The sequence below is a fragment of the Hypanus sabinus genome, chromosome 4 (assembly GCF_030144855.1).
Source record: "Hypanus sabinus isolate sHypSab1 chromosome 4, sHypSab1.hap1, whole genome shotgun sequence".
Classification (NCBI taxonomy): Eukaryota; Metazoa; Chordata; class Chondrichthyes; order Myliobatiformes; family Dasyatidae; genus Hypanus; species Hypanus sabinus.
The window spans coordinates 60,849,372-60,993,550 of record NC_082709.1 but is presented as its reverse complement, the minus strand read 5'-3'; the positions used below and the strand labels follow the sequence as shown (position 1 = coordinate 60,993,550).

General features: G+C 43.9%; 3 protein-coding genes across 3 annotated transcripts; 1 reads left to right on the top strand and 2 right to left on the bottom strand.

Moving 5' to 3' along the window:
• Positions 1-33,272: 33,272 nt before the first annotated feature.
• Positions 33,273-72,616, bottom strand: LOC132392121 (cyclic nucleotide-binding domain-containing protein 2-like). Its single transcript, XM_059965970.1, has 15 exons — positions 72,603-72,616; positions 67,826-68,108; positions 65,223-65,258; positions 62,802-62,942; positions 53,221-53,277; positions 50,443-50,606; positions 47,488-47,644; positions 47,098-47,249; positions 45,421-45,550; positions 42,352-42,466; positions 40,535-40,790; positions 39,175-39,225; positions 38,748-38,895; positions 36,129-36,292; positions 33,273-34,738 (listed from the first exon to the last, which is right to left on the bottom strand). Exons 1-15 carry the CDS (start codon positions 72,614-72,616, stop codon positions 34,411-34,413), a joined length of 2,196 nt encoding a protein of 731 aa, XP_059821953.1. The 3' UTR covers positions 33,273-34,410.
• An 11,525-nt stretch (positions 72,617-84,141) lies between these two features.
• LOC132392812 (pituitary tumor-transforming gene 1 protein-interacting protein-like) lies at positions 84,142-119,352 on the bottom strand. Its single transcript, XM_059967212.1, has 8 exons — positions 119,197-119,352; positions 113,441-113,579; positions 102,023-102,075; positions 95,686-95,794; positions 91,226-91,334; positions 88,859-88,924; positions 85,898-85,944; positions 84,142-85,026 (listed from the first exon to the last, which is right to left on the bottom strand). Exons 2-8 carry the CDS (start codon positions 113,529-113,531, stop codon positions 84,980-84,982), a joined length of 522 nt encoding a protein of 173 aa, XP_059823195.1. The 5' UTR covers positions 113,532-113,579; positions 119,197-119,352; the 3' UTR covers positions 84,142-84,979.
• Positions 119,353-135,870: 16,518 nt separating this feature from the next.
• LOC132392120 (uncharacterized) lies at positions 135,871-141,787 on the top strand. Its single transcript, XM_059965969.1, has 2 exons — positions 135,871-137,058; positions 140,508-141,787. Exons 1-2 carry the CDS (start codon positions 136,761-136,763, stop codon positions 141,785-141,787), a joined length of 1,578 nt encoding a protein of 525 aa, XP_059821952.1. The 5' UTR covers positions 135,871-136,760.
• The last annotated feature ends 2,392 nt before the right edge of the window (positions 141,788-144,179 follow it).

The window sequence follows — 144,179 nt, the reverse complement described above, 5'->3', positions numbered from 1 at the left end:
ACAGACACGCAGTCAGGGCATTGGTGCACTCTCAGTCACGCAGTCAGGGCATTGGTGCACTCACAGACTCTCAGTCAGGTCCTTGGTGCACTCGCAGACACGCAGTCAGGGCATTGGTGCACTCACAGACTCTCAGTCAGGTCCTTGGTGCACTCGCAGACACGCAGTCAGGGCATTGGTGCACTCACGGGCAGACAGTCAGGGCATTGGTGCACTCGCAGGCTCTGAGTCAGGGCATTGGTGCACTCACAGACACGCAGTCAGGGTATTGGTGCTCTCACAGGCTCTGAGTCAGGGCATTGGTGCATTCGCAGGCTCTGATTCAGGGCATTGGTGCACTCACAGACACGCAGTCAGGGCATTGGTGCAATCACAGGCTCTGATTTAGGGCATTGGTGCACTCGCAGGCTCTGAGTCAGGGCATTGGTGCACTCACAGGCTCTGCGTCAGGCCATTGGTGCACTCACAGACACGCAGTCAGGGCATTGGTGCACTCACAGACACGCAGTCAGGGCATTGGTGCATCACAGGCTCTGAGTCAGGACATTGGTGCACTCACAGGCTCTGCGTCAGGCCATTGGTGCACTCACAGACACGCAGTCAGGGCATTGGTGCACTCACAGACATGCAGTCAGGGCATTGGTGCATCACAGGCTCTGAGTCAGGGCATTGGTACACTCACAGACGCGCAGTCAGGGCATTGGTGTACTTGCAGGCTCTGAGTCAGGGCATTGGTGCACTCGCAGTCTCTGAGTCAGGGCATTGGTGCACACGCAGACACGCAGTCAGGGCATTGGTGCACTCGCAGGCTCTGAGTCAGGGCATTGGTGCACTCACAGACACGCAGTCTGGACATTGGTGCACTCACAGACACGCAGTCAGGGCATTGGTGCACTCACAGACTCTGAGTCAGGCCATTGGTGCACTCACAGACACGCAGTCAGGGCATTGGTGCACTCACAGACACGCAGTCAGGGCATTGGTGCACACACAGGCTCTGAGTCAGGGCATTAGTGCACTCGCAGGCTCTGAGTCAGGGCATTGGTGCACTCGCAGACACGCAGTCAGGGCATTGGTGCAATCACAGGCTCTGAGTCAGGGCATTGGTGCACTCACAGGCTCTGAGTCAGGTCATTGGTGCACTCGCAGGCTCTGAGTCAGGGCATTGGTGCACTCGCAGACACGCAGTCAGGGCATTGGTGCAATCACAGGCTCTGAGTCAGGGCATTGGTGCACTCACAGGCTCTGAGTCAGGTCATTGGTGCACTCGCAGGCTCTGAGTCAGGTCATTGGTGCACTCTCAGGCTCTGAGTTAGGGCATTGGTGCACTCACAGACACCCAGTCAGGGCATTGGTGCACTCGCAGACACGCAGTCAGGGCATTGGTGCACTCACAGACACCCAGTCAGGGCATTGGTGCACTCTCAGTCACGCAGTCAGGGCATTGGTGCACTCACAGACACGCAGTCTGGACATTGGTGCACTCACAGACACGCAGTCAGGGCATTGGTGCACTCGCAGACACGCAGTCAGGGCATTGGTGCACTCACAGACTCTCAGTCAGGTCCTTGGTGCACTCGCAGACACGCAGTCAGGGCATTGGTGCACTCACAGACACGCAGTCAGGGTATTGGTGCTCTCACAGGCTCTGAGTCAGGGCATTGGTGCATTCGCAGGCTCTGATTCAGGGCATTGGTGCACTCACAGACACGCAGTCAGGGCATTGGTGCAATCACAGGCTCTGAGTTAGGGCATTGGTGCACTCGCAGGCTCTGAGTCAGGGCACTGTTGCACTCACAGACACGCAGTCAGGGCATTGGTGCACTCACAGACACGCAGTCAGGGCATTGGTGCATCACAGGCTCTGAGTCAGGACATTGGTGCACTCACAGGCTCTGCGTCAGGCCATTGGTGCACTCACAGACACGCAGTCAGGGCATTGGTGCACTCACAGACAGACAGTCAGGGCATTGGTGCATCACAGGCTCTGAGTCAGGGCATTGGTACACTCACAGACGCGCAGTCAGGGCATTGGTGTACTTGCAGGCTCTGAGTCAGGGCATTGGTGCACTCGCAGTCTCTGAGTCAGGGCATTGGTGCACTCGCAGACACGCAGTCAGGGCATTGGTGCACTCACAGACTCTGAGTCAGGCCATTGGTGCACTCACAGACACGCAGTCAGGGCATTGGTGCACACACAGGCTCTGAGTCAGGGCATTAGTGCACTCGCAGGCTCTGATTCAGGGCATTGGTGCACTCGCAGACACGCAGTCAGGGCATTGCTGCAATCACAGGCTCTGAGTCAGGGCATTGGTGCACTCACAGACTCTGAGTCAGGTCATTGGTGCACTCGCAGACACGCAGTCAGGGCATTGGTGCACTCACAGGCTCTGAGTCAGGTCATTGGTGCACTCGCAGGCTCTGAGTCAGGGCACTGGTGCACACACAGACACGCAGTCAGGGCACTGGTGCACTCGCAAACTCTGAGTCAGGGCACTGGTGCACACACAGTCACGCAGTCAGGGCATTGGTGCACTCACAGGCTCTGTGTCAGGGCATTGGTGCACTCGCAGGCTCTGAGTCAGGTCATTGGTGCACTCGCAGACACGCAGTCAGGGCATTGGTGCACTCTCAGGCTCTGAGTTAGGGCATTGGTGCACTCACAGACACCCAGTCAGGGCATTGGTGCACTCGCAGACACGCAGTCAGGGCATTGGTGCACTCACAGACACCCAGTTAGGGCATTGGTGCACTCACAGACACCCAGTCAGGGCATTGGTGCACTCACAGGCTCTGGGTCAGGGCATTGGTGCACCCACAGGCTCTCTGGACATTGGTGCACTGGCAGGCTCTGAGTCAGGGCATTGGTGCACTCGCAGATATGCAGTCAGGACATTGGTGCACTCGCAGGCTCTGAGTCAGGGAATTGGTGCACTCGCAGACACGCAGTCAGGGCATTGGTGCACTCGCAGACACGCAGTCAGGGCATTGGTGCACTCACAGGCTCTGGGTCAGTGCATTGGTGCTCTCACAGACACACAGCGAGAGCATTGGTGCACAGCCACCTTCTCCCCACCCACCCCGACCTTTCCAGTGACATCACCGGCATTGGGTGGCATCTTCAACATTGCCCATGGCCTCTTGACTGTTGGGGTTTCAAACCGCCCGGTGGCAGGTTTCCACCGAGCAGCGCCTCGGTTGTGTTTAAAATTCGAAGCAGGATGACCCAAGCGCAGCGGCCCACTCACATCGGAATCCACTCCACACTGTCAGTGGCTTGGCTGGTCACCGTGCCCCAGGGCGCCTCCACCCCTCCACCATAAAGCACTCATTCTGACAGGCGCCATTGCAGGAGCAATGTCGTACATACTCAACCCAGAATGTGTCCTCTGCGAGGGTATCCACGCTACAAAATGCCATATTGTGTTGGGGGTTAGGGGTTGTTACACGGCTGACAGCAAATTAAACTCCGTGTAACTCCATCAGTCCCGAGTGGATTAAGAAAGCCACCATTACTCCGTTTGGTTCGTGGTCTGCTAGTGATCCCTCCGAGGTTCTTCTGAGATACATTGACTTTTATAAGATTATGGGAGACATCGACAGGGTGGATAGTCAGAATCTTTTTCTCCCCCGGGTAGAAACGTCAAGTTATGGTGGACATGCAATTCTGGCAAGAAGGGATCAGTTTAAAGATGAGTGGGGCAACTTGTGTTTTACAGAGAGAGAGACTGAGAGGTAAGGGCCTGGACACGCTGCCGCAGTTGGTGTGGTGGAAGGAGATACGTTGGTGGAGTTTAAGAGTGTGTTAAACACATGAGATTACCAGGAATGGAGGGATATGGACAGGCAAAAGTGGTTTGGGTTAATTCGGTGTGGTGTTCAGCACAGACAGTGTGGGCCGAAGTGTCTGTTCCTGTGTAGTCCTCTACTTTGAGACTTGGATGACCTATAACAGGCACCACAAGGACTGGAAAGTGATCACCAAGGTCCCTGCAAAATCCTCAAAGTGCACTGGTAGGGTCGATGAACAGTGGCCTTTCCTTGGCCAACATGCCTGGCATTGTGGCCTTTGTCACACTGTTGTCAGAAAGATCACCCTGTTCCCATGCCAGGCAGATGGTGGACATAGACTTCATCCCAGCTCTGTCCCAAGAGGAGACGACTGAGCAGGCCAGGAAACAGATTCAAGGAGGTACTCAAAGCCCTCTTGAGGAAATACGATGTCCTGACTGATTGCTGGGACATTAGAAACATAGAAAACCTACAGCACAGTGCAGGCCTTTTGGCCCACAAAGCTGTGCCAAACATGTACTGACTTCAGAAATTAACGAGGGTTACCTATAGCCCTCTATTTTTCAAAGCTCCATGTATCTATCCAGGAGCCTCTTAAAAGATCCTATCAGTTCCGACTCTACCACCATTGATTAACGTATTATTTAATTATTTATGGTTTTATATTGCTATATTTCTACACTATTCTTGGTTGGTGCGGCTGTAACGAAACCCAATTTCCCTCGGGATCAATAAAGTATGTCTGTCTGTCTGTCTGTTGCTGGCAGCCCATTCCACACACTCACCACTCTCTACGTAAAAAAAAAACTTACCCTTGACATCCCCTCTGTACCTACTTGCAAGCACCTTAAAACTATGTCCTCTCATGTCCCACTCTTCTTTAAAGTCATGCCATGGGATCTTTCACATCCAGCCCAGAGGCCAAGACAGCACCAAAACTTGCAAGGTGGCACCCTTTGTGGTGCAGTGCTCCACCTCAGCACCTGGGTGCCAGCCTGGTTAGTAAGCTGCCCCCCAGATTGGATTGAGTCCTTAAGACCTTCCTTGGAAAGTGAGCAGCCTCTGAGACGGTGCTGTCAAAAGCATTAGACACTTGCATAGTCTCGCACAAGGCAGAACAGTGAAACTACACCCCCCTTTTAGTTTTCTAATTAAAAGTTGGAAGTATGTTAGCAAAGTTAGAGCATCTTTCAAGTGGGTGAACACTTGCAAGGTGATAGACCTTGATGGTGTACCTGGTAGATGCTGAAAACCTGTGCCAACCAATTGATGGGTGTGTTGAGAGACATTTTTAATCTCTCATTGCTATAGTTCTCACCTGCTTCTAAAGGGCAATAATCATGCCAGTACCCAAGAAGAGCAGGGTGAGCTGCTTGAACAGCTATTACCCAGTAATACTCATACCTATGGTGATGAAATACTAGTTATGCCTTGGATCACTTGGACAGTACAAATACTTATGTCAGGCTGCAGTTATTGACTACAGCTCAGTGTTTAACACAATCATTCCTACAGTTCTGACCAAAAAGCTCCAAAACCTGGGCCTCTGTTCCTCCCTCTACACTAGATCTTCGACTTCCTCACCAGAAGACCACAGTTAGTGCGGATCAGAAATAACACCTCCACCTTGCTGATAATCAACACAGGCACACCTCAAGGTTGTGTGCTTAGCCCACTGCTCTATCTCTTTACACCCATGACTGTGTGACTACGCACAGCTCAAATGCCATCTATTGTTGACAGAAGGTATACAGGAGTGAGAAAGATTGGCTCATTGAATAATATTCCAGCAAAAGCTTCTCACTCAACGTCAGTAACTCTGAAGAATTGATTGTCACTTCAGAAAGGATAAGATGAAAGAACACATAACTGTCGTCATTGAAAGATCAGAAGTGGAAAGGGTGAGTGATTTCAAGTTCCTAGATGTCAGCATCTCTGAGGATCTGACCTGGGCCCAACACATCATTGCAGTTACAAAGAAGGCAAGACAGTGACTATAATTCATTACGAGTTAGAGGGGTTTTGGTAAGACACCAAAGACACTTGCAAATTTCTGCAGATGCACCATGGAGAGCATCCTAACTGGTTGCATCACTCTCTGGTATGGGGGTGGGGCATGGTTACTGCACAGGATCAAAATAAGCTACAGTAAGTTATAAACTCAGTCCTCTCCATCTTGGGCACTAGCCTCCCCAGCATCCAGGACATCTTCAAGGAGCGATGCTTCAAAGAGGTGGCATTACCATTAACGACCCCATCATCCAGACATGTCCTCTTCTCATTGCTACCATCAATGCACACGCTCAGCGATCCAGGAACAGCTTCTTACCCGCTGCCATCACATTTCTGAATGGACATTGAACCCATGAACACTACTGTACTTAATTTAATATCTTGTTGCACTTCTTATTTAAATATATATGTTTACTATAATTTACAGCTTTTATTATTATGTATTGCAATGTACTGCTGCCGCATTGCAACAAATTTCACGACATATGTCCATGGTTTTAAACCTGATTCTGATTCTGATTAGACTGGGGTTAAATAGGTGGGTTGCCGGGCAATGTGACTCATTAGGCCAGAAGGGCCTATTCCGCACTGTATCTTTAAGTAAATAAACAATGAAATGAATCACAAACTATCTGCTCGCCACAAATGATGCTCGCCTCATTGAGTTGTGTGTGCTAAACCATTCCATGGGATGTAACTTTGATCTAACTCCTTGGAGCAGGGTTTCAATCATATACGTTGACAATTACTCTCCCCCCCCCCCCCCACAGATGCGTCTTGACTCACTAAGACTGTTTGTTGCTGCTCTCCTTGTCTCTACTGAAATGTGTTGACAGGTTTGACAGAAAGAGCGAGGGATACAATCCCAATGGTGTTGGCGCGTGGCCTAGTGGAGAAGGCATCGGTCTGGTGATCTGAAGGTCACTGGTTCGAGCCTCAGCTGAGGCAGCGTGTTGTATCCTTGAGCAAGGCACTTAACAACACATTGCTGTGCACTGGTGCCAAGCTGCTTGGGTCCTAGTGCCCTTCCCTTGGACAACATCGGTGGCGTGGAGAGGGGAAGGCCTCCAGCTTGGGCAACTGCCGTTCTCCCATACAACCCTGCCCAGGCCTGCGCCCTGGAAACCTTCCAAGCTGCAAGTCCATAGTCTCACGAGACGAATGGATGCCTATCTATCTATCACAATCCCAATGTTAGATCCATGCTGTCTAGTTGTTCGCACAAAAGGCAGTGGAGACCCGGAACTCTTCCTCTAAGAACTGTAGGTGCCTCAGACCAACCACAGCTCCAATTGATGGGATTGTGTTGGGTGATGATATGAAACAGAAGGAGCCATTCCCCATGAGTACCATCCCCCCTCTTTTGTAGCTTCTCTCTCATATGCCTGTTAGCTCCCTGGGGTTCACAAAGCAAAGAGAGTATGGAGCTCGGGTTTTGTCAGTGCTCTAACTGAAGAGAGCTTTTGGCACATTGGCCTTCAAAAATCAAAGTACTGAGTACAAGAGTTGGGATTTTATTCTCTAGGGTATATGAGAATAAGGGGAGATTTGATAGAGGTATACCAATCCTCACAGAGGGATCGGAAGTGGAGAGAGTGAGCAGTGGAATGGTGCCACAGCAACAACCTGGCACTCAATGTCAGTAAGACGAAAGAGCTGGTTGTGGATTTCAGGAAGGGTAAGATGAGGGAACACGTACCAATCCTCAAAGAGGGATCAGAAGTGGAGAGAGTGAGCAGCTGCAAGTTCCTCGGTGTCAAGATCTCTGAGGATCTAACCTGGTACCAACATATTGATGTAGTCATAAAGAAGGCAAGACAGCGGCTATACTTTATCAGGAGTTTGAAGCAATTTAGCATATCAACAAATTTACTCATTCTGACAGGCTGCATCTCTGTCTGGTATGGGGGGGGGGGGGCTACTGCACAGGACCGAAAGAAGCTGCAGAAGGTTGTAAATCTCGTCAGCTCCATCTTGAGCACTAGCCTACAAAGTACCCAGGACACCTTCAGGGAGTGGTGTCTCAGAAAGGCAGTGTCCATTATTCAGGACCCCTAGCACCCAGGGCATGCCCTTTTCTCACTGTTACAAGCAGGTAGGAGATACAGAAGCCTGAAGGCACACACTCAGTAATTCAGGAACAGCTTCTTCCCCTTGCCATTTGATTTCTAAATGGACAATGAACCCCTAAACACTACCTCACTTTAAAAAAAAATAAACAGGATTTCTGTTTTGGCACATTTTAAAAAATCTGCTCAATATATGTAATTGATTTACTTGCTTATTTTTAATTTATTAATTTTGTTCAGTTTTTTTTCTCGATGATGTATTGCATTGAACTGCTGCAGCTAAGTTAACAAATTTCATGCCGCATGCCGGTGATAATAAACCTGACTCTGATCCTGAGGTGTACAAAGTTATGAGGGGTGTCGAAAGGGTGAATGAGAGCAGGCTTTTTCCACTGGGACTATAACTAGAGGTCATGACTTAGGGTGAAAGGTGAAATGTTTCGGGGAAAATGCGGAGGAACTTTTTCACTCAGAGAGCTGTGAGAGTGTGGAGTGAGCTGCCAGCAAAGTGGTGGGTGCCTGCTCAACTTCAACGTTTCAGGGAAATTTGGATAGGTAGGCGGATGGGAAAGATATGGAGGGCGGTGGTCCGCGTGCAGGTCGATGGACTGGGCAGCATGATAGTTTGGCATGGACTAGATAGGCCAAAGGGCCTCATTCTCTGTTCTGTGCCTTAGGTCTCTAGGCTAAATGATCTCCTTTGACCTCAGACTGCAGGATGGAAATTACTAGGAATTGGCCAAGAATCTCTCAGTACTTGATTTGCTATGTTTCCTTTCCACATGTCTATAACAGCCCTGTTTTCTCATGACAAAGGACCAGTTGCATCAGAATCACTCAGGACTGGGGGCGGGGGGGGGGGGGGGTGGTGGGTGGAGAGAGTGAACATAGAAGCCCAAACTGCGGGAAAGGATGTGGAGAAGCTCTGCGTTTGTGGAGGACGTATAATTAACGTAGACTCGGCAACTCCTACCAAGAGACAGAGCCAGAGAAGGCGGCTGGGCACAGGGCAGGATGTGGAGTTCAAACCAATCTGAAATGTTTCACATTGTCTGATTTAGGAATAATGAAGACAAGAAGGGAGGCTGTGTGGAAGAAATGCCTTTCTATTTTGAAAGCAATAGAAGCCTGGTTTTGCAATTTTAGAATTTCTGGGACAATCTATTCATGAACTTGACTGACTGCTCCAAAACAGATCTTTAGTAGCCTGGTGACAACAGATTGTGACTCAGCTCCCACCCTACTTGATGCTGTGGTTATCCCTGCAGTACCTGCAGTGAACAGTAGGTGGCTGTATAGGGAATGATAGTCACAGAACAGTACAACACAGAAACAGACCCTTCAGCCCATCTAGTCTGTGCTGAACCATTTAAACTGCCTAGTCCCATCGGCCTGCATCCAGACCACAGCCCTCCATACCCCTCCCATCCATGTACCTGCCCAAACTCCTCTAAAATGTTGAAATAGAGCTTGTATGCCCCATTTGTGCTGGCAGCTCATTCTGCACTTCCATGACCTTCTGGGTGAAGAAGTTTACCCTCATGTTCTCTTTAAACTTTTTACCTTTCACCCTTAACCCATGATCTCTAGTTGTACCCCCACCTAACTTCAGTGGAAAAAACTTGCTTGCATTTACCCTTTCTGTACCCCTCATTATTTTGTATAACTCTATCAAATCTCCTCTCAGTGTTCTCTGTTCTAAAGAATACAGTCCTGACCTATTCAATCTTTCCTTATAATTCAAGTCCTCCAGGCTCAGCAATGTCCTTGTAAATTTTCCCTGCTCTCTTTCAATCTTATTTACATCTTCCCTGTAACCAAAATGGCACACAATACTCCAAATCACCAACATCATATACGACTTCAACAGAACGGACCAACTTCTGTACTCAGTACTTTGATTTATGATGGCCAGTGCTTTCTTTTTACAAAAGCTTTCTTTACAACCCTATCTACTCTTGCTGCCACTTTCAATGAATTATGGATCTGTATTCCCAGATCCCTTTGCTCTACTGCACTCTTCAGTGCCCTACTGTTCACTGTATAATACTAACCCTTTGTGCATCAATACCCTTTGATTGCTTTTATGTGTCAATCCTGCTCTTTAATGGTACCATGGAGCTCTGCAACATTCGTCCCAATAAGCCATTGCCAGCCTGGATCTATCCATTGGCTGCTCCCAGCTGCCCCTTTTGCCAGAGCCCCGACCGTTTCCCATTCTCAAATTTTCAACCAAATTCCCCTCTGTGGGCTACTGTTGATCCTTATTTCATCACTCCTTCAGCCCGCATATTCCTAATTATCACTTGCTGTGTGCAAAAAAAATGCATTAAATGTTAAAGTCATAGAGTGATTCTGCATTGAACCAGGCCCTTCAGGCTAACAGGTCTGTGCTGATCATCATTGACACCAATCCTATATTATTTTCCCTACATTCTTATCGATCCCCAGATTTTACCACTCACCTGCACACCAGGGACAATTTACAGTGGCCAATGAACTTACTGACCGACACATCTTTGGGGAGTGGAAGGAAACTGGAGGACACTGGGAAAGCACACCCAAACTCCATGCAAACAGCACCTGAGGTCAGGATTGAACACAGGTCTATGAAGGAGAAGCTCTACCAACAGTGACACAACATTCTTCCCATTTAAAGATAAAGATTAAAGGTTAGCTTTTATGTGTCGCAGATACATCAAGACGCATCATTTGCCTAGTGCTGGGGGCAGCCTGCAAGGGTTGCCAGGCTTCTGACATTGACATTGCATGCCCACAACTCACTAACGTCAAGCATTGTCTTTTTTTTTAAAGTGGGGGGAACCCGCAGCTCCTGGAGGAAGCCCACACAGTCATGGGGAGAACGTACAAACTCCTTACTGACAGTGGCGGGATGTGAACCTCAGTCTTCCAATGACTGGTGCTGCAGAGCCTGACTATAGCACCGTGCCATCCTTTGCCACATTGTGACATGGGAGGAGCGAGACTTGAGGCTATCTGCAATGGATAGTCTTCAAGGAATCCAACCTAACTAAAACAGGAAGATGTTAGGAACGTTCCAATTGGTGGCACAGAGGCTGATCGAGAAGCAAGGCATTGACATATAAGGGAGGTTAAATAAATATCCCTGGAAGAAAGGTCAAGGGTGTGAGATGTGAAAGAAAGGACTGACTGGTTCATTGAGCTTTAGGTTGGGACAGCTAAATGACCTGATCCTGTGCCACATGGTTAGAAACCCTCCTGCAAGGGGCAGCAGCAAAAAGCATCTTCCTCATCTCTGCACAGTTCGATTAAATCTTCACCAACCCACTTCTGAGAACAATACCGGGCTCATTTTAACTGGGCTCCCATCACCCGTATCCCACCACACCACCAGCAAGTTTCAGCAGGGCAGGTTCTGGATTCTTCTCCCTTTCTCTCCAGTCCTGAAGGGCCACGGCCTGAAACGCCAGCTGTTAATTCCTCTCCATAGATGCTGCCTGACCTGCTGAGTTCCTCCAGCATTTTGTGTGTGTTGCTCTGACGACGAGATACCCAGCATGAGTTCATGCTGTGACATTGTGTTCCAAAGGCCCACTTGTAAAGTTCTGTTACTATCGGGTGAATGACTTGGATTTAATTTATTTCGTACCAATCAAAGAATATTGTTTGAGACCTGTGCTGAGGGAGTTGGAGGGTAAACCAATCTTAAAGTGATATTGACTTTTGAGATGGATGTGAGCTTTGTTCTGAAATCTATGGCTCATTCAGCCAATTGTAGATGACCTCTGGATTCTGGTTACTTTTTGTCAGGTCAGGAATACAGAGTTGGTAATTTATTAACTGATAGCAAATAGCTTTGGTTTATGCTGCCTTGGCAGTTCTAGGTTATCTAAAGGTGGTTAATAGGAATTGTTCAGGTCACTTCGGAAAAGGCCTTGTTCTGTCTTGGCAATTGGGAGACTATTGATCGTCAACATTACTTTCACAACTGACTGAGTAGTTGCCTCAGATTTCTCATGTTCCTGTGAGAGAGTGTGCAACTGAACTTCCATGCCAATAATAATAATCATCTGGCCGCATTCAAGATCCAAGGTCAGGGCCAGGTTTGGGGGTAATAATGTCGGATAGTCTTTGGACTATTTGGGCATAATGTCTTTGGAGGTTGTGGGCTGGAAGGATGGTGGAACATCACAGTTGAGAGAAGGGCAGGGATGTTGAGGCCTTCTAAAGAGTGAAGAGATTGTGCAGGAGGTGAGTTGATTTTAAGGGGGAGGGTGTTGGAAATCAAGGCCTCATTCTGGGCCTCAGGAGTTCTCTCAGTAAATTTGTCTGGGTACCTCTAGGCATGATACACTACCCTTCAATCTGATGTCCAGGTGGAGTGGAAGAGGGCACATAGTTGGAGTGAGGTTGTGGTTTAGCTGGTGAGTGGGTATCAGAGGATTGGAAGGTAAAGAAGGGGAGAGGGACTTAATCCATTACAGCACCAAATGGTCCTGGACAAACCCCGTGGAAGACATTCCTAGGTCTGGTGGAATGTCCATTCAGTCTCCATTATCCATTGTCTATGCACGGACATCAGATGGTATCATGCCTTAAAGTATCCAGACAAATTTACTGAATAAACCCCACCCACCCCTACAGGATTTGTCAGACTGCATTTTACCAGATCCTTATGATGCTGTGTAAAGTCAGCTTACACAATTTCATTTCTGGCCAATATTTTGTTACACATTAACAGGCTGCACTTGACTGATCATAAATGCATTTTCTCACAATTTACTGAACAGGTGAAGAATCAGGGAAATAATCTATGCACAAGGATACGGGTGGGTGACGTGATCAGGTACAGGGCAGCCAAAGTTTTGATCTTCAGAAGGCAATGCCTCATGAGAGAGTGAGAGTATTATAATTTATAATATTTCAATGTATTTCACTGTATTGCTGCCACAAAGCAACATATTTCACAACATATGTCACTGATATTAAACTTGACTCTGATTCCGAGGACAGATGAGGTAGGGGAGGAAATCAAATATATACCAAATAGAACCTAGACCAAATGGTACCGTTCTATAAACAGTGGAGGAGCAGGGGGACTTGAAGATCCAATTCTTTGGACATTAGAACACACAGTAATACCGGTAATGACTGCATGTTCACAGTACCAAATAAAGAGAGTGCACAGGTAAGAAAGTCATGGAAAATTTCCATCTACGCAAACACAAGGAAATTCAAGAAACACACACAAAATGCTGGTGGAACGTAGCAGGCCAGGCAGCATCTATAGGAAGAAGTACAGTCGACGTTTCGGGCCAAGACCCTTCGTCAGGACTAACTGAAAGAAGAGATAGTAAGAGATTTGAAAGTGGGAGGGGGAGATCTGAAATGATAGTGGACCGGAGGGGGTGGGGTGAAGCTGAGAGCTGGAAAGGTGATTGGCGAAAGTGATACAGAGCTGGAGAAAGGAGAGGATCATAGGACGGGAGGCCTAGGGAGAAAGAAAGGGGCAGGGGAGCACCAGAGGGAGATGGAGAACAGGCAAGGAGTGATTGTGAAAGTGACAGAAAAAAAAGGGGGAATAATAAATAAATAGATAAGTAAATAAATAGATAGATAGATAGATAGATAGATAGATAGATAGATAAATAAATAAGGGATGGGATTGATTGGCCTACAACTGATGCCTCGTGTCCAGTTCTCTCCAATTCCCACCTGGAAGGATCGAGGATCAACTTTAATCATTGTAGGCATTCTGTTGTGTTAGGAATTTGCTGTGGTGCATTGGCGCGACATGCAACAAAAAACAACATTAAACAGTTACAAAGAATAAAGAATTAGATAAGGTTAGAAGTACAGGCAAGGAATAGAACGTGCAAAATACATTAATACCAGTATGTATTTACAATGTAAACAGTATTACAAAAAGTGGTTTAACATATTTACGAGCAATGCAGTGACTGGGGTAATAGATGGAAGGGAGGGGGCTAATTAGAATGGTTGATCAGATTAACTGCCTGGAGGAAGATGGCATGAAGTATTTGTTTTAATAGCCCGGTAGTGCATTCCACAGGGATCTTTTGGAGAGGACATTTGGTTGGATGCTAGACCTGGGCACATACAAGTCATGAAGTGATGGTAGGATGTGGCCAATGATTTTCTGGGCTCTCCTGTAGTTTTATTTGTGAGAGGATTCTGCACCAAACCAGACAGTAATGGTTATTATTAATATGTGTTATAATGTTGTATTAATAATACTTGCCCACCACTCTCATAGATCAAACCTATCACCAAGGGCTGCATGGAAACCCCAGGATGATGTTCAGGGGCTTCACTAGAATGTTACCAACAGGGAGGGGAGACCAGAGAGGATGGCAGGGTCCTCTGGAGTAGAGGAAGTTTGGAGAGAACTTTATGGATGTGTTCAAGGTTAAATTAAACTTTGATGTTGAGGTAGAAGGGATGTGGGAAAGCAGGGAGACCTCCAGTCCCAACAACTGTACCTGCGGAAGTGCACCCAGCTGCAGCTTCGAATAGATCGTGCTAAGGAGTTGGAACAGGGACTGGATGAATTCCGGATCATGTGGGAGGCTGAGGACATACAGGGAGATAGTTACACCCAAGGCACATGACACTGGGAACTGGGTGCCCTTCAGGAGGAAGAAAGGGCTAGGCAGCCAGTGCTGAGTAACTCTGTGGCCATTCCTCTCAACAACAAACCCTGCCGTTTGGATCCTGTCGTCTGGGGGGGGGGGGGGGGCGGGGTGGTGACCTAGCAGAGGAAAACTGCAGCAAACGGATCTGAGTCTGGCTTTTTGGCTTCAAAGGGAAGTGGGGAGAAGAGGTGAGCTGTAGTGATAGGGGATTCATTGGTCAGGGGAACAGAAAGGAGGTTCTGTGGACGTGAATGAGATTCACAGATGGTACTTTGCTTCCTGGGTGTCAGGGTCATAGAGATCTTGGATTGAATCCATAGTATTGTTAAGTGGGAGATGAGTATCCAGAGGTTGTGGTCCATGTCGGTACCAGTGTCATGGGTACGAGGGGTGATGAAGTCCTGCAAAATGAATTTAAGGTGCTAAGTTAAAGGACAGGGTTGTGATCACAGGATTGCTACCTGTGCCACATGCTAGTGAGACAGAAGTAGGAAGCTCATACAGTTTAACACTTGGCTTAGGAGATGGTGCCGGAGGGAGGGCTTCAGATTTTTAGATGATTGGGCTCTCTTCCTGGGAAGATGGGATCTGCACACAAGGGTTCACTTGCACCTGAACTGGAGGGGGACTAATATCCCAGCGGGAAGGCTTGCTGTTACTGCAAGGGGAGTTGCAGGGGGCTGGGAACAAGAGCAGCAGAACGGTGAGTGGAAGTCTATCAAATCTTGTGAGACCGGCAACAGTTGGAAATCAATACATGTAGGTACAAGGGGATGTCAGGGGTAAGTTTTTCACACAGAGAGGGGTGGGTGTGTGGAATGCACTGGCAGAGAAAGTGGTAGAAGTGGATACAATAGGGTCAATTAAGAGCCTCTTAGATAGGGAGATACAGCTTAGAAAAATAGAGGGCTATACAGCAGGGAGATTCTAGGCAGTTTCGAGAGAAGGTTACATGGTCAGCACAACATTGTGGGCCGAAGGGCCTGTAATGTGCTGTAGATTTCTATGCTTCTCTGGCAGATGAAATTTAATGCAGACAAATGAGAGGTGTTGCACTTTGGGAGGACCAGCCAGAGCAGGTCTTACCTGGTGAGCTGCAGGGCACTGTGGAGTGCGGTAGAACAGAGACATCTGAGAATACAAATCCATAATTCCATGAAAGTGGCATCACAGATCACAGGTTATTAGGGTCATGACAAAAGCTTTGGCACATCGGCCTTCATAAATCAATGTATGAGTACAAGAGTTGGGATGTTGAAATCGTATAAGACATTGGTGAAGCCTAGCTTGGAGTATTGTGTGCAGTTTTGGTCACCTACCTACAGGAAAGATGTAAATAAGATTGAAAGTGTGCAGAGAGAATTTACAAGTATATTGTTGGAACTTGAGGACCTGAGTTACAGGTAAAGGTTGACTAGGTGAGAACATAGAAGATTGAGGAGATTTGACAGAGGTATACAAAACTATGAGGGGTTTAGATGGGGTAAATGCAAGCAGGGTTTTCCCACTGAGGTTGGGTGAGGCTGCAACTAGAGGTCAAGGGTTAAGTGTGAAAGGTGAAATGTTTAATGGGAAACTTCTTCGCTCAGGGAGTGATGAGAATGTGGAATGAGCTGGTAGTGCAAGTGGTGTTTGTGAGGTGGATTTCAACACAAGAGAAATTTGAAAAGGTACATGAACGAGAGTGGTATGAAGGGCTGTGGTCCAGGTGCAGGTTGATGGAACAAGGCAGATTAATTGTTCGGCATGGACTAGATGGGCTGAAGGGCCTGTTCCTGTGCTGTAGAGTTCTATGACTCTGTGACTTTATGACGACAGAAATGCTGGTGGAATGGATAAAAATTTCAGAAGGGTAAGTTTGCTCTGCTTGGGCTCTTATGCCCAGCAAGAAAGGAGCTGGTGTAAATCCCTTGACAATCAAGGAGACACAAAATGATGCAGATGCGGGAATCCGGAGCAAGATGTAATTTGCTGGAGGAATTTGGCAGATTGAGCAGCATCTGGGGGTGGGGGGAATGGAATCGATCCCATTTTGCTGAGCAGAGTTGGTGTGATGTTGGTTTCCGTTGTTCTTTAAGTAGATTGCTCTCCTGACCAATGATTGGACTGCACTGCTCATCAATTCACAGGCTGACTTCCCGATTTGCAAAAGAATAGAGAGTCAGGTGAGGAACACGAGACGTGACATTTGATCTGGCACTCGCTGCCTGAGGTGAGAGTAGAAGCCAATCCATCCAATAGTGGATTTTCAAATGAAACAAGAAGCAGAAAGGGCTAGGAATACTCAGCAGGCAAGACTGCATCTTCGGAGGAGTGGAGTTAGCTTCTCTTCGATGACCTTTCAGCGTGCAACTGAGAGTACTATCAGTGGATTAGTGCAAACCCCAGATTGACAGCTTGCACATTTTGTCTCCAACTGGGCTTCCTCCTCTCATCCCAAAGACCTGCTGGTTGTCACGCCAACTGGCGGCCTTATGGAATCTGGGGGCGGTTGGTGAGATTGTGGGGAGAACGGAATAGTGACTCTGTGAGCTGGCATTGTCTCAATGGGCCTTTTATCCGGTGGAAAAAGAGAGTACATTTTTATAAAGACTAGCTTTATTTGTCACGTGTGCATTGAAACAACAAAACGTACAGTGATGTGTTGATAGCATCAATGGCCAGCACAGCTGGGGGCAGCCTGCAAGTATCACAACACTACCAGCCCCTACATAGCAGGCCCACATGTCTTTGGAGTGTGAGAGGAGGCCGACACAATCACGGGGAGAATATGCAAACTCCTTACAGACAGCAGACAGAATTGAACCCCGATTACTGTAAAGTGCTGCACCAACTGCTTTGCCACTACCATGTAAGACCCTGCAGCTGATAGTGAGGTCAGCGGAGAAGATTATCGGGGTCTCTCTTCTCACCATCACGGACATTTACACCACACGCTGCATCCACAAAGGAAACAGCATTATGAAGGACCCCATGCACCCCTCATACAACCTCTTCTTCCTCCTGCTATCTGGGAAAAGGCTCCGAAGCAGTTGGGCTCTTACCACCAGACTATGTAACAGTTTCTTCCCCCAAGCTATCAAACTCCTCAATACCCAAAGCCTGGACTGACACCTTACTGCCCTACTGTCCTGTTTATTATTTATTGTAATGCATGAACTGTTTTTGTGCACTTTATGCAGTCCAGTGTAGGTCTGTAGTCTAGTGTAGCTTTCTCTGTGTTTTTTTTTATTACGTAGTTCAGTCTAGTTTTTGTACTGTGTCATGTAACACCATGGTCCTGAAAAACATTGTCTCATTTTTACTATGTATTGTACCAGCAGTTATGGTCGAAATGACAATAAAAGTTGACTTGACTTGACTTGAAATACAGAAGAGTGGATGTGGAATGCATTCAAGCCAGACAGCAAGTAATGTTAGGGTCTTCCCTCCCTTATGATGGTAACCCCAATGCAAAGTAACTTAAATTTCCCACTGGCGCAGTCATAGGCTAACTCCCCCCTCCCTACCAGACACTGTGGCGGGCTACACCTGCCTACTTTTACCTCAGTGAGCCAGTGGGGCTTTACCACACTATAATATTCCTCGTCACAGTTGTTGCTACTGGCTTTCTCTAATAATCCAGATTAACTTACTGACGACTTTAAATTCCCCATCTGCTTTAGCAAGATGTAAGATCCTGCTTTCTGCTTGGCGGTGGATCCCAGCCCAGCAGCTTGATCACAGGGCCAGGCATTCAACAAGAGCCCAGATTCACGTCCTGCGGTTTGCTTTGATTCACCGTTAGGAGTGGGGACAGAGGAAGGAATATGTCAGCCAGGGACGTTAATCTTCTGCAGGAAGTTAAACTAGATCCAGGTGTGTGGAAAGAATGGCCTCTTCTCGTTCCATGCTGTAACACTGGCATCCTGTAAATAGACAGGAATAGAAAAGCACTGTCATCAACAGATCCCATTCCAAGCCAACCCAGGGTGAGTCATCCACTTGGTTATTATTCGAAGCAAGCAGTCTTCAACCAATTCCTTTCTGGGAGTGAATCCTGAGGCAGTGGAGTTACGATATGCAGTCAATCTCTGCCTGACTTTCCACTGCCTCCTGACTTAGCCAGCCACTGTGTGACTGCACGTCTCAGCTGGGCGTCTGCGTCCTGAGCAACCAGCTTCACGAAGTCAACCTGTGCTTCTTAAAGGGGTAGTGGCTGGCACCCACAGGCACCAGTGAAAGCTGTTGCGGGGCGAGGTCTGGGACAGCAGAGTGGGTGGAACGAATAGGAGAAAACCTGCAGATGCTGGAAATCCAAGCAACACACACAAAATATTTTGTGTTTGTTGTTAGGTGGGTGGAAACAGAATGAAAATTTGAGCTCAAGGCCTTGGGGGATGAGGCGTCAATGTCTGTCGAGACCAGAGGATGGTTGTGAAGCTGGTGAAACTAGGTAACTCTGCAGATAATACCAAGGGTCTGTATGAAGGGGCACAACCTGGTATATCATCTCTTTCTCGTGTGCACACACATACGTACATAAGCACACGCGCACGCACACAGACACACGCATACACACACACACGCGCACACGCTTCTGGGTCTTCTTCAAATGCCTTATATCACCAAATGGTTTTTGCCTGCTTGCTTTGCACTTGACCCAGCAGCCTTGACTGTCGGTCGGGACCACGTCCATCCTCTCACAATCCACACTGCTACCCTGGACAGTGCTCACTGCTCACTATCACAAGGCAATGCAGTCTGAGGTCAGGTCATCCAGGTCCAAGGCTACTTGAAGTGGAGTCGCTGCCCACTGCAAGGCTGCCGTCTTGCACAAAAGGGACTCTTACCCAGTGTTATCCCGGAAACATTTGATGAATGCACAGGATGCTTGGGCAATATTGAGTTCTCCGTATTATGCTTTGTAACTTCAAAAGATGAACTAATTTAGAGGAAGACAAGGGAGTCTGAAATGTGTCTAATTTCGTGCTTACTTTAAGTGAGGCGTGCACATACCACATGGTAGTGTCATGACATATGCAATTCACGTACTTACACATATAACTTGTAATGGATTATTTAAATCGACAAGCATGCTTAATCAACCTACATATATATACAAGATTACTCATATATTTTTAAAAAATTAAATACACAACACCCTTCCCTACTTAGTTATAAACTCTAACTCAATAGAGATTGTAACTCAACTATATACACAATATACTATATAACTGCTATATAGACATCCACAACATAGTACATTTTAAGCTTTAAGTTTTAAACATGAGGATTTCTTACTCTTATGAAATAACATCTTTCCTGATGTTACGTACCCCGTAACTGGGTGTCTGACCAGCAAAGATAGAAGTGTCCGTTGGAGTCTGGTACTATTTTCAACAGTGTTTATTAGTAAAATATACAATTCAATATCAATGCAAATACACAGATAAATCACGTTAGCGATACTAAATCTAAAAGTGTGGGTATAATAATAATCAATAATAAACAAGCTCTATCATTGTCTAGGGAATAATGAATTGTCACATGGAAATATAAAGTTCAGTTCAGTTCATGCAGGCTGAGGTAGTTGTTGGTCGATGTGTTGTAATTGTTGGAGAGAGAGAGAGAGAGGGCGATCAAACAGTGTCAGCTATTGTCTTGCAAACCTTCCTTTTATGATCTTGATCCATCGATGTGTCGTTGTTGTGGCCATTCAGGTATGACCTTTAGCTAGACCATTCTTCCGTGGTGGACTGGTCACCCAGGCAAGGGTGGACACACACACAAGCCCTCACCGGCCTGGCCATAACCACTGTGAGTGAAATTGACCGATCAGTTCGGTCCCCGATGCCCCACACTTTCTCGTGGGTTTCTGATGCTCACTAGTGTGTCTCCTGGTGCGTCTGAAGTGTGTCACCCCAGACCTCACTTTTATCCCCACTCACGGGGTCTCAGGTGTCAATCAGGTTTGAATGACTTAACCCATCAAACCAGCCCACTCTGGATGTCCACTGAGGAATTTTAATGAGCAGGATGGTACCACATAATCAGCCCTCTCCGCAGCCTTAAGTCTTTCGGGAGTCGTAACATGGTGGATAAACATAACTCTCTCTCAGGCTGTTATCAGTAACAGATGTCCTGGCCTGTTCTCTTTTGTCTCTTTTACTCTCTCGTTAGCAGCATCGAAATAGTAACAGTTTGCGATTCTCCAAAAGGGGGGGGGGGGGCTTGGGCAACTCAGCATCCTTCTGCCCATCAGAGTTGTTCATCCTTCGTAACACTGACAAGGTGGTCACTCTCCTTGGCAGGTGAGACTTGTGGCTGTGAAAAAATCTCAGGTTCTGGGATTGTAGTGGTTGACCCTGAGACGGCAGGAAGGGTTTCTGACAGCAGAAGCCACTTTCTTCTTCCTTTTTCTTCCAGTTTGTGCATCTTGATCTTGGGAGGGTCTGTTTAGTTTGCTGGAGCATTCTCTAATTAATCCTTCTACTGCTCCCTTTACGATCTGTTCGTCCCTCTTAGTTTCCTCATCCGCTACATCATCTGACAAATTCTCTGATCTTGAATCTCCATTGACTCCTTTCTTTTGGCCTTCCCAGTCATCCAGCTGGGCTTTGGTCTTTGCATCTACTTTTACCAGCAGCTTTTTGTCTTCCACTTGTAGTTCATGCAATAACCTTAAAGCACACAGAGTAGTTTCTGGTTCGTTATACTCACAAAAGCTGAATGCTTGCAACTTTCCCTGAAGCTCCTTGAACTTCCTTCCAGCTTAAAACTGAGCCACATTTTGCAAGTAATTATCTGGCTAACATATCAGAAGCTCTCTCAGATATGTTGTCTACAAAAACTGTCGTAGCTGGACCAGTGCTTTTGTCACTTTCACGATGCTCTGAGCAGCATGGTCCTTCTTTAGTCCAATATAGCTTCCAACTGTTCACTTCTGGTGTAAGCCATATTGCTTGTCTATTGTTAGTTTTCACATTTTAAATCTCAAGGCTTCTCAGTCCTGTGTCACCCTCATCATTATCAGGTTTTTCATCAACAGCACGCAGATTAGTGCTGTCTTTGAAAATGCGACTTGACTTTTTAGCTTTTTCTTTTCTCTGTGCACTTATTTTTGTCTGCCTGGCATGCTCTGTGTATGGGTCCTGCGTTGTTGGCATTTTCTGCAGCTTCACCCTTAACCCTGCGTTGGTCTGGTGTACGTGAGCCCCTGCTGCAACAGTAAGTTGTTCATCCAGGCTGGTTTCTGATCAGATGTTGCAATTTAGTTCACAGTCACTTTCATTCCTGACTGCAACTCAATTGTGTCTCTGACTGAGGTTTCCATTGAAACAGCAATTTGAACTGCTCTTTTAAATGTAAGCTGTCTTTCAAGTTAGGAGTTGTTTTTGAATGCTCTCTTCTAAGATTGCTCAATCTATGCAACCTTGTAGTGTATCATTAAGTCCATTATTAAACTGACAATGCTCAGACAGTCTCTTTTCAATTTAGCCACATACTCTGAAATGAAATTGAGAAAATTGTCTGGATTCCCTTCATTTATTTGAGACAACATCCTGCTTAACTGGGACAGGAGACTGTTGCTAAACAGTTTTTCATCAGCATCAGTGGCATACACTTGTGTGTCTGTTAGACATTAAACCATACTTAGAGATAACAGTGTATTTTAACTTGCATGTATTTATGTTAAAAAATCAGAAGATTTTTTTTGTCACTAATTGTTGGCAAGAGATAAGCAGTAAAGACAAATCATACCTGTTCTGTTCACTGCAATTTCAAGCAGAGATGCCAGAAATGGCCAGAAGTGAAGATGAAATGATTTCACTTCTTCAATATTTAAGAACTTCGAAGAATTTAAAGGATCAACAATCAGCTTGAATCTTACAATGGAGATGAAGATTTTGAGAATGTAATCGTCGATAGCATTGTATGAAAACAATTCATTATCTGAACTAAGTGTTTGTGCTGATTTTGCTGGTTCATAGTCAATCTAAAGAACACAGTAATGTATTTCTTCCATCAATAACTATTAGGAACTAATAGACAGTTTTATAGTACTGTAATAATATTGGTAATGTTCTAACTTGTGATGTGTTACTCAGTTAAATGGCAATTTGTTTTTTTAAATGCCTTTTAAACTATTTCCATGAAACTTTGGCTAATTTGGGCAGCCACTGGTCCTGCTGTGTCCTAATTGACTGGAATCCACTGGAGATTCATTTTCTTGCTGGAATTTACAGGAAAATAGAGAAATACAATAGAATTTATGAAAAATATTTATAAACAAAGAATGACAAAGAGTGTGCAACTGAAGACAAATTTGTGGAAATAAACAAAGTACTGAGGACATGAGTGGTATGTTCCCTGAAAGTGATCAGCCTGATTGATAGTTGTACTGCTCCTGAAGCTGGTGGTGTGGGTCCCACGGCTCCTGCACCTCCTGCTCAACGGTAGGAGCAAGAAGAGAGCAAGAACCCCGTGAACGATGAAGAGAATAAGGATGATTCACACCAGTACTTTGCTTTGGCATTAACTTGCTGGTGTGAAATACCATTCTTCTGTCAACAAAGACACAGATTCCTCATGCCTCTTTAAAAGCCAACCCTACACATCAGTCAGCACACTCCCCCAGGCCTTCTGCCTGCTTCACCTGCTTTAAAGCTATACAGGTTGTTAATGCCATCTCTTCTCACTTTTCCTCTGAAAAATGAATCATTTTACCCTCTTGGCGTTTAAGTTCATCCACTGCTCATTGGTCTCTGTTCTGAAATCTCAGAGTCATACGTCGTGGAAACAGGACATTCAGTCCAACTCATCTATACTGACCAAGTCGCCAACTCGCTCATCCCATTTGCCTACATTTGGTTCCTTTCCTTCTGAACCTTTCCTATTCACGTACCTTGGAGTTTTCACTTCCGGGAATTGGATCAACAGCAAGCTTAGGAGTTATCCTTTATGGCCACCCAGGTTCCCAACATCGTACCTACAGTACGCCTTCAACAACCAATGAGCACTGAAAATCGAGGGTGCAGATGCCTTATGGTTTCATAAATCACCTTTGTGACTGTGAGTAAGTTTAATGTTTGCAGCGAGGAAGCCTTGTTGGATTGCTTGGTTTTGCCGCCATCTACTGGACACAGTTGGTGTTGCTCAGGACAGCAAGGCCCCCTGTACCTGAGCCACCAATTTCCCTGTAGTCTCGTCGACCCCAATCAATGTTGTCCAATGTCTTGGTGAGCAGGATTAAGGAAAACCCCAAGGTATCCTACAAGTATGTGAAGAGCAAAAGGATGAGCCGTGTGAGAATAGGACCATTCAGATGCAATAGTGGAAACATGTGCATGGAGTTGGTGGAGGTACTTAATGAATACTTTGCTTCAATATTCACCAGGGCAGTTGTAGAGATGACTTACAGTGGACTGAAATGCTTGAGCATGTAGACATTAAGAAAGAGGATGTGCTGGAGCTTTTGAAAAGCCACCAGGACTTTAGATATGTCACCAGGACTGGATGAGATATACCACAGGCTACATGGGAAGCGAGTTCGGAGATTGATGAGCCTCTGGCGATGATCTTTGCGTCATCAATAGGGGCCGGAGAAGTACCGGAAGATTGGAGGGTTGCAAATGTTTCCTTGTTCAAGAAAGGGAGTAGAGATAATCCAAGAAATTATAGACCAGTGAGTCTGACTTCAGTAGGGGGCAAGATGTTGGAAGAACTGCTGAGAGGCAGGATTTATGAGCATTTGGAGATAATCTGATAATCAGCATGGCTTTGTCAAGGGCAGGTTATGCCTTACGGGCCTGATTAAATTCTTTGAGGAAGTAACAAAGCACATTGATGTAGGTAGAGCAGGGAACGTAGTGTACATGGATTTCAGTAAGGCATCTGTTAAGTTTCCCCATAAAAGGCTCATTCAGAAAGTTAGGAGGCATGGGATCCAAGGAGGCATTGTTTTGTGGATCCAGAACTGGCTTGCCCACAGAAGGCAAAGAGTGGTTGTGGATGGTTCATATTCTGCATGGAGGGCAGTGACCAGTGATGTTCCACAGGGATCTGTTCTGGGACCCCTCCTCTTTGTAATTTTAAAAAATGGCCTGAATGAGGAAGTAGAGGGTGGGTTAGTAAGTTTGCTGATGACAGAAAGGTTGGGGGTGTTGTGGATAGTCTGGAGGGTTGTCAGTAGGATGCAGAACTGGGCTGAGAACTGGCAGATAGAGTTCAACCCAGATAAGTGTTAAGTGGTTCATTTTGGAAGGTCAAATTTGAAGACAGAATATAATATTAATGCTAAGTCTCTTGGCAGTGTGGAGGATCAGAGTGATCTTGGGGTCCGTCTCCACATGACCCTCAAAGCTGTTGCTCAAAGATTGATAGTGTTGTTAAGAAGGTGTATGGTACGTTGGCCTTCATCAACTGTGGGATTCAATTCAAGAGCCTGAGGTAATGCTACAGCTATACAAGGCCTTGTTCAGACCCCACTTGGAGTACTGTGTTCACTTCTGGTCACCTCACTACAGGAAGGATGTGGAAACTATAGAGAGAGTGCAGAGGAGATCTGCAAGGACGTTGCCTGGATTGGAGTGTGTGTCTTATGAGAATAGGTTGAGTGAACTTTGCCTTTTCTCCTTGAAGCGACAGAAGATGAGAGGTGGCCTGATAGAGGTGTATAAGATGATGACAGGCATTGATTTTGTGGATAGCCAGAGGCTTTTCCCCAGGGCAGAAATGACTAACATGAGGGGGCATAGTTTTAAGGTGCTTGGAAGCAGGTACAAGGGGGATGTCAGGGGTAAGTTTTTCACACAGAGAGTGGTGGGTGTGTGGAATGCACTGCCAGTGAAGATGGTAGAGGTGGATACAGTAGAGTCTTTTAAAAGACTCTTAGATAGGTACAGGAGCTTAGAAAAATAGAGGGCTATGCGGTAGGGAAACTCTAGGCAGTTTCTAGAGTCGGTTACTACACTGCGGACCGAAGGGCCTGGAATATGCCGTAGATTTCTATGACCAAAGTCCTTACTTTTGTACATCTAAATATACATATGTTGTACATAAATGAATAACATTCATCTGCCCAGAGCAGATGGGGAGTGGAACAAATCAGTTATACATGTTCTGTGCTGGGAGCGTTGTTAAATGCCATAACAACAAAGGCATAAGAGTGCCTCAGCTTTTTTAGAAGCCTGTATAGATTTGACATGCTGTCTAAAACTTTGACAAACTTCTGCAGGTGCACAGTGGAGACTGTCCTGACTGGTTGCATCACAGCTTTGTAAGAAAACACCAGTGTTCAGGAATGGGAAGTCATGAAAGCAGCTCAGCCCGTCAGAAGCAGAACCCTCTACAAGGAGCTCTACCACAAGAAAGCAGGATCCAGCATCAAAGACCCCCACTCTTCTCACTACTACCACTAGGCAGGAGGTACAGGAGCCTTAGGTTCCACACCACCAGATTCAGGAGCAGTTATTACCCTTCAACCATCAGGCTCCTGAACCAGCGTGGATAACATCACTCACCTCAACTCTGAACTGATTCCACAACCCACAGACCCATTTTCAAAACTCATCGTCTCAGTATTATTCTTTTTGCACAATCGTCTTCTTTTGCACGTTTGTTGTTTGCCGTCTTTGTCTTTCCATAAATTCAATTTATTTATTTACTTCCTGTAAGAACAGGAATCTCAAGATAGGACATGGTGACACGTACATACATAATAATAAATTTACTTTGACCAGTGTCTTTGCCTTTCACTAAGGCTATGTCCACACTACGTCCACACTAGACCGCACACTCTCGCGCAGGAGGACTTAAAACTTAAAAAACCCCCACAAATACTGGAGCGTACGGAGGCAACCGACAGGGAATTCACAGACAGATTGACCCGGCTGACAATGAACATTGAAAAACTGACTAACTCTGGTGCATTAATAAAGTACCTTGTTGAATGTATAAAATATGTCTGTATCAGTATTATCTTGTATTTCCATACAACGTTACATTAGGCTGTTACACATCTATTGTCAGAGAAGTACTTGCATAAATAGGTAAACCACCTTCATACGAGCAAGGACAGAAAACAGGGCAAAGTGAGTATACTTATTTATTCAGTAAGTTATGGATCAAAGTATTTGGTGAGTACATTTCTAACTCTTCTGGCTTCAGTCTCGTTGCCATCTGTTCTGAAATTGTTAGGTTGTGTGGGGGGTTGCGTTCAGGAAAACATTGAAGTGCCTCCATCTGTTCCGGCACATCATGGCAGTGTTTCTAGAAATCTCCGGTTACCCCCTCCACACTACTACTGCCCAAGCAGCATTTTCAAATTTACACACTCTGGAGGGCATTTTAGAAAAGCTCCGTTTTCGGGGGAGGAAAATGCTGTTTCAGTGTGGACGGAGGGTCAAAACGAAGAGAAAAAGCTTCAGTTACAGATTTATCCAGTCTAGTGTGGACGCAGCCTAAATATGGCTTGGCTCAAAGTGAGGAAGAAATATTCACTGCAAATATACATTGCAAATTGCCAATGGATGTAAAAGATCGTCAAAAGTGGAACCTTCAAGTGAGCACGAGTCAGCAATTTGTGTGACACATCCTGAATCCAGCTGATTTAATCTTAAATAAACAAAAACAAAAAACACGAGGAACAATCGCCAGGTCAGCAAGCATCTGGGCAAAGAGGCACAGTTTGCACTTCATCAGGGTTTGTCGGAGGACAAACAAGCTGGGCGAAATGGACCGTCAAGCGCCTTGGTTTGTGTGAATGCATTGTGAGTCTGGGTAATGCATTGCCTGGTTTACTGGGACATGTCAGCAGGGTGATTACGTGCAAATGAAAGGAGACAAATGAGGAGAGGAATGACATGCACAAGTGGCCAGTCCTGATCCAAATATTTATCCCTGATTAAGATCTCACATCACACAAGCGTTAGTTTCAAGTTCACAGCAAGAACTGTGTTCTGTGAAACCACAGCAATTAGAGTCAGAATCAGATTTACTATTAGATGGCATGAAAGTTTTTTGTTTCATGGCAGCAGTACAGTGCAAGAACATAACATTACGATAAATAACAAAAAAAGTGAAAAAAAATAATGAGGTACTTTCCAAGGGTTCATAGACTGTTCTGAAATCTGATGGTGGAGAAATTGAAGCTGTTCCTGAACTGTTGAGTGCAGCAAAAGTAGAAACAGCAAGATATGAAAAATGGAGATTTGGCAGAAGTATTGTCACTGTGGGAGTTGGTTCAGGACAAAAGGTCAAAGTCAAGCTGGTTACTTTGGATTACTTTTGTGTGCGTGACACTTCCAGCGTATGCATAATACACAAGGGAGAATTTCTTATACCAAATATCATGATTAAATTCCAAACGAGAAAACCTGCAAATGCTGGAAATCCAATCAACACACACAAAACGGGGGAGGAAGTCAGCAGGCCAGGCAGCATCTATAGAAAAGAGTACAGTCGGTGTTTTGGGTTGACTGTACTCTTTTCCATAGATGCTGCCTAGCCTGCTGAACATGATAAAATTGATGGTTGGGGCAGCACAATGGCATAGGTGGTAGAACTATTGCCCCACAGCTCCAAGGACTCCAGTTCAATCCTTACCTCCGGAGCTGCTTCTGCGGAGTTTCACGTTCTCCCTGTGACCACTTGGGATTCACCCTGATGCTGTGGTTCCCTCCCACACCCCAAAAACGTGCAGGCCCCTGTATACTGTCCTCAGTATGTGGGTGAGTAGCTGAATGTGGGGGGAGGTTGACAGGAATGTGAGTGAGAATGGTATTGATCTGATAAAGAAATCAATAGGATTGATAGGCTGAAAGGCATTTGTAAAGAAACACAATGGGATAAAATGCTCCAGATAAAGTGCTGTCACCGAGATATTTTTGATTCTTCTCTCCTCAACCTCTGTACCTCGCACTCCAGTTCATTGTCCTCCTATCTTCTCTCAAACTCCATTGAAAATAACATTGATGACACTTCACCCAGCCTCACTGGTGCCCGTCAGCTCAATCAAAGGTCACACCACCCATTGCTCCCTTCCCGTCCCCATTTCATTCCCAAACCCCTTTCTCCAGTCGCTCTTCCCCACCCTCCCATTGGATGGGCTGCCCCTCCAACCCCTGCAACAATTCTGCAGTTGCCAATCAACATTACCCTTTCCCAGACATCTTGCTGGTTACTGGAGACTCACATGTGCATTGCATGCTTGATGTTAGTCATAGTGTCATTAGGTAGAAAACCTACAGCACAATTCAGGTCTTTTGTCCCACAAAGCTGCGCCAAACATGTCCTTACTTTAGAAATTACCTAGGGTTACCCATAGCCCTCTATTTTTCTGAGCTCCATGTACCTGTCCAGGAATCTCTTAAAAGACCCAATTGTATCCTCCACCACCATCGCTGGCAGCCCATTCCACACTCTCACCACTCTGTGTAAAAAAACTTACCTCTGACATCCCCTCTGTATCTACTTCCAAGCACCTTAAAACTGTGCCTTCTCATGCTAGCCATTTCAGCCCTGGGAAAAAGCCTCTGTCTATCCACACGATCAATGCCTCTCATCATCTTGTACACCTCTATCAGGTCACCTCTCATCCTCTGCTGCTCCAAGGAAAAAAGGCCGAGTTCACTCGACCTAATCTCATAATTGCATGCTCCCCAATCCAGGCAACATCCTTGTAAATCTCCTCTGCACCCTTTCTATGGTTTCCACATCCTTCCTGTAGTGAGGCAATCAGAACTGAGCACAATACTCCAAGTGGGGTCTGACCAGGGTCCTATATAGCTGCAACATTACCTCTCAGCTCCTAAATTCAATTCCATGATTGATGAAGGCCAATACACCATATGCCTTCTTAACCACAGAGTCAACCTGTGCAGCAGCTTTGAGTGTCCTATGGACTCGGACCCCAAGATCCCTCTGATCCTCCACACTGCCAAGAGTCTTACCATTAATACTATATTCTGTCATCATATTTGACCTACCAAAATGATCCACCTCACACTTATCTGGGTTGAACTCCATCTGCCACTTCTCAGCCCAGCCTTACATCCTATCAATGTCCCACTGTAACCTCTGACAGCCCTCCACACTATCCACAACAACCCCAACCTTTGTGTCTTCAGCAAAATTCCTAACCCATCCCTCCACTTCTTCATCTAGGTCACTTGTAAAAATCAGAAGAGTAGGGGGGGTCCCAGAACAGAACCCTGAGGCAAACCACTGGTCACTGACCTGTCTACAACCACTTCTTGCCTGCTGTGGGCAAACCAGTTCTGAATCCACAAAGCAATGTCCCCTTGGATCCCATACCTCCTTACTTCTCAATAAGCCTTGCATGGGGTATCTTGTCAAATCTTGCTAAAACTTACTTACACTACATCTACCGCTCTACCTTCATCAATGTGTTTAGTCACATCCTCAAAAAATTCAATCAGGTTCATGAGGCACAACCTGCCTTTCACAAAACCATGCTGACTATTCCTAATCATATTATGCCTCTTCAAATGTTCATAAATCCTGTCTCTCAGGATCTTCTCCATCAACTTACCAACCCCTTAAGTAAAACTCACTGGTCTATAATTTCCTGTGCTATCTTTACTCCCTTTCTTAAATAAGGGAACAACATCTACAACCCTCCAATCCTCCAGAACCTCTCCCATTTCCATTGATGATGCAAAGATCATCGCCAGATGCTCAGCAATCTCCTCCCTTGCTCCCCACAGTACCCTGGGGTAAATCTCATCTGGTTCCAGCGACTTATCCAACTTGATGCTTTCCAAATGCTCCAGCACATCCTCTTTCTTAATATCTACATGCTCAAGCTTTTCTGTCTGCTGCAAGTCATCCCCACAATCGCCAAGATCCTTTTCCATAGTGAATACTGAAGCAAAGTATTCATTAAGTACCTCTGCTATCTCCTCCGGTTCCATACACACTTTTCCACTGTCACACTTGATTGGCCCTATTCTCTCACGTCTTATCCTCTTGCTCTTCACATACTTGTAGAATGCCTGGGGGTTTTCCTTAATCCTGTCTGCCAAGGCCTTTTCATGGCCCCTCTGGCTCTCCTAATTTCTTTTTTAAGCTTCTTTCTGCTAGCCTTATAATCTTCTAGATCTCTATCATTACCTTGATTTTTGAACCTTTTGTAAGCGCTTCTTTTCCTCTTGACTAGATTTACAACAGCCTTTGTACACCATAGTTCCTGTACCCCACCATCCTTTCCATCTCATTGGAACGTGCCTATGCTGAACTCAATGCAAATATCTCCTGAACGTTTGCCACATTTCTTCTGTACATTTCCCTGAGGACATTTGTTCCCAATTTATGCTTCCAAGTTCCTGCCAGATTCCTGCCTTGTATTTCCCCTCACTCCAATTAAACACTTTCCTAACTTGTCTGTCCCTATGCCACTGCAATGCTCTGGTAAAGGAGATAGGGCACACTACCATAGAGAAACAAGCCTTTTGTCACATCTAATCCCTAAGATTTCACATATGATAGTCTTGTAAGTTTATCAGCATCTGCCTAGTTCCATCCACCTGCACTTGGACCACAGCCCCTCATAGCCCTCCCCGCCATGGGCTTATCTAAACCTCCTAAATGTTGAAATTGAACCAGCATCCACCACTTCCGCTGGCAACTCGATCCACCCTCACCACTCACCGAGTGTAGAAGCTCCCCTTACGTTCTGCTTAAACATTTCACCTTTCACCCTTAACCCATGACCTCTAGTTGTAGTTTCAGCCAACCTCAGTGGGAAAAGCCTGTATGCATTTACCCTATCTATACCCCTCATAATTTTGAATACCTCTACCAAAGCTCCCCTGACTCTCCTATGCTCCAGGGAACTAAGTCCTAACCTATTCAACCTTCCCCTGTACTCAGCCCCTCAAGTCTTGGCAACATCTTTGCAAGTTTCCTTTGCATTCTTTCAGACTTATTGATATTTTTCCTGTGAGTGGGAACCAGAACTGCACACAATACTCCAAATTAGGACTCACCTTGTGGTGAACTATGTGCCTGTCGGGACACGCCCCTGCTGACTGCTCCTGTGGCTCCTCCCACAGGCCCCTGTATAAAGGAGATCTGCGGCCTGACGCTCGGCCTCAGTCTCCAAGACATTGTATGATAGACACTCACTCCTGGTTCCTTCTTCCAGTCAATAAAAGCCGATATCTCGCCTTACGTCTCAGTGTGAGTTATTGATGGTGCATCACACCTTAAACAACTCCAACATAATATCCTAACTGCAGTACTCAGTGCCATGATTTATAAAAGCCAATTTGCCAAAAGCTGTCTTTACAGTCCTTTCCACCCGTGACTTCACTTCAAAGAATTATGGATGTGAACTCCCGGTTCCCGTGTTAGTGGGTGAACTTGCTCATTGTCTCATTACTCCGCCTTCATGCTATTCTGCACATGGCCAGAAGGTGGCACTCTGGTTGCATCTTAATCATCACACTGTACAATTTAGAGTTCATGTTACAATTGGACTGAATGTTGCTGAGGCCACAGTACCTGTCTACCCAACAAAGGACATACAGTGGCCACTCTATTAGGTACCTCCTGTGGCCACTGAGTATATGTTCGTGGTCTTCTGTTGCTGTGGCCATTCCACGTCAACGTTCGACATGCTGTGCATTCTGCTCTTCCGCACACCACTGTTGTAACGTGTGGTTATTTGAGTTACTGTCGCCTGCCTGTTGGCTTGAACCAGGCTGGTCGTTCTCGTCTGGCCTCTCTCATCCATGGAACTGCTGCTCACTGGGTGATTTTTAGAGATTTTAGAGACTGATGCACATGAAAATCCCAGATTAGTTTGAGATGCTCAAACCATCCTGATCTCTTCCCCATTCTTATGTTTGGTCTGAACAATACTGTAACTAAATCTTTTGATCATGCCTGTATGCTTTTATGCACCGCGCTGCTGCCTCATGATTGGCTGATTGGATATTTGCATTAACTAGTAGGTGTACAGGTGTACCTAATAAAGTGGCCACTTAGTGCATAGCAGCTTGGGAGGCAACATAAAGGAGGTTCACTAGACTAAAGCCCATTTACAGGAGTTTATTGTATAGAGTTCAGAAGACTGAGGGATGATCTTATTGAATCATATAAGATGCTAAAGGAGATTTAAGTGGGAGATGTTAAAACGATTCTACTAGTGGGAGTGTCATGGACAAGAGAAAATAAGGTGGGAAGGGGTCAGTCATTTAAAACTGAGATAGGTAGAGATTTCTACTTTCAGAGGCTGGTGAGTTTCTGGAATTTGCTGCCCCAGGGGGGCCAGATCATTCTAAGTACTGAAAATGGAGGCAGGTATATTTTTGAAGGATTGGGAGATTTTGAGGTGTGTGTCAAGGCTGGGGTAGGTTGTGTCAAATGGCGTGGCAGGAATGAGGGACCCGGTGACCTACCCCTGCTCCTACTTGTCTTGCATTCCTGTGATCTTCTTGTTTCCAGTTTAGCTGCCCAGCCCCGAGCCTCTCAGCTCAGCATTTCACCCCTCATTCCTCACCAGTTTTCCTGGCAAAGAGCATTCTGGATGTTGATGTATCTGTGCCACCACCGGATTTCTCACCCTGCACCCCTCTCTCCCCTCTCCCTGCCACCACCCCACACTCTGTGATCCTCTGTTTAACGGTTCAGGTGCTGTTGAGACTGCAACGTGTCTGGAAATGCCGACCTCAAAGTTCACCCAGCCCCAGTAACTTCAGTCCTACGAATTACTCAAAGCTACCAGAATAAGCTGCTTTTTAGAAGTTTATTTTGCATCGCCAACATTACGATATTCCTACTGTCAACTTCTTCATCTGGAGTTATCGGACAAGCTCGGTCAAATCTAGCCAGGGATGGGCTCGAGCTCCAGCATCTACACAAAACCCAGATAGGCCCTTCTATTCAGTTTGAGGATAAATTTGTATGGCTTTTTGTAATAGCTTCTCCTGGTACCACAAAGAGGAAGAGTGTCCCTCTGATTAATTCCAGTGGAGTGACAGTGAGCCCTTCTGACTCTGGGTCCACATAACAATGAGACTTTACAACATTGTGATACCATCCCATTTTGTGTGTGTGGAAGTGGATCGTTCTGGCTTTGACTTTAGATGGCCCTGGGGCTTGTGAGCTTGGGATTCAAAGATCTGACACGGGGGCAGCTGCATTGGATCTTGAGGCATCAGGTCTAATAGTCTTCGGTACCACTTTGAAGTGTTTATGACTGTGTCTTACTGACTTAGAGCATTGCATCTTTATGGCATGGGGTTCATACTACAGGGTCTTAAGGCACTTAGTCTTACAAGTGTGGGGTCTTTATGATTAGATCTTGTGGCATTGCAAGTTAAGGAGTTTTGGCTTATTGTTTTGCATATTTATTACACTATGTCCATATTATTTGGTCTTAAATGGAAGCAGTGGAGTGGATATGATTGTGTCTGTGGTATTTGTCTTACAGTGTAGTCCATGATACTGTTCTATGACATTGGGTTCTATAATCATTGGATCTCATACCATTCAGCCTTAAGGCATTCAATCTTTGTGTTGAGTTTGTTTCATTGAATCTTGTGCAAATGGCTCTGATTTTTTGTGTTTATGGCCCTAATGGTGGGTCAATGGTACAGGAAGGTTATAACAATGAGTGTAAATTTCTGGGTTTTATCGTATGGCTTTGTATTTTAGTAGTTTGGATCTTATTGCTTCTTCACGACGTTAAGTTTGAATAGCACTGGGCCTTTGTAGGAGCAGGTTCTTGATGGAATTGTGACAAAATAGGGTGCATATGTATGAAAGAACAAAGATTGTGGGAAAAATCCCCATACAATGAACACTGTGTTGAGGGAAAAAAAATAAAACGAGACAGGAGTAATGGCAGCAAGGAAATGAAAGAGTGAACCGGGACACCAGTGACCTGATCAGAACAATATGTGCTTCAAATTAGACGGAATCTTTTCTACACCGTGTATTAACTGGAGATCTACCTCTGGTAATTTGAAGTCCCTTTGAACTGGAGTCACGTAATATGAAGGCTTTGAGAAAACAGAATATGGATTGGTGGCAATCTCGGGAAGGTTCAGAAGGCCAGTTTTGTCAATCTCATACATGGCCTCCCCTTGCCCCGACAAGGGAGCTTTCCCAACGGTTGAATGTCGGCGAGAAGTGCTGGTGATCTTGGCAATCATCTCCTTCTTAAAGGTTTTCCAGAAGTTATTTCTGATGAAGAGCTCGCAGAGCTTGTTATCGCTGTAAGCAAAAGGGAGTGAAAACGGCCATTAGTCTCAAGAACTCTACAACTTCTTCTCAGTATTATTTATTTACTTCTTTATTTATTATTTTCACCATTTATTCTCCTTTGCACATTGGATGTTTGTCAGTCTTTGTCAGTAATTTCTATTGTATTTCTTTATTTTCCTATAAATGCCTATAAGAAATGAACTTCAGGGTAGTATACAGTGACATATGTACTCTGATAACAAATTTACTCTGAACTTTGAGCAATGGTTGTCAGAAGAACAGCAGTGAAGTGACTGCCCACAGGGAGTTCACAGCAGAGGGTGCGAGCGATGTGATCTGGCTCCTGTCAAAGAACGGTTGAATTTGGGGCATAAATAACAAACATGGGTATGTATACAGTTGGAAAACAGTGTCGTACGGTGGTACCAGAGACACAACCTCCAGTTCTGTCAGTTTCAACAACAACTCGGGAAACTCGACACCATACACATAGAGAGGGGCAGTCCATCCGCATCCTCTCACCCACACTGCCACTGACTGCAGTGTGGGCGCACTGCAGCAACTCCCCAAGGAGCCAGAGGGGCAAGAGGACTAAAAGCGCAGGGAATTTGGGGCATAAATAACAAACATGGGAGCCACCAACTGGGAGCTACCTCCAGGCTGGGCACCATCCTGATCTGGAAATATTATCACCATTCCTTCGCTGTGGCTGGGTCAACATGGTGGAGCTCCCTCCCTAGCAGAGTGGTGGGTGCAGCCACCGCGCAGGGGCTGCAGCAGTTCAGGAAGAAAGCTCGCCACCATCTTCTCAAAGGCAACAGATGGTGGGGAAATGCCCACATACCTTGAACACATAAATAATAATAAAGTTCCTTTGGTGTCTGTAGGCTGACGACACATAATTTGGTCCATTTTATCACTCTGGGGAAGATACTGAGCACAAGGAGCTTCCAGTTTTTTGCAGGGAGGTAATGGCTATTACAAGGTGGCATAGTTTAAAGGTGATGGTGCGTCAGGAGGGGACGTCAGAGGTATGTTTTACACAGAGACCAGTGGGTGCTGCCAGGGGTGGTGGTAGAGACTGATACATTAGGGGGCATTTAAGAAACACTTCGATTGGCGTGCAGTTGAAAGAGAAATGGAGGGCCATTTGGGAGGGGACAGATGGATTGATCTTGAGCAGGTTAAAAGATTGGCACAACTCTGCGGCCCGAACACCCTGTTCTGTGGAACAATGCACTGAACTGTGCACTTTATATCTGACTTCTGCTTAATCCCTCCTTCCCTGTCAGGAAGTTGCCTTGGGCCTGCCTGCCACGGCAGAGCTGGTCAGTCACTGGCACACGACGCCCCACCTGCACGTTCCTCCCCCTCCCTCCACTGCACCCTCTCTTCTCACCTGGGGTAAACAGACTGCAGGTTCTTGACCTTCTGCAGGGTTTTGTGGTCGGCTATTTTGGCAAAGGTCTCCATGTCAATCCTCACAACCTTGGTGCCTACGCTCTTGATGTTGAAGGCCCGCTTGTCCTTAAGGTTATTGGGCTTGAAGTATTGATGCAAGCCCTGCAGGCAGGAAGCAGCATTGCTGTTAGGAGCCTCAGTCAGCTGGCCGCAACATCAAATGTAGCGCAAAGAGCCATACAGGCCCTTCAGCCCACTCTGTCTGTGCCAACCCATTTCCCTGTACTTGGCCTTCACTTTCTGTGCCATGGGGCTTCAAATATAATTAATTTCTGGGTGCCCTGAGAGCCCTTGCTTCATTGGACAGTATATTACAGATTCTAACCACCCCTCTGGGTTAAAAAGTTCCTCAAATGCTCTTCAATTCCTTTCTTTTAGGGCCAGATGGCCTACTCCTGCTCCTATTTCTTATGTTATCTCCTTTAGCTTAAACCTATGCCCTTGGGTTGTGGGCACTTCTGCTAAGGGGGAAAAGTTCCTCACTATTTACCCCATGTTCCTCATCATTCTGTAGTCCCCCAGCCTCCCCCAGCCCCCACACACACAAACAGGTCCCTTCTCAACCTCCGCTGCTCCAAGATTAACAAACCCAGCCTACCCAGTCTATCATGTTGAGTGACACTGCCACTGTGCTGAATGGGATCCAAGATAAGGCATCCATCTTTTATCAGATCTATAGATGCTTTCGGTGGAAGGCACTCAGACCACAGCACCACAGCACCACAGCATCCCACAGCAGCTTCCTGACTTGGTTATCCCTCTCTTGCGAGTGCCAACTGGAATCCCAACCTTTGTTTGAGGGTTCAAGCAGCAATTCAAAGTAACAAGCCAATGTACAGAAGCTACATCTTGAGGCATGGTGGTGAGGGTAGCATGCTATGGACAGACCAAAGCGAACAATCCTGACCTGCCACAGCCGGTTGTGACTGGCTGGCCCATTAAATAACTATTGGAATGGTGGAACACCGGCAAAGGTGAAGCCATGTGAGAGTACAAGTGGCATAATCAGACGAGGCCTAATGCTGAGGCCCTGTCTTTGCCCCCATCTTTACCTCAGCCAACCAAACTGACATCTGGACAAGTACATGGATAGGAAGGGTTTGGAGTGTCAGGGACCAAATGCAGGGTAGGGAAACCAGCTCATCACCTTGACCGACATGAAAAAGATGGGCTGAAGGACTTGTCTCCTTAACTATGATTTGATGCTTCTTGTGAGATAAAGATCTCAATCTTACAGGAGTGGATAACATCCAGACGTGGTACTGAAGCCCGTTCCTTGTGACAAAGCCAAGTGTCCGAGCAGGCATCTGCTTTGCAGTTAGCAACACCCCTTGGGTTGCACAAACAAGAAGCTTAATCTGATTTTAAATGCCCCATTAAGCCATTTGGTCTCTTCTTATCAGTTATTCCCTCTGCTCTACATATACTCCTGCCCACACTTTTCTGCTAACTAAAACTAACTAATTTTGTTCTTTTTCCCAATTCTGATGAAGGGTCCCAGATTTCTGAATAATCGGATTAAGGATTATTCAACCTTTACTATACAAAGATTAGTAAGTTAGCACAACATCATAGGCTGAAGTGCATGTACTATTCTATGTTCTAGAAACGTTCAGGGAACATTGTCAAAAATCACTGAGATTTTACTGCTGCTGCGATTTCTCTCCTAGATTTGATTGCAGCCACACTCTGGAGATTAGCCTGAACAATCTCAGGGCCCTGGCAACCCTGGGCTCTGGTCTCTTTTCCACAGGATGGACCAAGGTGAATCGAGTGCAATTAGCAGTACTGCAAAAGGTTAGCTGTGGAGATGTGGCCAAAGCGGTAGCTTCAATAACGGTAGCAGCGCTACTGCAGTCATGATACATTCAGAGGGCACAAAGGCAGAGCTGGTAAAGCCATCGCCTCACAACACCAGAGGCCCAGGTTCAATTCTGACCTCCAGCTCTGTCTGCACTTTCTTCTGACCACCATACGGACCTCACCCTGGTGCTCCAGTTTCCTCCCACTTCCCGGAGATGTGCTGTAAGTTAGGTGAGTGGCAGATTTGGTGAGAATGTGGGACAAACTTTTAACGTGGGAATAATGTAGCAACAGTGAAAAATGAGTAGTTAACAGTTGGCATGGACTCCGTGGGGTAAACTGCCTGTTCCCACACTGCGAATCTCTTCGATTCTCCCACATGGGTTTTGCTGACAACAAATTGTCGGAGGTGGTGAACACTATTATCGTTTAGTCTGCTAGAGATTTTGGGACACTTTCAAAGTGTGGATGGCACAGTAATGTAATGGTCAATATCTCGCTTTACAGCACCAGCTACAAGACCGGGCTCAGTTCCTGCATGCTCTCCCCGTGACTGTGTGCACACCCTCTGGGTGCTCCGACTTCCCCCACATTCACGGGTTAGGCTCAGCAAGTTGTGGGCATGCTGAGATGGCGCCAGAAACAGGACGACACCTGCGAGCTCTCCCCAGCACAACTGACTGTATTGGACTTTGATGCAAACAACACGTTTTGATGTACACGTGACAAATAAAGCTCCACGGTAAAAACTTACAAAGACATCTCCCGGTAGAATTGAATCTACCTGCATGTAGACAGCGACTGCCAGGGCTTTGGGGAGCTGTGAAAGGCGAGTGGCGGAAAACTGCCGGGACAGCTTCCTCGAGGTCAAGGGAATGTCTTCGGAAAGTACGCTGACGGCACTGCAAGCACAGGGAAATAGATCATGGGATTACAAACAGGTTTTTCTATAGTTTAACCTACGGCCACTTATCCAGAGCCGACTCTGACCTTCAAGTGATTTAAGGAAAATTAATAAGTGGGAATGTAGTAACATTCCATCTGCCACTCAAGCCTAAATCATTTATGGCTATTCTTAGTACCATTTCCCTAAATTTAATTGAATGAGTATCCACAGTCTTATTGAAGGAGTGAGATCAGATTACTGCCACCTTGCACATTTACTTTTATAATTCACTCACCGTGAGCCAAAGGGGCTGTACATTCCGGTTCTGATGGCAGTATCTTCAAGACTGAAACTCAAATGAAAGGAAGTCATTTTTAACCATCTGCAAATGCTGGAAATTTGAAACAGAAACCGAAATTTCTGGAGAAACCCCAGCAGGGCTGTATCATGAACCGCTTCTCTCCCCCACAGTTGCTACCTGACCTGCTGAGATTTTCCAGAAGTTTCTCTTTCCTGTCCTAAACCCTTGGACTTGCTAAACCTACAGCTGTCTCTCCTCCTCTTAGGAAGCTCTAACAAGAGGGGAGGCCTGTCTACGTTTGAAATTTTGGGACCGCTGCTGTTTTCAATTTATATTAATGATTTGGATAAGCACATAACAAATAAACTAGTAAAGTTTGCCAATGACACAAAATTCGGTGGACGGGCTGATAACATTCAGGCAGCAGAATCAATACAGTAAGATCTAAACAAAATTGAGATGTGGGGAGATAAATGGCAGATGAAATTTAATGTAAGTAAATGTGAAGTATTACATATAAAAATATACATGGAGGGTCTTGAGTTAGAAAGTGCACTGTATGAGGATTTGGGTGTCCTGGCAGACTCATCGCTATCAACATCCAGGCAGTGCACAGAAGCGATTAGGAAGGCTAATAGAACAGTGGGCTATATAATGCACACGGTGGTGTTCAAGTCTAGAGACATTTCCCTGAAGCTGTATTATGGGTTTTTGAAGCCACACCTTGAGTACTGTGTACAGTTTTGGTCTCCATATTGTGTAAGGGTGTTAAAGCACTAGAGAGAGTTCAGAGAAGGGTGACTAGACTCACTCCAGGTCTTCAGGGTATGAGTTATAAAGAAAGATTGGACAAATTAAATCTTTTTAGCCTAAGTAGACATAGAATGAGAGGAGCCATGATAGAAGTGTTCAAAATCATTAGGGGTATAAGTAAGGATTCCAGCTGCTTCTTCAAAATTAATCCAACATCAAGGACGCAGGACCACAGGTGGAGACCGGCCAAAGGGAGATTTCAGATTAACATCAGGAAGCTTTTCTTTACACAGCGAGTTGTGGACACATGGAACAAACTACCTAGTTGTGTAGTTGGCAGTAGTACCTTAGACACTTACAAATATAAACTCAATAGTTATTTCAATACACTATGTGAATAGGAATTTGGCAAGCTTTGTTGAACCAAATGGCCTTTTCTTGCCAAAAACTTTCTAACATTCTAAAAACCCACTTCAATATTATTTAAGTGGCTTGGTGAGGGGGAGGGGGGAGGGTTAAATATTCCAAGAAACACGGTTAGTGGCTTCACTAACATTAATGATGAGTCATCAAATTGCATAAGTTACATTGACAAGTGTACCTGCCCATGTTTTGAGGATTCCACTGTTTCATCATTATATTTGGAGTTGAACCAAAAGGTGTTGAATCCTGCATCACAGAGGAATTACTTAGCCAAGGATCTTCGCCATCTTTCTTCTTGTTGCCTGGATGGGATTGTCTAAAGCTCTTAGAAGGGTCTCCCTTATTTGACAGGTTAGGCAGTTGTTTCTGCTGCCGATACAATGAAGCTCTTCGACTCGTTAAGTTCAGCAATCCTTTATCAATCTTAAAAGTAGCTGTCATTAAAAACAATGAAATACATCTACTTCACAACATCTCCAAGCAAGGACATCTTTAAGTCAGTTAGAAGACCCAAGCCAATTTAATCAATGGTTAAGCCAGTCTCAAACATTAAACTAATTTAGCCACTCCCTTTAACGATGCCATTCGACTGTGGCCTGAGTCGTCACCGTCAAGGTGGGGTAATAGCAACATACAGCATGGAAACCCATCACTTCCCTCTCCCAGCACTTGGCCTGAAGCCATTAATGCAAGTGGCACATGGATGATAGGAAGATGGAGGGTTATGTGAGAGGGAAAGGTTAGATTGATCTTAGGGGGGCACAACATCATGGTCCAAAGGGCCTGTACTCTGCTTTAATGGTCTATGTTCTTCAAGTTCCTGTCTAGACACTTCTTCAATGCTGAGAGTGACTCCCCTCTGTCAGCAAAAGCATTTCAGATGCCCACCGCTTTCCAAGTGAAAACAATCTCCTACAAATCCTCTCCAAATCCTCACCCCTTACCTCAAGCCTACTAGGTCCTTTAGCTTCTTTCACTTCTGATAAGGGAAACATTTCCTATGGTGTATCTTATTTATACCGCTCATAATTTTACATTTTACACGTTCCCTTTTAACTTTTGCTTAAGAGACAATAGGTTTGACCTCTCCACTCTCCCTCTGTAACCAAAACAGCTCGATCCTAAGTGACGTCCCGGTGACCCTTCCCTGCATTGCTGAGTGGTGACCAGAACTACACACAGTTCTCCTGCTGAGCCACAACCAACGTTTCATTAGCGTGGACGGAAAACCACCTGCCCTGACCGCACTATCCATCTGCACCGTCACCTGGATCTCTGGGCTTGCACGCGGGCCACTGCCTGCCTATGCACCCAGGCTCTGTTATGTCAGTGACCATGTTCACTCTCACTCTCTTCGCTCAGGCAGAGTGCAGTGCGCAGTGACAATACCTACCTTCCCGTGCCGTCAGGGCACCCCCAAATCCAGCCTGTGTCATCACCAGCAAATCTGACCCAACTTAACGGCAATATCCATGGTCAACTCTGACCGACGGAGGCCCTCACCTCACAATTCCATGACTCCGTATAGAAAGGAATATAAACATGGTAGGGTTTTTGCTTTACACCCTCTTGTCCCTTACCATGGGAGGTAGCTTCCCTACGTCTACCCTTCAAATCCATTATTTACCTTGAACACCTCATTAGGAAGGGTCACTGACCTGAAGAGTTAATGATTGTTTCTCCCTACTTGACCTGAGATTTTCTATTTTAATTTCAGATTGCCAGCATCCACACATCATTACGCATGTGTCCAGTCATCCTCCTACACCCCAAGGAATTTAAAACTACAATGAACAGCCCTTGCTGTTTAACTTTATCAGCTCCAGTTCTCAGTGGATTGTAACCTGACCACCAGTGGTACAATGGTGTGTTCACCAGCTTCCAAAAACCTCTCTCCCACCCCAGTCTTCCAATAGCTAAAGCTCAGATAATTCCACCAGCCAGGGTCATTCCCAGAGCAGCTCCCCGTGCATTCAACTGTTTCCCAGTTCTCACCAATGGACTCCATGCCTTTGTGGGTGCTTTTGATGAAGGGAAACTCCCGGTCAATGAATCTGTGGTAGGAAATACACTGAGAGAGATCCACCAGTCGCAGTATCACAAAGCGGCCCTGTAGATGGACAGAGATAATCAGAGAGGGTCCTGGGGGAGGGAAGTGGGAACCCCCAAATATGAGGGTTCAGGAGCCAGAGGGAGCAAGGGGCTGGTTGATGGGTGTTAATGGTATAAAGTAGGAACAAACCACCCATAACGGAAGTGGGACAAACAGCAGGCAGCCAATCAGCATCAGGAATGCTCACACCACTCCTTCAGCATGCATTTCATGTGTAACTCATGATGGTTGATGGTCAGCAGGTAGAAAGGAAGGAGGACGTTCCATCAGGAAGAACTGGTTCTTCTTTTCTCGGCTCAACAAGGTTACACAGGTGACCCCTCCCAGTTATGGAAGCAGAGAGTTGCATTCCTAGAAAACGTGTCACAATTTTACGTGACACAAAGCTGCACCATCGGAACTTGCATTGAGAATTGCGAGTAGAGAAAAGGTAAATGTTGTGTTGATTTAGGCTACGTCCACACTAGACTGGATAATTTTGAAAATGCCAGTTTTGCGTAAAAACACTAGGTGTTTTTAAAAATATCTCTGTCCATATTAAAAATGGATAATTTGGCGAATCTCCATCTACTGCGCATGCACAGGATACATCTACTGAAAGCAAGTGACATGTTTGGTGTCAAATCTCGCTGTGAAAGAGTTTAGTTACAGACTAGAAAAACTTAAATGATGGACAGCTGTTGGCTCTCGCACAGGAGGACTTAAAGCTAAATAAAAAACAAATACTGGAGCGTACGGAGGCAACCGACAGGAAGTTCATGGACTGCATGACCCGGCTGATGATGAACATCGAAAAACTGACGAACTCTGTTGCATTAATAAAGCCCCTTGTTAAATGTATAAAACATGTCTGCATTAGTATTATCTTGTATTTCCATACAATGTTACATTAGGCTGTCACACATCTATTGTCAAAGAAGTACTTCTCAGAGAAGCACTGGTGCCCCACAAGGCTGTGTACTCAGCCCCCTGCTGTACTCATTGTACACCCATGATTGTGTAGCCAAGTTTCCATCAAACTCAATATACAAGTTTGCTGATGACACCACAACTGTAGGCCGTATCTCAGTAATGATGAGTTTGAGTAGAGAGAGGAAATTAAGAACCTGGTGGCATGGTGCGAAGACAATAACCTATCCCTCAACGTCAGCAAGATGAAAGAATTGGTTGTTGACTTCAGAAGGAGTAGCGGACCACACTACCCCATCTACATCGGTGGTGCGCAGGTGAAACAGATCAAAAGCTTTAAGTTCCTCGGGGTGAATATCACAAATGACCTGACTTGGTCTAACCAAGCAGAGTCCACTGCCAAGAAGGCCCACCAGCGCCTTTACTTCCTGAGAAAGCTGAAAAAATTTGGTCTGTCCCCTAAAACCCTCACTAATTTTTATAGATGCACCGTAGAAAGCATTCTTCTAGGGTGCATCACAACCTGGTATGGAAGTTGTCCTGTCCAAGACTGGAAGAAGCTGCAGAAGATCGTGAACATAGCCCAGCACATCACACAAACCAACCTTCCATCCTTGGACTCACTTTACACTGCACGCTGTTGGAGCAGTTCTGCCAGGATAATCAAGGACACGACCCACCCAGCCAACACACTTTTTGTCTCTCTTCTCTCCGGGAGAAGGTTCAGGAGCTTGAAGACTCGTACGGCCAGATTTGGGAACAGCTTCTTTCCAACTGTGATAAGACTGCTGAACGGATCCTGACCCGGATCTGGGCCGTACCTTCCAAATTTCCGGACCTGTCTCTTGGTTTTTCTTGCATTACCTTACTTTCGCTTTTCTATTTTTAATTTATGATTTATAATTTAAATTTTTATTATACTTACTATCAATTTGTACTCCAGGGAGCACGAAGCACAGAATCAAATATTGCTGTGATGATTGTAAGCTCTAGTATCAATTGTCTGGTGAAAATAACGTATTACTTACTTACTTGCATAAATAGGTAAACCACCTTCATACGAGCAAGGACAGAAAACAGGGCAAAGTGAGAATGCTTATTTATTTAGTAAGTTATGGGTCAAAGTATTTGGTGAGTACATTTCTAACTCTTCTGGCTTCAGTCTTGTTGCCGTCTTGCCATTTTAGTGTGGATGGAGGATAAAAACGAAAAGAAAAAGCTTCGGTTACGGATTTATCCGCTGTAGTGTGGACGTAGCATTAGAGTCATACTGCAGTACAGCACAGAAACAGGCTCTTCAGCCCATCTAATACATGGTGAACTGTTATACTGCCTCGTCCAATTGACCCATATCTGGACTGTAGCCCTGCAAACCCTTCCTATTGACGTACTTACTCAAATTTCTCTTCAATGTTGAAATCAAACCACTTCCACGGGCAGCTTGTTCCATGCTCTCACCACCTTCTAAGTGAAAAGTTCCCTTAAATATTTCACCTTTCACCCTTCTTCTCTGACTTCTAGTTCTAGTCTCATCCAACCTCAGTGGGAAAAGCCTGCTTACCCCTCATAATTTTGTTCACCCCTATCATCTCTCCCCTCATTCTCCTACGTTCCAGGGATATTTGTGCAATTAAACGGAGGGAAAACTGTTGGGGACAGGATGAAAATTTGCAAACAGCAGCAAGTTAAATGTGTATAAACTACCAATTTGAAGAAAGGTTTGCCTTGTGAAAAATTTAATTGCTATGATCGCTTAAGCCTTTAACAATTCCAAGTAACTATCATAATTGCTCATCGAATCTTTTAAGTGGCCGTGGAGTCCCATTGCATGGACTGTGTTTTAAATGTAGCTATAGGCACTTTATCCTAGGATCCCAAATAAATTCCAAAATATTAACATGATATTGATCATGAATAAAACATAACATCCAAAATCTGGCATCACTATTCTAAACAAGTTCTGGCAATGCAGCATCTGAAAACTAACCTGTAAACACAAAGGACAAGTCTAGGAACTGGTGATTTTAGCTCTAAGCATTCACCTTGATCACAAAAATAAGGTTGTCTATATTGTGTGGAATAACCTGGCCATAGAGGAACTCTTCAGTTGTTGAATGGTCGGACAAGACCTCAATGGAACTGTCGGGCAGGGACTGCAGAAGGCTGAGTGACCTGGAAGAACAAATGAAGTTGTGTTTATATTTAATTTTTTAGAAATGAAGTAGACTGGGTGTTCCCGAGTCCATAATGATCAGTAAAGCGCTCTCACAAGTCTGCAGCTGTGGACATCTCCAAACCTCGAGCTACCTAAATTTGGGGTCTATGTACAAAGGACCCACTGGCAACTTCTGGTTGCACGTCCCACAAATAGGCTGCACCAGGAAACAGAAAGGCAACAGGAGCAGACTCCATAACCTGTGAGGAGAGCAGGCTGCTTGTGGAGTTACAGATCTCACTTCATTCTTCCCACAGTCCCAGCAACTACCCCTGGACACTGCCACTCACCTACACAAAAGGGCAATTTACACAGGCAAATTAACAAACCAACCTGTGGGGTGTGGGAGGAAATGGGAACACCCAGAGGAAAGCCAAGCAGTCACCGAGAAGCTGTGCAAACTCCACACAGACAGCACCCCAGGTTAGGACTGAACCCGGGTCTCTGGCACTGTGACTAGTTCCCAAGTGCACATGTAACTGGGTGACTATAGAATGCTATTCATTATCATTTAAAAAGTGTACTGGCATTCATCCGGGTAATGCTAGAATAGTTGTCTGTGCCCTTAAGTGGAGATGATGACGTCATTACGCACGCGCGGGATAGCAGGGAGACCATTTTGTTTTCTGCTACAGGAGCTGGTGGGGCTTTGGAATTGAGTTCCTCCCAGAGATGCTAGGCATGGTGAGGAAAGGTGAGCATTAATTTACAATATCTATGTGAATTCGTTTATGCTTGTTGATGAATCGAGAACATCGGTAACTTGACATGTTTTACATGTGGATGCTTTAGATTTTCACGAGTAAAGAACGTGACGCTGGATAGTGTGGCTTGCAAAGTTCCTCACCGGCCAAGTAAGTCAGTCTTCCTGTAATTTAACTACTGGGCAATATCTTGTAAAAGTTGTGCCAAAGTGTATCTTCTGTCTAACTTTATTGTATCATGACTGATTGTGCACGTAACCACGTAACGTGAATGTTTAGTCTCCGTTTGGGGGTTCAGCATGTGTGTACTAAAGAGTAGTAGTCATCTTAGATGAGATGTTCTCGCTTACATTTTTTGCTGCGATGTACAAGGTCCAGGGTTGAGGGATTCTAATGCTGTTTGTATTGTTTTCCTTCAGAATTGCCACTACTGTATTAGTACTGTGTTAGATTTGTGCTATTTTCTTTGTATTTTTATACTGCATACGCAATTGGTCAATACACAAGTGTGTGGATTGAAGGTTAAATGGAGATTGTAATGGCAGGACCCAATTGTAAAGTCGTTCATTTTGTTTTAAGACCCTCTTCTGGCACTTAAGCATCTAAACCAGATAAAGGAATTAAAACCTGAAAAAGTAGTTGTTGTCCTGAATGTGTACTTTTCCCCAGGCCACAACACACATAGTGACTGCTTTTTATCTCCTTTGCAAATCAGACCATATCACTCAAAAAAATATGCTTCCTTTGTTTTTAGCTTGGTAAATAAGACAGTCAACGTAAAAGTAGGAGAATGACTCCACCTGAAGAAAATAAAGCGACGATGAGCCTCCTCCGCCAACACCTGGTCGAGCTTGTTTGCAAAGAAGTCCTCTCGGTCCACAACCAACAGCTCTGTGTCCTCCACACAGACCGCAGTGAAGTTCCTTCGCAAGCGCTTCAACACAGGGATCTCCTGCAGGGGGAGCCAGTGAGTTTCATCAGGTCCCTGAACTTGAAGCAAACAGGATGTGCCTGTGGCAACGTCAGCCGCTGGAGATCATTCAGGGAGGCGGCCATTCTGGGCCCAGCAGGATCCCTAATTGCAGTACATTTTGACTCAGTGGATTCCTCATCTCTGTAATCTACACCCACACACACACTTCCCTATCTGTAACATGCCCTACGCAGGAACATACACTGAGAATACTCACTCCGAAGCTGGCCCCCTTGCGTATATCAGCTGGCTGTTCCTCCTTAAACGCACTGCTCCCGTCCTGGTCTGTTGTGAAGCTCACACCCCCAGAGTAGATGAAGTAGAAACTGTGTGCAGGATCACCTTTCCTCATGATCACCCTCCTCCTCCTGAACCTGGGGAAGGAGCAACAAAAACCTTCAGCGTCACTCCAACGTTCCCCTTTCCATTACCCACTACCCTTCGTTTCGCCCCCCCCGCAAACCGGCCGCACACGATAACTGCTGGCCTTACACAGCGTTGCTGCTTAATGAGGGTGGATAACAAGGTAGAGAGAGAGAGGCAGGTCGCAGAGCCAAAGGGATGGGCTTGCATGAAAAATTTCAAAGCGAGAGACTGGGGACAGTCCTGGGGGTTTGGGTGAGGAATTCTACAGCATGGAGCCTTGGAGGGAGGAAGCCATTCCAGGAATAATGAATAACAAATTGGAATGAAAATCTCCAATGAGCTTGAGGACAGAGTTCGACAAGGAGATGCCAGAGCTCACCCGAGGTTCTTTCCCCACTCCAAGCAGTAATCTAGTGACCTGAGCATTTTCACCCAAAATAAAATTTAATAATCATAAGCAACGCACACAAAATGGTGTGTGTGTGTGTGTCTGTGTGTGAGTGTGTGTGTGTGTGTGTGTGTGTGAGTGTGTGTGTGTGAGTGTGTGTGTGTGAGTGAGTGTGTGTGAGTGTGAGTCTGAGTGTGAGTCTGTGAGTGTGTGAGTGTGTGTGTGTATGTGTGAGTGTGAGTGAGTGTGTGTGAGTGTGTGTGAGTGTGTGTCTGTGAGTGAGTGTCTGTGAGTGAGTGTGTGTCTGTGAGTGAGTGTGTGTCTGTGTGTGTGAGTGTGTGAGTGTGAGTCTGTGAGTGTGAGTCTGTGAGTGTGTGTGTGTCTGTGAGTGAGTGTGTGTCTGTGTGTGTGAGTGTGTGAGTGTGAGTGTGTGAGTGTGAGTCTGAGTGTGAGTCTGTGAGTGTGTGAGTGTGTGTGTGTGTATGTGTGAGTGTGAGTGTGTGTGAGTGTGTGTCTGTGTGAGTGTGAGTGTGAGTGTGTGTCTGTGTGAGTGTGTGTCTGTGTGAGTGTGTGTCTGTGTGAGTGTGTGTCTGTGTCTGTGTCTGTGTCTGTGTCTGTGTCTGTGTCTGTGTGTGTGTCTGTGTGTGTGTGTGTGTGTGTGTGTGTGTGTGTGTGCGCGCGCACGAGCACGTGTGGGGCTTGGATTTCCATCATCTGCAGATTTTCTCTTGCTTTTAATAATCATAAAAATGTTTACTAGAATATACTGTGCAATGCTTTTTCATTCTTACATTTGTAGACAATGCCTTAAGTAGTGTTAAGTTACATTAAAAAAATAGCACTGTTGCCACTTCTGTGGCCGCCTGGGTGGTACACTACTACAGTGACTGAAGGGGTTCCTTACTCAACCCGGCCCTTCCCTGTCCGGTAGTGGAAAGACCCTACTCAGTGCTCCTCCCCCATTAAGCCCTTGCAGGGGCTGCACCAAGCTTCAGCACATATTGCTGTAGCCTGGAACGTGCCAGTCAACAGCATCCCTCTATGGACATCTCACGGTCTGGCAGGCCAACAAGTTTTGGACGGACGCCAAGAGTGTCTTTCACCGAGCTGATGATCTCCCAGCCACACTTGATGTGCGCTGCTCTGTGTGTCCCGGGGAACAACCCATAGATTCGAGAGGCCGTTGTTATGCAGCTGCTCGGGGTGAACCGTGACGTGGGCCTTCGCATCTTCCTCCTGCCAACAGTGACTCCACACTTGCTATTGTTCCACCATTAAGCATTGGTATAGTTTGGACTGTATACTGATGCCCTGAGATGCTTTAACGAGTTAGAGTGATTTATTATTTACCGTGTGGTTGAATATAAATGCCAGCAGTTCTGAAGCCTGGTGGTCTGTGGTCTCCCGGAGTATGCTTATTGACTTACCCAGAGCTTGCCTGATTATATTCAAGTGGGATCTTCCCACTAAATTAATATAAATTTGGATCAAGATGGGGCAGCAGGCTATTTGTCCTTTTATGTTTACCTTGTGACCCAAAATCCTTGTTCCTGACTCTTTGGTTAAACTTCCATCTTCCCCAGAAGATGCAATTCTTCACTGCCACCTAGAGCACCCTCACGACACCTATTACTGTCCAGTTTGGTGCAGTGCCCGCTCGCAGTATACAGAAACTATACTGTATATAGTTTTCAGGACAGCAGAAAAGATCATTGGCTGCAGTCTACCATCTCAGCAGGGCCTGTATGCGTCCAGGACAAAGAAGCAGGCAGGATGAATCTTTTTGGGCATTCCCCTCTCGGCCTTTTCTAAAAATTCCCTTCTGGAAAGTGTTATAGGACTTTTACAATAAAATCCACATCATCTTAAAAGTTTCTCCCCAGGGCAGTTAATCTGATCAACCATTCTAGTTACCCCCCTGCCCCACCCCCTGTATCTATTAACCCTGTCACTGCACTGCACTGTACACCGTTTAAATCTCTCTTTATAACATTGTCTATATTGTAAATACATACAGGTATTTATGAACATTTTATTCCCTATCCATACTTTAACCACTAATTTCATTTTTATATAATTCTCTATTCTTTATAATTGTTGCAAGTTGTTTTTTTTTGTTGCATATTGCATCCCGACCAATACACCACAGCAAGCTGCTAATGCACATAAATGTATACGGTGAATAAATTTGATCCTTGCTCTTTCAATCATTGCTTGGAATTCTAGATTAGGCTTGGAGAACATAATTCACGAGCTCTCATTGGAGCAGATGGTGTCGTTATCCAGCTCTCATTCAGAACACACAGAACACAGAACAGAACACAGCACTCTTCCCCAATATAGCTCACATGTAAAGCCCTTTGTTAGAAGGGTGCGTCCAATCCCCTCACCACTGGTGTCTCTGTTCCGCCTACCTACCGTTCATATCTCATTATTTTTGCCAGCAGAATCTGGTAGGGCTTGCTGTAGTGTCTGAAGCTTAGCAAAGATCTCAGCACAACTAAAAGCAATTCCAGCTCTTCTGTTGTTCGCTGCTCAGGCGCTTTCATGGTGATCTGAATTTCCCTGTTGGAAAGGTTGTTCTGTGGATTACAAATAAATATCAATGGCAATGAATCCTCTGGGGCTTGTACTTTACCCGGCAATGAGGAATAAAATGAGACTCTGGATTCTGTGCTCTACTTAGCTGCAAGGAAGATCTCATGAAAGATGTCTTGGAATATCCTACCCGGGACATAACTTCATTACAGGGACTGTGGAGTTCAAAGAGGTGGTTCAAAAAGAGGGTCTGGTGGCACCGTGGTCCGGTCAGTAGAACTGCCCCCTTGCAGATCCCGGTTCACTCCCAACCTCGCGCACTGCCTGTGTGGAGTTTGTACACTCTTCCCGCGAACACAGAGGGGATTTCCTTGGGCTGCTCTGGATTCCTCCAATAGCCCAGAGAATTGCAGATTGGTGGGTCAAATATTGTTGCCCCCAGTGTAGGTGGAAGGACAGGTGCTCGAACCCAACATACTGGAGCAGGCCAACATGTACAGCATCTCCACCGCAATACAGCAAGACCAACTCTGATGATTAGGTCATGTCATCTGGATCCGTGACTATTGTCTCCCCAAACAGGTCCTTTACTTCCAGTTGAAGGAAGGTCAGCGAACCCCTGGTGGGCAAAGGAAATTCTTCAAAGCAACATCAAAACTAGCCTGAAGAAATTCAACCCTCCATCTAAAAACCAGGAAGACTGCACTCATTAGGCGCACCTGGAGGTAGTCTATTCAAAATGGAGCAGTGCTCCGTGAGGGCGACCTCTGCTGTGCTGCAGAGAATGAGCAGCAGCTGCAAAAAGAGAGAATGGACACCAACCACTAACTACAGCGACCCACACTACACCAAAACATGTGGATCCTGCATCAGCCTCTACAGCACCCAGAGGAGGCAACCCCTTGAGAGACTGCATTACTTACTTGGTGTGTGGTAGAATCTGGGAGGGAGCGGATGGGAAGGTGAGGAGAACAGGATTAGAGTAGGATTAGTGTGTAAATGGGCAGTTGATGGTCAACATAGATTCTGTGGGCTGGAGGATCTGTTTCCATGTTGCATCTGTCCATGACTATATCTATGTGGAATGCAGCAGTTTGTGAATTCAGGACGGCCTTGAAAAATCTGCTGCCAATGACATCCAGCCACTGCTGTGGGAGACAGGTCATCAAATTCCACACAGCATACTCCCACCAGCAGGAAAGTGGTAACAGTGAAGTAACTATCTTTAGAGAGATGGACTGAAGGATAAGTATTGGGCAGCACAAAAGAACGCAAGAGATAGGAGCAGGAGAGGGCCACCTGTCCTATGAAGCCTGCTCCGCCATTCAATAAGATTATGGCTGATCAGGCCACGGACTCAGTTCTTTTCCCCATAAATCTGAATATTGCCACTATGCAAAATCCTGTCTGGCCTTTGCATATATTTAATGAGATCATCTCTGCTGCTTCCCTGGGCAAAGAATTCCACAGATTCACTGCTCTCTGGGAAAAGCAATTTCTCTTTATCTCTGGCCTAAATCTATTCACTCAAACCTTGAGGCTATGTCCCCATAGTTCTAGTCTTGCCTACCAGTGGAGACAACTTATCTGCCTCCATCTTATCTAACCTGTTCATAATTGTAAATGTTTCTATAAGTACCCTCTTATTCTTCTGAATTCAATCAGGTAGAGTCCCAGGTGACTCAATCTCTCCTTCCAGGCCAATCCCCTCTGGAATCAACCTGGTGAACCTCCTCTGCACCACTCCCAAAGACAGGCCACTAAGCATAATTTCCCTGATCTTCCTCAATAAGCTGATGTGGGTCCATTGGGTCCATGGAACAGAGCAGATAGGTTGTCAGCTTAATACCTCATCCGTGTAACGGTGCAAACCTTTAATTTTCCCACACTAAGCCACTAGCGAACTCGTGGCCAGCACAACAGACAGAAATGGCAGATTTGACCACACAGCTCCCCAGTCTCAGCTATTTAAAATACTCTGGAAGGTCTCATGAAGCACAATCCTTGATTTCAAGTATGGTGGCATTTGGATTTGCTTGTGGCAATTGAGAGAGTAATGGAAAATCACTTTTATTTTTGTAAAGATCTAGTTGAAACTGTTATAAAAACAGTGGAGGTTATCAAATTCAACCCTCACAGAAAATTAAACCACTTGACCTTGACTAGACTTAATACTTTGCAGAACTGACAATTATTGATCCTTTTAAACTTGAGGAAACTTGCTTTCTCACATTCTGACTGAGGAATGGAAAGGTTTTCCCCACTACACGTAGGGATCTCTGAGGCGGCAGACATAGTGAGGGAAGGGAAGAATACGACTAAATTTCCCTGCGTGGTGACAGCGGGCAGAGCCACTCCCTCGTGGTACCAGAGACCTGATTTGGTCCTGACCTCTGTCCCTCCTGGTGTGGAGTCTGTATGTTCTCCCCATTACCACATGTATTTCCCCTCACCCCCCAGTGCTCTGGTTTCCTTCTACATCCCAGAGATGAACGAGTAGGCTAATTGGCCACTTTAAAATGCCCCGTGTGTGCGGGTTAATGGAGAGAGTTGCACATTTTGCCCCACTACCTTCCTAAACAAACCACACAACACAACCTCTTCCTTTGTCCTGTTCTCAGTGATAGCTGATGCTGTGAACACCGGAGACCTACTCACATGCTGAATCTTGAAGTACTGAAGATCAAATGCCGCTTTGCTGACCTCTCTCTGCTCCTGTGGGGATACAATAGAAAAGTGAGCACGGTTACCTCTTTCAGCATCTAAGACCCAGAGGGAAGACCTCGAGGTGCTCAAAATGCTGTAGAGAACTCCATTCTGTGTGGTAGCTGTTCTCATTCGGCACAGAACATCTGGAGCAAGCAGGGTCCTCATTTCAAAAGGGGCCGAGGAGGTGGGCCACCATACCCAAACCCATCCACGTCTACCTCCTGGCTAGCAAAGTTCAAAGTAAATTTATTATCAAAATGTGTATATGTCACCATATGCTACCTTGAGATTCATTTTCTTGTGGGTATTTATGGAAAGTTAATGAAATAAAATTGAATTTTTGAAATATCAGAACTAACAAAGACTGACAACCAATTTGCAAAAGAAGGCAAATCATGCAAACAATAATAAAATGTTAAAAATAGAAATTACTGAGTTGTAGAGTCCTTGAAAGTGAGTCTATATGTGGAAAGTATAGGGGGGAATGTCAGAGGTAAGTTCTTTACACACAGAGTGGTGAGTGCATAGAATGTCATGCCAGCTGTGACGGTAGGGGCAATTATACTAGTGGCATTTAATGAACTCTTAGATATGCACATGGATGATAGAAAAATGGAGGCCTATGTAGGAGGGAAGGGTTAAGTTGATCTTATGAATCAGTTAAGAGGTTGGTACAACATTGTAGGCCAAAGGGCCGGTATTTTGCTGTGGAGTTCTAAGTTCTATAGTCTATATGGGGGTTGATGGGCTGATGTAAATTGCCCCTCATGCGTAGGTGAAAGGTAGAATCTGGGAGGAGTAGGCCACTTGTCCTCCCAAGCCCACTCCACAACTTAATAAGATCATAGCTGATCTGAATTGAATCCTCATCTGCATTTCCCATTTACCATTGGTAGCCTTCAACCACTCACTCATAAAGCATCAATCTCTCAATATCTCTCTCTCTCTCTTTCTCTCCCCCAATCCCCTCCCTCATAAATATTAAAAGGCCTCTGCCCTTAGAAGAATTCCAAAGAGTTTGCTCCTGGGTGTACTGCCACAGCAAAGCAAACACTCCCACTGGCTCCCAGTCATCCACTTTTCCAGGTTAAACCAACCCATCCAGATTTTAGCAACACACACAAAATGCTGGTGGAATGCAGCAGGCCAGGCAGCATCTATGGGGAAAAACAATGTCGATGTTTCGGGCCATGACCCAAAACGTCAACATTGCTTCTTTCTATAGATGCTGCCTGGCCTGCTGCGTTCCACCAGCATTTTGTATGTGTTGCTTGAATTTCCAGCATGCAGATTTCCTCGTGTTTGCCATCCAGATTTTGTCCACATTCTTTCCCCTCACACCCTCTGAAAATGGCCTGCCAACATTCCCTCCACCCCATCTCTCAGCTTGATTTGAACTGGACAACTCTCCCCAGTACTGCACAAATACCCAAGTATCTTCCTACCTGATCGATACCATGGAATTCCATGTAAAAATGGCTTCTGATATTAATCCATTGCCAAAAATGAACATATACATAATAAATTCCTGACTTATTCCACTACAATGATATATAAAATTAGCTAGGAAGCAATCCTACCTCCTTCAGGTCTCCTCTTTGCTTAGTATGCACCTAAGTCAAAGACTTTTCCCGGGAACTACAAGATGATGACCAGCTATCAGTAGCTACTGTAAATACTTCATGTAAAATAGAACATTTCAGCACAGTACAGGCACCTGGCTCATTGTGCCAACCTTTCAACCTACTCTAAGATCAATCTACCCCTTCCCTCCCACATGGTCCTCCATTTTCTTATCATTCATGTCTCAGACTCACTTTCAAGGACTTTACAACTGCCAAGCCTACACATGCAGGCTCCCAGTCTCTACCCAGGTAACATGCCACTCATTTCCAAACCATCACCTGCAGCCTAGTTAAACCCAGCACTCATCCATAATCATTCTTCACTGATCAAACCAGCTTCTAGCCTTTGGTTACCTTGTTGCCTTGTCGTGCTCAGTATCTGTTCTCTTGTGGTTTGTGGACCTCAGGGGCTTGTTATTTTGCAGTTTATTATTAAAATTATAGCTCACTGCTAAATCACCTCTGCATTTGGGTCAAGCCTCCTCTATATCTCCTGGCAGGATGAGTGCACCAGCGGTTGACCCATCAGAGTTTGCTTGCCTAACGGAAGTCATCAGGAGACATGAGCACACAGTCCAGGAGCAGTAGGAAACCATTGACCATCTGCTTGCCACTCTCAACTAACTTTCTGTCTTGATACAGCAACCTTGTGCAAGTCAGCCCCCTCCCTCAAAGGCCTGAACGCTTCGACAGATCCCCAACACGATGCGCAAACCTCCTGTCCCAGTGCATCTTACACTTCAAACCCCAGCCAACTCTGTATGTTATGGATTGCCTTCGTCATCTTGCTTCTGACTGAGCAGGTTCTAACCTGGGCCACCGCTAACTGGTACACCATTTGCAAAAAATATGAGCAAACTACAGCTGAGACGCACTGGGTCTTCCATCATCCAGGAAGTGGAAGGGGTGTAGTGCTTCAGGTACCTTGCCTTCATCAAGTGCTTCCGCTCAGCGCTGGATTACACCGTGGAATTCAGGACCCTCACGGTGGAGCACAGCCGGAATGCGCGAGCACTGCTGGCCCATTACCATCACAGCCTCTCAAAGCACTTGAAAGGTGAGCTGCCTACCCAGGAGATGCTCTCCAACCTCATCGCTCTGGCCCTCTGAATTGACAAGCGACTTATGGAATGACTGTCCACATCATCGGCCAGCTCTGTTCCCAGAACCATTTCAGACTGCAGGACCCTCATGGTCAACACCTCCAGAACCCATGCAGAGGGAGATCTCTGTTAATTCCCCAAAAGTATGAATGTTGGTGGAGAAACAACTCGTCACTCACTGCAGAGCCACCGATCACCCACACATCAAACGCCCACTGCATCTGGCATTTGGTAAAAGGGAAGGCAACATCATGTTACCTCACAGGCTACACGCCTGCATGATCAACCTCCTCCCAGGCACCACCACTCCCTGAAGTCAGCTGTCCTCCCTCTCTCCTCCTGAGACCCAAGCCAAGGATAATTTCATCACCGAAGTGTTACAGCACTGCTTCATTCGACCATCCTAGACCCATCCTCTGCAGGGTCCTTCTTGGCCAAAAAGAAAGAAGGGGGTCTTCTTCCCTCCATCGACTATCGTGGACTCAACAAAATCACCATTAAGAACAACTATCTTCCTCCTTGATGGATGGTACATTCAAGGCACAATGCAGTGACAAGACCTTCACCAAACTGGATCTACAGAGCACCTATAACCTGATCTGCATCTGCCAGGGGATGAGTGGAAGATGGTGTTCATAATACTGTTTGGCCACTATGGATACCTAGTGATGTCTTTTGAGTTTTCCAACAGTCCAGCTATTTTCCAAGCCTTCATCAATGAGATCCTCCAAGACAAGTAGGTCAATGATTTGGACAAAACACACAAAATGCTGGTGGAATGCAGCAGGCCGGGCTGCATCCTGACCAAGGGTCTCGGTCAGAAACGTCAACTGTACTTCTTCCTATAGATGCTGCCTGGCCTGCTGCGTTCCACCAGCATTTTGTGTGTGTGTTGTTTGAATTTCCAGCATCTGCAGATTTCCTCGTGTTTGCTTTGATTTGGACTGTGGGATTAATGGATTTGTGGCTAGATTTGCAGATGATAGAAAGATAGGTGGAGGAGTGGGTAATGTCGAGGAAACGGAGATAGTTTAGGGGAATGGGCAAAGAAGTGGTAAATGTAATACAATGTTGGAAAGTGTATGGTCATGCACTTTAGTGGAAGAAATAAACGGGCAGACTATTATTTAGATGGGGAGAGAATTCAAAATGCAGAGATGCAGAGGGACTTGGGAGTCCTTGTTAACCTCCAGGTTGAGTTGGTGGCAAAGAAGGCGAATGCAATGTTGTATTCATTTCTAGAGGTATAGAGCTGATGTTGAGGCTCTATAAGGCACTCCTGAGACCACACTTGGAGCATTATGTACAGTTTTGGGTTCCTTATTTTAGAAAGTTTATACTGACATTGGAGAGGGTTCAGAGAAGATTCAAAAGAATGATTTCAGGAATGAAAAGGTTACCGTATGAGGAACATCTGGCAGCTCTTGGGTTGTATTCCCTGGAGTTCAGGAGAATGAAGGGGGAATCTCATTGAAACATTACGAATGTTAAAAGGTCTGAACAGATTAGATATGGCAAAGTTATTTCCCATGGCAGGGGAGTCTAGGGCAAGAGGGCACGACTTCAGGATTGAAGGATGTCGATTTGGAACAGGGATGTGGAGTAATTATTTAGTCAGAGGGTTGTAAATCAATGGAACCTGTTGCCACGAGCAGCCGTGGAGGCCAAGTCGTTGGGTGCATTTAAGGCAGAGATAGATAGGTTCTTGATTAGCCAGGGCATCAAAGGGTATGGGGAGAAGGCAGGAGAATGGGGATGACTGGAAGAATTGGATCAACCTGTGAGTGAAAGGTGGAGCAGACTTGATGGGCCAAAATGGCCTACTTCTGCTCCTATACCTTCTGGTCTTATGGTCTTACATGCTACACAGTTAAGTGGTCGTCTACCTCAACAACATTATCATCTTCTCCAACGACCCCAAAGACCAATCTGTCATGTCTGTTTAGTCCTTTAGCATCTCCTCAAAAACCAGCTGTACCGCAAGATAGAGGAACATGCCAGCATTTCCTTCCTGAGTTACATCCTTTCACCCCAAGGCATAACCATGGACCCAGGGAATGTGCGTGCTGTAATTGAATAGCCCCAACTGCACTCCATTAAACAGCTACAGCTCTCCTTGGACTTCTCCACTTCTACAGCCGTTTCATTAGGAATTACAGCCAATTTGCTGCTCCACTCACCTCCCTTGCCAAATTGCTTACCTCACGGATAACCTGGTCTGCTGCTGCACATTCAAGGAGCTCAAGAATCACTTCACCACCACTCCATTCTCCGCCATCCAAACACCTCCAGACCTTTTGTAGTCGAGGTGGATTATCTGATGTGAGCACTGGGACCATCCGCTCCCAGCAAGGACCTGACGGGAAGACACGCCCTTGTGCTTTCTTCTCACACACGTCAATCACTACGCTGTTGTGGAGTATTCACCATTAAATGGGCCATGGGCTGATGGGAAACACTCAGCCCTTCCTTATCTGGACTGACCACCAGAACGTCATTTCCATTCAACAGACCTGCCAACTGAACCCACGTCAGGCTTGCTGGGACATCTTCTTTAAGCAATCCAACTTCACCAGCTCCCGACCCAGCTCCAAGAACACTAAGGTGGATGCCCTGAAATGATAGTTCAATCCAGCTGTAACGGAGATCAACCCTTAGCTCATCATTTCATCCTCGTCCTGACCATCTATGACCTTGTGAGCCAGATCCTCCAGGCCATACAGCACGAGCCGATACACCTGACATTTGCAGGTATACGCTGTGAAGTTTGCGCGTTTAAAGGGAATAAATCACTCTTATCCAAGTTTAGTTTGTAACCAGAAAAACTACCAAATTGAGCCAACAAGGATAAAATAGCGGGAATAGACCTGTCAGGATCAGAAATATATAACAACAAGTCACCAGCATAGAGTGATAACTTGTATAATTTCTCATTACGGGTGATACCAAAAATATTAGGAGATTCACGAATAGCAATGGCTAAAGGTTCTAATGCAATATTAAACAATAAAGGACTTAAGGGACAACCTTGTCTCGTACCACGAGATAATTGAAAAAAGGAAGATCTGTAATTATTTGTAAGAACAGAAGCAACAGGTTTATGATATATTAGTTTAATCCATGATATAAAATTAGGACTAAAATTAAAATATTTCAAAGTGTTAAATAAGTATACCCATTCAACTCTATCAAAAGCTTTTTCAGCATCTAGTGAAATAACACATTCTGGAATTGTGGGTGATGAAGTGTAAATTATATTAATCAATTTTCTAACATTAAAAAAGGAATACCGATTCCTAATAAAACCAGTTTGATCTTCTGAAATAATCTGTGATAATACCTTTTCTAACCTAATAGCTAAAATTTTTGTAAGAATCTTAGAATCTACATTTAATAGTGATATAAGGCGATAAGATGCACATAGAGTAGGATCCTTATCTTTTTTAAGAATTAGAGAGATAGTAGCTTCATAAAAAGACTGAGGTAATCTCTTCTTAACAAATGCATCATTAAAAATTTCACATAGCCAAGGGGAATGAGGTGCATTTCATCACTAGTTTGCCTCTTTACAATGCAGCCAAGGTAATCATGACCGTTCTCTAATGCAGCCCACTTCATTGCTTTCCCCAAATTTCTGTCAGCCGCAGGGACGGCAAATCTGGTTCTTCAAAATGTAATTCTCCTCCACAGCTTGCCCAGGACATTGTGTCAGACTTAGGCCCGCAATTCTTCTCCCACTTCTGGCAAGCCTTCTGCTCTCTCCTCTGCACCTCAGTGAGTTTGTCCTCTGGCCATCATCCACAGACCAAAGGACAATCAGAAGGAGCCAATCAACAAGTGGAGAAGTTTCTGTAATGCTTCCACATGGAAGAAGAATCTGGTCTGGGCCAAGCTGTCCCACAATCTACACACCGCCTTTGCTATGGGTATGTCACCCTTTGAAGTGCTTCATGTCTACCAACCCCCATGGTTACCCGCAGAAGAGCCAATGGTGGAGGTCCTGTCGGCCAGGGCCCTGGTTTGCCGTGCGGAAATGTTTAGAAGAGGGAACTGTGGGCCATCCTAGTTGCAAACTGCACCCACTGCCACCAAACAACCGCTGGCACCCTGCCAGACTACTCCAGCCTGGGGACCGTGTCTGGCTATCCACCCAAGAGCTGACCTGCATACCAACTCACGCAAACTCTCGCCTTGCTGCATTGGTCCCTTCAAGGTTACTTATCACATCAATCCAGTCACTTACCATTTCCAGCTGCCATCTTCCTTCAGGATCACACCCACCTTCCATGTGTCCTGCCCCAAGCCTGTTGTCCAGGGACTGCTGAACACACCTGAGCCTGCACTTCCGGAACCAAGGATGGTGGAAGGTGGTCCAGTGTACATGGCTCACTGGTGGACGGATTCACATCAGCGTAGACAGGGTGTACAGTACCTGGTTGACTGGGAAGGGTATGGGCCAGAGAAGAGATCTTGAGTGCTGTCGCTACATCTTGGATCGATCATTCATCGAGGAGTTCCACCAGACCCATCTGGATCATCCTGGCCAATTGGGGGCCAGCTATAGGGGGATCCTCTCAGGCCTGTCTATGCAAGCTCCTCCCAATCTTGACCCAGCTAACAGGAATCACCTGACACTCATTTCCAACTCATCACCTGCAGCCTATTTAAACCCAGCTCTCGTCCACAATCCTTGGAACCAGCCAGCCTCAACCAATTGCTTCTAGAGTTCAGTTACCTTGTTGCCTTGTCATGTTAAGTATCTGTTCTCTCTTTTGGCCCCTTGTGGCTCGTTATTTTGCAGTTTATTATTAAAGTCATCACTCACCACTGAATTGTCTCTGCTGCTCTGCATTTGGTTCAAACCTCCTTGACATGTCCTGACAATAAGTCATATTCAAGTTCAAATTGAAGTTTATATTCATAATATTAACAGATAATAAAAATATCCTGTAGATGTACAAGTTGACATAGTTAAATATACAGCCGCATTGCTGCTACTGCCACTGTCATAACTAATGTGTATTGGATGGTAGCGGGGTGTTTAGAAGTCACACAGCCTGGGGGAGATAACAGCCCTTGTCTTATACTCAGTACCTTCTGCCTGACAGTAGAAGGTCAATGAGATTATGGGATGGATGGGAGGGGTACTTGACAATGCTGATGGCAGTACAATTGCGATTCTGGTTTATGTCTTGGTTTGGTGGGGGGTGGGAAGAGAGACCCCAGTGGCTCTCTCAGCAGTCCTCACAATCCGTTGCAGGGTCTTGCAGTCAGATGCCTTGCGATTTTGATACTAGATGGTGATACAGCTGTCAGGACACTCTTGATGATTCTCCAGTAGTGTGTGGTTAGAATGGGGGCAGGGAACCTCACTCACCTCAACCTCTTCAGGAAGTGGAGGCACTGCTGTGCTTTCTTGACTAAAGAGGTGGTGTTGAGGCACACATCTGTAATGTGTACTTCAAGAAATGGAGTACACCATTTCTCCTGGAGTCATCGATGTGCAGTAGGGAGTAACTCACCTGTACCTCAACAAAGTCCACAATAATCTCTTTAGTCTTCTCCATGTTAAGACTCAAGTTGTTGTCTTCACAACAGTCCAGAAGCTACTCTGCCTCCTTTCTGTATGCCGTTTCATCATTGTTGCTGAAAAGGCAAACTCAAAGATGTGGTTCATGCTGTAGTATGGTCATGGTCCAGCAGTGTGAACAGCAATGGGCTGAGCGTGCAGCTCGGTGGGGGGGGGGGGGCTGCTAATACTGTGTGATGGAGCTGGAGGTGTTGCTGCCAACACTGACCGAGTTACTTCCATCACGGCAGTCCAAGATCCAGTTACAGAGATCCAACAAGGGCAGTTGTTCACCAGTTTCTGAGGAATGATCGTATTAGATGCCAAACTGAAGTGGATGAACAACATTCAGATTTAGAACAAGTATTCTTGAGGTGGGACAGGACTGAGTAAAGGCCAGAGGTTACTGCATCATTGGAGGACAAATTTGGGCAATATACAACCTGGTTAAGATTCCAATGTAGTGGGAAGGCTGGATTTAATGTAGGTCATGGCCAGCTACTCAAAGCACTTCATTATTATTGAGATTAGTGCCACTGGACAGTGGTCACTAAAGCAGGTTACCATCAGCCTCTTGGACACTGGAATAATGGCAGCAGTCTTGAAACCTTTAGGAATGTCGCACTGTTTCAGGGAGATGTTAATGACAGGTGTGAGGACTTCTGCCAGCTGGGCCGTATAGTCTCTCGGCATCTAACCAGGTATGTTGTCAGGCCCCGCAGCTTTGCAGGGGTTGACCCTGACTAGGGTGTTCCTCGCATGTGCTCTGGAAGAACACTGCCCGCTCTTTGGGGGGAAAAGGGAGCTTTCCCCATCAGCACATTTGTTCAGTGCATCAGTAGTGATAATTCATTTTTGATATTTGCACAATTTGCCTTCTTTTGCACATTGGTAGTTTGTCAGTATTTGTTTATATGCTGCTCATCATAAATTCTATTGTATTTCTATAATTGCCCGCGAGAAAGTGAATCATTGGTGACAAGTATGATAATAAAATTGCTTTGAACTTTGAAGAGTCTCTTAAATGCCCTAAAGAATCTGCCTCTACCACTACCCCTGGCGGCCCATTCCACACACCCCTCGCTCCCTGTGTAAAATTCCTACCTCTAACATCCCTGCTATACTTTCCAGCAATCACCTTGAAATCGTTCCCTCTCGTATTAGCCACTTCCACCCCGGGGGAATAAGTAGCACTTCTGCCCAAGCATGTCAGAAGCAGTGGAATGCCCTCACCTCTTCAGTCTGTGTCTTGGTGGCATACTTCGTCAGCGTGGCCCAGACGTGCATGAAGGCGGTCGACGCCGTGCGCAGGTGCATGCAGACTCGACACATGACAACCACCTTTCTGGCAATGATTTGGAACCTGTAAAGCAACTGGGGGAGAAAATGGGACTTGAACCCACAAGCAAAGAATAGGACCATCTATTGTATTCAACATAATGGGCTACAGAGGCAGGAATTAACCATCACGTGTTGTTGCTTTTTAAAGGGACCATCTCATCATGCAGGGTCCCAATGAGGAAGTTTGATACCTAAATTGGCTTTGCAGTGCAGGGAAAGAACGAGACTGCAGGGTGCTGTAAGGGGCAAGGTCAGCTGGGCAGGAAAATGGCAAATGAATCTAACCCAGGGAAGTTTGAGGTAATTCATTAGAGGAAATGCATGATGGAGAAATTCCGAGTAAATCCAAAGCCATTTTATGGTGCAGAACTTTTAATGTATGCCCATGGATCCTCAAAGATCAATGTTAAAAAGTCTTACAGGATCGTCTCCTTTATCTGCCAAAGCAGGGGATATGCAGTACCGTAGAATGCTTGTTAGTCCTCAGCTTGGGTGCAGTGCAGAGCTCCAGTCACTGTATTGCAGGGGGAATGTGACTGCACTGGAGAGGGTGCAGAGGGGATTAGCCAGGCCCTGAGCGTTGTCGCAGGAAAGCAGCATCCATCATCAAAGAACGCCACCACACCGATAACAGATTTACTTTCAACATTTGCAGTGACAGGGAAAGATTGTTTTCTTGGAATAGAAGAAGCTGAATATGCAAACTGGAGAATTTGGGAAGAATGCCTATCCCTAAGTCAAAATCCAGGGAACAGGGGTTCAGAATAACTGGCAGGAGAAAATTTGCAGATGCTGGAAATCCAAACAACACTCACAAAACGCTGGGGGAACTCAGCAGGCCAGGCAGCATCTATGGAAAAGAGTGCAGTTGACATTTTGGGCCGAGACCCTTCAGCAGGACTGGAGAACTGAAAGATGAGGAGTAGAGTTATGAGTTGTGGGGGGGGAAGGGAAGGAGAAACACAAGGTGAAAGGTGAAACTGGGGGGTGGGGGGGTGAAGTAAGGAGCTGGGATGTTGATGGGTGAAAGAGATACAGGGCTGGAGAAGGGGGAATCTAATAGGAGCGGACAGAAGGCCATGGAAGAAAGAAAAAGGGGGGAGGAGCACCAGAGGGAGGCAATGGGCGGGCAAGGAGATAGGGGGGCGGGGCCTTTACAGGAAGTTCAAGGAGGGTACCCAGACGGAATATAAGGTGTTGTTCCTCCAACCTGACTGTGGCCTCACCACAGCAGTAGAGACCATGAATAGACATATTGGAATGGGAAGTGGAATAAAAATGGCTGGCCCCTGGGAGATCCTGCTTGTTCTGGTGGACAGAGTAAAGGTGCCCAGTGAAGCGGTCTCCCAGTCTAAATCAGGACTCACTGATTTACAAGAGGCCACTCCGGGGGCATTGGACACAGTATATGACCTAAACAGACTCACAGATGAAGTATCACCTTATCTGGAAGGACTGTTTGGGGTCCTGAATGTTGGTGAGGGAGGAGGTGTAGGGGCAGGCGTAGCACTTGTTTTGCTTGCAAGAATAAGTGCCAGGAGGGAGGTCAGTGGGGATGGACAAACAGACAAGGGAGTCGCGTAGGGAGCGATCCCTGTGGAAAGCAGAAAGTGGGGGTGGGGGAGGGAAAGATGTGCTTGGTGGTGGGATTCCACTGGAGATGGCGGAAGTGCGAAGAATTATGTGCTGAACGTGAAGGCTGGTGTGGTGGTAGGTGAGGACAAGAGGAACCCTATTCCCGGTAGGGTGGCATCTCTTTCACCAATCAACAGCACAGCTCTTTACCCCTCCCCTCCCAATTTCACTCATCACCTTGTGTTTCTCCCTCCCCTTCCCCTACCTTTTAACTCCGCTCATCTTTTTTTCTCCAGTCCTGCTGAAGGGTCTTGGCCCGAAACGTTGACTGTACATTTTTCCATAGATGCTGCCTGGTCTGCTGAGTTCCTCCAGCATTTTGTGTGTGTTGTTCAGAGTAACTGGAGAAGGATTGAGGGGTGGCCACAAGGGGGAGATGAGAGTTTGTTTTCCCACCCAGAGGATGCTGTGTAAAATGGTGGTCAAATCATGTTAATAGAATGTGAGCCTGTAAATCATGTGTTGAGAGGAATGACTGAGCTGATTAACTCATCCAGCATGGCAATGATAGGCCGAGTGGCCTCCTGCATCACATTCTCATTCATTCCATGATCCTATTCCCCCGGCTTCAGGACATCCCCAAGAAGTCATCATTCCAATGGACAACTTTGATCTCTCACTGGCAAAGTACACAGAACGTGGCAATAATTCCTGATTAAATATAGCAGAATTGCTCACCACAGCTTCCTCCTTTGTAGCATGCTGCTTGGAAATCTAAAAAGCAGAAAACAAGTCAGTCAATGTCACTGCTCCTGTGCTGAAGCTCTGCGTTATGATGCTGCACTGTATTAATTAAACGCACCCAGTTTTGATTGCCAATAATGTCCCAGCCCCTGGCAATAACACCTTACAGGCCCTAGAACTGTTGTTTTAAAGGTATCATGAGAGTCTGAAGCAGAATCAGGATTATCATCACTAACGTATGTCATGAAATTTGTTGTTTTGTGGCAGCAGTACAGTGCAATACATATTATAATAAATATATATTAAAATTAATCATCATTCCCCTAGGTAATGTATTCGGAGCTGGGCATTGAAGGTATTTTGCCCTTAGTAGGGAAAGTTAAAACAGAAATAAATTAAAATATTAGAACAGTCTAGGTTTGCTACTCCCTCAAGCACAGATTAATGATGGCACTACAACTCACTCAGTGAAGCCCCACCCACACTACATTGTGCCATCGATTTCTTCACAAACAAGAGATGCTGGGAATCCGAGCAACACACACAAGATGCTGGAGGAACTCAGCAGGCCAGGCAGCATCTATAGAAAAGAGAATAGTCAACATTTTGGGCCAAGACCCTTCATCAGGACCTTCATCTGTCTTGATGAAGGGTTTCGGCCTAAAACATTGACTATACTCATTTCCATAGATGCTGCCCTGCCTCCTGAGTTCCTCCAGCATCTTGCGTGTATGCTCCAACAATTTCCTCAGTGTTTTTTCCCAACGCAGTATTCAAGCATACATACACCAAGTGATTTTCCTGCCTGCTTTAACATGATGCCATGACTTCATGGGATTAGAAGTCAGTGGTCAACCAGGGTCAACCACTCCTGACAGCACCCCATGGTGCTCCCACCCCAGCTGGATTGGTGTTTCCAGGACAAAGGCATGAATGATGAGGAGAACATCTAGAACATAGGCTGATTGTGTGCATGCAATGCCAAGATGTTGCTTGACTACACTGTGTAACAGTTCCCCTTACTGAGATGCCAGTTAGATGGATCTTGCAGGGTCGGCTTTGGCAAAACTAGAAACGACACCCATGTCAATGTGGTGGTCTACTGGTTTTGTAAAATGATGGGGAGAGGGTGCACTTAAGTTTGTGGCACAGAAAAATGTCTTTCTCAAGCATTGTCCATAGCATCTGGAGAAGGACCATCCAGTCTAGTTTCAGGGACCACTATTACATTGTGGTCTCCGGCACCCCGGTACATTTTGAAGACAATAGGAATTTCTGCCCCCACCCCCATCATTCCTCTGGCAATTTCAAAGGTCCACCAACTTCCAGCTGACGTTTCTCAGTGTGTTCTCCCTAGACCCTGTGAGCATTAAGTTAAAACTATGCTCCTTAGATTAATCATGTTTACAGTGCACCTTCAATCCACCCTGTGAAGGCTCGTCTTACAATATAAAAATATTACTTTATAATAAATTATTTGTCATAGTCAATCATAATTATAAATTTATATTTTGTAATTATATCTTAAAATAAGTGCATTGTGAATAAAAGTCATAATAAATCTTCTCTCAGCCTCCCCTCTTTGAAAGTAAACAACCCCAGCCCATCAACATTGTTTTATAGTGAAGTTCTCCGACCTCCACATATCCACACTGTCCCATCTCTTGTGCTACTGCAACTTTACTTGTCAGACATACATCGAAACATACAGCAAATTGTGTAGCTTGCCTCAAATCAGCATGGATTGCGCTGGGGGGGGGGGGGCAGCCTGACACACTCGCAGTGCCGTACTAACCCTGACCGTCCTTCTTTGGGATGTGGGAGGAAATCAGATAAACCGGAGAAAACCCACACACTCATGGGGATAATGTATAAACTTCCTACAACAGTGACGGGAATGGAGCCCTGATTTTACAACTCGGTGTTGGTAAGTACCATATTGGTAACCAGAACTATACTGGGCAGCCAAAGAAAATGTTTCATGCAGTTCCAGCATTAACTCCCCACTCTCACACAGCCACAAAGCACACAAACAGGCTCTTCAGCCCATTAAGTTTCTGCTGTTTATCAAGCACTCCTTTATACCAATCCCACTTTGTGCTCCCCACAATACTGTCACCCACCTAAACACCAGTAGCCAATCAATCTGCTTGTCTTTGGAATTGTTTATTGAGAGATATGGCATATATTCTGACCCACTCTATTAACAGACTAGCCCATTCAGCTTTGAAAACGTGGGCGGAAACCGGGGCACTCCGAGGAGAACCACAGGGGGCGATTGGACAAACTCCTTACAAACAGAAGCGGGTTGAGAGAGGAAGCACAGGCAGTTCCCGAAGTCAGAACTGAACCGACACTGCCTACTGAGTCGCCAACACCTCCACCAGATGCTCCGAGTGTGCCGTCATGTCTCTAACCTAGTCAGGGCAGTTGTCTTTTCAGCCACTCTGACCATTTGGGAATATCTTTTGTTTCCCTAATAAGCTCAGGCATCGCCGTGAGCCAAAAGAAGCTGGAGTAATATTAAAGGTACAACTCGAACGCCAGGAGAGTTTCGCGCCGTGTATATACATAGTTGACGCCGGGTTACTCCACACCTTCTTGCGGGCGGACCCCATAGCTGCTTTCCCAGAGCCGACTGCACTTGGCGTGCCGCTCATCCCGCTCCCGAGCTGCCGGTGGCGTCTTTTGAAAGAGTGCACCGTTCGGAATTGGAACAGCCGCCCAACGCGCCTCCAAGCCGGCAGGCCGGTCAGAGAGGAGCCCCCGGCATTCGGAGGGTCTGGCTTGGGATGACGGACCCCCGCCCATCCTCTCCCCTTACACTCAGCCGCAACCCAGCTTCCAGGAACTAATCCAAAATTCGTTTGCTTATGCAGGCTGGGGGACCAGAGCAAAGCAACATTAATAAATCACGCATTACTGTTATAAAGTTAAATATTTAGTATAATAAAATTTAAATGCATTTTAACAAAAATTAATTCAATTTTGAAAAGCCCTCACTTTTTAAGTTTTCACTTTTTGCTATCCTCGCACCTTTTAAATGTTCTTAATTTTACTGTAATTTGCCATGTTTAATTTACAAAGAATGCACCAAGCAACCGGTGGCTTGACCATACCTCTACCTCTCCCTGATGCTATGCAAAATCTTTCACATCGGATGACTTATGCACAGCCCAGTAAGCCTTTCAGAAGCAGCAGAGAGGGTGTATATTTTTTATATCTGACACCTGGAAAGGAGATAGGGGCAGGAGTCAAATGGCACTCAGGCAATTCGATGTTATCTTTGGATTGAAGATTAGGGGAGAGCATGTTGCAGTCCAATGGCCAACAGAGCAACACAGCGTGGAAAAAAGGCCCTTTGACCCAACTGCTCCATACTGACTAAGGTTCCCATCTAAGCTTGTCCCATTTGCTCCCATTTAGTCTGTATCAATCTAAATCTTTCCTATCCAGGCACTTTTAAAAGTGCCTCAACCACTTCCACTGCAGCCCTTTCAAATACAGACTACTCTCCAGGTGAAGGAGTTGCCTCTCAATTTCCTTTTAAATTTCCTTCCTCTTATTGTAAACCTATATGCACCTAGTTCTTGATTCCCTAGTCCTGAGGAAAAGATGGGGCACATTCACCCTACATGATATACATAAGATAACCCCTCAGTCTCCTATGCTGCACTGAAAAAAGTTCCAACAACTCAACCTCCATTTATAACTCACAGTCCCTCAAGTCCTTGCAACTCTTTCGTAACTCTCCCTTGCACTCTTTCCAGCTTAATGACATCTTGACTGAAACTAAACACAACATTCCAAATGTGGTCTCATCAATGTCTTTACAACTCAATATACGAGGGGTGATTGATAGGCTTGTGGCCTAAGGTAGAAGGAGTCAATTTTAGAAAACTTAGCACATTTATTTTTCAACATAGTCCCCTCCTACATTTACACACTTAGTCCAGTGGTCGTGGAGCATACAGATCTTGGACCAGAAAGTGTCCACAGATCGGTGATTGACAAGTTCGTGGCCTAAGATAGAAGGAGATGAGTTATACAGTTCTCGTTACATGCTCATGCAGGTCAACTCTTTGAGTGATTATGCAGAAAGTTTGAAGTTAATAACTCACCTCCTTCAACCTTAGGCTATGAACTTATCAATCAACCCTGATGAGTTATTAACTTCAAACTTTCTGTATAATCACTCAAAGAGTTGAACTGCATTTGCGTGTAACGAGAGCTGTATAACTCATCTCTTTCTCCCTTAGGACACGAATTTACCACTCACCCCTGCTGTGGACACTTCCTGGAGGTCCAAGATCTGTTTGCTCCATGACCGCTGGACTAAGTGTGTAAATGTAGGAGGGGAATATGTTGAAAAATGTGCTATGTTTTCTAAAATTGACTCCTTCTACCTTAGGCCATGAATATATCAATATCCCCTCGTAGCATCCCAACTTCTATACTCATTGTCCTGACCAATGAAGGCCAATGGCCCAAAAACTTCTTCATCACCATGTCTACTTGTGATACCACTTTCAGGGAATCATGTTTTGTCTCTGCCCTATACTCCTCAGGGGCTTTTGTTCACTGTGGAAGTCTTATACTCATTTGTCTTCACACCTCACACCTATCTGAATTAAATTCTGCTTACCATTCCTTGACCCACTTAACCAGCTGAACAAGATACCTTTGAAAATCTTGATAACAATCTGCACTCTCAACGACACTGCCTATTTTAATGCGATCTACAAACTCACTAACCATGCTTTGTACATTTTCATCCAGATTAATGATATAGATAACAAAAATAGCAACAATCTTAGTATGAACTCTTGGGAAACATCACCAGTCAAGGTTCAAAAGTTCAAAGTAAATTTATTATTAAAACATATATGTCACCATATACAACCCTGAGGTTAATTTTCTTCAACGGTTTTAGGGGTACACTTAATGTCAGAGAAATGTATACAATATACATTCTGAAATTCTTTTGTGGACATACTCAAATAATAAAATAATAACCATAATAGAGTCAATGAAAGACTGCATCAACTTAGCTGCTGAACCAGTGTGCAAAAGATATAAAGGCCTTCCATCCAAAAAAAACCTTGCACCATCACTCCTGCTTCCTAGCATCAAGCCAATTCTGTAAACAGTTAGCAAGCTCTCCCTGGATCTCATGCAATCCAACTTTACACAGCAACCTACTATCAAAGTCCATATAGACCTTATCAACTGCCCTGACCTCATCTGCTTTTCTGGTTACATCTTCAAAAATAACCTCAAATTCATGAGATATGACCTCCTGCTTCCTACTCAAAGCCATGCTGATTATCCCTAATCAACCCCTGTTTTTCACAAATGCTTGTGCATCTTGTCTCTCAGAATTCTCTCTAGTAATTCACCTGCCAGAGATTTTAGATTCACTGGTGCATAGCTCCCAGATTTTTTTCATTACAGCCCTTCTCAAATAAGGATACATTAGCCACTCTGCAATCTTCCAGTGCTTCATCCATCACTAATGTGCAATGATAACACTAATGTGTCGTCTCTCCACCGGGGCTCCCACAACTTCTTCCGGGGCTCTCCAGCAGTGGATATACCAGAAGATTTATTTACCTTCATGTATTTTAAATCATTCAATACTTCCTTTGCTGTAATGCAGACTATTGCCAGGACTTCCCCATTGAATACCTCAAGCTGCTTAAATCTTTGTCCATGGAAGTAAACAGGAATATTTGACCACCTCACCCATTTCCTGTGACTTTGCAAAGAGAAGTCAATTTAAATCTTTGAGGAGTCTCTAGTCACTCTTTCCCCTTTAATATAGTTATAATGTCTCTTTGGACTCTACTTAATTTTTTCTGTCAAAGCTATCTCATGTCTCCTTTTGTATACCTTTATCAAATCTCCTCTCAATCTTCTACGTTCAAGGGAATAAAATCTTAACCTATTCAATCTTTCCATAAAACTCAGGTTCCCCAGACCCAGCAACATCCATTTTCTCTGTCCTCCTTCAACACCTTTACATCTTTCCTGTAGATAGGTGACCAAAACTGCACACAATGATCCAAATTAGGCCTCACCAATGTCTTAAACATAACATCCAATCCCCTGTACTTAATACTTTGATTTATGAAGATCAGTATGCCAAAAGTTTTCTTTACAACCTTATCTACTGTGTCACCACTTTCATTGAATTATGAACCTGTATTCCAAAATCTCTTTGTTCTACCACACTTCTCAGTGATTACCACTTTCTGTGCAAGACCTACCCTGGTTGGTCCTACAACACCTCGCACTTGTCTTCATTAAATTACACATGTCATTTTTCAGCCCATTTTTCCAGCTGATCCAGACTCCTCTGCAAGCCATGATAGCTTTCCTCATTGTTCACTACTCCCCAATCGTGGTGTCATCCACCATTTTGCTGATCCAGTTAACCACATTATCATCCAGATCAGTGATACAGATGATGAACCACAGCGACCCAGCACCAATCCCTGTGGCACCCCACTAGTCATGGGCCTCCAGTCAGAGAGGCAACCTTCTATTACCACTCACTGGATTCTGCCTCAAAACCAACATCTAATCCAATTTACTACCTCATCTTGAATGCCAAGCAACTGAGCCTTCATGACCAGCCTCCCATGAGGGACCTTGCCAAGCGCCTTACTAACATCCATGTAAAGAACATCCACTGCCTTACCTTCATCAACGTTCCTGGTAACTTCCTCAAAAAGCTGTAAGATTGGTTAGACATGACCTACCACATACAAAGCTATGCTGACAATCCTTAATCAGTCCCTGTCTATCCAAATATTCTAGCAACTTCCAATATCTTCCAATAACTTTCCTACTACTAATAACATACTCACGTCTATGTTTCCTGGTTTACTTTTAGAGCCTTTCTTAAACAGCAGAATAAATTCTGCTAGCCTCCAATCCTCCTGCATCTCATCTGTCACTGAGGAAGATTTAAATATCTCTGCTAGGGCCTTGGCAATGTTTGCATTTGTCTCCCGCAGGGTCTGAGGCAACACCATGTCAGGCCCTGGGGATTTATCCACCCTGATTTCCCTCAAGACAGTAAACACCTCCTCCTCTGTAATCTATATAGACTCCATGAAGTTGATGTTGTTCTGCCTCACTTCTATAGACTCTGTGTCCACCTCCTTAGTAAATACAGATGCAAAAAATGCATTTGAGATCTCCTCCATCTCTTTTGGCTCCAGGCATGAATTACCATTCCGATCTTCCAGAGGACAAGATTTGTCCATTGCAATCCTTTTTCTCTTAACATATCTGAAGGATTCTCCTTCACCTTATCTGCTAAGGCAACCTCATACCTTCTTTTAGCCTTCCTGATTTCTTTCTTACGTGTTCTCATGCATTGTGATCACTAGATACAAAGTGTTCACCTACACAAACTTCTGTCACCTGCTCTGTCACATTGCCTAATAGCACTCTCTCATTAGGACTTCTATGTACTGATTAAGAAAACTTTCCTGAACACATTTGACAAACTCTATCCTACCTAGTCCTTTTACAGTATGGAATTCCCAGTCAATACGAAGGGTGATTGCTAAGTTTGTGGCTTAACATAGAAGGAGTCAATTTTAGAAAACCTAGCACATTTATTTTTCAACATAGTCCCCTCCTACATTTACACACTAAGTCCAGTGGTCATGGAGCATACGAATCCCTTCTTTGTAGAAGTGGTTCACAGCAGGGGTGATTGATAAGTTTGTGGCCCAAGGTAGAAGGAGATGAGTTATTAACTTCAAACTTTCTGTATTGTCACTCAAAGAGTTGAACTGCATGTGCATGTAACGAGAGCGTCTTGGACCTCCAGGTGGTCCCCAGCAGGGGTGATTGATAAGTTTGTGGCCTAAGGTGGAAGGAGATGAGTTACACAGCTCTCATTACATGGAAGAAGCTCCACGGCTGCTGGACTAAGTGTGTACATGTAGGAGGGGACTATGTTGAAAAATAAATGTGCTAGGTTTTCTAACATTGACTCCTTCTACCTTAGGCCACTAACTTGTCAATCACCCCTCATGTATGGAAAATTAAAATCACCTACCATAACAACTTTATATTTCTTGAAACAATCTGTAATATTTCTACATACTTGTTCCTCAAAGGTCCTCGGACTGTTGGGTGCTCTGTAATATTGCCCCATTAACATGGTCATCATATCTTTCTTATTATTCAGTTCCACCCATAACTTCTCACTAGACGTGTTCTCTAATCTGTCCTGACTGAGCATTTTCCTTGACTGGTAACACCACCCCTCCTCCTTTAATCCCCCCTATCTAAAACAAGGGAACCCCATCGAGATGCCAGTCCTGCCCCTTCTGAAACCAAGCCTCACTAATGGCTACAGTATCATAATGCCAGATGCTGATCCATGCCTTTCTTATAATGCTTCTTGCACTGAAATATACGCAACTCAAGACATTAGTTGCACCATGCTCAAACTTTTGAATCCTGACTTTGTTTGATGTCTTAACAACATCTGTCTCTACAACTTCTCCACTGCCTGCTCTGGCACTCTGGTTCTCATTCTCATGAAATTCTAATTTAATTCCCCCCCCCCCCGCCCCTCAACAGTGCAGCACTAGCAAACCTTACTTCTAGGATATTAGTTCCCTTCCAGTTCAGGTGCAAACCATCTCTTTTGTACAGGGTCCACCTTCTCTGGAAGAGAGGCCAATGATCCAAAAATTGTATGCCCTCTCCTACACAAACTCCTTAGCCATTTGTTAAACTGTATAATCTTCTTATTTCTGGCCTCACTAGCACTTATTTCTGGATCACACCCCTGGAGGTCCTGCCCTTTAACCTAGCACCCAGCTCCCTGAACTTACTTTGCAGAACCTCGTCCTTCTTCCTACTTATGTCATTGGTACCTACATGGACCACAGCCTCTGGCTGTTCACCCTCCTATTTAAGAAAGTTGAGGATGCGTTACGAGGTGTCCTTGACCCTGGCACCCAGGAGGCAACATTCATCTGGGAATCTTGTCCTTGTCCACAGCATCTCCTTTCTGTTCCCTTAACTATCAAATCCCCTCTCACCACAGCTCATAGCTCACCTCTCTCTCTCCTTCCCTTCTGAGCCACTGAGCCAGACTCAGTGCCAGAGACCTGACCACTGTGACTTTTTTTTGTTGGGTCATCCCCCCAACAACATCCCGTGGTATACCTGTTTTTGAGGGGGATGGCCATAGAGGTGCCCTGCACTTACAGTATTAACCCCTTCCACTTCTAGACTGTCATCTGGTTTCCTGTGTCCTGCACCTGTGTGGAACTACCTCTCTACATGTCCAATGTATCACCAACACCCCCCCACCCCAGCCTCCCAAATGATCCAATTCCACCAGCAACTCCTTAACTTGGAGTGTGAGAAACTGGAGCTGGATGCACTTCTCACAGGTGTAGTTTTTAGGGACACTGGAGGTCTCTCTGCCTTCCAACAACCTCAAAGCTCAAACTGCTGCGAGTCATTGCCTTTTCTATTTAATTAATGAACCTGAGTGAACAACACCTTCTCAGTCTATCAATCTCTCCGATTGACTGCTGCTGATGAAGGGTCCTGGACTAAGACATTGACTGTTGATTTTCCTCCATAGAAGCTGCCTGAGCTGCTGAGTTCCTCCAGCATTGCGTGTGTTAATACTGCCAAAATATACCTCGCCTCAGCTTAGAAGCTGAAACTGTGGATCACTTATTTCCCTTTCCATTAGTAATTTACACTAATAAAACTACGATCATTGGTGTAAAGTGTTCCCACACTGCAAAAAGTCACTTGTCTTGCCCCATTTCCCAAGAGTAGGTCAGATTTTGCCCTCTCTCTGGAAAGGCCTTCAATATAGTGCATGAGGAACTTTTCTGAATCCTCTCCTATCTAACCCCTTAGCACTACAGCAATCTCACTCTATGTAGGAGCTGTGTATAGTGTGCTGCGCATTTATTCTGTATATTATGGTAACTAGTCTCATTAGTTGGGGGTATGTGAAAATGAAGGGGATAAGTTCATGCTTATTTTTGTAGCTTGGGACTGTGATGATCATATCTTTGCTGACCGCTGAAATAACACTCAGTAGTGCTTAACTACATGTTTGCTAATTGCTAATAAAGGATTGAACTAGGGAATTCGACTCTTCGGAGCTTTCATTGGAACTGTGGATGCGTCATGCAAGTTTAACAGCTCCACGGGGTTGTAGGCTGGTGGCAATTGATTTTGTTTTGATTTTAGATCAACTTTTTGCCGTTGGTGTATATTAACAAAATTAATATTCCTTACTATGACAGATCTATTATTCTTGCAACTATCTGCAATCTCCCAGCATGTTGTTTCCTCTAATTCCTGGTGACTATCTGGGGACCTATAGTACATTCCCAGCAATATGATCATCTCCTTTATGTCTCAGCTCCACCCAAAATGCCTCACTGAATGATCCCACAGTAATTTCATCTCAGACTACTGCCATGATTGTCTCCCACCTACAGCACCTGTACCCCAGAATATTAACTGACCAATCCTGACCCTTTGCCATTTTTCTGTAATGACTATAATGTTCCAGTCCCAATTCAGTTGTCTAAGCCCTAAGCTCATCCACCTTACCTGACCGGCCTGTTGCATTGAAATAAATGTAATTTAATCAGGTTGCTTCCGCACACTCTGCCACGCTGCTGCATGTCCTGTCTAAAGTCATCGAATTCTATCTCAACTTCCAGCTCCCTGTTAATTTAGCTTAAACCCTCTCATGTAGCACCAGCAAATCTGCTTCTTACTCAGTTCAGGTGCAACCCACCCTCCTGCCCCAGAAAAGACCCCAACGGCCCACCAATCTGATTCCCTGCCCCTTGCCTCAAATCTGCAGGCATACACTCCTCTGCCATTTTCTTAGCCTCACTAGCTTGTGGCACAGAGAGCAATCCAGGGAAGATTATCCTCAAGCTTCTGCTTTTTAACCCATTTCATGACTCCCTATGCTCACTTCACAGGACCTCATCCCTTTTTCTACCCATGTCATTTGTGACATATGTCTTATGATCTTAATTGTTGGCAAGTTTTCTTTCATTATGACACTCAGTGTAGGTGTGCTTTGTAACACCGAAGGTGTTCAACACACATCAAATATCTAAGTGTCTCAAACAAAAATCACAATAACTTACTCGGGAAGACCCACCCTCTCAACTGCCAGCACTGTTTTGTGCTCTAAGTTCCAGCATTGCTGCAAAATCTTTAGTAGTAACCTACATGTGTACAACTTGTTATTTAGGATACAGGGATATTGAAACAGTATGAATACAAGAGCCAGTGGACCAAAACCCTCAAATTTCCTGTTGCGCAATTATAAGGCTTGCCCACCCTTCAACCCAGCATCAACACTTGCATCTGTTTTGCCTGCTCTCTACCCTCTCTGCAACTTAAAACATTCATAGAACACAGAACAGTACAGCCCAGGAACAGGCAATTTGGACAACAATGTTGTGCCAAGCCAGCTGAAGCACAAATTAAAAACACCCAAACACTGATCCCTCCTACCTACACAATGTCCACAACCCTCCACCTTCCTTACATACATCTGCCTATCCAGTCATCTCTTAAAAGCTTCTAAAGTATTTGCCTCTACCATCATATAGGGCATTCATCACTGAGTAAAAAACTTACTCCTCACATCCCCCTTGAACCTACCCCCCTCACCTTCAATGCATGCCCTTTGTTGTTAGACATTTCAAACCTGGTAAATACACTCTGTCTACTCTATCTATGCCTCTCATAACCTTATAGATCTCTCCTCAGCCTTATCGACCTGTGTAGCCACTTCCAAGGAACCCTTCCCTGCTATCTAATTTTGCCAGAGCAAAGCATTGATCTGAAACATAAACTATTTTTCTTCATTGCTTATTTTGCTTGACCTGCAGAGTATTTCCAGCTTTTTTAAAATTCAGATTTCTACAATTTGTGGTCTTCTGTCTGCAGATCACATTCCCTTTGAGAAAGATACAATATAGAAACAGACCCTAATTATAATCACTTTATCCTTCCCACTTTACCATTAACTTAATTTCCCCCCACCCCCACCAAAATTCTACCATTCACCTACATATTAAGGGCAATTTACAGCAGACAATTAATCTACCAACATGCATTTCCTTTGGCGTGGGAGGAAACCCAAGCAGTTACAGAGTGAAGGGGCGAACACTAGATTGCATTCAAGATCAAGACTGAACCTCACGACTGGAAGTGTGAGGCATCAGCGTTACTAGTTATAAAGACAAGAGATTCTGCAGATATTGGAAATCCAGTGCACCTCACACAAAATGCTGGAAGAACTCAGCAAGGACAGGCAGCATTGATGCAGAGGAATAACTCGTCGATGTTTCAGGCTCAGACCCTTCATCAGGATCTTATGAACTTGAGTTCTTCCAGCATTTCCTGTGTGTAACATACCAGTTGCACCATTGTGCTGTGCAATTACTCCTAAATGATGGGGCCCTGTATTGAAAGGTTTATCTTATTGTTAAATTATGCATGTACACTGATTTTTGTCTTCTCCAGTAGCCATGAAATACAGAAAAAAAAGGGAGCTGTTGAAAAAAGCTATCAACACCCAGCCCCACATGAAAAAAAGAAACAAATTTCGCAATCCTCAAATTCCCCACTGAAAGAAACCTATCAGATGGCCCACATTGAAAACTGGAACATCAAACCCCAAACCCCTCCCTTGCACAAAACCAACAGAACAAAACCAACTTCACTATCACCTGAACAAGATCTTTTCAGAAGGACATTACACCAACGCTCTGAAACACGAAACTGTCCACAAAACTGCCCAAATCATGCTCATACTCTGAATTAACATTTGATTTTTAACTTCAATGAGCCTCGATGGGAGAGCCTGAATGCACAGTGTCCAAATGCAGCAACACAATGACTGGGAGGCCTAAACAAGACTCATACTCTCCCCGCTGCTCTCATGCCAGCATAGGTGATTTATATACTTTGGCTGCTGCAAATTATGCTTTCACTCACCAACAAAAGAAGTTTGGTAGGTTTAGCGGCCACAATAAAAAAAACGTAGTGAGTGAGTGTGTGTGTATTGATGCACCATCAATAACTCACTCTGAGACGTAAAGGCGAGATATCGGCTTTTATTGACTGGATGAAGGCCCTGTCCCCCGCGCTGTACCACCTGCTTTTAGTTGCCACCGGTTTACAGTCGAGGGTCAGGTTGGCGAACAGCGATGGGGGAGGGATCTTGAGGGTGGAGAGGCTGCAAGTGGTGTTGGTAGCGCAGCTGTCAGCATGGCACTGGGCGGGACATGTGGTTTGGATCTTAACGCTCGGCGATCGAGACGGCTGACATGCTGGAAGCTGCGCTGCACAACGCTGATGCTGTCCAGCCGCGTGATTCCCCGCCAGTTCCGTGGACACCTCAGACCCCTCTGCCACTGGTTCCCACGAGCAAATTCGCCACCGCCGCTGCCAGTCGTGATTCCACGAACTCCCCGAATCCGACCACGGCGGTGGCCAGGCGAAAGCCCGAGCTGTGTTATTTCTGCTGACTCGAAAAGCAACCCCGAAAATGCTGCCTGGCTCGAGAAGCGACCTGCTCCAGCTGCGGGAAGAAGGGCCATTTCGCCAAGGTCTGTAAGTCTAAACCGCATGTGGGGTCCAGCAGCACTCCGTGTGAGACGTGGGGGCCGCCATCTTGCATGCCTGGATGTTGGCGGCCATCTTTGTCGGCGTCACCATGCCCCGCCCCCTACCCGTGTGAAACGTGGGGGCCGCCATCTTGCATGCCCGGATGTGGGCGGCCATCTTTGTCGGCGCCACCTCGCCCCGCCCCCCCCCCCGACCCACCGGTGCTTACCAGGCACCAAGACTGCGGTTCAACTCTGGCCACCGTAACCCTTGACCAAAGCGCCCCACACCAGCTTGCAAGGTCAATGATGGACATCCTGGTGGATGGGCACAGAACTAGTTGCCTGTTTGACACGGGCAGCACTGAGAGTTTTATTGACCTGGACACAGTGCAACGCTGTGGACATATGACACGGCCAATAAGCCAGAGGGTCACCTTGGCTTCTAGGTCGCATTCCACAGACATCCGGGGGGTTGTGTAGCAACATTGGTGGTGCAGGGCACAGAATATAGGAACTTTGCGCTACTGGTCATGCCTCAACTGTGCTATTGGGGCTGGACTTCCAGAGCCACCTCGAAAGCGTAACTATGGAGTATGACGGGCCCCTCCCACCACTCACTGTCAGGAATCCTCAGTTTGGTGGGACTTCGCCATATACCCCATTACTACACACACACACACACCCCGAACCACACGTCCCGCCCAGCGCCATGCCGACAGCTGCACTACCGACACCACTTGCAGTCTCTCCACCCTCAAGATCCCTCCCCCATCGCTGTTCACCAACCTGACCCCCAACTGTAAACCGGTGGCAACTAAAAGCAGGAGGTACAGCACGGGGGACAGGGCCTTCATCCAGTCAATAAAATTGATGCACCATCAATAACTCACTCTGAGACGTAAAGGCGAGATATCGGCTTTTATTGACTGGAAGAAGGAACAAGCAGTGGTTGACCACCATACTACATCCTGGAGACTGAGAGGCCGGGCGCAGGCCTCAATTGCCTTTATACCGGGGTCTGTGGGAGGAGCCACAGGAGCAGTCAGCAGGGGGCGTGTCCAGACAGGTATATGTAGTTCACCACATGTATATATATAGAATCTGGAAGGAGGTACGTAGGGAGTATAGCACAGGAACAGGCCCCTTGGCCTACACCTGTACCAAACAAACTGAATCAAACTAATTCTGTTCAGCCAGCAGATGATCCCTACACTTCCATATTCATGTGTCTAACAAACAGCCTCTTAAACACCACTATCATATCAGTTTCCAACACTCCCCTAAGAGCCCACTTCAGGCACCCATTACTGTAAAAAAATTAAGTAAAATCTTTTCCCTCTCACCTTAAATGCATACTCTGAAGTACTTGATGTTGCTACTTTGGGAAAAAGATTCTGACCCGATATATGTCTCTCATAACTTTATAAACTTCTATCAGGTCTCCAAACTCTCATAGCGCAAACTCTAATCGAAGCAACACCCCAGCAACCTCTCTGCACCCATTTCAGAACCTCCATGTCTTTCCTCTAATGGGGCAACCAAAACTGCACACATACTCCAAGTGCAGCCTAACAAAATTTTATATGCCTGTAACAGTGTTCAATGCCCTGATTAATGAAGGAAATGTGCCATATACACCATATATGCTTGAGACGCCACTTCCAGTGAGCTATGGACTCAGACTGCAAGATCCCCTTGTACTTCAACCTCTCACTGCTATGGGCGTAAGTTCCCACTTGCTTCAAAAAGGCAACAATTCATACCAGTGCCTATGAAGAATAATGTGAGTTGCCTTAATGACCATCTCCTGGTAGCACTCACTTCAACAGTGATGAAATACTTTGAGAGGTTGGTCAAGACTAGACTGAACTCCTGCCTCAGCAAGAACCTGGACCCATTACAATTTGCCTAATACCACAATAGGTCAATGGCAGACGCAATCGAAGGGGCTCCCCACATGGCTTTAGACCATTTGGACAACACAAACACTATGTCAGGATGCTGTTCATCGACTATAGCTCAGCATTTAATACCATCATTCCCACAATCCTGATTGAGAAGTTGTAGAACCTGGGCCTCTGTACCTCCCTCAGCAATTGGATCCTCAACTTCCTAACCGGAAGACCACAATCCATGTGGATTGGTGATAATATATCCTCCTCGCTGATGATCAACATTGGTGCACCTCAGGGGTATGCGCTTAGCCCACTGCTCTACTCTTTATATACACATGACTGTGTGGATACCACCTTTAAATTTGCTGACAATACAACCATTGTTGGTAAAATCTTAGGTAGGAACGAGAGGACATACAGGAGTGAGATATATCAACTAGTGGAGTGGAGTGGAAGTGCTGATTGTGGACTTCAGGAAGGGTAAGACAATGGAACACATACCAATCCTCAAAGAGGGATCAGAAGTGGAGAGAGTGAGCAGTTTTAAGTTCCTGGGTGTCAAGATCTCTGAGGATCTAACCTGGTCCCAACATATTGACAGTTATAAAGAAGGCAAGAAAACAGCTATGCTTCATTAGGAGTTTGAACCAATTGGGCATGTCAACAAATACACTCAAAAACTTCTAAAGATGTACCGTAGAGAGCATTCTGACAGGCTGCGTCACTGTCTGACATGGAGGGGCCACTGCACAGGACCGAAAGAAGCTGCAGGATGTTGTAAATCTAGTCAGCTCCATCTTGGGTACTAGTCTACAAAGTACCCAGGACATCTTCAGGGAGCGGTGTCTCAGAAAGGCAGCTTCCATTATTAAAGACCTCCAGCACCCAGGACATGCCCTTTTCTCACTGTTACCATCAGGTAGGAGGTACAGAAGCCTGAAGGCACACACACAGCGATTCAGGAACAACTACTTCCCCTCTGCCACCCGATTCCTAAATGGACATTGAAACTTCGAACATTACCTCACTTTTTCAAAATACTGTATACAGTATGTTTTTTGCACCTTTTAAATCTATTCAATGTACGTATACCGCAATCGATTTATTTTATTTTTTAAATTATTTTTTTCTATGTTATGTATTGCATTGAACTGCTGCAGCTAAGTTAACAAATTTCACGTCACATGCTGATGATAATAAACCTGATTCTGATTAAGGATTCTGTCATTCACCATGTACATTAGACCTTCTAAAGTGTTTGGATTGTACTCTCTGTATACGATGTATATCAGGGGTGGCCATCCTTTCACATTCCATGTGCCAATTTTTCACTCACAAGTTCAGATGCACCATACAATTCTTGTACCCCCATTCAATTCTTGTAAAAATGTTAATAGATGTATTTAGCATTTTTACATAATATATTGATTTAATATAAAAACAAGATAAACATTACTTACCTTAATGAGACTTTTAACAAATATATTTTGTCTTCTTTTGATTTCCTTTTTCTTAATCACATATTCTTTCCGTAACTCAGACCCAAGCACTAGCTTCAGTTTTCCGTCTATTTCAGTCTGATGTTGTGTTTTATAGTGTCTATTAAGATCATGTCTTCTATTATGTGAGAAAGTGTTTTCACAAACAACGCACAATGGTTTTCCTGACGGACCCGCTATAAATAAGAACTCATTTTCCCACTGTTCATTGAATTCACGCTTACTATCACTTTCTGCTTTTCTTTTGCACTGTGACAGGTAACTGAATGTAAAAACTAGGCTTAATTTTCGAAAAAGTACAAAACTGCAAATGTTCACAAAGGATGAGCAAAGCACAACTCTGTAGCACACCAGTGTCAATTGTAAACTGACAGGCAAAAACCTGCGACGCACCGCTGGTGCAGACGCCTAGCGCCTCAGGATCAAACAAGTGTCAAACGTGTATTGAACAGTTATGGAACAACTGCAGAACAAAAGTCCTTCTTTCCTGGTTTGACTCATTGATTTTTTTAAAAATTGAAAACAGATTAATATGAAAGAAGATAACATTCGCCAAAAGATGTGCACGAAATAATAAAATCGCTAAAAATAATTGTTTTAGATTTAGATAAAAAAAGTTTTAGATTTATTCTCAGTAAAACATATTTCTAGCTCTAAGTTGCTTGAATTCCTGTTATAGATTTTTTTCTACTAATCAGTTTTTGGTTAATACTTTTTGCATGAGTAGGCTTACTTTTTTATTATTATCACTGGGATGCAATGTGCCACTTCCAATCATCCAATGCCCCACTTTTGGTGCATGCGCCATAGGTTGGCCATCCCTGATGTATATCCTGCTGTATCCTTTGACAGCCCTCTACACTGTCTTCAACTTCAACTTTTGTCATCTGCAAACTTACTAAGTCCACATTTACATTTTCATCTGTCATCTACATGTCATAAGCAAGAGAGCTCCCACAGCACCTATCACAGTGAAACACCAGTGACCTCCAACCTGAATAACATATTTCCACATTACCCACTGTCTCTTAAGAGCAAGCCAATTCTGAATCCAAACAGCCAAGCTACCCTGGGTTCCATGCATCTTAACTGTTGGATCAGCCTACCATGAGGAACTCTGTCAAACAAACTCCTTAGTAAAATCCAAATGGACACAACTATGTTCATCCATCACCTTCATCTCCTTCTCTTAAAACTCAATTATGTTGGTAAAACATGACCTGCCCTGGACAAAGATATGCCATGAGGCCATGGTTTTCCAAATACTCATGTCTCTAAGAATCCTCTTCAATAAAATATAGGCATTCGTTAGTCTCGTGAGACCATGGATTTGCGCCTTGGAAGGTTTCCAGGGTGCAGGCCTGGGCAGGGTTGTATGGGAGACCAGCAGTTGCCCAAGCCTTCCCCTCTCCATGCCACCGATGTTGTCCAAGGGCACTAGGACAAGCAGCTTGGCACAGGTGTCGTCACGGAGCAATGTGTTGTTAAGTGCCTTGTTCAAGGGCACAACACGTTGCCTCAGCTGAGGCTCGAACCAGTGACCTTCAGATCACTAGACTGATTCCTTATCCACTAGGCCACGCACCAACCCTCTTCAATAACTTACTTATAATTGATGAGAGTTTCATCAGCTCATTATTTCCTTTATCACCTACATTACCCTTCTTGAACATGTTGAAAACTACATGGAAAAATAAAGAAATGTAGTTCTTTACAGGATTAGTGTAAATGGGTGATTGCTGATCAGCAAGGCCCTAGTGGGTCAAACTGTCCTTCCCCCTGCTGAACAACTCTGCAAGTTTCTAACATTGGGTCATACAGAGTTTCCCATGTGCCACAATAGTTCAATTCAATTCAAAAATTCAACACTCAATGGCTTTGTTCTTTATTTTAATATTTTGGAATACAGTCCAGCAGTTAAAAGTTTTCTTTGCAGCTTTTTCCACACTCAATAAGCAACGTGAGTGGTCTTTTTCTAGTAATATGCAATTGATCAGTCTACAGCGTGCAAGGCAATAGTAAAGTTACAAACATGACCACAACGAGCACAAGTGATTTTCTATTAAACTAAAAGGTACCAGGCTTCATTCCCCACTCTTTGCTGCATCCCTTTTCACAAAACTATTTGGAAACGTAGCACTTTCAACTTCTTCACTCTTTGGTTTACCAGTGTTGGTATAAAAAGGGCTTCATTCAACCCATGTATATAAATCAAGTGGAGACAAGATAAAAAAAGAAAGTAATCCAGTCTCTGTAACAAAATGGAATAGAGCGAGAAGGCACAAGTTTGGCTCCTAAATTAGGTAGGTATCCTGTTGGAAATTAAAAGAATTTCTATTTATATTTTGAAATAGGCAATATAAATAGGCTGAATTGTATTAGTGAAGTCAGAAAACCAGCCACCTGTAGATTGGTCTATCGTCAAAACTCAATTCACTGTTGGTACCAGTAATTGCCAGTGCAAAATACCAGTAACAGAATAAAATTTCTGCTGACAGGATTAAACAAGATCTGGTCTTGAGTTTTTGACAATTAAAAAAAAATCTTCCCCTGGTGAATAAAAACTGTAAACTTAAGATTGATTACACTTCATCTAAACTTCCAGGAAAGGTTAGTAAGTACAGTATATAAAAGACATTGCGATATCGAAACACTTTGTTTGGAATCTTTTGGAATAGAACTGTCTGCACTTTACTGCATTAGTTGTTTTCAAATCTGGTGTAAGAATTTGGTTCATTGAAGAGACCTGAAGGAAACAAAACACAGATGTTAAAATTCACAATTTTACACTTGCATATTTAATGCACAAAACTTAATTTTTCTTACAAGCAAAACCTCTTGAGTAAATCAGCTTGAGTAAGAAGGTGCTTACAACAATTGCTCGAAAAAATACATTTTCTCTCCATTAATTGAAATAGATATTTAATTACAAGTCCATTTTTAAAGTAGTAAAGCCTCATGAGGGAATTAGCAGTGCAAAGACAGGCATTTTCTTGTCTGTATGACTACCAATCCATCTAGTCTTCTAAATGAAAGCACAATGTGCCTTAGGTACCAGGCTGTGTACTTTTTTTTCCCCCAAACAACACATGGGCTCCCACTTGCACCTTAACCTCCTGCCTTTAGTCCCTCGAAATAACTTGCATTATTCAGGCCTACATGCTTTTTTTTCTTTGAAGTACTATTATTTTGCTAATAGATAATAGATACCAGTATGCAGGTATATAGAGCAAAACACATGCAACAAGGGTCCTTCCAAATCAAAACAAAATTTAGAAGCTTTGAGAATCAACAGAAAACCAAGATGAACTCTGTTTGAAAAGAATGGTCAAAATAAACAAACATAGAAAATTTATTGCACTATCAGAAATGGAAATGATAAAGTTAGATAACACAATGGAGAAGGCTTGATTTTGTTGAATGTAGATGGGTGGAGACCTATGTGAAGCATTAACTCTTCTAGATGGTAAAAATAGCTGCAATTTAACAGATCTGTCTTAAAACATGCAACAAACATGGTACTGTAAGTGGCAAAAATTAATGGGGAATAACCTAATTCAGGCACAGTGGAATACTCTCAAAAGGCAAAATAAATTTTCCAAAATGCAGTTCCTCACCATATTTCTTCCTGATCTCATCATGCCGAACTTTCATTTCGCTTTTCCTGCAGGACAAAAATGAAGTTTGAAATAAGGTCAAGTGGAACTTCTCAAATAATGTACAGCAGTGACATCCCACAACCATATAGGATAAGATTTATCATTGATCACCACAATGCCAGTCTCACTGACCACACGAAGACCACTGCTCGTGTGGGCCACCCAAAACTGTAAAATATTCATATAATTGGGTTGAAAAGTTTCCAACCAGAAGACAAGAGGTTTTTCTTGTGTTTAGCCTCAATGTAGCAGTAGAGAAGGCTAAGGATAGACGGGTTGGTTGGCAGCGGAAAGAAAAGATAAAATGACAAGCAACAAGAAGCAGGAGGAGATGGCCGCTGCTGGCAGAGGGAAGGTACACACTGGGTGCTCTCCACCACATACTGTATCTGTCCACCTGGTTTTCACCTCTCTTTGTTCTTCCCTCCCATCCCATCCTCCAACCTGGTTCCATGTGTAGCATATGTAATATTTGAGTAATATTGTAAATGTGTTGTTTGATTAAGCACATCAAGTAACACATTCTTTGTTTACATAATTCATTATGGGTTATATGCAAGAAGTACATGCATACGATATGTCATTACGCCACTACTTCATATGTGTGTACCTCACTGAAGTAAAACAAAGTAGCCACATTATTCCCAGCTCTCATGTTTTTCTTTCATTTAGTTTCTGGAGCTACAAAATATAACACTGGTGATGAGCAAGTTTTAAAATGAACCCAAGACGACGACCTCCTTATTGATGTGCAGTATGTTTTTACTTCACAAAGGCAGAAAGATGGTCGAGTTTAAAAGGGAAAGGAAGAAAACAGATGAAATTCCTGGGTTCACAAATAGTGAGTCCCAGGTGCAATAATAATAAATTTTTAAAAAGGTTGAAATGGCTGGCTACATCATCAAGATAGACGTGTTCGATTACACAGCAGCTAATTGGGTGATGTATACTGAGTGAATTGAGCAGTATTTATAGCAAATGAAATAGGCAATGAAAAGTGATGCCAGTTTTGCACAGTGTAACAGGTGGAAAAGCATACAGTTTGCTTAGAAGTTTAACTGCTCCAACCAAACCAGCTGAAATGAGCTTTGCTGATATCGTGAATGTAATGCAGAAACATTTAGAACTGAAACTATTGTTGAAAGTAGAACAAGTTAGGTTTCATAGGTGGGATCAAAACAGAGGAGATTCTAATTTAGCTTACATGGTTGAATTGAAGAGATTGTCAGCTCAGAAATGGGCTTAATGCTGCACTGAGAGTTAGTTTCAGGAGATCCAAGTGTGAATGCAAGGGTCAACCCAGGAACAGCACACCTAGTGAATTGCTGGTTGTGGAGAGTGATACAAGATCAAATTCAAGACAACAAATCATGGAAATGTTGGATTGTCCTCTTTATCCTAGGAAAAGGAAATACCCAAAAAAATTTACAAAAGAGAACACTCCTCTTGACATATTCTCAATAATGCAAATCAAAAGTCTCTGTAATATAGCCAAGATGATCAAAATGGAAACCAGAAAAGACTGCACACTGTCTTAGTTCTACATGGCCACCCAAAATGGCTAGAATGTGAGGACTGAGAGTTGCTGTACCATCCAAGTTCAGAAATGAAGTGTTCAAAGAGCTACATGCTAGGTGTGGTGAAAATGAAAATGTGGGCTCGAAGCTTTGTCTGGTGGCTTGCAACAGATCAGCAGATTGAGCAGCTTGCCATGCATTGTCCGGGATGCCAACAAGTCCAGAAGATGCTAACAGCAGCATCTCTCCATCCCTGGGAATGACCTGCATTGCCTTGGTAGAAGGTTCATGTAGGTTTTGCTGGACCATTCATGGACACAAATTTATTGGTAGTAGTGGATGCAGCTATAAAGTGGCCAGAAGTGTTCCCAACAGCCTCCACTGTTGATGTGTTGAGAAGCCTCTTCACAAAGATTCATGAAGGTTTATGCAAGAAGTATGTGAATCACATACATCATTACGCCACCATGTCATATGTGCACGCCTCAGTAAAGCAAAACAAAACAGGCACATTATCCCTGGCTCCCATGTTTTACTTTCAATTGGCTTTTAGAGTTACAAACCATAACACCACTGGTCTTACCAATCCCTCCCCACCTTACTCAACCTATCACCTACAGCCTCTGTCCCAATCATCCTCTCTCCCATCTATTCATCATCCCCTCTCCATCTGGTTCCACCATCACCTACCAGACTCTATCCCACCCCTTTCACATTGCTACTAACTGGTAATCATTTTTTCCCTCCTTGCCCTGATGCAACGTCTCAACCTTAAATTAACCACATTCCAAAAATGTACGATTAGGATTATGGGCAGGCTACATTGGCAGCAGAGACATGACACCTGCAGGCTGCCCAGCATGACCCTCACTAATTTGATTTGATGGAAGGGACGCATTTCACTGTAGGATTTGATATTTCGATGTACGTGTGACAAATAAAGCTAATCTTTAGGTAGACTATGATTTTGTAACTCCAACCATTCCTTTGCTTCCATAAATGCTGCCTGACCCAGCAAGCTCTTCTATTACTATGTTTCATATCCCAGCATCTACTGTCTTCCATCTATGTCAAAGACCAGTTTTCCATTTGAGCCAAAGACATTGAAGACTTGCAAAGTCATTTGTTTTATAAAGAATAAGCAAGAAAAGCCTTTTTGATCAAGGTAGTAACTAATCTCACGCAGACTATAAATGAGAAAGGGTATGGGGCAGGAGACACTGCCCCGATCACAGAGAGCAGTGAAACAGTGTGGCTTCTCAACATTTTCAAGAACAGACGTCTAAGCCAAAATGGATGTTATTCATGAAGACCACCTGGAAGGCAGGGAGTGGCTGGCAAAAACAGGAAAGATGCCCAAAGTCACTGGTGTAGCAACTGAAAAGTTGTCAGTTTTCCTCACCTTTCTTCTTGCCGCATTCTCCTCTGTTCCTTTTCTCTTTCCAGTTTCTGATCTGCAGCATCATTCCTGTTGGATCAAAGATATGCCTTAAAACTGAAAGCTTACTACTTGTACCCAGATTGAAAGAACAAGTTAAAAGTGCAAGTATTTTTCTATATATTGTACCTATTACATTCTTAATATCTTCTGATGTGCCCCAGTGCACAGAAGAAATCTCCCAGAGGCAAGTGAGATATCACGGATCCATAATGAGACCAGAGGTCACTTAAGAATGAGTCAACGTAAGCAATGCACTCTTCTGTTCATAGAGATGCTCACTAGTTTTGTGTGGTGTCATTAAAGAATTCCTTCCAATGCCTCATCTTCCATACTAAGCCATCAACTCCTGATCAATTTTGTTGGAAAGTTTAAAGCCAAAACATTTTCAGTTCCTTACACAACTGGTTTTCCTCTCCACACCACCTCAACCCTTCCCCCTCAGCCCCAGCCAATCCTTCCTCTTATCCTAACCCAGCAAGCCCTAAAGCTTAAGCACTAGGTCAACATCATTAATCTTATCTGCAAGTCCAAAACATGAAGGTCGTTCACCAGTGGTGTGCCTCAGGGATCTATTCTGGGACACCTACTCTTCGTGATTTTTATAAGTGACCTGGATGAAGAAGTGGAGGGATGGGTTAGTAAATTTTCTGATGACTCAAAGGTTCAAGGTATTGTGGATAGCGTGGAGAGCTGTCAGAGGTTACAGTGAGACATTGATAGGATGCAAAAATGAACTGAGAAGTGGCAGATGGAGTACAACCCAGATAAGTGTGAGGTGGTTCATTTTGGTAGGACAAATATGATGGCAGAATATATTATTAATGGTAAGACTCTTGGCAGTGTGGAGGATCAGAGGGATCTTGAAGTCCGAGTCCATAGGACAATCAAAGCTGCTGTGCAAGTTGACTCTGTGGTTAAGAAGGCATATGGTGTATTGGCCTTCATCAATCGTGGGATTGAGTTTAGGAGCCAAGAGGTAATGTTGCAGTTATGTAGGACCCTGTTCAGACTCACTTGGAGTACTGTGCTCACTTCTGGTCGCCTCACAAAAGGAAGGATGTGGAAGCCATAGAAAATGTGCAAAGGACATTTACAAGGATGTTGCCTGGATCGGGGAGCATGCCTTATGAGAATAGGTTGAGTGAACTCGGCCTTTTTTCCTTGGAGCAACAGAGGATGAGAGGTGACCTGATAGAGTTGTACAAGATGATGAGAGGCATTGATCGTGTGGATAATCAGAAACTTTTTCCCAGGGCTGAAACGGCTAATGCGAGAGGGCACAGTTTAAAGGTACTTGGAAGTAGGCATAGAGGAGATGTCAGGGGCAAGTTTTTCTTACGCAGAGAGTGGTGAGTGCATGAAATGGGCAGCCAGTGACGGTGATGGAGGTGGTTACGATAGGGTCTTTTAAGAGACTCCTGGACAGGTATATGGAGCTCATTAAAATAGAGGGCTATGGGTAACCCTAAGTAATTTCTTAGGTAAGGACATGTTTGGCACAACTTTGTGGGCCAAAGGGCCTGTATTGTGCTGTAGGTTTTTTATGTTTCTATGAGACTTGCACCAGTGTTCAATTTGTCATCAATTGTGAAATAATGGAGATGCACATTTTCAAATCAGTCATGAACCTATTCAGACAAATTTCTGAGTTTCTTGAACTGAGTGTTCAGCATTCAAATTTGCAAGTTCACCTCGGCTAAGCAAGCAGTTTCACCAGCTGAAATAAAGTCACTCTACAGCACCGGAATACAGCAGAATGCATGGGCTAATTTCCTATAATTGGAGCAATCTAAAGAAGAATCACAGACTTTTCGTACAGAAATAGACCATTCAGTTCAATATCCATTCTACTCTACACAAATTCTTCACATCCTCTAACACACACACATATTCTTTATTAGGTGCCAAATGTTTCAGTGATTTGCACTCTTAATCAAATTTTTGAGATAACAAATTCCACATTCAGACTACGCTGGAAAAAGCAATCACTCCAAACTTTAGAGGCTAGTTTATGGTTCAATTTATGCCTCCTACTCTTAATTCTTTTAGTTTATTTAAGCACCCTAATTAGATAAACCTCATCCTCTTTCATGAGAACGCCAGTTTGTTCAGCCTTCACCTGGGCATAATATTTTAAATTTAAATTATTTGACTACTATTTTCTTTTGTATTAGACCAGAACAAAATGCAATCTCCCGAACCAACCTTCCTTCTTGAATGGAAACATTATAATTCATGTTCCATAACTCATTGAGAAGCTGACTGGGGGACAAAGGAAAAGACTGTCAGCACTGTCCCACACTTTTATATAGAAGTCCAAAGACTCACCGGCTGCTCTTCTGCTTCCTGCAGCAGCAACAGCAACAGCAGATACATATGGACAAGATGATAATTCCCCCAACTACTGACATGGCAATGATCAATGCTTCAAAGTTCACTGTAAAAGAAGAGAGAAATTCAGTTTTATTTCTTCAATAGAATTAGCCACATATACTTAGTGACCACTTTATTAGGTACACCAGCTCATGGAAGCAAATATCTAATTAGCCAATCATGTAGCAGCAACGCATAAACGCATGCAGACATGGTCAAGAGGTTCAGACCAAATGTCAGAATGAAGAAGAAATGTAATGGGGGAAATGGAGAAGCATAGTTATCTCGAGGGAAAATCTTGCCTGATAAAAGTTATTGAAATTCTTTGAAGAAATAATAAGCAGGATAGACAAAGGAGAATCGGTTGATGTAGTATACTTGGATTTTCAGAAGGCCTTTGACAAGTTGCCACATGAGGCTAATAACAAGCTATGAGCCTATGGAATTACAAGAAAGAATCTAGCATGGATAAAGCAGTGGCTGATTGGCAATAGGCAAAGAGAGTCTTTTCTCATTGGCTGACGGTGACTAATGGTGTTTCACAGGGTTCTGTGTTGGGACTTGTACTTTTTACGTTGTATGTCAATAATTTGGATATTGGAATTGTTGACATTGTTGCAAAGTTTTCAGACTATATGAAGATGGGTAAAGGGGCAGGTAGTTTTGAGGAAATAGGGCAGCTACATAAGGATGTAGACAGATTAGAAGAATGGACAAAGAAGTGGCAGATATAATAGTGTTGGGAAGTGTATAGTCATGAACTTTGGTAGATAAAATGAAAGAACTGATAACTTTCTAAATGGAGAGAAAATACAAAAACGTGAGGCACAAAGGGACATGGGAGTCCTTGTGCAGGATTCCCCAAAGGTTAAGTTGCACTTTGAGTCTGTGGTGAGAAAGGCAAAAACAATGTTAGCTTTCATTTCAAGTGGACTAGAATATAAAAGCAAGGATGAAATGTTGAGATATTATAAAGCACTGGTGAGGCCTCACTTGGAACATTGTGAGCAGTTTTAGGCCCCTAATCTTATAAAGGATGTGCTGAAACTGAAGAAGGTTCAAAGGAGGCTCACAAAAACGATTCCAAAATTAAACAGCTTGTCATATGAAGAATTCTTGATGGTCTTCATGCAGTCTCCCTATTTCCTGAAAACTACTACCCCCCCCATTGGAATTCAGAAAAATGAGGGGTGACCTCATTGAAACCTATTGAATGGTGAAAGGCTTTGATAGAGTGGATGTGGAGAGGATGTTTCCTGTGGTCGGAGAGTCTAAGATCAAAGGATCCAGCCTCAAAATAGAGGGACATCCTTTTAGAACGGAGATGAGGAGTAATTTCTTTAGCCAGAGAGTGGTGGCTCTCAGGAATTCATTGCCTCAGGCAGCTGTAGAGTCCAGGTCTTTATGTATATTTAAGGCAGAGGTCAATAAATTCTTGACCAACCAGGGCATGAAGGGACCCCGGTGAGAGGAGGGGGGAGGCAGGAGATTACGGCTGAGGGGAAAAATGTATCAGCCATGATGAAATGGCGGAGCTGACTTGATGGGCCAAATGGCCTAATTCTGTTTCAATATCTTATGGTCCATGTGATTTTGACTGTGGAAGGATTGTTGGTGCCAGATGGGGTGGTTTGAGTATCTCAGAAACTGCTGACCTGGGATTTTGACACACTCTCTGGAGTTTACAGAGAACGGGGTGATAAACAAAAAAAAAATCCAGTGAGCAGTAGTTCTGTAAGGGAAAAAAAACTGTTAATGAGAGAGGTCAGAGAAGAATAGACAGACTGGTTCAAGTTGACAGGAAGGCATTGGGAAAAACCTCCCTGAACGCAGAGCACTTCGTATCTTGAAGTGGATTGGCTATAGTAGGAGAAGACCATGAACATATATTCTGTAGTCACTTTATTAGGCACAGGAGGTATGTAATAAAAGGCTACTTTGTGAATACACCATCTATTCCTTAAGACTGTTCTGTCACTCAACAAACAGTACCATGGCTGATTTGTAACTTAATACTTTTGGTCAAAATTTACAAATACCATCTACAGAGAATTTGTAGACTTTTATTCTAACTTTATTCTTGAAAGGTTTCCAATACAGCAGAGATAAGATGGATATAAATAAACTGTTCTATCAAGCTAATCAGTTTCTAAATTTAGGGAACAAGCTTAAGGTAAATAATATTTGACCTTCAAACCCTGAAAAGAAGACAGCAGCAAACAAACTCATTATGACTGCCTCACAATGTAGATCAGATCCCAATCTACACTATATATCAAAAACCCAGGTACATGTTAGCGATGAAAGGAGTGGTACTTCCAATACAGGCAATGACTCAGAGCATCCACCTACGTCCATCAAACAACTTGCTGGCACCAGGGTTCTGCTTGAATACATTTGGCAATACTCCGATCACCAATTCTCAGGAATGAAGCAGCAAATGGCAGGGTTGGATGAGAAGTTATAGGACTCTTCATTCCGTGTCATGAAAGATTAGCTTCATGCCCCTGATTTTCAGCAGGTTAGAGAAAATGGAGTTGCATTATTGCTGGATTCCAAGTCAAGTCCAACTGGGATGGGCAAGATAAGGCCTCTCCTCAACTTCTACCAACCTTGCTGATATCACTGGTCTGCGTTTCCGAATTTTCACAAGCTACATTCTTGCCTTCAGCTAGAAACTCCCCTCAACTAATGTTCTCTCCTACAGAAAAGGTTTAATGCTGAAACATAATTCAAATATTCCACAATCAAAACCTTATTCCTAGTAGACAAATATTCTATGCAGTTCTCTAAAGAACACAAGAACACAAGGAATAGGAGGAGCAGTCGGCCATCTGGCCCGTCGAGCCTGCTCTGCCATTCAGTAAGATCATGGCTGATCTGCCATGGACTCATCTCTACCTACCTGCCTTTTCTCCATAACCCTTAAAACCCGTACTATGCAAAAAAAAGCTTCTTCTTAATCTTTATTAGAATCTTTTTTTTAGCTACACTTTCTAGGTGTATGCCTACCAATGCATTTAATAACTATTTCAATGTATTGTTCACCTTCATTCCCTGCTGGTTCAGGTCCTACGTGCATCAGGTTGCAAACTCTTTGTGGTCACCTTCATCAGGTGACCAGCTAGCCTCCAATATTAAATCCCAAAACATGACACATTTACCTTTTGTAGTATCCATCACAAACGAGACACATTAGCTAGAGCAAAAAATGAGTTTGAATTAATGTGAATAGTCAATCTCCAACACGGTCTTAACATAGAGAGGGTGACCACATTCTAATAGAATCTCTGTTGATCATGAAAATATACACAAAGGTCAATTGAGAGACATTCTATACATATACTATGGACAACTTCTGCCAAATGGGATTAGTAAAAAAAAATTGATGGCCAGCATAGTTAAGACAGGCCTGTTTTTGTATCCTATGACGCAGAGCCAGGTAAGCTCTTTGCGACATAAAAAAACCATCTTGTCTCAATCAAATATTAATAACAATGCACTGCAAATTGAATTATCAGGCAATTTAAAAACCTTGATTTGTTTTCTGCATTAATATGTACAAGGCTGCACTAATAAGCATGACATTATAGATTACCTTGAGGCTACAATCCAATATTGGAGTACTGCTCTAGAGACTAAAGTTCAATTTGAAATAAGCAGATGATACAAATAACAGATGCTACATAACTGCAAGGCTGCTATAAATGCTCCTTATATAGTTCACTCTTAATCCATCATTTGTCCACATTCTCCCTTGCCAAATCATTAACTCCACTCCTCTGCCCTGGAAAATCTGCACACCAGCTCATAACCCTGCTGGCTTATATTTAAACCTGAATCAAATAATTTGTAGACATATCATTGCTAAGTCAGAGAACTGCCACCTCCCAGGCATTATCCAATTCCATCCATGCAGCATCTCTTCTGCCATTTAAATCATGCTCTTATGGCAATGGTTTGAACAATTCCAGTCAACTGCTATATATGCTTTATGAATTCTGATGCTGAAACACAACAGTCAGCTGTTAGTGTACTTGCTGATCTACAGTATGCTATACAATGCTGCAGTTTTAAAACCAAAGTCCCTTTCAAATCATTTTTCTCTTTATCATTGCCTTCTTCTGTCTTTAGCATCTGGAATTTAATTGCTCCATAACTGGCAGCTGCATCTTCAATTAAGTCCCTAAAGTGCAAGAACTCTCACTGTAGAGCCCCCCCCCCCCCCCCCCCACCTTTTCACAAAGCTTACCTCTCTGACCAAGATTTGATCAACTTCTTGCCTTCCAATGTGGCCTCCCTGTTGTGGAGCATTCTATAAATAAAATTTAGGGAAGGAACCCCACCTCATGGGTAATAATGCTCCTCTATTAACAAGATTAACAAGTAAAATAAAGCAACTTAAGGCTACTTACCCCAGCAGACTCCCCATCGCGCATCAGACAATGGACATACATCTTTCGGTGGCAGGATCTTCCTCACTGGGTAGTCAATACATCTCTTGTTGGAATTGCACCATAAACACTGCGGAACAGAAGCAAACTAGTTAAATGGACCACATCTATATTGATCTGATTTTTACTTGCAGGAAACACTTCAGTAAATTTCTTTTGCAAACCCACAAATTCAGAACTAAAAGGGTTGTCAACAGACTGAAATAAACATTGAGCAGTGTGTTAATGTCCACTTCATTCACTTTGGCTGTTATGCATTCAACAGAAAATACAGAAACTATTTCAAGCTTACAGCGGAATCGATGGAATTCAGATTTGTATGTTTCTAGAAAAGTTAGACTGATAGATTGTCAGATTAGGTAGGTTAAAAGTTTGGAACAACACCGTGGGTGAAGGGGCCTGTACTATGTTTTTAAGCTGACCAGACAAATGGAACCAAAAATGTGATAGGTAATTTAATTAAAATAGAAATCAGATCTGCATTATTCAGCTTTTTGACAATTATTTTGCAGGGCTATGCTTAGAGTACTGCAAATAGTTCTGGCCTCCACTAGACAAAAGTGATAAAAAGACTGAAGGTAGAACAAAGAACTAAGGGTTTAATGGATAGAATAAGACAGGACTTTATTTTTCTCCTCCAATAAAGGTGTACAGTGATGAAATAAAGTCCCTTTTAATAATATGTAGCATTATCAAACAGTGAAGGAACTTCCACTCGCAGGATTGTCTGAAATTGGAGACTTGGTTGAACAAGGGACTAATTATTTTATCATTTTTATTGAGATACAGTGTGCTGTAGGCCCTTCCGGCCCTTTGAGCCACAGTACATAGCAATCCCCCAATTTAATCCTAGCCTAATCATTGGGCAATTTAAAATGACCAATTAACCTACCAGCTGGTTCGTCTTTGGATTGTGGGAGGAAACCTGCACGGTAACGGGGAAAATGTACAAACTCCTTACAGACAGCAGTGTTCACTAATAAACCCAGGAGAAAATTTCCCTATCCAGAGAATGACAAGAATGTAAAATTTGCTAAAGTGGAGAGTGGCTGGGACAATAAGCTTCGTTGCAGATACCAAGGAGAAAACGATGAGGACATCAAACATCAAAACTCTGGAGCAGTGGTTCCCAAACTTTTTTGGGTTACCACCCCTTGGCTTCCAGACAATCTCCCTGCTCCCTTTCTGACCATTACATAGAAACTATTAAAACATTTTTATTTACAATGCACAGTGAAAGAAATTAGGAACTGCAAATTCAAATCAGTGAAAATAATAATAAAAAATATTTAAATCTATTTAAAGCTACAAATAAAATCTCAGAACCAGATTTATTATCACCGGAATGTTTGTTAACTTAGCAGCAGCAGGTCAATGCAATACATAATATTGAAGAAAAATAAGTAAATCAATTACAGTATATGTATATTGAATAGATTAAAAATTGCACAAAAACAGAAATAATACATATTTTTAAAAAATCAGTTAGTGTTCACGGGTTCAACGTCCATTTATGAATTGGATGGCAGAGGGGAAAAAGCTGTTCCTGAATCGCTGTGTGTGTGCCTTCAGGCTTCTGTACCTCCTACCTGATGGTAAGTGAGAAAAGGGCATGCACTGGGTGCTGAGGTCGTTAATAATGGACGCTGCCTTTCTTAGAAACTGATCCTTGAAGATGTCCTGGGTACTTTGTAAGCTAGTACCCAAGATGGAGCCGACTAAATTTACAACCTTCTGCAGCTTCTTTCGGTCCTTTGCAGTAGCCCCCCACCACCACCACCCACCACCCCCCCCCCCACCAGACAATGATGCAGCCTGTCAGAATACTCTCCATGAGACATCTGTGGAGGTTTTTGAGTGCTTTTGTTGACATACCAAATCTCTTCAAACTCCTAATGAAGTATAGTCGCTGTCTTGCCTTCTTTATAACTATATCGATATGTTGGGACCAGTTTAGGTCCTCAAAGATCTTGACACCCAGGAACTTGAAACTGGTCACTCTTTCCACTTCTGATCAGACTATGAGGATTGGTATGTGTTCCTTCATCTTACCCTTCCTGAAGTCCATAATCAGCTCTTTCATCTTACTGACATTGAGTGCAAGGTTATTGCTGTGACACCACTCCACTAGTTGGTATATCTTGCTCCTGTACGTCCTCTCATCTCCATCTGAGATTCTACCAATAACGGTTGTGTCATTAGCAAACTTATAGATGGCATTTGAGCTATGCCTAGCCACACAGTCATGGGTATAGAGAGAGTAGAGCAGTGGGCTAAGCACACACCCCTGAGGTGCACCAGTGTTGATAGTCAGTGAGGAGGAGATATTATCAGTTCTTCCTCCATCCTTCCTGTTAATTCCTCATTATAAGTGTTCAGAAATGGATTCACTCCTCAATCTGGATTAAAAGAAGATCCTCAGATCTCTCTAACATGTCTTTATATAGCTCGCCCAGGTGAGCACAGTATACTTTATCATCTGGTATTCTTTCTCTTCCAACTCAGAGAGGCTCAGAAATTGGAAACGGTTAACCTGGACAGAAAGACAACTAATAAGATACACCTCACTTCCTTGCAATTGAAGAGTGATTTCATTGACATTTCCGAATAATTTTGAAAAATAAGCAATGTCATGCCTAATATTCTTGAGTTGATTACTGAATGAAGCATTCAAATCTTTAACGAATTTTAATCACAGTTTCAAAAAGTGCCTAAAAGCATCTCAGGTTTTTCCTTTTGAGGGCCACCTGACTGCTGTGTGCAACAATAAGTGTTCAAACTGCTTATCATTAACCAAGAAGTAAAGAATCACTGCCTGGCAAAGTTGACTCATCCAACTGCAGAGCAAATTCTGTTGTCCTAAGCATGTTGCACAATATACCTTCTACATTCTCTGACATTTCTTTTATTTGTCCTTGGACACAGTTATTGCTGAGCATAACTGCTTTAATTATTTGGTTCAGTTTATTATTTGGTTTAGTGACTAACACAAGAGTGTACACAGAAACTCCCTTACTGTTGGCAGAATCAATTCTTCTCCAATTTTATGGAGTTTTCCAGATTTAGCAATGAAATATTGTATGAATCAGGCAGACCATCAGTGTTTCATTGTGAAGTGCTGGAATACAAATTTTGAAGTGTTTTCTGCTTCTGAAAGTTTTCACCAGGTGACTGAAAATAAGCCAAGTTCTTGATTGCTTTATCAGAGTATATTCTCTTCAAATATTCAAGGAGCCCGGACAGTTTCATTGCCTCATTTGAAAAGTCTTTTTCCTTCATACAACGGACACATTGGCTGTTGTTGGCTACTTGGTGCTGATATAAATCCATTATTTCAGATACTTCTCATTATACAGTCTACGCTTTGACATTTTTATTATGGATTAACGACAACAGTCAATCACCTATGCTTAAGTCCAACCTCAAGCACTGTGATCAATAAAGGGGAAAGTTATGATGTCACCATAGCTCAGGCAAAACATGATTCTCTGCATGAAGGTACATAAAATGCAGCAGCAATATCTCTATTGGGCTGTGAGCTAGAGAAATGTGGTCAAGACCTTTCAAAATGGCATCTTCTGAACTTTACTCCAATGAACGCCATGCCCCAATTCACAGGAATTGTGTCACTACATGATTAGAGTAGGGGAATCATACTAGCTAACAGTGCACTACAGTAGTGAACAGCAATAATGTATGATCTACGCCTGGAAGTAATATGGTTTCTTCTGTCCAAATTTCTCACGATATGCCAAATCCAGAGTGTCACATTGCTTTTTAACAACTATAATGTACTTTGAGTAAAGAGAACAGAGAGTCAGCAAGAGACGAGGTGATTCCCTGATCATTGTAATCAGGTATCAGACACTGATGATCTTGATTCAATTACCAATATTATAGCAATTCATTTCTTAAATTAAGCCTGTAATCTCTCAGTTGTCCCCTTGCTACCAGGAGTCCCCCACTACCCTCTTTATCGCTCCCTTAAAAACTCCTAATGCCCCCAGAGGGGTGTTATCATTCACTTTAGCAACCACAGCCTCTTCTGCCATTCAGTAAGACAGTGGTTCAGCTACAAACCAACTTTACAAACTCAACTTTTCCCCCACATCCATTACAAGCTGTGGTTATTAAACAGAAACTATAGAACAGTACAACACAAGGAACCACAATGTCTGTGCCTACCTTGATGCAGACTTAAACTACACAGCTCCCTGTACCTGGTCTACATACCTCTTCCTGTTCATTGTCTCAATGCCTCTTAAACACCGCTACAGTAACTGGTTCAACCATTCCCATGGCAGTACAAATCAGGCGCCTTATCTAAAATCTCCTGTAAACATTCCACCTCTCCTTGAAGCTTGGCCCTACAGCGTTATTAAATATTTAAAACTATTTCATCTCAGATTTAAAATTAACTATTGACCTTGTTGCTTGGTATTTATTGCAGAGCTTCTTATAACTAAAGACTTTTATGCAGAATTGTTTCCTAACTTCACTTCTGAAAAGGGCTGCTTCTTTGTCATGAATTTCACAAGCAATTTGGGAAAACTTACACTCAATCCTTCACCTTCTAATTTCTTTAGCTAGTGGGCTGTACATTGCCACAGACAGCTGTGGGTATATTTAAAGTGGAGGCTGATAGGTTCCTGATTAGTTAGGGTGCCAAGGTTACAGAAAAGGGCAGGAGAATGGGGTTAAAAGGGATAATAAATCAGCCATGATGGAATGGCAGACCAGACAGGATAGTCCATTTTTTGCTCCTATGTCTAATGGCTTCAGCGATCATTGACTTAGCTTGCGTAATCTCAATTTCATGGAACCTATATATCACTCCATGGGCGGTGGGGTGGAGATACGTCTCTACCAAAGAAGGTGCAAGCAGCTCCTTCCCTCTGCAGGTCACCCTTGGATAAGGTGTGGCATCTGATTAGCCCCCACCCCCTCCCCTCCAGGTCAGGGTCAGATGAAGCCATGGCAGTAGATGGTGGATGGTCATATGAACAGCTGGTGCATGTCACAAGCCCTGGTTACGCGACAACTGACACAAAGCAGACAATCTCTGAGGAGTATTGCTAATGGCTGGAGTCACCCATTTTGTAAAGACACTGCCCATAAGTTAATGGCAAACCAATTCTGTAGGAAAGTTGCCAAGAACAATCACAATCAAGACCATGATTGCCCACATCCTGCGACACGGCACATAATGAATGAATGAATATATCACTCCAAGCAGCTTAAAGGAGATTTATTTGGCAAGTAGTGGAAACATATGATATCAGTGTTTAAAAAAACATTGATGGAGAGACAGAAAGAGGTTGAGAATGGAGGGATATAGATCAAGTGCAAGCTGATGTGCACTTTAACTGGCATTTTGTTTGGAATATACATCATAGACTATTCGTGTTCTATCTATATTGTACCCTTCAAGCCAATTATTGTATCATTCCTAAAATCAGGTGCCCAGAATTAGTATCCAGGTGCGGCCTAACCAGGGCATTTGTTTAGTTAAACTTGCAGGGCCTTTGTAGTCACATTCTAACAATATGAGTAGTTACTTCTAGACCTTCCCCACCCTCCAGCGTTCAGTTATTTTCCTAATCCCATTAACAAACTGCCTTATTATCTGAATTTTGTGGTGAACTTTATCAAATGTCTTCATTTCTCAATTTAATTACAAATGCAGCCAGCATTTCAAAGAAAGTATCAATCAACTTCAGCAGGTACAACTCAGTCTTTATAAATTTATAAAGGTTTGCTCCCATCAACTGAAAATGAAATACTAGAGTTTATATTATTCTTAATGGATATGCCAAAATTAATGATTTGAACTCCAAACACCGCATTTTGAAGATCTTATTCTTTGTGCGTTGTAATGCCAGGACGGTGAAACTACCTCCAGGGTAACTTAAGAATTGAAAGGTTTTTCACAGATTTAATTACAAAAAGAATCTTGTCAAACATTTAAGCATAGCAAAATTATTTAAATGTAACTGAATAAATGAGTTGAGTCAATACTTTGGCAGGGGCTATTAAAATGTGAAGTATTCTTATAGATTGATTAACCCAAAAACCATTGCAAAGATCAGTACAAGGCTTCAAAATTTGAGTACAAGGCTCTGTGCAGATAAAATGAGCAAACCTTGGAGTTCACATTATAAAGGATACTTTATCCAAATAGTCAATACCGCAAACATCGTTCCACTAAACTTCACTCATCCAATTTAAACATGCTATTTTTTTACAATATGGTTCACCAGATAGTGCACTATGAGACCCCTAACACAACGTTACTCACCGAAACATTCCTCAGACATTCCGCACAATTTACGTTAGTGCTGGCATTGCAATCTGAAAGAAGAATACACATTTTATATGTAACGTCAGAATTCAGTAAATATGGAAAACATACTTACTACTTTGCCACAGCCCCACCCTCTCCTCTTCTACCAATGCACCATCTACAGTTCAATGATGTGCAGATATTAACTTTTCTTGGAATATTAAGAAAGAGTTCCCCTCAGATCCTGTTTTTTTCTCTATCCTCTCATCTTGAATCTTCGTCCTCTTATTTTTGATGCCCCTATCAATGGAAAACTGGCTGGTTTATGACCCGATCTCTGCCTCTTATGATTTTGTATACTTCAGTCAGTTCATCACCTTGGCCATCTTCACTCTAGGGAGGACAAACCCTGTCCATCCAGTCTCCCTCATAACTGAGTGATGTTACAGGAAGACAAACTAGTGAAGGAAGCATATTGTTTGCTTGCCTTTATCAAAAGGGGCATTGAGTATGGGATTTGGGATGTAACAACAGCTGTAACATAACACTGGGTTCAACTGTTACATTCAAGAGAAGTTTGGATAGGTGGCTAAATGAATGAGAGGTATGGTCCAGGTTCAGGTTGATGGGACTAAATTTGCAATAATCTTTTTTCCCCTCACATATGGATCTATGTTAAGCTAGGCAAACAAAAGGATCTATCATTAGCAATCATTTCATTATTGGTACCTTGTGATACACGAGATGGCACTTCATCCATAACTAATAAACAATTTGATATTATTTTCTACTTCAAAGCAGATTGTAGAGATTGCATAAATTGTACATATGAAACTAGACAAGAGATGCTGGTAATTTCAATGTTCTACAACCTATTGAATGCATTTATCACCAATCTTCACTTCCTTCAAGTATAGGCTTTAACCAATAAACAGTATATTTAATATTAGTAAAATGAATGGCAATTTTAATTAGAGGCTTACAAAGAAATGGTAAAGTCCCCAAATCTTAAAATATACAGGTGGAAAAAGGGATTGTCCCATTTTTCAAAAAATTAAGGAGCATTGTTTTGCAATAATGACAGAACTAAGAATCTCTTTGATATAAGTTCTGATATAATTCGAATATCAGTGGCTGGAAAATAGCAACACACCTGACAGGAAATCAGTCACTGACACTTTAACCCTTTGTAAGCACCAGTTCAGTAAGTTGTACTCTTAACTCAAAATCAGAATCAGGTTTAAAATCACCGGCATACATTGTGAAATTTGTTCTTGAAGCAGCAGTAGCTGTACATTGCAATACGTAATAATAGAAACTGTGAGAGTGCATGTGTAGCATGTTCTGGATGGTGGGAATCCTTAATTGATAGATGCTCTTTGAAGGTGGTCAGGATGCTTCTGAGGCTACTGATGGAGATAAGTTCACAACTCTCTGCAGCTTCTTTCGATCCTGTGCAGTAGACTCCCCACCACCCCACACCAAATGGTGATCCAGCCAATTAGAATGCTCTCTAAAGTACATCTGTAGAAATTTGTGAGCGTCTTTGGTGACATAACGAATCTCCTCAAACTCCTAATGAAATATAGCTGCTGTTCTGCTTTCTTTATAACTGCATCATTAGGTTGGAACCAGGATAGATCCTCAGAGATATTGACACCCAGGAACTTGAAATTGCTTACTTTTTCCATTTCTGCTCCCTCTATGAGGACTGCCGTGTGTTGCCTTGTCTTACCCTTTCTCAAGTTCACAATCAGTTTTTTGGTGTAACTGACGCTGAGTGCAAGGCTGTTGCTGTGACACCACTCAACTAGCTGATACGTCTTGTTCCTGTGCGCCTTCTTGTCATCATCTGAAATACTGCCAACAATAGTTTGTATCATCAGCGAATTCATAGATGCCATTTGAGGTGTGCTTAGCCACGCAGTCATGGCTGTAGAGAGAATAGGGTAGTGGGCTAAGCACACAACATTGTGGTGCAACACTGTTGATTATCAGAGAGGTGGAGATGTTATTTCAGATCCACACAGATTGCAGTCTTCTGCTGAGGAAGTCAAGCATCCATTTGCAGAGGGAGGTACAGAGGCTCAGGTTTTGGAGTTTTTCCAATCGGAATGGTAGGAACGATAATGTTAACTGTTGTGTTGTAGTCAATAAACTGCATCCTGACGCAAGTCCTAGAATTGTCCAGGTGGTCTAAGGCTGCATGATGAGCCAATGGGATCCCATTCACTGTTGACATATTGTGGCGATAGGCAAATTGCAGTGGGTCCAGGTCCTTGCTGAGCCAGGAGTTGATTCTAGCCATAACCAATTTCATCACTGTAGATGTGTGTGTTACTGCACAACTGTCATCAAGGCAGCTCACCCTGCTCTTCTTGGGCACTGGTATGATTGTTGCCCCTTTGAAGCAGGTGGGAACTGCCAATGAGAGATTGAAAATGTCTTTGATCACAACACACCTGTTGGTTGCTTGGCCCAGGTTTTCAGAACCCTATCAGGTACTCCATCGGGGCCTGTCGCCTTGTGAGGATTCACTCTACCGAAAGACAATCTGACGTCAGCCTCCAAGACATAGGTCACTGGATGCCACAGGGATCCTCATAGCTGTAGTTTTATTCTCCCTTTCAAAGTGTGTTGAGCACATCCGGGGGCAAAGCATCACTACTATTCATTATGTTAGGTTTCACTTTGTAGGAAGTAATGGCCTGCAGACCCATCCAGTGCTGACGTGCATCCAATTCTGCCTCCAACCTCATTCAGAATTGTTCCTTTGCTCTTCAGGTAACCCTCCATAAGTTGTACCTGCTCTTCTTGTATAGTCCTGGGTCACCAGATTTGAATGCCACAGATCTAGCCCTTAGGAGACTACAAAACTCTTGGTTCACCCACAGCTTTTGATTCAGGTATGTACAGTATGTTCCCCTAGGCACACACTCATCCAAAAGTTTTAATGAAGTCAGCAGCAACTATGGTGTACTCATTCAGACTCAAAGATGAATCCCTGAATATAGTCCAGTCCACTGATTCAAAGCACTCCTGCATCTCCCTTGTCCATACCTTCTTGGTCATACTAGTGGTGCTGCAGTCTTCAGTCTCTGCCTATACTCAGGGAGTTGAAGTACAGCCAGGTGACCAGTCACTCCAAGTGTGGGTCTGGGATGGCATGATAAGTTCTCTTGATGGTAGTATAATAGTGCTCCAGAGTGTTGGCTCCTCTGACTCTACAGATGAAATGCTAGTAACTAGTTGGAGACTTTTTCAAGCTGGCCTGGTGAAAATCCCCCACAGCGATGGGGGAAGACATCAGGGAGCTATTTAATACCTGTTTATTACCGCCCAGATTGTGTATAGAACCTGTAAGACACTGGCCTGAGGTGGGATGTACAGGGCTACCAAGCTAATGACTGAAAACTCCCGCTGCAGCACAGGTACACCACAAAGCTGTGTGCCTAGTCCCCTGCTCTACTCACTTTACGCATATGACCGTGTGGCTGAGCCCAGCTCCAAAGCCATATTCAAGTTTGCTGACAACTTAAGATGTTCCAGGTTGGATGAGTGTGATTGGGACAGCATCGCCATCTTTGTCCACCACAAGGAGTTGATCATAAAGCATACTTCACCTCCTCTGCCATTGAAAGACTCAGTAGTCCTATCTCGGCAGTGAATTGTGAAGCCAGCGAGCTGCATCACTGTATCCAGGATGGCCAGAGATATTCAAGTCTCCGTAAAACAAAAGAACACAATAGCTTTTAATGCCACTCTGGTACAGCAAGTTTGCCCTGAGATCTTCAATTTTACTCACCAGAGACCGTACATTTGCCAGCAGGATAATCAGCGTTGGGAAACAAAAGCCACACTTCCCTAAATGAACTTTCAAACAAGCACAGCACCCTCTCTTCTTTTGTCTTAAAGGGGAACCACATCAGTGACCAGAGTCCATTTAAGATTTGTCGACTTTGAGTAGCAATAGTTTTTCGTCACCTTAAAACAATGTTCCTTACTGTACAGTCCATAGATGTTACTGTGATTTTCAGCCGTAGTTGTCCAAAACGTGAACATTTAATGATTTCCACTGAAGCCATTCACACAAGTTGTCTTCTTAACGGCACCCCGGAAGTGGAAGTTACTAGGTTGCAAATTTAAAGTCCCATTCAAGATATTCAAGTGCAAAATCAAGGTCAAGGTGATATACTGCACTGAAACTGGTTTCTTTCAGCTGACATTTTATCAGCATACCTTACCCACTCCCTGGATATGCACTAACAATTTAATGAACAGATCAGTTCTTGTCAGTATTCCAATCAATAAATACTTAGCTAACAATAAAATAGATTACTTGGGTAGTATCACAGTGCATAAATTGGCAGAAGATACTAAAATACAGTGGTGGCTTTAAAACATGTTGAGAAAACCCAAATTCAATAATTTTACTTCACTCACAACCAAGAAACACCAGTTGTTTTAAAAAAATACCAATTATGTTTTAATAATCCAAAATCACAAAACATGTCCTGAAACATGTTGAGTGTGATACAAAATCATTCAGAGTCTTCTCCAACCAGAGCCTGGATGAACCATGAGATTTGAAATTTGCTGAGGGCCACATCAGAAGAATTCAAGTCTGGTGAACAAGAAAGTTACAAGAGGTCCATGTACAATCGCCGCAAAGCAATTTCACAGACAAAATGAAAATTCCAGACTAAGCTTGAATCAACGAAGGATGCTGAACAGCTGTGGCAGGGCTTGAATAACATCACCTCTTATAAAGTTAAATCAAGTGAGAAAGGGAACAGCAGGGCTTTGCTTCCAAATGAGGTCATTGTCTTCTATGCTCACTTTGACCATCAAAACATGCAGGAACTATTACACACTCCCACATATCCTGATGATCTTATGATTTCAGTCTCTAAGGCCAATGTGCGAGCAGCCTTCAGGAGGGTGAACCCACAAAAAGCATCAGGCACAGACGGGCACCTGGCCAAGTACTAAAGACCTGTGCTGATCAACTGACTGGAATGTTCACTGAGATCTTTAACCTTTCGCCTTGGCAGTGAGTGGTACCCACTTACTTCAAGCAGGCTTCAATTATACCGGTGCCAAAGAAGAGTGTGGTGACCTTCCTCAATGACTAGCACCCAGTAGCACTCGCATCCACAACGATGAAATGTCTTGAGAGGTTGGTGATGAAACATATCAACTCCTGCTTGAGAAGCAATTTAGTCCAATTTGCCTACCGGAGCAAGAGATCCACAACAGATACCATCTCAGACCTCCCAGACCTTAGCCTCAATATTTCCTTGGATCCTGGATTTCCTCACTTGCAGACCCTAGTCAATTTGAATTGGCAGCTGCATCTCCTCCACGATCTCCATCAGCACAGGTGCATCACAAGGCACTGGGCTTAGTTCCCTGCCCTACACTTAAGACTGTGTGGATGAGCACAGCTCCAATGCCATATCCAAATTTGCTGACAACACCACTGTCGTAGGCTGAATCAAAGGGGATAATGAATCAGCATGTAGGAGGGTGATTGAAAATCTGGCTGAGTGGTGCCAGAACAACCAGCTCTTACTCATTATCAGCAAGACCAAGGAGCTCATTATTGACTTCATGAGCCAGTTCTCATTGGAGGATCAGAGGTGGTCAGCAACTTTAAATTCCTCGGTGTTTATTTTGGAAGACTTGTCCATTCATGCATGTGCAATTACAAAGAAAGCATGGCAGCGCCTTTACTCCCTTAGGAGTTCATGGAGGTTTGGCATGACATCTAAAACTTTGACAAACTTCCATAGGTGTGTAGTGTAGAGTACACTGAATGGCTGCATCACAGCCTGGTATGAAATATCAGTGCCCTTGAATGGAAAATCCTACTAAAAGTAGTGGATACGGCCCAACCCTTCATTGGTAATGCCCATTAAGCACATCTACATGAAACACTTCCGCAGGAAAACAGCATCCATCTTCAGGGATCCCCACTGCACCACTCTTCTCACTGCTGCCATCAGGAAGGTGGTACTGGAGCCTCAGTACTCACACCACCGAGCTCAGGAACAAATAGTACCCCTCAAACATCAGGCTCTTGAACCAAAGAGAATAACTTGACACAACTTAATTTGTCCCATTGTTAAAATACTTCCACTTCATCTCATGTTCTCAATATTTATAGCTTGGTTATTCATTATTATTTCTTTCTTGTTGTATTTGCACAGTTTGTTGTCTTCTGCAGTGTGATTGAATACCGAAATTGGGCGGACTTTCATTGATTCCATTATGGAAGTATGCACACAAGAAAATAAATTTCTGGGTTCCATATGGTGACATACGTACTTTGATAATAAATCTACTTTGAACATTAACTCAGATCCTCTCTCCAGGAAGTGCTGCCTGACCTGCTGTCTATTTCCACTTTTTATTTTGGATTTTTAGCTTCTGTGGTTTATGTTTGCTTTTTGATCACAATCACTGAGGATTGACTGTATGACCAGCAAACAGCCCTAGAAGAGCGGTGACACAGAAATGCCTGGATTAGCACACCAGGTGGGGACTTCAAAGCATAACATCATGAGTGGCTTGGCTGCATCACTACTAATCCTTCTGGCCAGGTCCTCAGGACACAGTCACCAGTTCAGGTCTGCAGCAGATAATGACTGAATCAGCATCACAGTATAAACCGAATCACAAGAGATTCTGTAGATGCTGGAAATCCAGAGTAACACAAAGTGCTGAAGCAACTGAACAGGTCAGATATAAATCTAACTGGCCACAAACTTGTCAATTCATCAGCCTACGACAACATTGGTAAACATATCTACCAGAGTCTTACTAATGGTAACTCATAAGTCAAACCCACAGGAAGAAAACCAGAGCATAAGGAGAATGTAGAAACGCCTTACAGACAGCAATAGAATTTAGCTCTGATCACGGGCTCTATAATAGCATTCCACTAATTGCTATGCTATCGTACTGCCTCCACCCACGACAGAAGCCCAAACAAGATTCCAAGGGCTGAATTCTGGTGGTGAGATGAAGGTGACTAGCCAAAACAACGAGGCTGCATTTAACTGAATGTGGCGAACAGGCCTGGTAAAACTGAAAATAATAGGACAATAATCCAGTGAATGGAGTCACACTTCACACAATAGCATGATGGCTGTGGATATCAGAGGTCAATCAAATAACCCTCTGGGCATCACTGCAGGTGTCCTCAAGATAGTGTCCTTGGCCAAATGATATTCAGCTGCTTCATAAATGGTCTCCCTTCCAGCAGAAGTGAAGATGTTTGCTGATGATTACACAATGTTCAATTCTGCTTACAACCCCTCAGCAAATGAAGCAACCCTGTCTGCTTGCAACAAGACCTAGACAGCATTCAGACCTAAGTGGCAAGTAACAATCACACAATATAGTGCCAGGCAATGACCATCACCAAGAGTCCAATCACTCAACCTTGACTTTCAGTAGCAATGCATCTTTGACTGAATCATCAACACTGGGAAACACTGATCAGAAACTCAACTAAGCCAGCCAAATATTTACTCCAGCTGCAAGAGCAAGTCAGCTCCCGACTCAAAGCATTTCCAAAATCTACAGGGAACAAATCAGGAGTGTGATGGAATACTCCCTACTTGCATTCATAGCTGTACGTAGCTCCAACTACGGTCTGGCTTTTCACTTGAAGCACTGGAGGGTGCTATGTGACTTGACAGAGGTGAGCAAGGTGATAAGAGGCATAGATTGAGTGGACAGCCAGACACCCTTTCCCCAAGGTGGAAATGGCTAATACAAGGGGTCATAATTTTAAGGTGATTGGAGAAAAGTATAGGGGGAACATCAGAAGCAAGTTTGTTTCTTTAAACACAGAGTGATGCGTGCTTGGAAGGCAAGGCCAGGAGTGGTGGTAAAGGACATGAGGGACATTTAAGAGACTTAGCAAGGTACGTGAACGAAAGAAAATTAGAGGACTGTGTGAAAGGGAAGGGTTGGGATTGATCTTGGAGTAGGTTGAAAGGTTGGCACAACACTGTGGGCTGAAGAGCCTGTACTGTGCTGTACTATTCTGTTCTAAGATCAACAGCATCCAGGGCAGTCGCTCACTGGGGTTATTCTTCAATCTATGATTGTTAATACCAAGAAAAACAGCAACTTCATGAAAATACCTTCATTTCCTTCAATCCACATTTGTAAATACATCTCTAGTTCTTCACTGCCACCGTCTAAATGCTGGAACTTCCTACCCAACAGGGAGCACCTGAACTAGAAGAATTGCAATGTGGCAGCTCCTTACCACCCTCAAGGACAAATAGGGACAGGAAATAAATGCTGGGTTACCCAGAAACACCCAGATCCTGTACACCACCATTTAAAAACATCCCAACCAACATTACAAATTCTCAATTGCTACCCACAGATGATAACTCAGTATCAACTGTTCAGAAAACTAAACTAAGTACATACAACTTGTTCAAAAGTTCAAAGTACACTTATTATCAAAGTAGGTGTGCAATATAACCTTGAGATTTGTCTTCTTACAGGCAGCCACTAAACAAAAAAACCCAAAATAACCCACTTTAAAACATTCCATCAAACACCCAATGTTCAGAGAGAAAAAAGGCAAATCACACAGACAATAAACACAAGCAATAGTGTTCTGAACTGAAGTCCACAAAGAAAGTCTATCCACAGACCCTTAGTTCAGTGCATGCCAAGTAAACCTCACGGAGCAGTGCGCTGAATCAGTTTGTCTCTCATCTCAGGCCCTGTCACCCTGATCTTTTCAATCTGGCCCGTCGCTTAAATCAGCATCCAACATCGGATTCTGTTGCTTTGATGCGCTCTGGGGCCTGAACCCCGCTGCCTTGATTTGGCCTGTTCCCAATCTTTCTGATTCAACCCAGCACTTAAATCGTTGCCCAAACATCGGGTTCAGTCGCTTCAATTCAGCCTGGCACTTAAATCGATTGAACCTCTGGTATTTTTCCTTTTGGGAATGGGCCCACTGCCTCGCCTCAGTTCTGCCACATCAAGTAGCATCCACGCCCAAAGGAAAGTTGTATGCTATTGTTTGTGATGATCATTTACCAGAAAGGGTGTGATTAAGAGTACTTCATTGTTTTATCTGTTTCATTGGTCACCAGCCAGAAGTCGCTAAGATTCACCAGTGTCATCTTAAAGTAGAAGAATCACCACAGTACACCACATGAGCAATGAAAGAAAATGAGGCAGAAATGAGATGGTACATAAACTCATCTGAGTGGGTTAAGCTTCGACTTGATGAACAAATGTTTTCCAACTGCTTGACAAATGATCACAGGCAAATCCTCTAATTAATCTTTGAACAATTAGCACACTATGAAAATCATATGGAGCATTCAGCACTGGAATCCATCTTCTCAATCATGAATAGTTTCACTAGCTTCACTAGCTACTGCACCAGACTCACAGCTACTATCACTTATGGCATATACTTTTAGAAAACTGATCTCACATATAACCACATACCAATTAGTCCTTTCCTGCCAGTTTTTTTGCCAAGTAGCTGCAGATATCAGCAGGTGGAGATTACAGAGTGGTTAACAGTCTATGCAAATAGAAAAGTCACACAAACAATGCATTCAATAATATTACGCAAACACAAATGAATTTGCATAAAGTGCAAATATTTATATTTATAATACATTAGAGATATTTTAATCCAAAATATAAGCTGAGAAATATAAAAGATTGAGAAATGTATAAGTATAGTGCTCAACTTAAGCATGTGTATAACTGTACCACTTGTAAAATTCAAAAGACCACAGAAGCTCTCATGAAGATTTATAGTAAGAGTAGGAACTAGTAATCACTCTACTTTTAAACAGTATTTACTGGTTCACGGTTCTCTCAACTGAGGAATCAATCTCTTCACATTCATCCCATCAAGGTCATTCTAGATCTTATGTTTCAACCAAGTTATCTTCCACTTTTACGAATTTTGACAAATACAAGCATACTGCCTAACATCTCCTCAAACAACAACCTTTGCTTTCCAGGTATTAGTTTAGAATACCTTCTCTTAACTGTTTGCAGCATATCAACAAACAAGAGAAGATCTGCTGACGCTGGAAATCCGAGCAACCTACACAAGATGCTGGAGGTACTCAGCAGGCCAGGCAGCATCTGTAGAGAACAGTACAGTTGATGTTTTGGGTTGAGACCCTTCATCAGGACTGGAAAAAAAGGACAAGGAATCAGAGTAAGAAAGTGTGTGGGGGGGGGGGGGAGAGGGAAGGAAGACCCACAAGGTGATAGGTGAAACTAGAAAGGGAGGGGGAGGGGTGAAGTAAAGAGCGAGGAAGTTGATTGATGAGAGAGAATCAATCAGGGACAGAGAAGGAGGAATCTGATAGCAGAGGACAGAAGACCATGGAAGAAAGAAAAGGGAGAGGAGCATCTGTGGCAGATGATAGGCAGGTAGGGAAATATGGTGAGGGGGGAAAAGAGAATGGGGAATGGGGGGTGGAGGTGGGGGTGGGGGGCTTTACCAGAAGTTCGAGAAATCGACATTCATGTCATCAGGTTGAAGGCTACACAGACAGAATATAAGGTGTTGCAACTCCAACCTACCAACATATCAACAGTGCATCAGCATAGCTTTTTCTATATTTAAACACTAGTCTCACCAAAACTGAAACTCAACATTCCCACTTTCACATTAGCAATTAACAATAATACTGTGTTACCTTTCTTAACTACTTGTATGACCTACATACTAATAATGTGTGAATCATGAGGACATTCAAATCTCTCTCGTCTGCAAGCTCGCTCCATTTAATCAGTCAATCCAAAACGCTCATTAACAATGAGAATAATTTTGCAGCCAAGCTATTCCAACTCCAGCATCCAATCAGTAGTCAAAATGTCACCTTAGATTGTATCTACCTTAGTCCTTGAAGGGTGCATTATTGAATTGATTCTCTTTATTTAACCAAGTGCGCCAAGTTGACTTGTAACTAAGTCTAGTAAACATACAATGATAATTATCTCAGATGCGTTGAGGAAGCTTTGATACTGCTTGTGTGTGGGATGGGCTTTTCTGTTTCTAACGTTTTTCTGTCATTCATTCTTTGGGGTTTTTCTTCTATTTTGTCGATGTCTGTGAAGAGTAAGAATTTCAGGGTGTAAACTACATACATTCTCTGATATCAAATTGAACCATTGAAAATCCAGTATCTTATCAGTTAGCAAAATAAAATGCAGTTGAACGAGATTCACTTTGACACACACACCTTTCGGGTATGACACAGAGTGATGCGAGATTACTACCTGATATAATGTAGAACTGGGATAAAGCAAAGATATTGAGCACTGTGAAGTCACTTTAGCTGATTATTCCCACAGGCATTTTCCAGGAAAGAGCCTCCAGACTTGGAGGATAAGATTAATAACTCTTACTTGGAACAGGGTCTGAAGTAGCTCCCCTGGCCCCAAGGCTCAATCCACAAAGAATTCCTATAATTCCCAGTAGCCAAATCCGCAGTGTCATCCTGCTTCTCGTCGAATCTCAACAGTTCAATGGTGCAAAATTCAAGCCCTGAAAATTGAAAGACATCATCGGAATCACCAGGGATGATCTACTGATCTACATCACAACCACAAGCAGTAATTAAAAATTTCTGGCTACAAATCTGTTTGGTAGAACTCTTCTCCAATTCAACATCACACGATCAAGCTCCAATTCAGAATTTGATCCTATGGTTACAATGTTAGAAATATAGAAATTCTATGTTAGGAATATAGGATACAAGACAGACCCTCAACACTGAGATGGGATCTTGGATCCATTCCTATCTAATGAACATACTGATATTAACTAAAATGGGAGAAAGTGGGTCTCTGTGCTTAACCCCCCTCAATACAAGAATGGGCCCTGGCTTGACCTTACCATTCTGAATAAGTGCAGGGGTCTGCTACAAGGTCCGGCACATACATAGCAATAAACTTTCCAACCTGTCCTCTGATATTCTCCCACACTTTCTCGTCCCCACCCTCCAACCTTTACATGCTCCTCCATCTGAGATTCCTCACTTTCAGATCTTCTGTCCCTGCACCACCTTTCCTGGCTTCTATTTCAGTGATGTAGGAGTGTTGTTTTCAGCCATTTACTGAATGGATGGCTTAATTCAGAAGCAAATGAGCGTGACTAATGGTGATGATCCTGGATACCACTTGGAAAATGATAATGCACAGATGTCAGAATCAGCAGACAGGAAATTTAAAAGTAGGGAAGTGAAAATTGATACAGTAGAAATGGGCAATATAAACAAAAAGTTACTATCCAAAATTAGGTTCAGGAATAAAAAGATCTAGATATGGGTGAATATATCTTTGAAAGTAGCAGGGCTGGTTGAGAAAATGATCACTAAAGAATTTAGAAACCCAAGTCTTATAGAGGCACAACATACTAAAACAAAGGGGTTGTGTTAAACATGATTATAGAGCAAGGAAACAGGCCTTAGGCCCACTGAGTCCTACATTGATTATTTTTTAAAGAAAAATACTGGCCTCACATTCTCATCCACTCCCTCCAGGTTCTACTACTAAGCAACATACAAAGTACAATTTTACAGTAGAACATTCAAGAGATGGTCGGATATTGTAGGTACATGGATGAGCAGGATATAGAGGGCTATGGTCTGGGTGTGGTTAAATGGGACTAGGCAGAAAAACGGGTCAGCGGAGACATTGTGGGCTCAAGTAACAAACACAAAATGTTGGAGGAACTCAGCAGGCCAGACAGCATCTAGGAAATGAATATGTAGTTGATGCTTTGGCCTGAGACCTTTCTTCAGAACTGGAAAGAAAGGGAGAAGGTGCCAGAATAAAAAGGTGGGGGGAGGGGAGGGAGGTTAGCTGTAAGGTGATAGATGAAGCCAGGTGGGTAGGAAAGGCAGAGGGCTGGAGAAGAAGGAATCTGATAGAAAAGGAGAGTGGACCATAAGAGAAAGGGGAGGAGGACGGAATCTAGGGGGAAGTCATAGGCAGGTGGAGAAGAGGTAAAAGGTCAGAATGGGGAAGGGGGGGGGGAATGAGTGAGAATTTGTTTACCTGAAGGAGAAATCAATATTCATGCCATCAAGTTGGCGGCTACTCAATATATACAAAGTGTTGCTCCTCCACTCGGAGGGCGGCCTTTTGACTGAAATGTTGGAACAGGAATGGGATTGGGAATGAAAATGTTTGTCCACCAGGAAGTCCCGTGTTAGAAGATGCAGTGGTACTCAGCAAAGCAGTCCTACAATTTACAACAGATCTCACTAATGTACATTGGAAGCAACAGATACAATAGATGAGCCCAGCAGATTCGCAGGTGAAGTGTTAACTCACCTGGAAGGACTGTTTGGGACCCTGAATGGAGGTGAGGGAGGAGGTATATGGGCAGCTGTAGCATTTTGGCTACTTGCAGGGGTAAGTGCCGGGAGTTAGATCAGTGGGGAGGGACCAAACGGACAAGCAACTCATGGAGGGAGGGAGCGAGCCTTGTGAAAAGTGGTGGAGGAGGAGCAGGTACAGATACATCTAGTGGTAGGATCCTTTGGAGATGGTGGAAGTTGCAGAGGATAATATGCTGGATGTGGAAACTGATGGGGTGGTAGATAAGGACAAAAGGAACTATCACTATTAAGGTGGCAGGAAGATGGAGTGAGCATGGATGTACCAGAAATGGAGGAGATGTGGGTGAAGGCAGCATCAATAGAGGAGGGAAGGAAACCCCATTCTTTAAAGGAGGACATCTCTGATGTCTTAGAATGGAAAGCCGCATCCTGGAAACAGATGAGGTGGAGGCGAAGAAATTAAGATAGGGCGGTAAGAGGTATAGTCAAGATAACTGTGTGAATCAGTAGTTTACAAAAGATTTTGGTTGACAGTTTGTCTCCAGAGATGGGAGTTACAGAGATCGAGAAAAGGGAGGGAGGTTTCAGAGATAGACCAAGTTAATTTGAGGGCAGGGTGGAAGTTAGAGGCAAAGTTGATAAAACTGACATGGGTGTATGAACCAGTGTCAATGCAGTTGACATTGTAGCAGAGGAAGGGCTGGGAAATATAACCAGGGAAGGCATCAAACATGGACTGTTCTACACAGCCAGTGAAGAGGCAGGCATAGCTGGGCCCCATGCGAGTGCTCATGGCTACCCTGAGTATGAAGAAAATGGGAGGAACCAAAACAAAAATTGTTCAGGGTGAGGGCCAGTCCTGTTAGGAGCAGAGTGGTTGTGGAGTGAGATTAGTTGGTTATTTTGTCATAAAGCAGTGGAGAGCTTTGAGACCTTCTTGATAGAAGTGCATAGAGGCTGAATGTCCATGGTGATCAGGGCCAGGGAATTGAAAGCTACCGAGGTCGAGAGCATGAGAAGTGTCAAAGGATGTATGTGAGAAAGGACTGAACCAAGAAGGGAAAAAATGGAATTGAGATACCAGTACATGAGTTCAGTGGGGCAGGAATAAGCAGAGACAATAGGCTACCCAGACAGTCCGGTTTGTGGATCTTGACAGGAGGTAGAAGCGAGCAGTGCAGGGGTAAGGGAGCGATGAGTTACAAACTAGCCTGGGGGTTTCACCGCCTTGGCTGGCAAAATCAAAAAACAGCACACAACTGGTTTATTGACAAGGAAGTTGTATAGACAGCATTGTAATTTAGAAAATGCAAAATCAGATTACAGGCAGAATAAGAAAGGGTTTGTTTCTGTGCTGTAGCGTTCTACCACTAATTAACCTTCTGACCCCTATTTTGGATTGAGAGTGGAAACCAGAGCAAGGCAAAGAAACACACGTGGTCAGAGGGAGAAGGTGCAAGGTCCACACAGTTAGCACCCAAAGTCAGCACTGAACCTGGCTCTTCGGTGCTGTGAGGCAGCAGCTCTGCTACACCTTTGCTATTTAATAAAAGTAAAATTGTTTTTTATTGCTTTTTAAATAAAAGAAATTATATCCTCATTAAACACAAGTTTCCAGTTTATATGCATCAGGAAGACACAAATGTGCTTATATCGCTTTTACTGCTTCAAATTAGATTAGATGATTCACCTAGCATTTCACCTATAATTGCCCGGAAAGGAACTAAACTACAGGCACCAGATTAATCCAGCTGAATGTCACTGATCACCACTGATAAACTCCAAATTAGCAGCACAGAACATTGAATAGAAGAGCAACAGGCATGACGCTACAGTCACCATTATGATGCCAATCCAAACTAATCCCATCTACCTGCACATGGTGTGTTTCCTTCCATTCTTAAACATCAATCGGAATCAATCATTTATTTTTGAAAATATTCTGTACAATCTTCTAATCTGACACTTCCTATTGTTCAACTACATACCTTTACTTTCAGTTTCATACTACCTAAAATATCTTAGGTCGAACTCTCAGAAACATCTAAAGGAAAAGCATTTTAAACAAACCCATGAGTAAATGTCCCTGCTCTCACAAGGGCGAAAGGGAGATAAACCATCCATCCTGATAGTGAATTACCTGGGCCAGGAGATCTGAGGTTTCTTCCCCAATCTTTGGAGATATTGCTGTTACAAATTAGCCTTGGGGGGGGGTTAATTAGCCAGGAAAATCAAAACTCTATTGCATTTAAACAGCACAATTGGTTTATTGACAAGGAAGTTGTTATAGATAATATATTGTAACTTAGAAAATGCAAACCCAGATTACAGACATAATGAGAAAATAATCTGCCTCAGACTAGCAGAGGGGAGAACTCTTCTCCAGAACAGTAGCCGGAGACCTTTCACATTCATTCAACACAGGCTAACACTTCCCCCAAAAGACAAACTTCACCCGGGAATAACAGCAAATATTTTCCAGTCCAATCACTGAGGAGGCGGGGTTTGACTGTACAATCTTCTGGCCCAAAAGCAGGAGCAATGCCCACTTACAATAGACAGATATTGACTATTTGATTGGTGTCTATACCTATAACACATACATACCTGTGCAAATCACCTTAAAATAACCAGGAAAAACTATACAAAATAACTTGCTTCTGTCACAAGACACATTTGTGTCTTTCTGCAGCCTATAAACTGGAAACTCATGTTTAGAATTTGATTTGCAACAAATTTTCTCACTAGTAGCTCACTGGGGTCTCTCTTCCTGCCATTACGGACATTTACGCTACACGCTGCATCCACAAAGCAAACAGCATTATGAAGGACTCCACACACCCCTCAAACTCTTCTCCCTCCTGCTGTCTGGGAAAAGGCACCGAAGCATTCGGGCTCTCACGACCATACTACATAACAGTTTCTTCCCCCAAGCTATCATACTCCTCAATACCCAGAGCCTGGCCTGACACCTTACTGCCCTATTGGCTTGTTTATTATTTATTGTAATGCCTACACTGTTTAGTGTACTTTATGCAGTCCTGGGTAGGTCTGTAGTCTAGCGTAGTTTTTTTACGTAGTCCAGACTAGTTTTTGTACGGTGTCATGTAACACCATGGTCCTGAAAAAACGTTGTTTCGTTTTTACTGTGTACTGTATGGTGGAAATGACAGTAAAAAGTGACTTGACTTGACTCAACGTATATTCAATATACAACAAAAATCAGATCTTATACTTTTGTGTACAATCCATCTGAAAGCTTTTTTGCATCCTCAGCCTTGAAATCAAACTTAATGTTTAATTGCTTAAAGAAAAGTTTACCTAAAGTGAACGTTAAAAATACTGCGGCGTCATCCACTTGACAGAATAGCAAGAGTTCAATAGCGAATCCTAACACTCTGCATTCCAACGGAATTTATGAATCCCATGCTAAACACTCCTAACAGGAGAGTGTTGAGCTTTTTGCCTTTCTATCCACCTCTGCCTATGACACAACTCTAGTTCGTTAAAGTAACTTTCTTTTGCAATGCCCAACTGTTCAAGCTAGCACATTGCACTTTCCTAAAATGGACTAGATATCAGTCTTTCCCGTGAACACTGATTTTTACTCATAGACAAAAGGATGTCTTTCACCGCACAGCTAAACTCGTGCCCTATGACTAAATATTTTTGTAACCTCCAATTAGATTTACACCCGCTTTTATATTTCGACCCTTTCCTTCCCGCACCCAGTTCCCATTGCGATCCCCTGTCACACCAACGATAACAATAACAATACCCCAACCCTCTCCCTCTCCCCTCTCCCCTCCCTCTTACCACTCTCGCTTCACCACAACTCCAACTCACGGCCTCTCCGGAATCTCAACAACACAGCCTGACTGCTGACCTCACTAAAGGATGTCATTACGCTCCGGGTGCGGCTGCGGGCTGCGTACGTGCGCGCACTCCTCAGCCAGCGAGGACGCGGAAACGACGTGCGAGCGGCGCCGCGGATGGCGGGATCACGCGCATGCGCGCTCGGGACCACCTACTTAGTCTAGACCAGGCATGGGCAAACTGCGGCCCGTTAAGCTTTTTAATCCGGCCCGCAGAACTTGATGAAATTATATTAATAAACCTTGTTAACGTTTTTCCCTGCAATTCTGGCGTTTTCCCAATAGATGATGCACTCTATATACATTTGTGGCGACCCATTTCCTGGCACATCCGAACCGGCTCACAATTAGTCAGCGTTCCGGCTAAGGGAGATAGCCTGCAGGGATTTGCGAGCACAGAGCTTTGGAGCCTCTGCGCAGGGGGGCAGGTTGAGGGAGGCTTAAAAGTGAGGCTGGGGATTTCGAATAAAGTTTTTTTCTTCGACTGCAGTTACCGACTCCGTGTCGTAATTTTAGCGCTGCACGTAGCACACCGCTACACATTGACCTTTGTTGAGGTGCAGCATATTACTCCACATTTGCGCTTTACTCTTTGTTCGGCTCGACCTATTTGTGTGAACAGGCGTTCAGCGTCGTGAACATCAACAAAGCCAGCCACAGATCCAAGTTAACTGATCAACACCTCAGATCCATCCTGAGAATCGCCACAACAAAACTAAATCCAGACTTTGATGTGCTGGCTAAAAAGGGAGACCAACAACACTGTTCCCACTGAAATTAAAAATAAGTTTCTTCGTTGTGTTATGTAAAAAATGCATTTGAAAATATTTTTTTCAATAAGCCTTACATGTTACATGTCATTTCTGTTAAGTGATGGACATGAGTAGTGCGCAGGTGCACGTACGTTCTCAAAATAAAAAATGCGCTACAGATCAAGTGTTCTGTCTTTGTGCTGGTCGATGTTGAGTTTTGGCACAGGGGACAATTGAATAAGAAGGAGCAGGACAAGTAGACCTGCATCTCCTACCGTTTTTGAAATAAAGACAGTCAGGAGGAGAGTGATGATGATAATATCTTGAAGGATAACAGAATTTTCAGTGCTTTAAAATAATAACTGTTACTATTAAAAAAGCTGTATTTTATTCATTTAATTTTCAGTGTTTTAAAAGTCATTTCAATAAATAGCTAAATACCATGGGACTTCAAATACAGATATTTTGTTGTAATGCATTTGTTCATTTTCAATTGAAATTAAAGCACATGTTTTCTACATATCCCATGATATTTTATTTTCTCTGATGAGGTGTATTACCAAAACACTCCGTCCATCTGCTCCTGGTCCGGCCCCCCTGTCAAATTTCAGAACCCTTTGTGGCCCTCAAGTCAAAAAGTTTGCCCACCCCTGGTCGAGATGCTGGCGCGCACTTGGATTCTGTGGGCTGCGCTGAAGGCAATTTCCATGATACTATCTTCAAAAGAGAAACAACAGAGGAGTTCTCCTCAGTGGCAATAGCAGTACACATCTATTTACAAAGTTTCAGATTATCCTGTCCTTGACCTTCACAAATTTGCGGACACAGCAGTACAACTTTCTTGGAGAATACTTTGGGTTCGAGACTTGCTCCCATACCACTATGTTGAGAAGAAGATGCTGGTGAATCTTTTAACAGATGGTCATTGCACACCAGCTATCATGGAGACTTGACAGAACAATATCTGAGTTCCATGTCAAGGAAGTTCAAAACAATTAACCCATATGGTTAGCACAGTACCAGGCCCTCAGGACTACAATCTCCATACTGCCCATGCGCACAATTCCTTTTTGCCCAATTGGGACTGTGTCCTTTTTATAGCTCAAACATGAGGAAATCTGCAGATGCTGGAGATTCAAGCAACACACTCAAAATGCTGGTGGAATGCTACAGGTCAGGCAGCATCTACAGGAAGAAGCACAGTCAACGTTTCGGGCTGAGGCCCTTTGTCAGGACTAATTGAAAGAAAGGATAGTAAGAGATTTGAAAGTGGGAGGGGGAGGGGGAAATCCAAAATGATAGGAGAAGACCAGAGGGGGTGAGATGAAGCTAAGAGCAGGAAAGGTGATTGGCAAAAGGGATACAGAGATGGAGAGGGGAAAGGATCATGGGACAGGAGGCCTCAGGAGAAAGAAGGGGAAGGGGAGCACCGGGGGAGATGGAGAACAAGCAAAGAGTGATGGGCAAAAAAAGGAGGGTGGGGAATAAATAAATCAGGGTTGGGGTATGAAGGGGAGGAGGGGCATTAACAGAAGTTAGAGAAGTCAATGTTCATGTCATCAGGTTGGAGGCTACCCAGACAGAATATAAGATGTTGTTCCTCCAACCCGAGTGTGTTGTTCCTCCACCCTGACAGTAGAGGAGGCCATGGATAGACATATCAGAATGGGAAAGGGACGTGGAATTTGCACTTATCCTTGTAAGCGGAACAAGTGCTACACCTGCCCTTACATTTCCTCCCTCACCACCATTCAGGGCCCCAGACAGTCCTTCCAGGTGAGGTGAGACTTCACCTGTGAGTTGGCTGGTGTGATATACTGCGTCCGGTGCTCCCGGTGTGGCCTTTTATATATTGGTGCGACCCATTCGCAGACTGGGAGACCATTTCGCTGAACACCTACACTCCGTCCGCCAGAGAAAGCAGGATCTCCCAGTGGCCACACATTTTAATTCCATGTCCCATTCCCATTATGATATGTCTATAAATTTCTGACCATCTATCCTATCTATGCCTCTGATAATCTGAAATATTTCTGTTTTGTCACTCGTCAGCCTCCTTCACAGCAGAGGAAAGAAGTCAGCCTAAACAATCGCTCCCCATTGCTAAAGTACTCCAATCCAGGTAATGAATCTCCTCAGCACTCTCTCCAATGCAACCACATTCTTCCTATAGTGTGGCTACCAGAACTGTATTGGGTACTCCAAATGTGGTCTAAATCAACAACTTGACTCAAAGACACTTCCTCTCACCACAACACCCCACCATCAATTTCCCTTTCTGTAATTCCCTCCTCCTGTCCGAGACCCTCTTGTCCCCAAAGCTTGAGCCGGTAACCACATCAAGTAATAAGAAAAATGACCAACCTTTTAGGCACAAGAGGGATTTATCAATTCATTTGAATTACATCTCCAACCTGGAGGTGCACTTTCGGTATTACACTGACATGGCACTGTAGATAATGTGCTTGAACCGGGCTGAGACCCCTACAACCTATAGTGGTACCATGGCTGGTGCCATGACAGAGAAGGAGGCCATTGGATCCATGCTGGCTTTCAACAATCGTTGTGTTCACCTTTATACTCACGTACGGAAGAATGACAATAAACAGTCTTGAATCTTGAATAGAGCAATCTGGGGTTGCATTACCATTCTACCTGCTCAAACTACTTTCCTACAGTCCTGTAACTTACCAGTTTGTTATTTCAGCCCATTAGGTTTATGCCAGCACAGTGCAATCCAAATTCCCTACTAATTTTCCTTATAACCTATTCTCCCCAATTCCCCCCACCCCTGCAAAGATCATACCACCACAACTAGGTGAAATTTGCCATGGTTAATTAACCTTGTGTCTTTCAAACATGGGAGGAAACTGGACCACACAAAGGTTAACCCATTTGGCCACTGCGGCAACAAACATCTCAGATCAGGATCAGGCCTGGGTCTCTGAGGCAGTAGCGCCACCCCCAACATGGTGCTCATCGGTGTTTGTACACTCTGGCAGATCTTGTCAAAAGTGCACAGAAGGGCAGCTGGTAAAGCTGCCACTTCAAAGCGCCAGGTTCAATCCTGATCTCAGGCACCGTCCCTGTAGAGCTTGCGCATTCTCCGTGACCACACAAGTTTCCTCCCACATCCCAAAGACATGCAGTTTGGAAGGTTTATTGGCTACTGTAAAATACCCTGGTGTGCAGAATCTAGGGGGAGAGGTGGAGGATTTGATAAGAATCCCAAGAGTATTTAGCAGTTTCCCTACCACAATTTTAACTCATACCCATATAATTGGTATTTGATGGTTACCACAGAGTCTGTGGGCCAAAGGGCCTGTTTCCTTAATGTACCTCTGATGCACCATCAATAACTCTCCGAGACGTGAGGCGAGATATCGGCTTTTATTGACTAGAAGAAAGAACAAGCAGCAATTGACCACCATACTACACCCTGGAGACTGAGGGCCGGGCTCAGGCCTCAATTGCCTTTATACAGGGGTCAGTGGGAGGAGCCACAGGAGTAGTCAGCAGGGGGGCGTGTCCAGACAGGTATATGTAGTTCACCACAACCTCACTCTAGTTTATGAAGTAAAGAATATGCCACATTAACAAAATTACCCAGAAAGCAAAGGATCACAGTGCCTGCCTTTTCAGTATATTGAATGTGCACCACAGTATTCCAAATTATCTGAGTTATGCACACACATCTTTTAAAATTCAGAAAGATCTAAGGAGGGCCTTCATCTAGAGAGTGGCGAGTACCTGCAGCTTACTGTCCAGGGGAGTGGTAGAAGCATAGTCACTGGCAACATTGAGGTAGTGCCTGGATGCACATCTGAATCACCTAGGCATGGAAAGCTGCAACCCGAGTGCTAGAAGCGGGGATTAATAATAACGTCAAAGTACATTTATTATCAAAGTATGCATATGTTCCCACATTCAACTTTGAGATTCTTAATCTTGCAGGAAAATACAGAAATAAAATTTATTCAAAAATCTACACTATACCTAAAGGCAATCATCATGCAAAAGAGAGTATTTTTCATTATGCAAATAAAAGAATAATACTGAGGATTTGAGCTACAGAGCCCTTAAAAGTTAGTGTTTAACTTATGGAATCAGCTCGAATTGTGGTGAATGAAGTTGCCCATGCCAGTTCAGGAGCTTGAAGCTTGTAGAAAATGGAAAGATGCCACTGGTCAGTAATGATGGGCTGAATGGTCCATGTCCATGTTGTTGAACTCTATAGACAAAGGCACACGGAGTACCTGGATTTGTGTACGGAACAGATAAGATCCCATGGATCAAGCCCTGTCAACCAGCAAGTTAAAAAATGAAGTCTCTGTAAGGGGTTGAGACAGCAGCTCCTGGTCTCTGGGCCACACCTGCAAACAGACCCATTCATGTTAAACACACACAGATGATGTACATGCCTTAAACAGGCATAGCTGCACACCCACAGCTAGACAGCCAAGGTCACTCTCCAAGTGCCTAAAAGCTGGCTTACGTTGCTTGCAAGCCCCCTTCCAACAATCACGGTGTTAAATTAATTTTCAAAGCAGGTCAGTAAAACTCTGCTATTGGTTACATAAAACAATAAGTACTTAAATTAAAACTGGTGGGGAAACAGCTAAATAGTCTTGCAAAACAGACACAAGCAACTCTGGTGATTAACCACGGATACTCAGCCTATTGTGGCAGTGTTTTCAATGCATTATCTGTGGCCACTTTATTAGATACAACCTGTGCCTAATAAAATGCCCAATGAGTGTATGCTTGTGTCTTCTGCTGCTGTAGCTCTTCCACCTCAAGATTTGACATGTTGGGTATACAGAGATACTTTTCTTCTTCTCTTCAGTTGTCCATCAAAATCCGATGACAACATCCACTCCTTTAACGGTGAGATCTTTGATGACTGTACAGTCCTCTCCTGGACCCACAATCTCTTTCGCAGGTGGGACATGTATATGTGGTAGTGATGGCAACCATGGCTGCATTTCTCCTGGCTCTCTTCTGCTGTCTTCTGGTTGTTCTTTCCATCTCCAGAATACAAACCCCATCCCTACATAGCTGTCGCTAAACATAGAAACATAGAAAATAGGTGCAGGAGTAGGCCATTCAGCCCTTTGAGCCTGTACTGCCATTCAGTATGATCATGGGTGATTATCCAACTCAGAACCCTGTACCTTCTTTCTCTCCATTCCCCTGATCCCTTTAGCCACAAGGGCCATATCTAACTCCCTCTTAAATATAGCCAATGAACCGGCCTCAACTGTTTCCTGTGGCAGAGAATTCCACAGATTCACCACTCTCTGTGTGAAGTTTTTCCTCATCTCGGTCCTAAAAGGCTTCCCCTTTATCCTTAAACTGTTACCCCTCATTCTGGACTTCCCCAACATCGGGAACAATCTTCCTGCATCTAGCCTGTCCAATCCCTTTAGAATTTTATACATTTCAACAAGATCACCCCTCAATCTACCATTCACCTTTTTCACCACCTGCTGTACCTGCATGCCCACTTTCAATGACTGGTGTACAATGACACCCAGGTCTCATTGCACCTCCCCTTTTCCTAATTGGCCACCATTCAGATAATAATCTGTTTTCCTGTTCTTGCCACCAAAGTGGATAACCTCACATTTATCCACATTAAATTGCATCTGCCATGAATTTGCCCACTCACCCAACCTATCCAAGTCACCCTGCATCCTCTTAGCATCCTCCTCACAGCTAACACTGCCAGCCAGCTTCATGTCATCCACAAACTTGGAGATGCTGCATTTAATTCCCTCGTTTAAATCATTTATATTGTAAACAACTGGGGTTCCAGTACCGAGCCTTGCGGTAGTCCACTAGTCACAGCCTGCCATTCTGGAAAGGTCCCGTTTATTCCCGCTCTTTGCTTCCTGTCTGCCAACCAATTCTCTACCATACCCCCAATACCGTGTGTTTTAAATTTGCACACTAATCTCCTGTGTGGGATCTTGTCAAAAGCCTTTTGAAAATCCAAGTATACCACATCCACTGGTTCTCCCCTATCCACTCTACTAGTTACATCCTCAAAAAATTCTATAAGATTCGTCAGACATGATTTTCCTTTCACAAATCCATGCTGACTTTGTCCAATGATTTCACCGCTTTCCAAATGTGCTGTTATCACATCTTTGATAACTGACTCTAGCATTTTCCCCACCACCGATGTCAGGCTATCCGGTCTATAATTCCCCGGTTTCTCTCTCTCTCCTTTTTTAGAAAGTTGGGTTACATTAGCCACCCTCCAATCCTCAGGAACTAATCCAGAACCTAAAGAGTTTTGAAAAATTATCACTAATGCATCCACTATTTCTTGGGCTACTTCCTTAAGCACTCTGGGATGCAGACCATCTGGCCATGGGGATTTATCTGCCTTTAATCCCTTCAATTTACTTAACACCACTTCCCTACTAACATGTATTTCCCTCAGTTCCTCCATCTCACTAGGCCCTCGGTCCCCTACTATTTCCGGAAGATTATTTATGTTCTCCTTAGTGAAGACAGAACCAAAGTAGTTATTCAATTGATCTGCCATGTCCTTGTTCCTCATGATCAATTCACCTGTTTCTGACTGTAAGGGACTTACATTTGTCTTAACCAATCTTTCTTTTTTTATATATCTATAAAAGCTTTTACAGTCAGTTTTTATGTTCCCTGCCAGCTTTCTCTCATAATCTTTTTTCCCTTTCCTAATTAAGCCCTTTGTCCTCCTCTGGTGGACTCTGAATTTCTCCCAGTCCTCGGGTGTGCTGCTTTTTCTGGCTTATTTGTATGCTTCTTCTTTGGATTTGATACTATCCCTAATTTCCCTCGTCAGCCACGGGCGCACTACCTTCCCTGGTTTATTCTTTTGCCAAACTGGGATGAACAATTGTTGTAGTTCATCCATGCGATCTTTAAATGCTTGCCATTGCATATCCACCGTCAACCCTTTAAGTATCATTTGCCAGTCTATCTTAGCTAATTCACGTCTCATACCTTCAAAGTTACCCTTCTTTAAGTTCAGAACCTTTGTTTCTGAATTAACGTCACTCTCCATCTTAATGAAGAATTCCACCATATTGTGGTCACTCTTACCCAAGGGGCCTCGCACAACAAGATTGCTAACTAACCCTTCCTCATTGCTCCATACCCAGTCTAGAATGGCCTGCTCTCTAGTTGGTTCCTCGACATGTTGGTTCAGAAAACCATCCCATATACATTCTAAGAAATCCTCTTCCTCAGCACCCTTACCAATTTAGTTCACCCAATCTACATGTAGATTGAAGTCACCCATTATAACTGCTGTTTCTTTATTGCACACATTTCTAATTTCCTGTTTAATGCCATCCCCAACCTCACTACTACTGTTAGGTGGCCTGTTGATGCACCATCAATAACTCACTCTGAGGCGTAAGGCGAGATATTGGCTTTTATTGACTGGAAGAAGGAACAAGCAGTGAGTGACCACCATACTACATCCTGGAGACTGACAGGCTGGGCTCAGGCCTCGATCGCCTTTATACCGGGGTCTGTGGGAGGAGCCACAGGAGCAGTCAGCAGGGGGCGTGTCCAGACAGGTATATGTAGTTCACCACACCTGTACACAACTCCCACCAGCTTTTTCTGCCCCTTAGTGTTATGCAGATCTACCCATATCGATTCCACATCCTTCAGGCTAATGTCCTTCCTTTCTATTGCGTTAATCTCCTCTCTAACCAGCAACGCTAGCCCACCTCCTTTTCTTTCCTGTCTATCCCTCCCGAATATTGAATATCCCTGGATGTTGAGCTCCCATCCTTGGTCACCCTGGAGCCATGTCTCTGTGATCCCAACTATATCATATTCATTAATAACTATCTGCACATTCAATTTATCCACCTTGTTACGAATGCTCCTCGCATTGATACACACAAAGCCTTCAGGCTTGTTTTTACAGCACTCTTAGCCCTTATACAATTATGTTGAAAATTGGCCCTTTTTGATTTTTGCCCTGGATTTGTTTGCCTGCCACTTTTACTTTTCACCTTACTACTTTTTGCTTCTACCCTCATTTTACACCCCTCTGTCTCTCTGCACTTGTTCCCATCCCCCTGCCACATTAGTTTAAATCTTCCTGAACAGCAGTAGCAAACGCTCCCCCTCGGACATTGGTTCCAGTGCAGACCGTCCTGTTTGTACCGGTCTCACCTCCCCCAGAACTGGTTCCAATGCCCCAGAAATTTGAATCCCTCCCCCTTGCACCATTTTTCAAGCCACATATTCATCTGAAATATCCTCCTATTTCTACTCTGACTAGCACGTGGCACTGGTGGTAATCCAGAGATTATTACCTTTGTGGTCCTACTTTTTAGTTTATCTCCTAACTCCCTAAATTCACCTTGTAGGACCTCATCCGCCAAGTGATGCGGTCAGCAGCAACATCCTCCAGGTCCTCGGGTCTGATCTTGCACTTCCTTAAAACATTAGTATTGAGGCCATGATCACCCAGCATCAGCTGCAGTGGCTGGGGCACATGATAGGGATGCCCCCATCTCAGTTACCCTGCAGTTACCCTGTTATATGGCCAGCTACATCATGGTGGACGCTCAGCTGGAGGGCTGAAGAAGCGCTATAAGGATCAGGTGAAGAATGCTTTAAGGAAGTGCGAGATCAGACCCGAGGACCTGGAGGATGTTGCCACTGACCATACTCTTCTGCACATCACTGTTGTAACACACAGTTATTTGAGTTGCTGTCACCTTCCTGTCAGCTTGAATCAGGCTGGACATTCTTCTCTGACCTCTTCCATTAACCAGCTATTTTCACCCACAAAACTGAGGCTGTCTGGATACATTTGGGTTTTTGTACCATTCTCTGTAAACTCTAGAGACTGTAGGGCATGAAAATCCCAGGAGATCAGCAGTTTCTGAGATACTCAAACCACCCCATTTGGCATCAACAATTATTCCACAATCAAAGCCACTTAGACCACATTTCCTTCCCTATACTACTGTTTGGTCTGAACATCAACTGAAACTGCTTGACCACGTCTGTATGCTTTAATACATTGAGTTGCTGCCACATGATCGGCTGATTAGATATTTACATTAACAAGTAGGTGTACTTAACAAAGTGGCTCCTGAGTGTATGTGGTTTGTACTTTGCACAGAACTTCTCCATAAACCTTCAGTAAGAAACAGGAGTATGCACACCCATGTTGAGATGGATGCTGGAAAGATATGTACAGTAGGTGGTTGTTATATTTCTGAACTTTTCAAGCCAAAAGAATGTCAGCTTGTGGAGTCCAATTCCAATTTGGAGTAATGTAATGTTAGTTTATTATGTTACAATCTTGAGAAGTAATCACTTGCATGGAGATAATAATATCAATTTCACTTTCCCTTCCCACTTGCATTCCATAGCTAAAGAGAACTAAATATCTGAAGAGGTCACATGAACTCCTATCCTTGTTACTTGGCATACAGTTTTAACATAGTTTTTGTTATTAAGTGATTTAATACCACAGGATGATACTTGGCTGATACTCCCATACTGGGAGCTGACACGTTTGAGATACAACAAAGAAATTATTCATTCTAAGTAATAACAAGGAAAAACACAAAGGATTTGGAATATTTCTTTAGTTCCAGTTTAATGTGTGCAACTGTGGCCCTTTCTAGATCGAACAAGAAAGGATAGTCATGCCTGCCTAGTGTTTTGAATGTTTGGGTAATACTGCATCAATTAATCTTCCCCACCCTCATCTCTAAAATAAAAGCTTCAGAACAAAGTACCATTCCCAGCAATCACCTGCTTAAGAAAGGACAGGACAGCTGAGAAAAGAAGACTAAGCATTAACTCAGTAAACCAGGAGACAAAGAATGATTGAATGACTAAATACCTGTGATATCAGATGGAAGACAATTGATTGGCTAACCAACAAGGGGCCTGTGGTGCATTTAAAGCCCTAACCAATAAGAAAGAGAAGAAAAACCTGAATAAGCAATATTGTTTTTTTTTGAATCTGGCAAAATGGGCCCAAATATGGATTTTCCTACTATTGATGTCATTGAGAGTTTTTTGCCACATCAGGAACATCTTCAGTGACATTGATCTGGACCCCATCAGAATACCCCAATGGAGCTTTCAGAGAATTCTTCAAGATTCACGATTGTTTAATGACACCGTACACCAGTATAAAAGAGAATGAAATAATTGTTATTCTGAACATGACACAGCACAAAAAAAAACAAAGCTGTTGCGTCCTCCGAATCTTTGTTTTCACTGAAATATTCAAGATGATTGTCAATACCTTCAAATTATTTGTAGTTCCCAACTTGCTGAAGTAGTGAAATCATTTCATTTTCACTCCTGACAATTTCCCGCATCTCTAAGCCTGAATGCTTGTAATTGCAGTGAGCAAAATAGTTCTGAATCGTCTTGTCTTTCTCACCAACTACCAGTGACAAAAATTATTCTTTTTTGAACACATGCACCTGACGCTATTTTAAAAATGGTTTGCTCCAAGCAGGGTGCAGTGTCCAACAGCCACAGTTTGGCAACAATCTCCTGTCCCGATTAAGCAGCATAGTATCCCAAATAAACAAAGGAAATCCCGACTATTTTCTCAATTAGTTTTAGTTCTTTAAGGTTGGTCCCAAATAAATGGCTCTCCAATTAACTGATGGCCCAGTTAACTGGAATCCACTGTAATTAATAGGTAAGATGAAGAGTCTTTGACCTGAAACACTAACTTTATTTCTTTCTCCATAAATGCTGCCTCAACTACTGAGTGTTTCTGACATTAAAACAGGAAGTGCTGGGAATTCTCAGCAGGTAGCGTTTCAGCTTTTTTAATGCTAGGGTGAATGTCTTTGTATCAAATAGATGATAAGTCATTACAAACTTTTATAAATTATCACTTAGACCTCAACAGGAGCATTGTGTTGTACAGTCACAGAAAGATACAGCATAAAAGCAGACCCTACAACTCATGGAGCTCCAAGTATTAAACATCCATTTACATCAAATGTTCATTTATTATCAAAGCATGTATCCATATGTAACTTTGAAACTTGTCTTCTCCAGATAGCCATGAAACAAAGAAAGAAAATGAAAGTCATTCAGGGAGAAACATCTAACTCACACCCCCCACCATGTACAAAAAAGAATGGCATTCTCATCATCACCCCCCCCCCCCCACATTGATCCCATTTTATTTTCCCCACACTCTCATCAACTACCCTCTCCCCTCCCCCACCTACCATTCACCAACACAGTATGGGCAACTCACAGTGGTTTCCCAACCTACCACCCTACACCTTTTTGGACACCCATGTGGTCACAGAGAAATATGCACAGAGCCCAAAGTTGGGCTTGAGCGTAGATCTCGAGAGCTGAGAATGAGCCCCTCTACTGCCATCCTGCCACTGGGTTTCACAGCCAGTTACAAGAGATGTCAAGGTCTTGGAGACGGTTACAAAAAGAATGAGAAAGTTAAAAAAAAACTAGGATAAAGATAAAAGGGAGATTCTAAGTGAGTCAATGAACCTTATGATGGATTTTAATGCAACAAATTCACTGGCTGAAGGTTGTATTTAAGGTGAAGGAAACAAGGAAGCTGAGAGGAGGTAAAGCAGGTGTTTTCCCGCAGTGAGCTCCTTTGCACGGTGTGAAAAATGGGTGAAAAGGGATTTAATGGTATCCATGAAAGTGAACTAGATTTATTTGAAAAAGAAAAATGTAGAAATACAGAGAAAGTGCTGAGAAGCGGGTTTAATAGGATAAGTGTCTCAAAAAACATTTTTTAAAAACGCACCAACTTGATGGGCCAAAATTTCTCCATCATTACTGTGCTAAACAGAATGCTGTGGATATGCAGAAAACAGGCCTCAACATGAACTTACCATGTTAAGAACTAGACATGACCGCAATTCCTTCTTTGCCTTGCATCTTTTGATGAATAAACCACGTCTTTATCCTCAGGATTAGAACCTAACATTCCACTTTGAGATGGGAAAATGCCATTCCCGTCTCTGTCTGTGCCAGCCTCTAGTACAGCTGTAGAAGGTGTGTGGAGCGAGAACAGATCAAAAGATAATGATGGATAAGGATAGCTTTCTGATCTATTGTCATTTCCCACCAGCAATGGCCCTACATTTCCAGTATTCCATGTGCCATACTCTCCTTGCTATCTCTGCCTGTTTGTATCGGGATTCCAGGGTGTTCGTCAGAAAGCTCATTCTAAACATAACCTCGATGTGGATGATGCACATCTACTCCTGTTTAAACCAATGTTTCTATGTCCATTTCTCACAATCTTATTTTGAATAGTCCTTTGCCATAACACATCACTTGAAACACACACAAAATGCTGGAGGAACTCCGCAGGTCAGGCAGCGTACATGAAAATCTATGAAAAGTCGACATTTCAGGCCCAGGCCCTTCTTCAGGATTGAAATGGAAGGGGATCACAACAGTGAAAACGTGGGGAGTGGGGGAGGAGGATGGCTAGAAGGTGATAGGTGAAGCCAGGTCAGTAGGAAAGATAAAGGGCTGGAGAGGAAGAAATTTATTAGGAGAGGACCATAGGAGAAAGAGAAGGAGGAGGGGCACCTGGGAGAGGTGATAGGCAGTTGAGGAGAGGTAAGAGTGGGGAATAGTAGAGGGGAGGGGGAGCAAATTTTCTTTTACAGGAAGGTGAAATTGATATTCATGCCATCAGGTTGGAGGCTACCCAGATGGAATATAAGGTGTTGCTCCTCCACCCTGAGGGTGGCCTCATTGTAGTTAAAGAGGAGCCCATGGACTGACATATTAGAATGGGAATGGGCATTAAAATGTTTGGCCACTGGGAAGTTCTGCTTTTGGAGAATAGAGAGGAGGAGGCTACATTGGAAGCACTGGACACAATAGACAACCCCAGCAGATTTGTGGGTGAAGTGTTGCCTCACTTTGGGGCCCTGCATGCAGGTGAGGGATGAGGTGAATTGACAGGTGTAGCACTATGTCTGTTTGCAGAGATAAGTGCCGGGAGAAAGATTAATAGGGAGGGACAATGGACAAGTGAATCACAGAGGGAGTGATCCCTGTGGAAAGCGGAGGGAGGTGAAGCTATATTTGGTGGTAGGATCTCTTTGGGGATGGTGAAAGTTGTGGAGTATAATGTATTGGATGTGGAAACTCATGTTGTGGTAGGTAAGGACAAGAGGAACTCTATCACTGTTAAGGCAGCAGGAAGATGGGGTGAGCATGGATGTTTGGGAAATGGAAGAGATGTGGCATCAATAGAAGGGAAACCTCATTCTTTGAATGAGAAGGACATCTCTGATGTCCTGGAAAGGAAAGCTGCACCTGGGAACAGATGCAGTGGAGATGAAGGAACTGAGAAAAGGGAATAGCATTTTCACAGGAGATGGTGGGAAGAGGTAACCATGGGACAACCATGGGAATCAGTGGGTCTGTAAAAGATTTTGGTCGACAGTTTGTCTTCAGAAATGGAGACAGAGAAAGGGGTGGAAGATGAGAGGTGAAGACACTTATCACCTTAGAAGGCCATTTTCAGGTGGAACTGCCCAGACCTACTCATGCTCTCAGAAGACTAAACCCATGTTACCTCCATACATTGTTCTGTACCTGCATTAACTCTTAATTAGCAGGCCAGAAATCTGAACACAAGATAAAATGGATACACAAGATTCTGCAAGTGCTGGAAATCTGGATCAGCACACAAAGCAGCTGGAGGAACTCAGTGGACTAGGCAGCACCTGAGGAAGATGGACATCACTTTCATCAGTTACCTACCTCACCTTCTCCTCTTTATTCCATGGTCCACTGTCCTTTCCTATCAGGGTCTTAACACTTACCACCTTCTTATACCATTCCCACTCTCCACCATTCCTTACCTACCTATCAAGCCCCTTTCTTACTTGGATCCAAACCTACTCCACCACCACCATTTTATATTTTTAACTCTGCTTTTTCTTTCTAGCTCTGATGAATGGTCTTGTCCTGAAACATTGCAACACAATTGACACAATACCTGTGTGATTTGCTTATGTTGCTAACAACTCCTTTTCTGAAATCCTATCTAACTAAATCTTATTTTCATTTGTCTAGGCTGCCAAGGTATTTTGTTTGTGGTGCAATTTGAGAGCTTTCTCCTTTCATTATACTAGTCGTTAGAGTTTGGATCATCAAAAATAGACGGCTATGGGTAACCATAGGTAATTTCTAATGTAAGTACATGTTTGGCACAGGATTTTGGGCTGAAAGGCCTGTACTGTGCTGTAGGTTTTCTATGTTTCAATAAATTTGCCCATTTTCCATTAAGTTTTCAATTCTATAAGCAAGCTTTGGGGACACCCCTATTTCTCTCATTCTGACATTACCCCTTTAACAAGACTCAGTTGTTTACTCTCCTGCTGAGGTCCTTAAGAATATTTGACTGTGCAGGACAGGATAGAAAACATGTCCCAACAAAACATTCCCTTTAGATACTAAAGAACATTGTCATCCAATACCTTAATCAGAGGAAGTTAAATTAATAATGTCAATGAATGGTAACCACTTGTACAATTACCCTGAAATTCCCTGCAATTAAATTTCATGAAGATATTAAGTACAGTTATCAAAAGGTTCAGCAAGAACATAAATATGTCACAAATGAGGCATGACTGCAAGTCATATCAAAAGTAAAGCTGAAACAAAGTTGGAGGAACTCAGGAGGTCAGGCAGCATCTGCAGGGGGAGCAGAGGTGAACTCATTTCAGTCCTGATGTAGGGTTTTGACTCAAAATATCAACAATTTCTATCCACACCCCTCCCCACACATACAGATGCTGCCTGACTCATTGAGTTTCTTCAGCAGTTTGTTTTTAACTCCAGGTTCCAGCATCTGCAGACGCTTCTGTCTCCAAGAGGGAAGCCAATGTCTTAAACACAAAATACTCTGGAGATGCTGGGGTCAAAGCAACACACACAACACACTGGAGGAACTCAGCAGGTCGGGCAGCATCCGTGGAAACAACCAGTCAACGTTTCAGGCCGAAACCCTTTGTCAGGACTGAAGATGGAGGGGGCAGGGGCCCTATAGAGAAGTCGGGGGGAGGGTGGGAAGGAGAAGGCTGGTAGGTGCCAGGTGAAAGACCAGTAAGGGGAAAGATCAAGGGGTGGGGGAGGGGAAGCAGGGAGGGGATAGGCAGGAAAGGTGAAGAAGGAATGTAAGGGGAAAGCAGTATGGGTAGTAGAAGAAGGTGGAATCATGAGGGAGGTGATAGGTAGCTGGAGGAGGAGGCAGAGGGAAACTGGGATAGGGGAAGGGATAGATACAGAGTCCATGTTGAACATCAACACCCATTTACACCAATCCAACATTAATTTTTAATAATAATTCTCTCCACATCCTCCTCCCATTTTCTACTGCACACCAGGTGAGCCATTACATTACTGACACACTTGGAATGTGGGAGGAAACTGGAACACCCAGGGGAAACCCACAGTCACCTGGAGCAACACAAACTGTTGGAGGGACTCAGCAGGCCAGGCAGCATCTGTGGGGAAAAACTATAGTCGACGTTTCGGTTCGAGAAATCAATTTCTCAAACTTCCAGTAATGCCCTCCCCCCTCTCCTTCACCATTCCCTATTCCCTCTCTCGCCTTATCGCCTTCCCTGCCCATCACTTCCCCCGGTGCTCCTCCCCCTTTCCTTTCTTCCATGGCCTTCTGTCCTTTCCTGTCAGATTCCCCCTTCTCCAGCCCCGTATCTCTTTCATCAATCAACTTCCCAGCTCCTTACTTCACCCCTTCTCCCTCTCCCTGTTTCACCTATCACCTTGTATTTCTTTCTCCCCTCCCCCCCCCACCTAACTCTGAACTCATCTTTTCTTCTCCAGTCCTGATGAAGGGTCTCGGCCAGAAACGTCAGCTGTCCTCTTTTCCATAGATGCTGCCTGACCTGCTGAGTTCCCCCAGCATTTTGTGTGTGTTGCTTGGATTTAGAGGGCTGTAAAAAGCTAGAGTCATGCTGGGACAGTCAGCTAAGGTGGAACGCGTCTGACAATCCATTCCTCTCACTTCTCTACTGGCACATTTGCTAACTACACCACGTGTTATATCCATGCTTTAAAGACGCGTTACAAAAATTCCAAAACCGCACATGTCCCGTTTCCCCAAATACCAAGGCACAGGAATGCCCCAACATCCCATCAGCTTCGTGCGAGAGCTCAGTAACCCACAGGATTGATTGCATCTTTGGGTGGGGGTTAGGTTTTCCATTCTGATGGAGTTGATTTTATTTGTCGAATCCTTTCCCCAATAGCGGAAAGGAAGAGTCAGTGGCACCTGCTCTCTTCTCCCGTCCGGCTGCGGCTGGAATTGGGTGAAGCTTCGCTCTTGTTCGATACTGCCATGCCCCCTGGCTCTGATTCCGGGGAAGATTTGCGCTTTTGAGAACTGCGTGCGCTCTCGAGTGCGAGAAGCTAACCTGTGGGCGCCCTCCACCTGTCTCTGACGATTGCTGGTTGATTTCTGTTGGTTAGCTTCAGCCTGCGTTTAATGTTCACTTCCATGCGATGACATTAAACTCAAAAGTCCCGGCGTCATAATAGGACAATGTCTGGCCCTTCACACGCCGCTCAAACGCTGACCGAACTCCAAGTTCCCATGGGGACGCGTTTTCTCCGGGTTAGCTTTCCTTCAGCTGAGACTATTCCATTGCTCCCCTGCTAGCGAAGAGAAGCCACTCGTTCTCCCATTCGGGCCCGGAACAGAATGCAACGGCTGCCGCACTTAGGAGCGGGACATACCCATAGCATCATTATTGTGAACTCAAGCGGTCTGCCTCACCATCCCGGCACCCTGGCGCCTGGGACAGCCGGCATACACCAACAACAATCTTCAGCATTTGAGGTGTCCAGCTCACACCAGCATCCAGACCTGACAATAAGGACGGGCTTTCTGCATTACGACCCACGCCAACAAGTGAGGCGATCTCTCCCAATTCGCCAGTCAAATCGACCAATGGTCACGTCCGTCCTGCACTACCACACTCTCCCTGCAACCGCTCAAGGTTAGCAGCTTAATGTGTCTCTTCCTACCAATACCCTCCACCCCTCCTCACCTTCACTCCCCTGGGGGAGGGTACTCATCCCCGGGGCCATTGGGGATTTGAATCATTCAAAGAGGAAGGAACTCCTTCCTCTTCAGAGATCACAGTTTGATGACAACTGGGAGGAAGCAAAAACAATGAAGGACAATCCAAACATGCAAGCTGGTTAACATACAATAAGAACACTAAATACCAAAGGAAATAGCCTTAGTCACCAGAGGATTGGAATTCAATAGTGAGGAAGTTGCTTATAACTTCTACAGATTCTACAGATGCTGGAAATCCAGAGGTCAGTAGGTCAGTCAGCGTCTGTGGAGGGGAATAAACAGTTAATGTTTCAGTCCAAGAGGACTGGGAAGGAAGTGGGAGAAGGGAGAGGGGAGGGTAAGCTGGCGGGTGATAGGTGAAACCAGGTGAGGGAGAAGGAGGGTACTGACAAGCTTGAGCAGTTACAGGGGAGAGTAGTGGCGCAGAAGATGTAAGGAACTAACTCCCTTGCTGTGCTGATAATATTGGCTTCAGCTCTAGGGATTCAGAGGAGCGGGGTACTAGGTGCACCAGAACCATCACAGGGGCTAAAGGGATATATAATGGGGCACCTGCTTCAACTGTTCTGGCATTTAGAAAGCCAAGGAAATGATTTGGAGCTGCTATGGACTGGATACACAAAATACATGGAGAAGAGATCAACGAATGTATATTCAGAAAATCAGAGGTAGGCAAATCGGAAGGAAAGCAAAAAAAACCCCTCTAAAATGGATGTTTCCAATAGTGGGGTAGTCTAGGACCAGAGAGCACAGTCTCAGAATACAAGAGCATCCTTTCAGAACTGAGATGACAAGGAATTTTTTTAACCACAGGATGATGAATCTGTGAAAGTCATTGTCACAGATAGCTGTGGAAGCCAAGTCAGTGGGAGTTTTTAAAGCAGAAGCTGACAGGTTTTTGATTAGTAAGGGCATCAATATTTACAGGGAAAGGCAGGAGAATGGGGTTGAGAGGGTAATAAATCACCCATGATTGAATGGTGGACCAGACTCGATGGGTTGAATGGCTTAATTCTGTTCCCATGTCTTATGGTCTTATAGTCTTAGTGGCAGACCTGTCACTCAAAATGCTGTTAGTACTAGAGTTAAGTTAAAATTTCTGGAATTATAGGGCACTGCTGAGGTCTGAAAGGTTGTGCATAAGCCTGCTGTCCAGTCTTAGAGAGGGTGCAGCAAAGATTCACCAAATTGTTTCTCGGGATGAGGAAGAAGTTTGTCATATGGGAGACAATGCAGACTGGGCCTCGAGTTCAGAATGACAGAGTCTCATTGAAATGTGCAAAGATATAGGATTAGTCCAGAGAAGTGATGCTGAGTTAGAAGTTCAGCACATTCTTAAATGGTGGAAGAGCTCTGAAGATCTGAGTAGTTGACTCCTGCTTCCATTTCTTAATTTCCTATGAAATGTTTAAAGTCGGGTCAATGGTTTATTTTAAAGTCCCAACAGCAGGTCAGTGAAGTTAAGCTGCAGATCAGCCACAATGTGACTAATTGGAAGGACAGATCCAACATAGTCGCTATCACCACGTGAGTTGGTCTTACTCAGTTGAACCTACAAAACTTCGGTCATGATAATCGCTTCTGATTTATTGCAGTATGCTTTCTCAAATTATAGAAAGACATTAACCTTTTAAAAATGGAAGATGAGATTTATCATATGTTACATCCAAAGGTGATGCTAATGTCATTGAGTTTGTAGAATGCTTCGCAAGCATACATGATTGTGGATAAATTCGACTGATCATTGGTACATACAGGAAATACTCAGTATTTCTCCCTGTGAATTCCTTCATGGAATATTGAGCATCAATTGCAAGGCCAGAATTGAGTGCACAAAACTAATGACATTTGAGAAGATGATGGTGAGCTGTATCTAAAACAACTGTTACCTGAACGGGAAAATTACCCCACCCTGCTGAAGGGTATTTCAAGGACCCAAAATTAGAGAAATGGTTTAATAAGCCTTTGTCGTGGGTTTAGTTTACCCATGAGCTATCTTACCTCAAGTTATTTTAAGTCCATAATCTTATTAATTTATTTGATCTATTTCACAGCTGATTTTTATCCTTCATTTAATATCTTTGTTATCCAACTATCTTGTATCATTTTGACTGATTTTTTTCAGCACCATATATTGTTTTCAATATCACTAAAGTTGCCACCATCCCAAATTTGTTCTACTATGCTACAAAACTCATTTGTGGTCAATCACCATCAAACTGTAACATTATGCTCAAAATGATGAAACTTCTGCTAACTTGATAGAATTTGTGCAATAAAATACCTGCCGATGTTCACTTTATGTTCCTAATTCAGACCGTGACCCTGAACTTGATACATCAAAGCTGGTTGTCCCTGCAATGGCACAAATCCACTGTTGCACTACAATTTCTGGCATAAAATCATTTCCTACTTCTGTACCTTAAAAAGCATTATTTAATAGTACCTTTGCCACCTTTTCGAAAGAGCGAACCATTTAGTCCTCTGCACTGGTTGCTCCTCCCGAGTCGTAAACATTTTTTCTTTCCAAATAGTAAAGCATTTCCTTTTTTTAATAGTCTGATTCCACAACATGTTGCAGCATTACCTTCCAAATCACAACTTGCTGCATAAAAAATAATAGTTCATTTATTCTTTTGTTAATTTCTTGGCTTTCCTCTCTGGGTATTTATCCTCCTGACGATATCTCCCTAACTACTATCAAAATCACTTCACTCGCCACAATGCTAAACGGACTCCACAATTTAACAACTCAATTTCACGGACTCAACAACTCAGTATTATTTATTTACTTTTTTATTATTTGCACAATTTATCTTCTTTTGTACTTCGGTTGTTTGCCAGTCAATTATTTATCATTTTCATAAATTCTCTCATATTTCTTTATATTCCTGTGAATGCCTGCAAGAAAAATAATCTAAAGATAGTACATGGTGACATACACATATTTTGATAATAAATTTAATTTGAACTTGGAAATTTTGAAAGTAGCTTGGGGAAAAACTTACACAATTTTGAACACACCCCTGCAAATCTCTCCTTAACCTTTACTTTCCCACAAAGGACAATGGCAGTTTTTGTCATCGTCTCCACATAACAGCAATACCTTATCTGGAATCACACTAATGAATCTCCACTGGAACTTGTTCAAGACATTGCTATCATTCTAAGGATTAGACTCAAAATCCCCATTCATGGGTTTATAATCTGGGAAGCTGCAGGAGTGGGGTTGGTAGGAGATTCAATTCCCTGCAGATTTACTAATGAAGTAAAGATATGAGGCTCTTTCTCCTATCTATCCATTTTTAAGGTTATTTATCTACACATTGGAATGGTAAAGTTCCTGTTTCTTTAACTTCACAGGGCCACTTTTGCAGCCAGTTGGTTATTTATATGATCTGGAAGAAATGAATAGAGTGGATCAGCCCATTTCTAGAGTGGAAGTGCCCCTGTATTCCAGTCCAGTGCCCTTCACTCTTCAGAACATGACAGCACAGAATCCTCAGACGCCTGATGTACATTTTTCCCCATATGTCCTGCTTCTACCACACGAGGAGTGCATTCACTTCCAGCAGCCTCATGCCGCTCCCTATGAAGACAGTCAAACACTCTACACCACTCTGCCAATTCAAGTACAGAATGTAGTTTACACTCCAAGGCCCAGCACGTCCTCCAGCAGCCAACCTAACCAACCACAGACATCCATGCCACCCCAGGGCAGTGCAAATACACATTGTGCATCCTTAAAAAATGTGCAAAAGTATGACTGTAAGCAGAAACAACAGTGGGAGTCTAAAGAAGTTCAGATCATACAGGGATTTCAACCTGAGGCCAGCAAACAGCAGCGTCACAATATTGTTTCAATGCAATATGACTCTGATACTGCCCCTGAGACAAAGGCACTTGCTTCCGATACTACTACAGACGCAGTTCTGAACTCCATGCCATGCACTGGCAATCAGTTACAAGAGGGAGGCAAACCACATCGAGCTGGTCTTTACCCAGCTCAAAGCTCCAGCCAAGAAATTAAGGCAGGCTGTGAAAAACGTGATCGCATTCAACCAGTTGACCAAAAGAAGGAGTATAAGAAGTTAATGATGCTGACATTTGAAGATGCAGTGATGATGTTTGATTTTGAACTCTTTGACAGCCTGAAGTTGAATGGTCAGATTACGGAGCAGGATCAAGGTTTTCTCATGCAAAACAAGGTGAGGAAAGAGAACAATCAGAAAATTGTAAGCAAAAGGACGCATGAGGACCAGTTGTCAAAGGAAGGAAAGTCTGGCCTCTCAGACGTAGAAGCAGAACATGGCCCAGGTATTAAGCTGACACTGTCTTCACTTGGTGCTGAAACATCCAGTATTCCTCATGGATTCACCAGCGACCACTCCTTTTACGATCTGAAGCCTGAGCAGGTTAACTTGCAGACACTGTTGGAACTGGAGGACATCTCAGCTGATGAGAGCTGTTGGGAATCACTGAGTCACAAAGATCAAACACAGGAGCAGCACCGTTCACCAGGTGTGGACATACTTCCAGTGCCTGGCAGTGCAACAAACAGGAAAAGGAAAAATCAATTTCAGGATCTTGAATCCCAAGGGACTGAGATAGAGCAAGAGCAGTTTGCTGGCTTGTTGCACTGATGATAACCTGAAATTTAAAGCCATGAATTTCACAAGCCGTATGCTACAGATTCTGAATGTAGTCCAATATGATCTTGTATGTGTTTAATTCCATAGTGCTTGTCTGCTATGTAGAGAGTAATTTAACTCAGCTGTGTTAAATGGAAGGTTTGCACTATCCAAAAGATATGTCGTTTTAACATTGCCAACTCGACCAGTTGTATCAACTCCAATCACTGCTGATCCCCAGCTCCAATCTTTAAATAATTGCTAACAAATGAAGCACATTTTTTAAAAAAATGCTTTCTATGTTTTGTCTCTTGGGCTGCAGAAGGAACAATGCTCACAGATCAATCTGCAATTCCCAGAAAATCCAGGGGAATGCTTGAGCCAGTTTTGCATGATATTCTTTGTACATTATGACAGATAGGTGAACAACTGAAGCAATAATTCACAGGGAAGTTGTAGTTGGCTGGATTGTACACAACACATGGAAGGTGTACTGACCGAGCAGATTAATGCACAAAATAATTCTACTGTGCAAATGCTCCACTAGGAACTGAAAACAGCCAGTGATAAGAACCCTGCAGAGCATATTCCACAGGGGAATGCTGGTCAGTACAATATGTAATGAGGACATTGCAATGTTATTTCCCGTGGTAGGGAGGTCTAGATATGGCAAAGTTATTGCCCATGGTAGGGGAGTCTAGGACAAGAGGACATGACTTTGGGATTGAAGGACGTCCAGTTAGAACAGAGATGTAGAGAAATTACTTTAGTCAGAGGGTGGTAAATCTGTGAAACTTGTTGCCACGAGCGGCTGTGGAGGCCAAGTCATTGGGAGTATTTAAGGCAGAGGTAGATAGGTTTTTGATTAGCCAGGGCATCAAAGGGTATGGGGAGAAGACAGGGGAGTGGGGATGACTGGAAGAATTAGATCAGCCCATGATTGAAAGGTGGAACAGACTTGATAGGCTGAATGGCCTACTTCTGCTCCTATATCTTATGCTCATATGGACATTGCAGACTATATCCCACAGGGGCTCTGGTCAGTACAATATATAATGAGAACATTCCAGAACGTATTCTACAGGGGAATTCTGGGCAGTGCAACGTGTAATGAGAACATTCCAGAACATATTCTACAGGGGAATTCTGGCCAGTGCAGCATGTAATGAGAACATTCCAGAACATTTTCTACAGGGGAATTCTGGCCAGTACAATATGTAATGAGAACATTCCAGAACGTATTCTACAGGGGAATTCTGGGCAGTGCAACATGTAATGAGAACATTCCAGAACATTTTCTACCGGGGAATTCTGGCCAGTACAATATGTAATGAGGACATTTCAGACCATATTCTACAGGGGAATTCTGATGCCAGTGCAATATGTTTGGAACACATACTCCAAACCTCCAAGAGGACCACAACATTGTTGTTGGGTTTGGAGGCTTGTATGTCTCAATGACCCAAAGAGCTATGTTGGCTGGAGTCAGAAATTTTTGCTTTGGCTCTTGGTAGGGTCACCCATCCCAAATAGGTCAAAGGGTAGAGGTCAGACTAAGAGTGGCTCATCGGTTCTCTGGGTGTGGGGGATTCAGTTCAGGGCTAACAACCCGGACTGGAAAAACAAAATTGTCAAGGAAACAGTAATGAAGAATCCTACATCTCAGTGTGATGGTATTCCTGAGTCTCTCTCCGGGACTTGCTGATGAAGGAAGCTATGAACGTCACCAGTGATGAAGGGCCTTCATTGCTGCCCTAAACACCAGTGGCATTAAGGGCAGTAAGTACATACAACATTGAAGGCAGTGTTCATTTCCTGGAGTTTCCCATTCATAGCCTGCCTGCTGTGTTTGTGTCTACATCCCCTGTCCCCTGTGCCACAGAAGTTACTTTTGGGTGGAATTGTTGTTTGTTTGGTAGGCAAATGGCTGTGAATTTTTACACGTTTCATGAATAATAAAAATGAATGGTTAGTGACTTGATGCTTATGGTAGAAATTAGAAAATTGGGAGAACTACGTGCTCTTTTGTGAAAGTTGTCACAAGATTTATAATGTTAAGTTGGACATGGGTGTGAGAGCTTGGTCTCATTCAGAAAAAAGTGTCCCTGACGGCTGTGGGACTGTGTGGAGGAGTCCATGGTCAATGACATGCATCAGATTCAAGCCTGTGAATTCAAAGACAGACCTCAAACTAACATGAGTGTCTGTGGCCAAGGCCCTTTCCTGGGAGCAGGAGATTTATATAGTTAAATGTCCCCTGTCCTAACTTTTAATGGCTTTAAGGCGTCAACGGCAGGTGGCTTAGAAGGGAAGGTGGGACCTGGTGAACTGGGCTTGAGGTCCTGAAAATCCATTGTTGCAATGCCTAAGAATCTGGTGCTGGTGATGAGTTTGGTTATCAATT

What these genes read in the sequence shown, in the direction of transcription:
- LOC132392121 (XM_059965970.1), bottom strand. An exon ending in ACCTTATTTTTGTGATCAAG is followed by an intron (nt 42,467 to 45,420) that starts GTGAATGCTTAG and finishes GTCCATCTACAG; the next exon opens with GGCCGCTTTGTGATACTGCG. An exon ending in CAAAGGCATGGAGTCCATTG is followed by an intron (nt 40,791 to 42,351) that starts GTGAGAACTGGG and finishes TTTTAATGACAG; the next exon opens with CTACTTTTAAGATTGATAAA.
- LOC132392120 (XM_059965969.1), top strand. Translation starts at nt 136,761, where the DNA reads ATGCAACGGCTGCCGCACTTAGGAGCGGGACATACCCATAGCATCATT. An exon ending in TCTCCCTGCAACCGCTCAAG is followed by an intron (nt 137,059 to 140,507) that starts GTTAGCAGCTTA and finishes TTAACTTCACAG; the next exon opens with GGCCACTTTTGCAGCCAGTT.
- LOC132392812 (XM_059967212.1), bottom strand. Translation starts at nt 113,531, where the DNA reads ATGACACTGCGGATTTGGCTACTGGGAATTATAGGAATTCTTTGTGGA. An exon ending in TACTTCAGACCCTGTTCCAA is followed by an intron (nt 102,076 to 113,440) that starts GTAAGAGTTATT and finishes TTCTTCTTTCAG; the next exon opens with ATTGCAATGCCAGCACTAAC. An exon ending in AGGAAGCAGAAGAGCAGCCG is followed by an intron (nt 88,925 to 91,225) that starts GTGAGTCTTTGG and finishes TTGATCCAACAG; the next exon opens with GAATGATGCTGCAGATCAGA.